This window comes from Cyprinus carpio, chromosome A9 (genome assembly GCF_018340385.1).
Source record: "Cyprinus carpio isolate SPL01 chromosome A9, ASM1834038v1, whole genome shotgun sequence".
Lineage (NCBI taxonomy): Eukaryota > Metazoa > Chordata > Actinopteri > Cypriniformes > Cyprinidae > Cyprinus > Cyprinus carpio.
In genome coordinates, this window is record NC_056580.1 from 14730914 (window position 1) to 14875092 (window position 144179).

The 144179-nt window shown below is 37.1% G+C and overlaps 4 protein-coding genes across 7 annotated transcripts; 1 reads left to right on the plus strand and 3 right to left on the minus strand.

Moving 5' to 3' along the window:
* Window positions 1–20598: 20598 nt before the first annotated feature.
* Window positions 20599–24372, minus strand: LOC109102234 (mediator of RNA polymerase II transcription subunit 4). The gene is made up of 7 exons (XM_019115564.2): window positions 24236–24372; window positions 23715–23781; window positions 23291–23461; window positions 22666–22723; window positions 21965–22051; window positions 21708–21839; window positions 20599–21204 (listed from the first exon to the last, which is right to left on the minus strand). Exons 1-7 carry the CDS (start codon window positions 24328–24330, stop codon window positions 21032–21034), a joined length of 783 nt encoding a protein of 260 aa, XP_018971109.1. The 5' UTR covers window positions 24331–24372; the 3' UTR covers window positions 20599–21031.
* An 825-nt stretch (window positions 24373–25197) lies between these two features.
* On the plus strand, window positions 25198–33295 carry LOC109102724 (integral membrane protein 2B-like). The gene is made up of 7 exons (XM_042763731.1): window positions 25198–25382; window positions 27516–27647; window positions 27876–27938; window positions 30935–31129; window positions 31975–32085; window positions 32218–32368; window positions 32580–33295. The coding sequence occupies exons 1-7, from the start codon at window positions 25308–25310 to the stop codon at window positions 32666–32668; spliced, it is 816 nt and encodes a 271-aa protein (XP_042619665.1). The 5' UTR covers window positions 25198–25307; the 3' UTR covers window positions 32669–33295.
* On the minus strand, window positions 32772–48959 carry LOC109102233 (enhancer of polycomb homolog 2-like). The gene is made up of 14 exons (XM_042763729.1): window positions 48562–48959; window positions 46760–46919; window positions 46485–46630; window positions 45455–45661; window positions 44913–45061; window positions 44562–44691; window positions 44272–44481; window positions 43003–43086; window positions 38330–38469; window positions 37789–38090; window positions 36406–36527; window positions 36135–36273; window positions 35575–35863; window positions 32772–35186 (listed from the first exon to the last, which is right to left on the minus strand). The coding sequence occupies exons 1-14, from the start codon at window positions 48712–48714 to the stop codon at window positions 35114–35116; spliced, it is 2304 nt and encodes a 767-aa protein (XP_042619663.1). The 5' UTR covers window positions 48715–48959; the 3' UTR covers window positions 32772–35113.
* Window positions 48960–56901: 7942 nt separating this feature from the next.
* LOC109102232 (activin receptor type-2A-like) lies at window positions 56902–108738 on the minus strand. Of its 4 annotated transcripts, none has more exons than XM_042763734.1 (12): window positions 107571–108738; window positions 93971–94181; window positions 91777–91886; window positions 86912–87066; window positions 79915–79938; window positions 72376–72519; window positions 68885–69028; window positions 67893–68038; window positions 67458–67572; window positions 64088–64226; window positions 57669–57799; window positions 56902–57578 (listed from the first exon to the last, which is right to left on the minus strand). In XM_042763734.1, the coding sequence occupies exons 1-12, from the start codon at window positions 107623–107625 to the stop codon at window positions 57384–57386; spliced, it is 1569 nt and encodes a 522-aa protein (XP_042619668.1). In that variant the 5' UTR covers window positions 107626–108738; the 3' UTR covers window positions 56902–57383. The 4 variants fall into 4 exon arrangements, with proteins under 4 accessions (XP_042619668.1, XP_042619666.1, XP_042619669.1 ...); XM_042763732.1 differs by having other exon boundaries at window positions 91735–91886; XM_042763735.1 differs by lacking the exon at window positions 79915–79938 and having other exon boundaries at window positions 107571–108737.
* Window positions 108739–144179: the final 35441 nt, after the last annotated feature.

The following is a 144179-nucleotide window of genomic DNA, read 5'->3' on the forward strand; positions in this document are numbered from 1 at the left end:
TGTGTGTGTGTGTGTGTGTGTGTGTGTGTGTGTGTGTGTGTGTGTGTGTGTGTGTGTGTGTGTGTGATTAGAAATAAGGTGAATAAATGCCAAGCTTAGTTTGGTAGTTGTTAATGTAAGCAGGAGATTTCCTCATCCCACTACACTTATTCCAGTCTCTCCGAAGCGCTACATATTCACTTAAAAGATGTTCAGCTATTAAAATGCAAGAGAACAGGAGGGCTATGTATGAAGGTATTGCTTATGTTGCAGTACACTTATGTCACTTTACATAAAAAGGTTTGATAAACCAATACATGTAATGCAAAGTCAATGGCCATCATTACTAAACCGCATACAATTCTGTTCAGAGCCCTTCCTGCATTAATTTTATTGAAATCATGTAAGTTATTGCTATTTAGCTGTACACATGATTTGCTTACAACAATGAATAATGTCTGCCAGCACAAACTAGACACATGCCGAGTCACTGCGGTTAAAACTCCTTATTTTAGAAAGGGCATCTGTAATTTTATCCTTGATTACTGTGCATTCAAATGGTGACTAGTGCATTAACAATCTGACAACAATTATGGATGAGTGCATTGTAAGAGTGAGCCTTTACATGATTTACTGACCTGCGTATTCAACATCAATAAAGCAGCATGCTATTATTATTAGTATTTGTAGTAGTAATTTTTCATTTTATCTAAAACCTTATTCAGTACAGTAATTGCAGGTCTCTCCATGCTAAACAAGGTTTAGGTGTCTTGCTCCAAGACAAAGATTTCTGAAACTGTATGTGAGCGAGGACCAGACTGAAATTACATTATTTAAAAAAAAAAAAAAATCTTCCCTAGAAAATATTGCTTGTCATAAATAACTGCATTTGTGTTCTACAAAAGAAAGAAACTATAGTTCAGAAAGACATGAGCATGAGGAAACTTTCATTTTTGGGTGAACTATTCATTTAACTTGGTTAAAGCCCCCAAAGTGTCATTTAACAAGTTTTCATCTGAGGCTTACAGTATAACTGCACATTACAACAGATAATAATAATAAATCAAGCTTCCCGTGTCCCTCCATCTGTACAGTACTGTAAATAAACTGAGCAAATAATCACATACAGGCAATGTTTGTACAGATGTACAATGAATGATTTCAGTGAAAGTGCTTGAATGCACAGTCAACATCAGATGAGATTAAAGGTACAGTCACAGTTGACGTACTCTCACAAATTTTCGGGATATTCACTGTAGATGATCAGAGCATGTCACAGCACCCAGTCTAGCAATCAAAGTAGCAAACTTTAGACTTTCTGTTTAGCACATCAATTTATTTTTTGAGATTTCTCTTCCACTACAGAAGAGAAGAACTGAAAAGCTGTTACCCAGGTTATGAATCACCCTTATGCTTTTACTACCTGTTTTTGTCTAACACTCTATTCTTCCTGACACAAATGCAAGCCACAAAGAAAGATTTCATTACATGAAAATTGCCCTCATTTTTCCCTACTTGTATTATAATTTTGTTGGGATCTCCATTTTGTACAAATGTCAGCTACAACATTTGGCTTCTAAATGATCTTGCAAAGGTTATTTTCCTGGATGACATTCATTATTCTAACACACGCACACCACTGAGAGAGGACAGAGAAGACTACCTGAAACCTGCAAAAGCTCCCACACTAACCAGAGCGTGCATTTACTTGGTCATTATTTGGGGGGCAGCGCTGAGCTAAATTGTGTTTTTTCTAAACTTACAAGGCATCTACATTCAGGGCCATCCAGCTCCAGTGAGAAAAGATTAGGAAACAACGATCAAGGAGATGAAATGTCAATCATTTTTTAACAGTTGACAGAATGTCTAATGACTGTCAATGTGACAACAAATACATTTTTAATAATTCTAAAAAAAATAAAAATAATAGTAACACTTTGTAAAAGTTACATTTGTTAGCATTAGTTAATGCATTAGGTGTCCGGAACTAGCAATGAACAACATTTATACAGCATTTATTGAGGAAAAGTTAAAATGAGTCACTTTAACTTTTTAATTTTAACAACTTCAAAGTTTAAAAATGTATCAATACACTGTTTGTAGAAATTCACATTAAAGGGATAGTTAATCCAAAAATGCAGATTCTGTTATCATTTACAATAAATGTAATTTCAAACATGTATGACTATTTCTTCTGTGGAATACAAAAATATATTTTGAAAAATTGCTTTGGACCCCACTAACATTCACTGTGTGGCCAAAAACATTCTTTAAATATTTTTGTACTACACAGAAGACAGAAAGACACAAAGCTTGGGAATGACAATGTAGAAGAAGGTGAATAAATTATGGCAGTCTTTAAATTTTTGGGTGAGTCTCTTTAATCTATAGATTAATAACCAATATGGCAAAAGTTGTATGTTAACTTTAGTCAGTGCACTCTGAACTAACATGAACAATTGTATTTTTATTAACTAACATTAACAATGCTAATAAATATTATGAAAATACTGTATATAGCACACTGCTAGATCATGTTAATTAATGCAGAAGCTAATGTTAACAAATTTAACATAAATAACGGTGAATTTTCAGAAGATATCAACTTCATTCTCCACGCAGATAAAAAAAAAAGAGTGAGATATGTCTGCATTGTTTTAAAATGTTGTCTCAGAGGTTTCAGAGATTGAAAGTGTTTGAAAATAGGTCACTGATGATATAAGCACGTGTGTAAGAGCTAAAGGGAGATGAAGCATGAAAGTGAGTATTAGAGAAAGTTTGGCTTAGAGAATGTGTGGACAAAAGTGTCTGAATTGGTAAGTGTTGGTAATTGGTGTGTGTGTGCATGTGTGTGTGCATGCATGTGTGTGTGTGTGTGTGTGTGTGTGTGTGTGTGTGTGTGTGTATAAAGGTCCCACTTCTTGCAGTAATCCCCTAAGAAATGTGTTGCTAGAAAAGGAATGGTAGTAGTCTGATATAAGCTTTAAATTAGAACACACAGTTCACAGTGACCTTTCCTTGAAGTATGAGGTTATCGTTTTTCATTTCCTCCTGTACAGTGAGTCAACTGGGTGTCTCACAGGTGATGGTGTCTCAGTGGGTAAGGCCTTTACATTGGTTACCACAGTTCGACCATCCTCTGACCACTGCTATTGTGCCGAGACACCATACTCGAATCTGCATCTGTGTTCTCAAACTTCTCTTTCCCCCAAGACCGGAGTAGAGCAGTGCTTTTAATGCCAGGAGTGTCGCTAGACCCTTTTTACTGAGGCACAAGCTCCAGTGAAATACAGCTGTGCCCCATTAACATTTTAGTTTAATGATAAATCTTTGTCTGGTAATGGAGAACATTTTACACCAACCTAAAAATCACTTTGCCTGACAGTATGTTAGGAATCATGCCATGTGTTTTTTATTAGTTGTTTAGAATCAGGACTACCAATGCCAAATTTGTGAATGAAAGACTAATCTGTTCAATCGGTTAGTTGAAAGATCTAAAATTATTTGTGGTTCAGTTTGATTCACACATTGAATCGTTTACAGTGATTTGTCACACTGTAGTGGGATACTTTACAAGCAGGAAGCAAAAGGAGTGCTGGATGAAGTGGTTCCCTATCGATACTACACTTGTACTGCGTCGTAAGCCATATAGGCTAAGACGCTATGGGGAAAAGTCCTTTTTCTCCGATTTCTGAAGCCTTTTTCAATCACACAGAGAAACTGCATGATCATTGGTTCGTGGAGTTCTATTGAAATGAACCAATGGCAGCCTATGGTGAGCGAGCCCGAACCCGCCAAAAGGGGTGGGGCATCGGGCTATATAAGCGACCATCTCACCTAGGCAAACTGATTCATTCTCCTTCAGTGACGACTGATATCTCTTCGCTGGATCCGAGACCTGAAGCCGTTCGAGCAGCTGAGATCATCGCTGACCAGCTCGCCACTTTGCGCAGCAGATCAGCTACCACCCACCCCCCCCCGCACCCCATCATCTCACCTCTCCGACCATCAACACACCCTTACAGCCATACCCCTCACCTATCCACCCCACCACCAACCACCAACCCTCACACCTCACAAGGCAGCCGGATCAGGTCGCTGCTCCCCAGCAGCTCTGCTCCCGTGCCGCTTCCCTAGCGCCCGGTCAGCACAACGCTCGCGAGCCGCCTGCAGTGTCGATCGCGCTTCAGCACCTCCACCTGCTTTTTGCTGAGGTTTGTATATAAAGAGCAAAATTCGTTGTTTCAAATGTCACTCCATGGCTGTGGCTCGTGTAGGGCCTTTACACGCTGATGACGGGTACGATGAGGGAAGTCCCACACTGAAGCAGCGGCTTATCGACACGACCTGTCCATATTGCGTGGATATGAGTCTGTCCTCTCTGCGCTCGCGGATAACTTTCTTTTCAGAAAGCGACTCTGCCCCTCACGCCCTCCCGTCTCTCTCCTCCCAGGAGCCTGTGAGGAAGAAACAGCGGGGCAGAGGATCCCAGTGCTCACGTCGATCAAGGCCCACGTGCATCGGTCTCTTCTCAGAGAGAGTTTTCACCCGTCCACTTCTCCCACCTAGACCAGCGTCCTTCTGCCAGCGTGAACGACCTGGTTTCATTCGATGGGTCCAAAGATGAGCCGCTAGACGACAGCATGTCATTAGTGGCCTCAGACGCCAAGGATTGGTCGGGCTCGACTCAGGACCCTGCCCCCTTGACGTCTACCCAGATGGTCGATGCCAGGACTGCTGTGGACACTGAGCTGATCTGTGTCCTGTCTAAGGCCGTCGAGGAACTCAGGCTGGAGTGGTCTGCACCTGAGGAGCCCTCACGCAGCCGACTTGACGAGTGGTTCCTGCCGGGACGCTGCCAGGCCCCTCCCCAGAGGGCTGCACCCTTCTTACCTGAGGTCCACGAGGTGCTCACGAAGTCGTGGCGTGCCCCTTACTCTGCCCACCTCAAAATATCTTCCTCTCACTCATCTTCTTCCCCCTCACTGCGGTTGACGGCGTGGGGCAGAAGGGCTATGAGAAGATCCCTACAGTGGACGAAGCTGTGGCCGCACACCTGTGCCCCCCTGCTGCCATTGGATGGAAGTCTAAGGCGACCTTCCCGTCCAAACCATGCCGGACAACTTTGGCTCTCGCGGGATGAGCTTATGCCTCAGCCAGCCAGGCTGCTTCAGCACTGCACTCCATGCCGGTGCTTCAAGTGTAACTCCTCCGCACCATGGACAAAGTGGGGCACAACCCGGCCACATTTAAGGAGTTGCGCAGCGCTACGGACCTGGCCCTGCGCGCTACTACGGCCACCGCCCAGGCTATTGGACGTTCGATGGCCAGCTTGGTGGCGTTGGAACGCCACCTCTGGCTGAATCTGACGGAGATCAAGGACGCAGATAAAACCATCTTCCTCGACTCGCCCGTCTCCCCCACTGGTCTCTTCGGCCCCGCTGTGGATGGGTACACTGAGCGCTTCACCGCTGCACAAAAGTCATCCAAGGCTATGCGGTACTTTTTGCCCAAGCGCTCATCTTCGTCTGCCTCAAGTTGCCCCAAGCCAGTGCCGATTCAGCAGCCTGGTAAAACACTGTGTGCGTGTGTTAGAATAATGAATGTCATCCAGAAAAATAACCTTTGCAACTCTGCTAAGCGGTACCCCCTTCCAAAGTGGCAGGGACCCCGGCCCAAGATAGTGCTGGACCCGGTGCCTCAGAAGTCAGCCTGATGCACTGGTCAGGAAGAGGGGGTGGCTAAGTCCCGCTGCGGCCGGACCACCCTCCAAATTGCCTCGTCTCACCTTCCCATCACCCCGTTCTGTTCTGGGTGCCCGAAGTGATATGTTTGTTGACTGCACAGAGCCCAACATAGCACCCTGGCAGCGAGCCGCTGTTATAGCGGATTCAATAAAACACAAACATATTCAAAAAGAGAGCAAATTTCCTCTTCCACTATTTAGAAGCACCACAGTTCACCACAGGGACAATTATCGACTCGACCCGTATGAGGGCCGTAGTCTCACCAGAACACACTCTGGCCATTTGGCAGCTTGAGGAAACCTTTACACCTGAAACGGCTCTGCCTCTCAAGAGGTTTCAAAAGATGCTAGGTCTCATGAGCTCAGCATCACCAGCTCTGCAGCTGGGCCTGTTCTACATGCAACCACTACAGTTTTGGCTAAAACCTCAAGTCCCGCCCCATGCCTGACGGCACGGTCGCCACATGATCAAGGTGAGCCAGGCGTGCAGTGCAACCCTGGCCCCATGGACGAAGCCCAGCTGGTACGAGCAGGGGGCAGCGGTGGGTTCCAAGACGGGCTTGGGAGCCCTGTGCGAAGGCCATCTGACCTTTGGCTTCTGGACGAGTACAGAAAGCGAGCTCCATATCAACCACCTAGAAATGCTAGCTGTATGTCGAGCTCTCTATGCTTTCTTACCACTCCTGGCAGGGAACCATGTCCTAGTCCGGTCGGACAACATGACAGTGGTGTCCTTCATAAATCGCCAAGGAGGGCTCTCCTCGAAACCCCTATTCACTCTAGTGAAAAGCGTCCTAGAGTGGGCCCAACACCACCTGCTCTCGCTGAGGGCAGCGCATGTGCAGGGCGTTCGGAACACTGGGGTGGACATGTTGTCCCGGAGCAACCTCCCCTCGGAGGAGTGGAGGCTCCATCCCCAGACTGTTCAAAGGATTTGGGATGTCTTTGGGAGCGCAGAGGTCGACCTCTTCGCCTCCAAAGACAATTCTCATTGCCCAATCTATTTTTCAAAAGTCAAGGATGCTCTGGCCCATGACTGGCCCAGTCTCCTCCTTTATGCTTTTCCCCCGATCACTCTGATCCCCCAGGTCATCAGACGAATCAGGAAGGATGCCCACAAGGTCCTCCTGGTAGCCCCTCTTTGGAGGAGCCAACCATGGCTCATGGCTCTCGGACCGCTAGCACTAGTGCACACCCAGGGGTGACACTTGCGACATATCTCAGATATTGTCCTTCCTCCAAGACTTTCTGGATAGGGGCCGTACTCCCTCTACCCTTAAAGTCTATGTTGCGGCTATCGCAGCCTATCATGCTCCTATAGCTGGGCTGTCTCTGGGTAAAAACAACCTGGCTGTTCGTTTTGTGAAGGGGTCCAGAAGGCTTGAACCCTCCTCGCCCCTTCATGATCCCCACATGGGACCTATCCACGGTTCTTAGGGGCCTCAAAGAGCTGCCCTTCGAACCGCTTCAGACTGCCGACTAACTTACCCTATCCACAAAAACCCCCATACTAATATAACTACAAACGGTTAAAGGAACACTCCGACTTTTTGGGACTTTAGCTTATTCACAGTATCCCCCAGAGTTAGATAAGTCCATACATACTTTTTTCATTTCTGTGCGTTCTGTAAGTGTTATTTGATGCACCCACCGCTAGCCTAGCTTAGCACAAAGACTGGATGTAAATGGATAATGGTAGCATAGTAATCCCAATAAGTGACAAAATAATGCAAACATTTTCCTATTTACATGTTGTGATCTGTATAGTCACAGCGTGTACAAATAACAAGGCTATATGAGACAGAGACCATTTTTAATCGTATAAATACTGGGAACTATATTCTCACTAGGCGTAGGAGCACAGCTAACGTTACTTGGGCGGAGTGATTAGCGCAGCACACGAGACGCCCTGTTGATAGTTCCGTAAACAAAACAAACGTGACTAACTAGCTAGACGTGACTCGTGATCATGGCTGACTTTGAGGAATTGTACTGTGTATCAAACCAAGATCCAGAACCATATAGTTTTGAGCCAGAATACACAGACGAGGAGTTACAAAGTGCTGTAGAACACTCATCTCATCCTGATTAATAATTATCACAGAAAATGTATAAAGAATTATTACAGGAATTGATATATTTGAAATGCAATTTATTACAGCTGACCAAATACATTCAAAAGCATATAATACAGTAATGTTAGATAATTGCATTACAATAGCCAAGAATATGGGGAAAGTAATAGCACAAGGCAAATAATTTTTGCACAATGAACCCACAGACAGTAACGTTAGCCTACTATTTCACAAACATTTTCTCAAAAAAGAAAACTGCCCATCCCCCTCCAATTCATTAGCAAGTTGAATGTATTAGTCCTGAGAGTTACATTTAGCGCCGCTCATTTGTTATTGAGCGATACAGTGTGTTCATGACAACACAATAATAACAATAAAGGGGATACACGGAGCCCCTATTCACGTAATAGTGTCACTACTAAGCTTATATTACATTAGCATGGCACTGTTACAGTATGGCTAATGTTAGTCATCTCAAAACATAACGGAACACTTACCGCAGCAAGAGGTGACCCAATTTGTCCTGTCTTTATTGGGATGGCTGTATCCTTTATCACACGTTTCATGGTCCGTGTGGCAACTTGCATTTTTTCAAAATAGTCGTCTACAGTAAAATGTTCAGAGCAAACGAGATACTTCGTGATGGTGTTTACAGGTGTGTTTGGAACTATACCCAGAACAAGTAGCCATCGATTCATCAGGTCAGCGTTTTTGGTTGGAATTCTATGAAACATCCTAGTATTACCTGGTCTCCCCTGTTTATTGTCGCAGCTCTTTAAAATAAAGCGAACACCCATGATTGTACACTATAAATTTACTATCTAGTAATTGCTGACTCTATTACTCCAACTCTGAGCGAACTCTCTGCTCCTCACCACGGCGCATCTCGAGTGCTGCGCTAATCACTCCGCCCAAGTAACTTTAACTGTGCTCCTACGCCTAGTGAGAATATAGTTCCCAGTATTTATACGATTAAAAATGGTCTCTGTCTCATATAGCCTTGTTATTTGTACACGCTGTGACTATACAGATCACAACATGTAAATAGGAAAATGTTTGCATTATTTTGTCACTTATTGGGATTACTATGCTACCATTATCCATTTACATCCAGTCTTTGTGCTAAGATAGGCTAGCGGTGGGTGCGTCAAATAACACTTACAGAACGCACAGAAATGAAAAAGGTATGTATGGACTTATCTAACTCTGGGGGATACTGTGAATAAGCTAAAGTCCCAAAAAGTCGGAGTGTTCCTTTAAGTGAGTAGGAGACTTACAGGCACTCTCCGTGAGTCCCTCCTGTCTTCAGTTCAGGCCTGGTGACTCCAAGGTCACCCTGAAGCCAAGGCACGGGTATGTCCCGAAGGTTCTTTCCACTCCGTACAGAGACCAGATTGTTGTTCTCTCCACGCTTCCTAGTCACAACAAAGTCACATTCATAGATCATCTGGTTTGAGGTGTAAGCACTGTTTAACTGCTACTTATATTCAAAATGTGATAAAGGTTTATCTTATTGCCTTAATTAGGATAAATAATAGGACAAGCTCAGTGCAGTACTATTGTTTTAATAGGTAGTTTCTTTACAACATTTTTTTAAGCTTATAACAAGATTGTTTCATTCTTGAATATAATGTACACTGCTTTGCATTTTTTTCAGAATTATCAAAATGAATTAATGGCTTTATTTTGTGTACTTTTGTCTCAGAAAACAAGGAGAAAAAACTGTCTAGCTTACATGTTGTATGCTTATTAATGAACATTTTACTGAAATGTGCATTTATATGCTACTAACATTCTACTTAGTGCAGGGAAAAAAGAAAAGAAAGGAAAATGCAGGCCATAAAGCTTCAATTTAATAATTAATTGTTCAGAACTTTCCAAAAACTTAACTTTTAACTTCCGCAGCCTAATTCATCCCAGAGATTGTTCTAGCCTGAGCATAACTCAGTGCTTCTGGCTAGGACAATCCAGGACTCTCAAACAGCAGGATATTTACCCTTATTTTGATTTATCATTGCCATCTTATAACTCTTTCAGAATCAGCACAAACCTGTCATACTGTAGCTTTAAAACTTTTGGAAGTGCTGCTGTTTAGAAAGAGATGCGTGTAATGAGGCTTGAAGTATATCAGAGGATGCAAATCTGAACAGAACAGCACAAACATGATGTGCTAGCTGTCATTTAATACTGCAAGCTGAAGCTGAAACTAAGATTTGAAGGGAGAAATGTTGATGTCGGAACTAAGCCAGAGTGACAAATGAGACTCTGTGTATTTTTACTAATACTTATATCCTCTATTAATAAGCAGAACAACTACAGATGTGTCCTGAAACTTCAACATTCTTATAAAAAGTCAAAAAACATTGTACTGGGCATCTGAAATGACACAAAGTTAGGCTGGACAAAGTACAGACTTCACAAAGTGACAAGACTGGCAATTTCCAAGGCAGGCAATTGAACACTATAACAGGATATCAAGGGAAAATGCCCAAAGTCTAGTTTAGTATGCTTATTTATTTATTTATTTATTGCTGCAAGGGATGTGAAACTTGTTAATATTTTAAGTTCCATAAAAAGAAAATGTTCAAAGAGGTTTAACAGGCAAAAGGGGAATTGGGGACAAATATAAATAAGCAGTAATTGATAACTTGCTCACCTAACATGGATAAAAGACCTCTTAAATTAAAGCTGACATCTTAATTGTCCATCACTTAATAATCTTATTGTAAATAATTCCCATCTCTCCAAAAGATTATTTGTATTTGGCTCTGAAGTTTACCAACAACAACATAATTAAAGTACTCATAAAAGACATGTAAATTGTTTGAATATTAATTAATTCAATGGAGAGATAAATGAGTTGTGGAGAACACTGCAATTAGAAGCCAGTGTTCAGGGTCTCGTATCAAGCCAGACTAATGCTGAGCAGGATCCAGGGACCTATGAGAGGCAGTGTGTGTGTGTGTGTGGGTGTGTGTGTGAAAATAAGACTATGAATGGCTCACATATATTGTCTCTGCATAAGGAACTCTGTTGTGTGTGTGTGTGTGTGTGTGTGTGTGTGTGTGTGTGTGTGTGTGTGTGTGTGTGTGTGTTTGTCTACTATCCTTACAGTTTTCCAGGCCAAGACAAGCACATCCAGGTTTTTAACACATATCAGGTTGGATTACACTGAAGAAAAGCATAGGTGAGATCGGGGATGGTGGTAGCACTCTTTGCTCTAATGTCTTTTTTGTACTAAATATATCTCAAACATGAGTCTGCTACAACTTACTGTTAATTTAAACACCTTACTGATGTTGCAAACTATATACAGGCAAGCAGATGTGGCAAGAATATGAATGCAAAGTCCCAAATTGCACATTAAGTGTTTTCCTCCCATTGAAAAATCATTATAATGAAAAGGCTTAACGGACGAAGACAGTGATATAAAAAGGTAAATTTTTACAGTTTATATATTAAAAAATATACTGTGTACAGGCAAGCAGGTAAGTGTTTTCTTTCTGTGGGAAGAAAATGCTTAAGGGTCAGGTATACTTCATTTTTTTTTTTTTTTTTCAGCTGAATGGTAAATATTCAACTTATTCACACACCAAAAAAACAAACATAACAGACAGGTGTGAGTCATGTCAGCCATTAGGCCTGTCACAATAATCAATATATCGACTTATCGCACAATATACAGGTGCATCTCAATAAATTAGATTGTCATGGAAAAGTTCATTTATTTCAGTTTTTCAACTCAAATTGTGAAACTAGTGTATTAAATAAATTCAATGCACACAGACTGAAGTAGTTTAAGTCTTTGGTTCTTTTAATTGTGAATTAGAATATGGTGACATGCCAATCAGCTAATCAACTACCTGCAAAGGTTTCCTGAGCCTTCAAATTGGTCTTTCAGTTTGGTTCACTAGGTTACACATTCATGGGGAAGACTGCTGATCTGACCGTTTTCCAGAAGACAATCATTGACACCCTTCACAAGGAGGGTAAGCCTCAAACATTCATTGCCAAAGAAGCTGGCTGTTCACAGAGTGCTGTAACCAAGCATGTTAACAGAAAGTTGAGTGGAAGGAAAAAGTGTGGAAGAAAAAGATGCACAACCAACCGATAGAACTGCAGCCTTATGAGGATTGTCAAGCAAAATCGATTCAAGAATTTGAGTGAACTTCACAAGGAATGGACTGAGGCTGGGATCAAGGCATCAAGAGCCACCACACACAGACGTGTCAAGGAATTTGGTGAAACACAGACAACGTCAGAGGTGTCTTACCTGGGCTAAGGAGAAGAAGAACTGGACTGTTGCCCAGTGGTCCAAAGTCCTCTTTTCAGATGAGAGCAAGTTTTGTATTTTATTTGGAAACCAAGGTCCCAGAGTCAGGAGGAAGGGTGGAGAAGCTCATAGCCCAAGTTGCTTGAAGTCTAGAGTTAAGTTTCCACAGTTTGTGATGATTTGGGGTGCAATGTCATCTTCTGGTGTTGGTCCATTGTGTTTTTTGAAAACTAAAGTCACTACAACCATTTACCAAGAAATTTTGGAGCACTTCATGCTTCCTTCTGCTGACCAGCTTTTTGAAGATGCTGATTTCATTTTCCAGCAGGATTTGGCACCTGCCCACACTGCCAAAAGCACCAAAAGTTGGTTAAATAACCATGGTGTTGGCGTGCTTGACTGGCCAGCAAACTCACCAGACCTGAACCCCAGAGAGAATCTATGGAGTATTGTCAAGAGGAAAATGAGAAACAAGAGACCAAAAAATCCAGATGAGTTGAAGGCCACTGTCAAAGAAACATGGGCTTCCATACCACCTCAGCAGTGCCAAACTGATCACCTCCATGCCACGCCAAACTGAGGCAGTAATTAAAGCAGAAGGAGCCCCTACCAAGTATTGGGTACATGTACAGTAAATGAGCATACTTTCCAGAACGCCAACAATTCACTAAAAATGTTTTTTTTTTTTTGGTCTTCTGAAGTATTCTAATTTGTTGAGAGTGAATTGGTGGGTTTTTGTTAAATGTGGGCCAAAATCATCACAATTAAAATAACCAAAGACTTAAACTACTTCAGTCTGTGTGCATTGAATTTATTTAATACACAAGTTTCACAATTTGAGTTGAATTACTGAAATAAATGAACTTTTCCACGACATTCTAATTTTCTTTTGCAGCTTCTTGTACATAACATGGTGTAGTCGGTACTAGTTCAAGTTTCATCTGCAGATATGTCCTTGTTTAGAGATCTGTGCCTTTGTGCATACGAACATCTGACTGCTAAGCAGAAAAGAAGGTCAGGGAAAAATCTGTAGATGGAAAAACCTCCATACAAGTTATTTGTGAATTTTTCTTTTTTCTACTTGTTACTTTGCACTTTTTGTTAAAAAAGTTTATTTACTATTTATTCAAGTTTTTAAGGTAATGAATGCCCTGTAATTAGTTATTTGCTCTTTGTTGACCAGTAATTCCAAAACATCATCTCTGCCTCAGGAAAATACACCTCATTGTCTGATGACAATGTGCAGAATTCAGTCTCTTTCATTGTCTTGAGGTTTTTTTTTCTTTTCACCTCTCATATTTCCTCTCTCCTTCTCTCGTGGCCATGTGTGATGGACTTCATCATGTTACCCTTAATAAACCCAAGTCACCGCCATCTCTCTCTTTTTAGCTGTGCAATAGAGGTGACTCATCCACTGCTCGCTCTGTGCAGATAAGAACACTTGGCTTTTCATTCGTGATTTTGACTAAAGGGGAAAACATGCTTGAAAATAACCCACTGTTTTCACACTCTTACTACAGTGTGATAAACAGATCAAAAAAGCAGAAGGACAGAACAGATTTAATTATCTGTCGTGATAAAAGAAGAAAAGGATGAGAGAAAAGCCCTTCTTTCTGTCCAGATGTTATGTATCCTATTGAGTAAGCTTATCACTGGCCTTATTTTCTGAATGGTGCACATCGAGATATTTCTCTACATTTAATGGTCAATCCAGACACTATCTGTGGTCATTTATGAAATATCTGTGTAGAAATTAAAGTAAAGAACAGCTGGTGCTCCTAGTGCTTTGTTCAAGCAGCGTGAAGCCGCTGACACACACATGGACACCTACAGGGTAAATACCTTAGTCTAGATATTAATATTTTCTGACACTGTACGGTGGATACAAATGTTCCTGCTTGAGTGAGAGTGCACAAAAATATACACTCTCTGTGTCTCTGTAAAACACACCACAGCTATAACACCTCCACAAAATACACAAAAAAACACACTCTCCAAAAAAATAACAAATGACACATAACATTCTGCCAGCATTAGGATAAGACTGTGACTGCAGACAGAAAGAATGAGTCCTTGCTGGAGATCAATGTTTGATGATCAACAATTGCTGCCCCGAATGGCATAAACGCCCATGCACGCTTGCACACACACAGCATGAGGAACGTAATTCAGTGTGGCTTTGTCTTGTCAGATCGTTTTATTTGCAGTTGAATGTATCTTCTCTCTCTGTGAATGTTGCAGGACAGGACACTTTTTTGAAATTGAGAAATGAACTGAAGATGAATGGCAACTTTGAATCAACATTTCTTCAAGTGTCAAAATAAATAAATAAATAAATAAATAAACAAATAAAATTAATTCTCTGCAAAAAGAATTTACCTCACCTGGTTGACTGTAAGAGTTCATTACAGGAAAAATGTCCCTACATTATCGATCCAAGAAAAATGGCGCTGCATAAATCGAGCCAGTGTTCGTGCAATGTATCTTCAAGGGCATTATTTTGATTATAAATAGATAAGAGAATTTTGAATTCAACACAGTATCGAAGCATCGCAATGAACCTTTTTCAACAATATTCATTGTTGTGCATGTGCATTTTCACTCTTACAAGATGAGACTAGAGCACACCTGTGTAATTCACATACCGTTAAAATATTTGAAGCCAGAAATACTTTTTTATGTTTATGAAAGAAGTCTCTTATGCACAAGGTTGCATTTATTTGATCAAAAAAACAGTACAACTGTTTTAAATATCAATTTAAAATAACTCTTTTATATTATTATTATATTTTGAAATGTTAATGATTTCTGTGATGGCAAAATAGAATTTTATAACAGTCATTACTCTGTTCTTCAGTGTCACATGATCCTTCAGAAATCATTCTAATATGCAAATCTTTTGCTCATGAAACATGTATTATTATCAGTGTTGGAAACGGTTGCTTAATGTTTTTGTAGAAACCATAAAATATGTTTTCTTGAATATGTCTTGAAGTATTTATTAGAAACAGAAATCTTTTGTAACATTATAAATGTCTTTACTGTCAATTTTGATTAATTTAATGCATCCATGCTGAATGAAAGCATTCATTCCTGTAATAAAATTAAATCTTGCTGACCCCAAACTTTATAATGGTAGTGTATTTAAAATGCAACATGTTGAAGGGGCAATTTTGGCAGCTCAATAAACCTGTTGATAAAGATGTTATTTGCCTGAACTGCAGTAGCACACGGGAACTAGAACTGAGGTAGAAGCAGAATTTAAATTAACTGAAATTATTACAAAAAAGTAAATAAAGGGAAAATTAATTATGGTAAATGCTGAAAGTCTTAACATTTGAAGGTTTTATAGGCCTTATGGACAAACAGATTATTGACCAGGACAGAAAAACACCTCATTTCCCAGAATGCCAATACCTGTGAAACTTCTCACGATGAGTCAGTAAACTCCACTTATTGTTATTCCAAATCGAAAAAATTCTACTTCCTGCATGTTGTGGCTGATTCAAATTCACACTCTTGAAGTGACAGAAAATAGGAAAGAAAGCATAGATAGCAATTCTCCATAGTTTTTAACAGTTTGTTTCAGAGTGGACAGATCCTCCTTTGTTATATCGGAAAAAAAATAATAATAACACGTTCAGACAGACTGTATGGTCAGAGGAAAAGAGCCATAGCTGCTCTCAGCGGAAAAAAACAAACACTCACACCTCTGTACAAATCTGACTGGAGAAAATCCATTTTTCTAAACCCTTTTCTACAACTGCCTTATTTCAGCTTTTATTATCTGATCCAAGTTAAAACATTTATTTGTCAGTGTAAGACTGTAAAATCTATAATGGACAGGATTAGTGACAGGGATAAAAAAGCACTTGGTTAATTATACTTCTTCAGTATCAAAAAGCCCTTGCCATGTTCATGCAATGTAAACATTCATTAAGCACAACTGCAAACATTATTTTTGCTTCATCAAACATTCAATAATAATTAATACATATTTTACATAGTCTAGACACATTCATATCTAGATGTAAATATAGAGAAAGTTCTGTCAATGCAAGTTAAAAATTAGTTGTTATCATTAACATAATAGTCTCAGTGTTTAACTCACCTTACAGTGTAGTGACATCATTGTCTCTAAAAACTTGAAAAAAGGTCCAGATGATAGATGTTAACTTAACTCCGCTATTTCCTGTAAGTACAGAAGTTAATTTTCTATCATTGCCGACACTGATGTTGGGCTGTGCAGGACTGAGTATGTGTGTACCTGCTCCTAGCATCACACTGTGTCCAACAGGTGAAAACAGATAAGAGGAGCGCATGTAGTGTAGATAGACTACATTTGAACAGTTGCTGAGTTTTATTTACTTTAAATGTTCCTATAATGCAGTTATACTTGATTCTGGTTGGTCAGTCGTGACATTTAGAGGTTACACATATATTAATATTTATTGTCGTTAAAGGTGCACTAAGTTAATTTTGCCAAATGATGTTGATATTTGAAAGCACCAAAACAAAAACGTCTATTCCCTAACAGGACCTCGGCCCTATTCTGATAGCTCAGCCCCACGTGTAGCCTACGTACACAACCCTGACAGTGACGATATCGATTTGTGCTACCCTTGTCAGATTTTGCTACCTCCCATTAAAACAGTGGGTAGTACAATTCGACCATGAAAAATGCTACCTGTAAAGTTATGGTTTATTAATGTCTACAGCTACCACAACCCTAAACCTACCCTTACAGTAATGCATTAAATATTGTTGTTTAGCATGAGAAAAAAAGACGCAATATTGATGTGTGCATTCGCAGTAAACCCTGGTAAGAAAATCTGGCAGTAGGATACAATGTCAGGACACCGGCCGAGGGTGTGATGTCATCAATAAGTGAAGCGACGTGTGTTGGTAGTTCAACATAAAAATCAACGTGACTCACCTATCAAGAAAAAAACAAATCAAAGCTACCTCAGTGTCCAATTCCAGACCTTCATGCTCCTTGAGTTCTCTCCATGTGGCCACTTGAAAGCAATAGTCGATCTGCTAATATTCGTCCTGTACTGCCAACTTTGCCAAAATGTTAGATCATCCATGCCAGATAATTAAGATCCAGTCCCGGACACCAGATCCTGTCAGAAAATATCTGTTTTGTCTGGTAACAGAACAACTAGTCAGCAAAGTAGTCTAACACCCAAAACCCAAGTCTTGTGAAAATGTCTAATGAATTAGTTAATCAATGAAATATGTATATACATGGTTAAAGATAATTATGAATGATATTATAAATGATTATACAATTAAATGGAATAATAAAATAAATAAATGAATGAATGAATGAATGAATGAATGAATGAAGATTAAATGAAAATAAAAGGAAGAAAGAATGTAAAACAAATGTATGGTTCCTCTCTTGAAGCAAAACACAGTTTGCATTTGAGGATCCTCAGATCCTTCACAACACTAAATAAGTCTCCATGTAAATTAGGCTACTAATTATTTATGGTAATTATCTAACAGTATCTGTTATTATTTTAAAATTGAGTACTTTAATGACGGAACCAACAAAGGCTATTAAAGATGCAGTAAAGATCAGTAGGGTAGACAGAAACACATATGGTGAGCAGGAGAGAAGTCCTTAGAGAGTAAGTTACTACTAATAGCACATTTTCTCCAGAGAGCAGGTACATGCCCCCAGCTCATTCATGTGATCAAAGAGACCCTAAAAGTAGCTCATCATTTGCAACTAGAACAAACGATGAAGGTGAATCTTTTATATGTAGTCGTTTTGTCTAACAAATTATTTAACGTGAACAGATTAGCTGTTCATCACTGTTAATTCTGCAGAAGAGCATTATATGTCATGTAAAAGTGAGAACATTGGGATTACAGCGCACAAAGACCCCATGCATATACATAACACATATTTCATATAATAGGCTACATTCTGTAGTGAAGCAGTGGGATCATCACTTAATTTACACTCCTGTTGCATTATGGGAACATGTTGGTGGACTGAAGACAGTAATGTTGTTGAATGAGACAGACATTGCAGTAGAGACACTGGCCACCGAGTGGTGATTTACTAAGCCATTGTGTGCCCTATTGCAAGGTGTGTGTGTGTGTGTGTATGTGTGTGTGTTTGATGTACATGCTAGGTGTTGAAAGACAATGATGGATACTTACAGCCAGAGAGTTATTTTGCCAGTTTTGATTTCAAAATATGTGATGTTTTGAATTGTGTTGGAAAAAGAAGTAAGAATATGAGAAGATATCTCTGACCCATCAGTCAAATGTCACAGGTATGTATTTCATGCTGTTGTCAGAGTCCTTGTACATAAAAAAATTTCACTGGGTTATTACAATTAATGGCGAAAGGAATGTTGTTTCCTACTGACACACTACAGCAAGAGATAGAAATAACAGGCTTAAAACCAGTTGGGTGTTTGGGTGTTTTTTTGTTGGTGAAAATATTAATGGCCTAAGACTTTTGCACAGTACTGTATTTTAAAGATTTTGGTCTGCTTTCCAATAAGCAGTAATGAAATCTCAGCTGCTGCTGCTGATGACTTACCTGTAATATTGACCAAGATTTGAGCATCTAAGACTAAACAAAGTTGAGGACGAGGAGCAGAAAGAGAAACAAAAAGAGACATAAAAGGAGTGCCTGCTTGATTTAAGTGAGTTTGTAAAGCTAGAGAATGTTGAATGTGAGTGTGATGTGAAAATAGTTAGCATTGTTTTTGGTTTGTTGATGTATTTTTTGCACATTTGATCATGTGAAAATCATTAACCTTACAGCTGAGCAAGGTTTATAGACAAGAGCTTGTGTCTGCTGTGTTTTTGTTCCTAAAATCTGTGAGCAATACAGACAAACATCTGAACTGCCTGTGTTATAGTTCACCTCTGAGTCATTCTTTCCTTCAGCTCCCCTTTCGTCCTTTCCCAATCACCCCACAGCTTGCTGAGAGCATAGACAGGAGAAAAAAACTAAAGAAGAAATGAAGTGACAGAGGTAGAGAACACAGAAACACAGTGGGAAGAGTTTGTTCTCTTCCCAATCTGTAGGTAATTTAGGCACAGCAGGAAAATGATGAATTAGTGTGTGATTCACTAGCAGCTAATTCAATTTTAATTACAAGCAGGAATAGCTCTAAAATTTCCTGACACATATTGGTACACTTAACAGTAGCACACATTAACATAGTGTTTCAAATAGTCATGCACTGAATCACCATATAAGCTATATTAAAGCTGGACACCAACTGTGAATAGACTGAACATAGACTACTTTGAATTTTTCTACAGGATCAGAACATAACATCTGAAAAGAGTTATGACAAGTTGACTTGTCTGACATCTCCAAATTTGCCATTAATTAACCACTATGATATGAATAATTATGTATTATTTATAATAATTATTATTTGTAATGGCCTATATGGTCATATATTAGCTTGATTCTACATTTATTTGAACAAATGACAGCATTTTATGCATACTATATAAATAAGCACTTAAATCAAACGTGACTGGTATCTTTTCTTTTGGCAACACAAGACATGGGTATTTATTCATGCAACCTAAAATTATTAAAGATGCTGTGCTGGTTAATTACTTGTGTTAATGCGCCATCTGGTGGACAATGTTAAACTACCGGAAATATATTCATTGAATGTTTAAAGTAAAAATAAACCCAATCACCATGTGTACTAAGGATTTGAAAGCTAAAAATGGAAACTAAGTCGGATTTTTTTTTTTTTTTCTTTTTTAAACAACTAGTGTTACTAGGACCACTTTTTCGAGCACATTATGTAGCTTGTCTAAATTGTGTTTCTAACCAGTATGAGAATTCAAACTAGATCATTTCCTGAAGGAAATACCTGTACTTGCAGAGCAAAAAGAAAAGTGCATTAAAACGATGTAAAATATTACTGTAGTAAGACTAGAAACTCGTATATAAATGAATGAGGTAATAAGAGAGAGATTGTGATTGATGGTAATGCACATAATAGATGCATAAATAAATCATATTCTGGGCTGAGTGTGCTCCAATCTCAAGTCGTCTTAACCAAATAACCAATATTCGATATGCAAATAAGTGTACTTGAAATTTTGATGGTTAGATTTTGAATGCTCAGTCTCAATAGGAGATTCTGGAGAATTTGATATTTATTTATGAGAAGGTTTAAACTAAACATAGATACCCAAGTCTGAAAAATAATCTTTAAAACATAGTTTCAATGCCATTTGTATGTTAAGTGATTCAGGCTGTATTAACATAAAGTGCTGGAGTTTCAACCCTAACCAGAATGTTAGAGCAATATCAAAACTGACTGATTTTGAAAGTACTTCAAGTCGACAGTCTATAAGCAGTGATCATGCAGATTATAGGATATGTACATTAATAGAGGTCATTTTATATACATATATTGGAAAACTGGACCAGAAGAGTCATTTAAATACCCATTCCTCTAATACCGTACACCTTCTGTATATACAAAACAGACAAATAAAAAAAATGAAATATATATAAAAAAAAAAAGTTTTATTTACAGAGTCTGAAAGTTCAGAGGTATTTACATTGCTATTTATATTTCAGCTGTAAACCAGAAACTGTAATACTTCACTAGATAACAAATAAATGCAAATGAGCCTGTCCTCTTCACACAATGAAAATAATGCACTGGTAACATTTGAGGCCAGTGGGATAAATTATACAAACAAATGAGGACTGCAGGCATCTGGAGAATGAAAAAAAAACAAGCATATTTGTAAAACATATCCTGCCAAATGAGGCTTTGCTGAAAAGAGGACCTGTGTAGGTTTGGTCCTCCTGAAAGCTGTATATGTTGCCATCTGGAAGTCCACTATCACAGAAACAAGATGCAGACAACACACTTTCAGACTGTTCAGGTGGACAAACTCAAGTTACTGTGTTCACACGCACACACACACACACACTCAGTCTGAGTCACTGCTGCTGCTGGAGGAATCTGTTGACATGGCCTCAACATCATCTTCATTTTCCTTGTTATGACCAGGTGGCTCCAGGCCAAAATCGTTGCCATGGTGAGGAGGCAGAATCCCCATGGAAACATCAGCGGACTGCCAAGGATATTGTGGGGTTAGAATATCTAAAAGTTGAAGGGGGGGAGGGGGACAAAGGAGAAAGACATTAGCAAAAAATTTACATGAAGGAAACACTCTATACTTCAATAGAAAAGCACATATCCCAGGGCTCTACAGTGCAACCATTCAAGTTGCATTTGCGACTGAAAACTACTGTGTGCGACTGTGAAAAAATATTTAGGAGCACCAGTGTGACTGGGTAGCATTAAAGGTTTCTACTTACAACATGTATTTGCAGCATTGTGGAATTTATCACAGACATATATGTTAATCAAAACCCACTCACGGCTCAAAACAGGTTTCATTTACGAATCAACATGTGTTTTTAAACTAATCGAGTGAGTCAATGATTCAGTTAAACATTCATAAAGACAGTCACTTGCTTCATTCCTGAATGAATCAGCCATTTGCACAAATCAACTGAATGAATGATTCAGTGATGAGCACAAGTGCTCCTAATTCAGTGTGGAAAGATGAAACGAACGTCTGAACAGAAGAGTGAACCTGCCTGGTAATCTCCCAGCAGCCAGTGCGTCTCCAGGCAGGTGCCCGTTCACTCCGTTGGTGGACATGTTGCTCATGTTACCCAGTATTCCACTGCGCATCTCCAGATCCGTGGGGTACGGCCTGCGGGGATCACCTACACACACATGCACATCATAAGAACTTTCAAATACAACCCAAAATTTTTCTTAGGTAATCAAATGATTGAAAGAGATGAATAAAATAACTGCACACAGAAAAAATAAAATACTGTCAATTTACCTGGAACCCAGTTGAGAGGAGCACACACCGCATTACTGGCACTGATCCTGTGAGCGTATTTGATGATCTCCTCTGAAGAGATACTACCTAGTGAAAATAAACAAAAAATAGTGAGACACAGAGAAAGTCGATTTTTAACTAGAACAGAATCTATTTGATAGTATGGTATATCAATACATTTAATCAAATAAATAAAATAAAATTACCTGCATCACAGTCTTGCGACTAAATCAATTCTACTGAGAACTCTCATATTTTCCAGAATATAAATCACATTTTAAATAATCTGAAACATGCTGCGACTTAAAATCCAAAGAGGCTTATATAATGAAATTAATGTCAAGCACACGAGAGTCCATGTTTGTGTTTAGTGCATTTCCCCACATGCCAGTAGTTTCACTGTCAGTTTAAATAAATTCGTTTAAAAAATGAATGCCACTATAATTTACGTTTGTTTTATATTTTACATTCCTGTCCAGTTATGAATACCATTAAATTTATAGGATTTTTTGTGGCGTGAGGGAAACTAAAATATATATTTACAGTGTGTACGTTTCTGAATGTAATAATAAAATGTCTTGAATGCCGATGCAACTTTTCTGTTTTATTTTTGTTTTTTCTTCCTCTCAACAATGCAGATTTGACCTGGTGTGACTTATTTTCCAGAAAATATGGTCATCATTTTAAAACCACCATAATACCTTTTCTGGCCTTGTCAATAGACTTCAGTTTTTCTTTGGCTTGGTAGACAGCAGTGGCCTGATGATTAATGAAAAACAGTTAATTCCAGTTTAAAGAACTGATTCATAAATATTGTGTCAAACACAGTTTGTGTAAAAAGACTCAGTGGGTTGCACTTTATTATAAAGTGTCCTTGTTACAGTTTAAATACATACTAGTTAATATTAGTTAACAACATACTATAGGTTTAAGATTTAGTTTAGGGTTAGGTGCTTGCAATTATACATAATTTACTGTAATTCCTATAGTAAGTACATATAAGAATATTAGCAATGTGTGAGCTCTAAGTAATCAAAATACATTAGTAAAGTCCTTTGTCAACTATGTAATTCAAATGGCCAATGAATTTCTAAAAGTACCTCAAATCAAACCCACAACAAAATAATAAGCATTTGTTATTGTTGGAAATAAAATATCGACAAAGTCACAAAATATACATTTTTAACAATACTAAAATGTAAAGCCTAAATTATTCCTTAAAATTTGTAAAGCTACACAAAAAGTGATAGTTTGTAAATTGATTAAGCATGCTGGTGTGTACCTGAATGTAACTGAAATAAAAGTGCATCGGCTCATGTCAGTTACCAGTATATGCTCAGCCTCTTTGAGCTGTTTCTGGAGTTGCTGGATATCGCTGTCTCTCTTCTCGACTTCCTTCTCCAGCGCCTGCATCTCCTGGTGCACTCTGCCCTGCTCCACCGCCGTCTGCATGAGCTCCTGGAACTCTTTATCTCTCTGAACCAGCAGCTCCAGTATCTGCTCACAGAATCAGCATACAGTCAATTCATGCACTACACTGCCATCTAATAGTCCAGCAAGCACACATCAGTTCACAAGGCAATATTAATACTAATATGAAACTCTAATTAAACAGCAAAGCAAAACGTTAAGGATTTCTCAGGATTTTTTCTTTTTCCCAGCCTAAATCAGAATTTTAGAACCTGTAAATATCAGCTATATATCACTACTAGAGTACCGTCTGTAGTTGTGTGTGTAGAGTGGGTCTCACCTCTGTGTCCTCTCCAGGCTGGGGCAGCTTCTGTGTCCTGGACAGCGCCAGCATCTCGATCAGCTCTCTGCAACACAAACAAGCACATAAGAGAACCCGAGAGGAGCTGTGTGTGAATGGTAGTAGTGTATGAGTAAGTTTGTGTGTTAATAGTTGTGAAAAGAGCAGACGCGAGTGGACAAATGAGACTGTGACTTATTTAATCGATTATTCTCTAACGAAGCAACTGTTAGCAGAATTCACAAAAAATTTCAAGAATTAACTAGTCAAGTCACCTTTATTTATAGCACTTTTAACAACACAGATTGTGTCAAAGCAACTGTACAGCATTCATTAGGAACATAGTGCGTCAATAATGCAAAATGACAATAGTAAACACTAATTTTTCAGTTTCGGGGTAACAGAGCAAACGAACTAGCAGTTTAATATAACTTTGTTTTTAAACAGAAAACAAAAATGCACACAGGAATTTATTTACAAAGTTATTTACATCTAAACATGCTGAATATGTGAAGACAAACCTGGATAAAACTTCAATATCATCCAGAGTGGATAAAAGCTTCTCTTTCGTGGGTTTCTCCGCCGCCGCCATGACAGTCTGTCCTCTCTTGCGCATGCGTGAGAAATAAACGCATACGCGCGAGTCAGACAGTGACGCCTGTTGGCCGAAGGACCACAATATACGATCGCCTTTAATAAAATATTATCTGTGGTGTTTATATAAACAGTTCTTGTAAAACTGCAGGGTAACAGAGCAAATGACTGAGGACACACACTACAAGTATGACAGCAATATCTGTCACTAGTAGAAGCCGTTGGTATTTACCATAGACTCCGCGTTGGTGAGGATCAGCCAGTAAGTTGGGCCCATTCGTTTTTGATTGATCGATTAGCATATCAAAATTAGCATATAGGATATAAGAGAAGAATTAAAAATCCACTTGTTGTCATCTTTAAGTAACATATTTAATATTAATAATATCTGTTAAGAATTTAATTGAACCTTAGCCATGCGAACCTGTTATTACATAATCTAAAGAGTTACAAATAAAAGTGTGTACTGTTTACAACAACAACAACTGGAAACAAATATCATTTTTTTGCAGTTATATCCCGTGGTTCTCAGCCTTTTGACTACAAGGGCACACACGCAGTCTGACAATATTCAAAGCTTGTTGTTTTAGCTTATTTCAAAGCTTATTTTGTCTTATTTTAAATCATTTTAAATTATCTTAGATGAGCCCTAGATGAGAACCATGGCTTTTTGGTTCTCAAAAATAATTTCAGATGTTACTAGTTGTTCTACAATTGTTTCCTTATAAATTCTACATTTAACTGTAATTAAAAGTACTGGTAATTTTAAAGTAATTATAACACTGTATTGAGAAATGCATCTGTTAAAAGTGATAGTGTAGCTGGTTGATTTTCTAGAAGTTGTCACTAGAGGCAGTGAGATCTGTTATGTGCGTCACTCACACACACACACACACACACACATCGCTGCTGATCAGGAAACTAAACGCTTTCGTTTTGCTCTGTGTCTGTATTCTTTCTCGGTCTCGCGGAAACAACCTCTTACAGACACTTTTCATTATGGTTAAAGTTTCTTTTAACAAGGCTCTCGCCTTCAAGGACCCAAAGAAGGAAAATCTCATTCCTGATGTACAGGTACTGTAGTTACTAATAAATGTATATGTATATTTATTTCTATTGAATTCCGTAAGCGCATTTTAGTAATGTTACGTTCAATATTATCTCGTAATTAAGTCTTTTTGATAGAAAAGTCCAAGTATATGTGCACATTGATGTTATATTATCTTGAGAGAAGTATAGAGAGTGTCCCAAATGCAGAAGTAAATGTGTTTCTTTGTTCAGGTTTGCGTATCAAACTTTGATCAGGTTCAGTGAAAGTGTTAGAACATGGCTGACGGCCCAAAGTTTGTCAAAGATGGGCAATCACTTCTGTAATCACTAATACCCTGGTAAAAAGTTACTGCAGTTCTTTTGACCTCATTAAATTAATGATAAATTGAACAACCTGCCCTTTTATATAAAGAGTTGCCTTAATTAGTCTACAAAGAAAAGAAGTATGTCCCTTTTTTTACTTTTAATATATATATTAATTTTTTTTTATATAAATTTAATATATAATTATATTATTTTATTATTTTTTAACTTTAAATAATATTTGATATATTTAATTTATATGTTTTGGTAATCTAATTTATATATATATATATATATATAATGTGAGTGCTTTTCATGGGTTGTGAAAGACAGACGTGTTGAGACATGTTTAATATGTGCACTCCCAAACATGTTTATGATACAAGCAACTTTAAAGAAAATTGGTGTATTGCATAAGCAGCCAGAACTGCGAGCCAAGAATACAAAAGTTTGACCTCAACTTAAGTGTAGAAATAAAAACTATTCTACTGCTTGTCTATACCATTTGAATGTTGTTTTGATTTGATTTCCCTGCTGTATCTCATTTGTAGTGTCCTTGATTACGACAGAATTACGACAGCAAAAAAGAAAGAAAGAAACCAAAGTGTAAAATGCAAGCATAAATCATATGTAGCTACTGTAAATATAGTGCAGTTTATATGATTTCTGGTCAAGGCCATCAACATCTGCCTCCATGTACTCAATAAAGGGCTGTGTGGTTACATCAATGAGATAATGTGCAAAAAACAAACAAAAAACAAAAACCTTCCACTGCAGGATATCAAACTGGAATAACCTATTTTGAATATTTGGATTAAATAAATAGAGCACAATGAAACAAGGAGGTCTGAATGCTTTCAGTGGCACTGTATCACTCTCCCTCCTGCATTATAGCTATCTGTTTTTATCATTCTGATAGTGACTTAAATTCCCCTTCTGCTAGTCAAATAGAAACTGCTTGATTAACTTTCTCTTTCAATTCATGCTTGCGTGCAGTTATTGTTTGAGTGAAGAAGCATTTAAGTAGAATTTGATGATTTTTCCTCCTCATGACTTTTTGTAGAAGGTGCTGACACCAGACTGTTTTAATTCCTCTTGACCTGAAACCAGAAGAGATGCAGTGTGAATCTCACTTCTGTTTTTCTTTATTTTTTTGTTTTGTTTGTCTCAAAACTCCCATTTGTCATCATTTCTGTCTAAAATAGGCTTTGAATAGACTTTTTTTCCCCTGGGGTTTTCTGGGTTCATTTGTGGTGTGTCTCATGGCAGATAATATCTGCTGTCTGTGAGCTGTGTGTGAATGTCTACAGGGACACGACTGAAAGTTTAGGGTGCAGGTCAGGCTGGGGAGAGTCAGGCCCTAATGTAATCTATACTGTATATTGTAGATAGTGCTTAAAATCAGGCATTCATTTGAACAAAAAAATTGTTACAATTTAAATGAAAAAAACTTATTTTGATTCATTTTAAAATTATAATATACATCTTTGATGACAAAGCTGATTTTTTCAGCAGCCTTTCTTCCAGTCTTTAGTGTCATGTGGACCTTTAGAAATTACCATTTTAGATGTTCATAAACACTTATTATCAATGTTGAAAACAGTTGTGTTGCTTTATATGTTTGTGGAAACCGTGATGTTATTATTATTATCATTATTATTTTTTCAGGATTCTTTGATGAATAGAATTTATTTGAAATAAAAATCTTCCATAACATTATTACTGTCACTTTTGATCAATTTAATGAATAATTGCTGAATAAATGTATTAATTACTTTCAAACAGTTGTTTGTATCTGTCTGTCTATATATTAAGTAATTGTTTAAATGTAATGTAACTGTCATTTCTTTGCAGGATCCTGAGGCAGCGGTGTTGGTGCGTCCGCAGTCTAAGGTGTGGTGCTGGTGCTTCTGTCTGGGATTGGCTCTCATCCTCTCTGGTGTAGTGATGGGAGGAGCCTTCCTGTATAGATACTATGTGCTTGAGGTGAGATAATTGATGTAACCATAGTGATATCAAAATCAAAACATCATGACATCTAACTTGTCATCTTGCATTGATGTTTATCTTCACCTTACTTCCTTTCTATAACATTAACTTCATAATCAGTCTGAGCCTTGAAGATTGCCAGAAAACTGGCAATCAAGGTGGAGTATGCAGTTTAGATATGTAATCAGGAGAGAAAGTTGATAACTTGACTTTACTTTGTTACAGGTTCAGGGGATCATGGATGGCAGAGTGGATGAGAGGAAGGATGGACATAACTTTTTGCAAATGGTGAGTATAAAGGTAATCCTGACCAGAGATCGGACCAGACAATGGTGAGATGAGGTGTGTGCTTTTGTAGCAGTCCTAATTAGGGATATGCCGGTATCAAATTTTCCTGTTGCGATTAATTGATAATGCTTTTGTCACAGTATTAGAATTTAGCTTCAAAAAAGTGGTTATAATACAGTATAACAGGTTAAATAATTTTTTTCTTATAACAAAAATAATTGAACATTTAAATACAATAAAGCAATACAGAAAAAATATATAAAGTTAAAAGTTTTACACATTTAAGTGCAAAAGAACTATAAAGGCCAATAGGTATCAATTTACAATAAGACCTCATTAGTTAACCTTAGTTAATGCATTAACATGCAAGGCAAGGCAAGTTTATTTATATAGCACATTTTGTACACAATGGTAATTCAAAGTGCTTTACATAAAAGAAAGTAAACCACAAAAATAAAACAAGCTATTTAAGTACTTTGAAAATGATTACACTGCAATACATAAAATAAAGTGTAATCAGTTTGGACATTGCATAGTGCTCATTCAATAAATGCACAGCTAAACAATGAGCAATAGCTACATTTGCTATAGAAGTTATTAATCTTTGTTAAAAAAATACAAGTCTTAGTTCATGTTAGCTCATTAAATAACAGTTGCAACTTTCAGTTTTAACAATGTGTTATTAAATATTGGAATACCTAAGGTTAATGAATGTTCAGAAGAATTTTTCATTGGCAGTTTGTTAACTAATGAAGCCCTAATGTAAAGTGTTAATGAACAATAAAGAATCAAAACACTTTCAAACAATATCTAGGGCATGTTGTTGTAGTTTGAAAATAAATAGCCTATTAAGTCTAAATATTTAAGTATTTGGCCCTGTGATGAACACCATAGCAAATCCACAGATCTAAATGGCTATTTAAAATTATTTAAATATGGTTTAGAAAGTAGCAGCTGCTTTATTTATGGGGTTTACAGGGTAAGGGCTGCATTTTAGCGCCATCTGCTGTCAGAGAGTAAATGTGCTTTCATTCAGCGTCTCTCACGTGTTCCTCAATGTGCTTCTCTTACCTGCTTGTTTACATCAGAGCACATGCTTCTTTCAAGCAGCATACAGTGGCGTTGTGCATTTTGACCAGTTGATGGGAAAATTATTCTTAAAATGCATTCCAAAGTCTGAATAATTTGTAATATATAATTATTCAAGGTATTTAGAAGTGTCCACGATAACAATATCGTGCATATTCATTACCGTGATATATCGCATTACCGAATACCAGCACAAGTCTAGTCCTAATGAGTGAGCTGGACGAGTAACAAGTATGTGTGATCAGAATTCTGGTAAGGGTGACCACTGTGATTGGCTGATGTTGGAGCCTGGCAACTCTGTGGCTGCTCCCAGGAACCGAGGACCTGGATGTTGTGGTAGTCGACCTCTTCCTCTGGGCCAAGGATGATTAGGGTGAGGGTCGTGGAAGGCTATGAGCAGGGCTGGATCGAGGATATCGTCTCTGGGGACCCATGATCATTCCTCTGGGCCATTACCTTCCCAGTCGACCAGATACTAAAATCTGTGCTGTTGATAAGTGTCCGGGTTGATCTGTCGGGTGATGGTGAAGGGTCCAATGTATCTGTGACAAAGCTTCTTTCATGCCAGGCACATCCTGATGTCTCTGGTGGATAGCCAATCCTTCTCTCCAGACCGGAAAGTTGGACTATCCATCCATCCATCCATCGGATGTCCGCCTGGATCCGTTGGCTTCCCACTGCCCGCATCACAGACCCTCTCGCGCTCACTTGGAACCACAAGTCAACAGATGGGACATCTGATGGTTCCCTGGACCACGGGAACAAAGGTGGCTGCTAAACAAGCACACACTGCAAAGGGAGTGAAGTCCAGTGGCAGGCTGATGAAGGGAGTTCTAAGCGTACTTTGTCCAGTCTAGGAACTGGTTCCAAGAGTTCTGGCAGCCATGGCAGAAGGTTCATAGGAAAGGTCCAAATTCCTGGATATTTCTCTTTGTCTGCCCATTCGACTGGGGATGGTATCAGGATGTGAGACTCACAGTCACACCTAGGAGGGTGAAGAAACCTTTCCATACTTTTGACATAAACTAGGGACCCCGATCTGATACTATGTCCTCAGGAATCCCAAAGTATCCAAAGACATGTTGCAAGAGGAAAGCCCTGTAAGAAGCAGCAGACCACATGATTTGGAAAATCGATCAATGACAACAAGAATACATGCATTACCATCAGAGGGGGGCAGGTCCGTGATAAAGTCCACTCATAGGTGTGATCATGGGCGAGTGGGAATGGGCAGCGGATGAAGCTTGCCTGTTGGTAGATGGTGTGGGCTCTTTCGAGTCAGAGCAGCCTAGAACAAACCTTCTCACATCTAGTGCCAGAGTGCCATAGGACAACAGATCCTTCTGCAGTGAGAGAGTGCTATTGGCCCCTGGGTGGACAGTGCCCAGTGATATGTGAGCAGAGTGGATGAGTGGGGTGCGCTGTGATCTGTGAAACCCCAGCAGAGTGTTATTGGAGGAGGTGGTTAGTTCCTGTGACCACTGGATGGGACTCAAAATCAATCCTCTGTGATGGGAGAGGGCACCTGCTTTAACAGTCTTTGTATCTGGACGATACGAATTGTAGATCGAGAACACTGGAGACATGAAAAACCATCTCCCACTTCGTAGAAGTGAGCAAAATTAGGCACAAGTCAATATGAAAAGGGCATATGACTTGCCTTCATCCTCAAAAATACAGATTTTTTTCAAACAGCAGGAAATCTATGGATCTGTACTTGTAAATTCATTCTGCATCATGATTCGTTTTGCTTTTGTTTTTTGTTTTTTTCACTATTATATTGTTAGGCTTGACACGTTAACCTTCCACAACAAACAAATTACAAAGTAAATTTTTTTGGTACCAAACTGCTCTTTGAAATGTTGTTGCCAATGTGTGTTAATGCTTTATGTATTTCTAACACACAGGAGTATCAGGATATTGTCTGTGATATGGAGTACTTTGAGGAAGACTTTGATGAGGAGGTGGACGTTGAGGCTCCGCTGATGCTGCTTGAAGAGAATGTGAGCTTTTTCGAAGACGATGAGGTGGAGCTCATCAAAGTACCACTCCCCGAATTCAAAAACAGCGATCCAGCTGGCATCCTGCATGACTTCTCCATGGTACAGAAATGCACACACACACTCACACACACATGCACAGAGTTTAGTCATAACCACCACTGACATATAATCATCCACGCTGCTGTATTCATATTCATTATAAATTTAGAAGGGATGGACTGATTTTCAGAAATTTTCAGTTTCTGAGATTATAGGTTGCAAAATGAATATTCATGAGTTTCCCGTTTCGTGTTAAAGTGACTCTGAAAATTTAAGTGCATTAGTGAAATATTATTATATTTGATTGATATGTACTTCCCAGATCACAGAAACCGTTTTAGTTAAAATTTTTGAGTTTGTGTTATTTTTTTTTTTTTACTTTAAAGTATTCCTCAAGGCTGCATTGAATTTATCAAAATTGACAGTAAAGACATTGAATGTAACATCACAGGAATAAATAACATTTTCAAATGTATTCAAATGGAAAAATTTTATATTGTAATATTAATTCACATTACTATTTTTACTGTATTTTTGGTTAAATACATGCACAAGAGACTTCTTTCAAAAACATCTTACCAGCCCCAAACTATTGAATGGTTGTACAGTTATTGTACACTTACTGTCACAAATACTAATTACATAATAATGATTGGTTGATTTTCACTGCGAAACAACATAAAAATTCTACAAACATCACAGTTTTTTTTTTTTTCAAAAACCTCATTACAGGAGAATTAATTTGGGTTTGTCAATGACTAATTCTTTCATTTTTACTTTTGGTCCTCTCTCAATCTTGAATATTTAGTTCCGGCTTTCATTATAATACTAAAATAATTTTCTCAGTTTTAAACAATCTGTCTGTTTCCATGTCTATAACCTTGTGTGTCATTCTGTGCTGTCAGAAACTGACTGCTTATCTCGACCTGAATCTGGACAAATGCTACATCATCACCCTGAACACCTCTATCGTCATGCCGCCCAGAGATTTCCAAGAGTTCCTGGTCAACATCAAGGTAAACAGCCACATTTAATAACAGGAGATGCTTTGAATTCGTGCCAATAAGTGGTTCTTGTGTTGACGTGGATGTGTTTTTCACACAAATGCATTTCAGACGTTAGGTTTACGTTTTCTGTGTGTTTTGCAGGCAGGAATGTATCTTCCTCAGACGTACCTTATGCGAGAAGAGATGATAGTTACTGAGAGGCTGGACAGCACCAGTGATCTGGGCTATTACATCAATGACCTGTGCAAAGACAAAGACACGTACAGACTCCAGCGCCGAGACATCATACTGGGTAAGTGGACACAAACAGACCATTTGATAAGACCTTGTTTACAGTAAACGGTGGTTACGTTTTTCCACTTTCGCAGTGGATCTTGTTTTCAAGTTTTAAGCACAAATATGTGCATAAGTTAAAGAGGTGCGCAGTATTTCCTCTCATGTTAACCCTGCATTTGAGGTTTTATATACTTTCAAACTTCTGAAAGCTGAATGCTCCACTGCAGGTATGCAGAAACGTGAAGCTCTGAACTGCCACAAGATCCGCCATTTTGAAAACAAGTTTGTTGTGGAGACTTTGATCTGTGAGCCATGAAGAACATGAATCTCTGACGAAGCAGCAGATCTTCAACTCTTCCTTTAATTCGGTGAAAAGCTTTTCTATTGTAGGCCTTTTTTTCACATAAATGTTTTTTTTAATCTAAAATGTGAAATTGCCTTTTCTGCACAAAGAGGTGTATTATGTTTGAGTATACATGTAATATGTGTCTTATGCTTTTTTAAGAATATTAGACTTAATAAAGGAACATATTGCACACAAGAGCAAAAAGTGATTAACTATGGTGATTTTAGCCTATATAGAAGTCCAATCAGAGTTTAAGACAGAAAGTAATTTAAGCATTAATCATTTATTCCCATGAGCTTGCTGAAAAATGTATATTTTTCTGTATCCTTAACATTTGCATCATCTACTGTACTTAATTTTGATACTATATAAAAGGTATTCTTGAATTTGCATATATTTTGTCTTAAATGAGATGGATAACCATACAAACAGAACTCTTTCTGTAAAATGACTACAAATATTCCAATCTGAAATGACTTTTTGTTATTTGCTAATTTGTATATATGATAAAATAAGATCCTAAACTTTTTACTCCTCTCTTTAAACACAAGCTTTTAAACTCCATATAAGAAACAAAAAATAAACAGAAAAACCATACCAAATGTTTTTGCCATGCTTATGTGATATTTTGTTAGGTTTGTCATTATACACTACTATTCAATTTTTTTTTTTTTTTTTTTTTTTGTAATTTTGATCAAATAAATGCAAAATAAAAGCCTAAAAGTCTTTTTAAAAATTTGACTGACCCCAAACTTTTGAATGGTAGTGTAAGTCAAATGTAAAGCAAGCGGAGTTCGGAAAAGAGTAAATGTCATAACGGAGTGATAAGGTTAATAGGTCTTTGGGGTGGGTCATCATATATCCTTCAAATTCTGTTCCTGGTTGCTCAGACGATCATTGTTTATTCAGTTAATATGCTTTGTGTATGGTCATTAGTTGAAGGTGATGTTAAAATATTTAATCTTATCCTAGCTTAATATGCAGAAACAATTATAAGCAAGCAATTAGTAGGTTTATTCCTGACTGTATGGCCTTGTAAGAATATCAGCATTGCCAGAGAATAGCATTTTCAGGCAATTCCAGATTTTCAGCAGGTACGACTCAAAGACCTCCATGAGTAAAGATGGCAGGAAGCAGGTCACATACTTCTGAGGAACCTGCCAGCCAAACTAGCACCTTCCTCCTGGCACAATGGCCCGAAGAGCTCACTTGCCCCCTCTGGTGTTTAAAGCCCATTCTTGCATTGTTAACTTCAAATTAACCAAAAAATAAAAGACAAAAACACCAGGAACTAATCATACTAAACACCACTCACTCATCAGCTGACCACAGTAATGCACCCTGAATTGTTCAAATGACTTTTAAAGATCTGTCATGTCCACACTATGCTCATGAAGAAGACCTTATATACTTTTCTCTAAACATAGTAAGAATAAAACATGCATGTCCTAAGTATCATAACTTAAAACTATTGTACTTATTTACAGTTAACTAAATGCAAATGACTGCCAGCTGTGGTGGTATATTCACTCATTTCATTAAAAAGGCCATTTAAAAAGGGGAAATTTATTTGAAGACACTGGACTGAGGATGTATAAATTTTAGCATTCATAAACAAGATGGCTGACAGTATTTGTGACCTGTAGTTTACTTTCAATACAACACCAGTCAGAGCCCTGAACAGCTCCTTTCACACTGGTTAACCAGCAATGGCGAAATACAAACGAGGGTTCTGCTGACTCCATCAGAAGAGCAGAAAGTAAATGCCTAATTCAAGGTCTTCTGCTTGAATTCCTAAGGCGCTTCACATAAGCACATTCTGATGGAGGCCATTGGTCTTCAGAATTAACATTGGTAAGACAAAGAGAGGAAGTCAAGGAAATAAACCATTTCAAAATGGTCCACATTTCAAGGGAAGATCACCGCTTCTGAAAGTACACATCTGTGAAACCAAATTCAGTTTTCTTCTTCCTAAAAAGAAAAAAATCACAAAGCATGGCATACTAGCTGTGTCTGCATTTTGTGGTCACAAAATTGGATTTATTTGTACGAGATACAAAAATGTAAACATTGCAAAATAAATAGTTAAAACAAGTGACGCAGGACCAATATTCATGCTCATGATCCCGACATGAACTGATGCACTTGTCTTGCTTGCATTTTCAAGTGCAAAAGCATGATGACCAAAAAAAAATAAAAGTAAAAAAAAAATAATCTAGGATTCAAGTAACAGAAATGACAGACTAATGATACAAATATACTATTTTACAAGGTAGTGATAATTCCCAATTTTACAAAATGTACATTTATAATATTGACAAATTTCTCTTAATATTTTGATATGCTGTTATTGGGTATAAGTCTGTGTGGAAGTGCACAGCTCTTAGCACTGAAGTCTTTGTGTTTGTGGATGGGCTATGTGACCTCCATGGCGACTGTGGTCTCTGATAATCCGTTGAGAGTCAGTCTCTCTGGTTCGTGATTCTCCCTGCAATAACAATATAACATGATTTATTATTGTTATTACCATTTAAAATTTTATTATTTAAAATGTTCATTCTATATTTGAAATTTAAAGATATACACTACAATGTCTTTACTGTCAATTTAGATGTTTTTTATTTCTTCTCAAATTAAAAATGATCTCTGAACTTTCAACTCAAAAAACTAAGAAAGAACAATTTTTTTTATTTTTTAAACCAAAACCAAAACATAATCACCATTACCAGAAGAAAAAGAAAAAGAAGAAACATTTTTACTACATATTTTTTATTCTAAAAATTTTTTAGATATTCAGATTTTTCATCCCACCCCCACCACCAAAAAAAGAAAAAGGAAAATAACTTAAATGATAAGCGCTGTGTCTCAGTACCGACCTGGCAATGTCGATGGCACTAGTGGGGGTGACTTTGGGTACCCGGTCCAGACTGCTAGCAACACTGGCCAGCTTTAAGGCTGAGGGTGAAGGGGCGCACAGGCGTGCACTGTGGTGCGTGTGGGCAGGAGATACAGCGCTCACGGTACTCAGGTGCCCATGGCCGTGAGGCAGAGACTGAGGGACGGGCAGCTGTGTGCTAGATGCATTCGTCATACGTAGTAAAGAGCCTGACTCACCACCACCTCCACTCTGTGCAGAACGGTTCATTTTTGCTTGCCTAAAGTTTCCTGCAGGAGACAGAAGAATCATTTAAATATGATCAGCTTTCTTTAAATTAACCACCAAACAATGATTTTGACATAAGTCTCCAAATAAATTCAGGTCTCATTAACCATTTTGCTATTATTCCCCACAAAGTTCTATAAAAGTTTATGGTTTTAAAATATCTGGACCAAAATATTCCCAAGAACTAGTGAAACAGACACATTTTCATGTAATGATTCTTTTATATTTTAATGCCTCTGCTCAATCTCCCTTCCTTCCTGAAGCATCACTCGCCTGAATTGGGAAGAACACCATTGACACTAGCAATCTGTGGCCTGTTTTCATTGTTAGGAGTGTTGACCACAGCAGAGGCAGCAAAGTGTGCACTAGCTGAGTCCAGAGTCTTAGACGTGCAGTCAGATGAGACTGTGTTCTGTGGAAAAATAAATAATTTTATATATGTAATTTAAAAAAAAAAATTCTCAATGAATTCATAATTACAGAACAGAATGGGAGTGAGGTTTAGCCCCATAATGCCAGTCATTTGTTCTGCGTATATACTCACAGGGAGGTGTGTGTGCAGTTCTGGTGCTGTCGAGTTCTGCTGGAGTTCTTGCTGCTGTAACTGTTTGTGCATCTGAACCAGCTGCTGCTGATGGGAGTGAAACTGCTCTTCTGTGAATCCACCTGCATGTGCAAGAATATGGAGGGTAAATTGGGGCAGTCGTGGCCTAATGGTTAGAGAGTCAGACTTGTACACGGGTTTGAGTTTCAGCAGGGAATGTAAGTGGGGGGAGTGAATGACCAGCTCTCTTTTCCACCCTCAATACGGATACCCACAACTGAGGTGAGACCCTTGAGCAAGGTACTGAACCCTCAACTGCTCCCCAGGGGCCGCAGCAAAAAATGGCTGCACACTGCTCCGGGTGTATGTTCACGGTGTGTGTGTGTTTGTTCACTACTTACTGCTGTGTGTGTGTGCACTTGGATGGGTTAAATGCAAAGCACGAATTCTGAGTATAGGACACCATACTTGGCCAAACGTCACTTTTACTTATAGATTTAAGGGACTTTAAAGGAACACTCCACTTTTTTTGAAAATAGACTCATTTTCCAACTCCCCTAGAGTTAAACAGTTGAGTTTTACTGTTTTCGAGTCCATTCAGCCGATCTCTGGGTCTGGCGGTAGCACTTTTAGCTTAGCTTAGCAAATGATCATTGAATCTGATTAGACCGTGAGCATCTCGCTCAAAATAGACCAAAGAGTTTCAATATTTTTCCCATTTAAAACTTGACTCTTCTGTAGTTACGTCATATACTAAGACCGACGGAAAATGAAAAGTTGGGATTTTCTAGGCCGATATGGCTAGGAACTATACTCTCATTCTGGTGTAAAATTCAAGGAACTTTGCTACCATGGGTGCAGCAGGCACAATTATATTACGCAGCACCTGAAAATAGTCCCAGCTAGGTAACTTCAGAGTAAACCAGTGCTTAAACTACTTTTTTGTTTTCCCAGATTAATTACAGTTTAATACTTTTACTTTAAGTAACATGTAAGCATAAAACAAAATGGACATAAACTAGCATTTGCTATGGCTTATGTCTTTGTCTGAATATTCGTTTACAGGTAAACTATTTACATAAACACATTGATAGTCCAAGACACAACTGAATGTATGAAAGTAATGTAGCTGCGTTATTGCCAGAAAAACCTTAAACATGCTCTGCATTCAGACTTCATCCACTAACTGACAACCACCAAGAGCTGTGAGTTTTATGCATATTACGCTCTTGTATCAGGGTTGTGCAGAAATAATCAAAATCAACTGGCAAGCCACGTTAAAAATGATTGACAGGCTGGATTTGTTGAAAACCCCTGGAATAAACTGACAGTTATAATTTAGTTGATTGACCTTCTGAATCCTGTTCAGCTCAGATGCCTCACCTGACACACTGTTAGAGAGAGGCGTCGCTCCACCTTTTTCCACCTGCGGAGTCCCTTTCTTGTCTTCACACCTTGAGTTATCCTGTAGCGGCCGAAGGTGGAAAAACTTCCACCTGCAGGCCTGGATGTCACTCAGGAGTTGAGTCAGCGAGCGCTGAGGGCTTAATTTGGAGTTGTGAGAGTTTGTATTTGCGTGGACGGGGAGGTCAGGCACAACAGAGTCAGCAGATGGATAAAACATGTCAGGGTCCAGATGCCTGAGGGCACGGTCCAGATCTGACGAGGTGCGATCCAAAACAACCCTGATGGAATACAACAGAGTGCTTTTAGATAATGTGGTACAATCTGCACTGATCATTAGGGAGTAGCTTCATGAACACTTCTATTTAATCTGGACTAAATAAATTCACACTACACATCATGTCTACAGTGACTCACACATCAGTACAGGAAACAGATTTATATTTATTTTATAAAAGATAACTTAGGAGAAATAAATAGAAGTATGTAAATAGACACTGTAAATAGAAGTATGTTGTACCTGCCACCTCTGCCCACCCTCCCGCGTGCCACTGCAATACAGCGTCTGGGCACGGACAGGGCAGTGAGACAGTTGCGCTGCCATAGTCGGTCCTGACCCTTCTGCTGCCAGTGAGGAGAGCAGCTCTGATCCACCAGTGGCTGAGGACACACAACACACATTTAACAATGGCAAAGGAAATGACCAAAGCACCACAGAGCCAAATACACTGAACAAAATTATAAACACAACACTTTTGTTTTGCCCCCATTTTTCATGAGCTGAACTCAAAGATCTAAGACTTTTTTCTATGTACACAAAAGGCCCATTTCTCTCAAATATTGTTTAAAAATCTGTCTAAATCTGTGTTAGTGAGCACTTCTTCTTTGCTGAGATAATCCATCCACCTCACAGGTGTGGAATATTGCACAGGTGTGCCTTAGGCTGGCCGCAATAAAAGGCCACTTTAAAATGTGCAGTTTTATCACACAGCACAATGCCACAGATGTCGCAAGTTTTGAGGGAGTGTGCAATTGGTATGCTGACTGCAGGAATGTCCACCAGAGCTGTTGCCCGTGATTGAATGTTCATTTCTCTACCATAAGCCATCTCCAAAGGTGTTTCAGAGAATTTGGCAGTACATCCAACTGGCCTCACAACCACAGACCATGTGTAACCACACCAGCCCGGGACCTCCACATCCAGTATTTTCACCTCCAAGATCATCTGAGACCAGCCACCCGGACAGCTGCTGTAACAATCGGTTTGCATAAACAAAGAATTTCTGCACAAACTGTCAGAAACCGTCTCAGGGAAGCTCATCTGCATGCTCGTCGTCCTCATCGGGGTCTCGACCTGACTGCAGTTCGTCTTTGTAACAGACTTGAGTGGGGAAATGCTCACATTCGATGGCATCTGGCACTTTGGAGAGGTGTTCTCTTCACGGATGAATCCCGGTTTTCACTGTACAGGGCAGATGGCAAGACAGTGTGTATGGCGTCGTGTGGGTGAACGGTTTGCTGATGTCAATCTTGTGGATCAAGTGGCCCATGGTGGAGGTGGGGTTATGGTATGGGCAGGCATATGTTATGGATAGTGGTTGACCAATATATCGCCATGGCCGATATATCGGCCGATATTTGGCATTTTTTAAATATCGGCATCGGCCAATATGTTTTTCTGCTTGGCCAATGTGTTCGAGGCACTTTTATTTTGATGGCGCTGAGAAAGGCAGCACCTGAGCACACAGTGCTCACATTCTCCCTCTTGTTTGCTGTCGTTGTTAACAGTTCTGTCTAAATACGGATAGAAGTCTGTCTAATAATCAGATAGAACAGTTAAACAAAGGAATTAATGTATACAAAATGTATTATGATTGCTTTTATATTATTAGTAAAAGAAAGGCAAACATTATAATACTTTCTCGTTTGCTGTCAGCATTAAGCAAATACGCATTTATATGATTTAAACAAATCTTTGATTGACTAATTAAAAATTAATCCAACAAAACTTCTAAACCTCTACGAATCCAGCTGTGAGATCTTGTGAAGTGTGCATGTGTATCCAGCATGATTGCGTGTTCTCTGTGTGACGGTTGGTCCGTCTGAATTGAAAGCTTTAAACTTTAAACTTGTGATTTCAAATTATGCTGCACTTTATGCATTTGCCCACTGTCATATTCATGTGCTGTATGTAAAATGAGTGTTACCGTTGCTTTATTAGAAAAATATGATTCCCAATGCACACAAACTTCACAGAATAGGGCTGTGCAATTTGGGGAAAATATTTACTTACTTATATAATATATTTTTATTAAATATTTATTTATTTGTGAAAAATGCTTTGTCATTTAAAGTATAAGTATGTTTATTTTACACATCTATTTTTTAATCCATTGATGATCAAATGAGTCAAATTATTTCACATTTCTTAAATATTAATAAAAAAAATAATAATTATATCGGCCCCCCTGCTTTCCAAGATATCGGCATCGGCAGTCAAAAAAACAATATCGGTCGACTACTAGTTATGGACAACGAACACAGGTGCATTTTATTGATGGCATTTTGAATGCACAGAGATACCCTGACGAGATCCTGAGGCCCATTGTTGTGCCATTCATCCACAACCATTACCTCATGTTGCAGCATGATAATGCACGGCCACATGTTGCAAGGATCTGTACACAATTCCTGGAAGCTGAAAACATCCCAGTTCTTGCATGGCCAGCATACTCACCGGACATGTCACCCATTGAGCATGTTTGGGATGCTCTGGATCGGCGTAAACGACAGCGTATTCCAGTTCCTGCCAATATCCAGCAACTTCGAACAGCCATTGAAGAGGAGTGGACCAACATTTCTCAGGCCCCAATCAACAATCACAATCAACCCCCCCGACCCCCAATACAGTAAACTGCACATTTTAGAGTGGCCTTTTATTGTGGCCAGCCTAAGGCACACCTGTGCAATAATCATGCTGTCTAATCAGCATCTTGATATGCCACACCTGTGAGGTGGATGGATTATCTCTGCAAAGGAGAAGTGCTCACTAACACAGATTTAGACAGATTTGTGAACAATATTTGAGAGAAACAGGCCTTTTGTGGACATAGATAAAAGTCTTAGATCTTTGAGTTCAGCTCATGAAAAATGGGAGCAAAAACAAAAGGTTTGCGTTTATAATTTTGTTCAGTGAAATATGCTACTCTGTCACTATTAAAGTGAGTATTGCATAGTCTATGGCAGGTTGGAACATTTAGCTATGAAGTTTTTTTATTAGTTACATGTTATTCACACGCACCAAAGCAAAGCAGCAGTATTGGCCAAATGCTCTATTTACATGTTAAGACAAAAAAACACACTCCACTTTGTCTTATGATCCACATGTATGAGAGGGTTCATTACTGCGAATCAGTTTCAATACGTTCAAAACAATGATCTGACGTCATTAGAAATCACACTTGTTCTCAAACGTCCTCAAGAAGCATTTTCTCATGCTTAATGTTAACAATATGCACATATAAATAAGGATACAATTATTAAAAAATAATATAAAACATTTATTTGTGCTTATTTTGATAAGCAGTCGCGTTCACAACAGACCCGGAAGAGAAGAAAATGCTTAATAAAGTCGTATTTATGCTTCAATAAATTCTAACGGACCCTCTGATGTCACATGGACTACTTTGATGATGTTTTTATTACCTTTCTGGACATGGACAGTATACCGAACATACATTCTCAATGGAGGAACAGAAAGCTCTCGGACTAAATCTAAAATATCTTAAACTGTGTTCCGAAGATGAACGGAGGTCTTACGGGTTTGGAACGACATGAGGGTGAGTCATTAATGACATAATTTTCATTTTTGGCTGAACTAACCCTTTAATATTCTGCATTGTTGTCTGTCCTGTTCGCGCTGCGCGCTGAAGAGATAATCACCGTAGTACTACAATGAAACGCTTCAATGCAGCGCAACTTAACAAAATGCATCTTATACAAGATAAATATTATATCCACGATATATATATAAACAGGCTGAAATGTTTTGAAATCACTTGTACTCTACCTGATCGAAAAAATCCAGTCTTTCACTCACTCACTTAAATCCCTGCCGCCAAGATGCTCCTCTGTCAGTCACAGATTATGGAAAGTGAAACTTAAGTCTATAGAGGTGGTTGGATTTATTCACGCATGTTAAAATATTTATTTGAAGCTTCTTTCTTTTCAGATTCTTATTTACAGCATGATTTTAATAGGCTGTATATTAACTTATTGGGAGAAAACCAGTAGTTCTATGTGAAATCAGATATTTGAGCACCCCCACATAGCCAAAATTTCATGATCATATCACCCCGCGAATATTTGACTGTGAGATTAGTAGTCGAATCAAGCTCCTCCTATTGAAGCATCGAATCTACGACTATTCAGGGTCACCCCTACTTAAAATTATTTAAAATACAACAAAACAAGCACATAAATAAGCTAAATGTTTATTTGTTTCTTTTTTATTGCTTTTGTGGATATTTTCTTGGCAGGAAAACTTTTAGTAACTTTTAGTAATTTTTAGTAAAAAAATATTAATTTCTTATAAATCTATTTTTGCTACATAAATCACAAATTTCTCATCTTAATTTAACTTGAAAAGACAACTCCCTTTTATGATCCAGGATTCACAGTCTTGGACAATCAGGATATATGATGTAGCCTAATTTTAGTGTGATTTGTAGATCTGGAAAAATCATGTAAATTATTAAAATCTTAAAACTTTACGGGCATTTTTTTTAAGAACATATATTTCACCAGTTAAAAATCTCTAAATTATTTGCTTGTACGAAGTTAAAAGTATTTTTAAAAATCCTTATGCAGTAAATCACAAACAATTGGAAGAGTCATGTAAATTCACTGGTTAAAATAATCTGCATCTAAAAGTTTTGGAATCCTAAAATGTAATTAATTATTTGAATTACTTTTTTTTTACATTTTTATTTTGTTTATTTACACAAACTATAGTAAAAGTGACCATGGATAAAAACAAGTTTTGAAAACAAACTAGGACTGCGGGGAGAACCACTGCTTTGAGCCATGTCAGGGCACCTTAAATATCAAGATACAATTTTTCAGCTCTAACTGGCACAGTAGCAGCCTTCTTTAATGGTCTACAGCCAGCATTGATGAAAATGGGAAACTCACTGCGTGGTAACTGCAGCCATCTTTCCGTCTGAAGGCAAAGATTCCATCAGGATCATTCTCCTCATCTGGCTCTGAAGCTGGAGACCAGAGGAAAAAGGAAAAACAAAAGACATAATTAACATCTTTTCAGTAAAACCTTTAAATATGACATCTACATGAGCATGTGTTGCCAATAGGGCTGGTGCGAATATTATTTTTTGAGCTTCAAAGCTTCGGTAGTAATCAACACAGAATATTCGAAGCTTCGGAGGGAGGACGCTGAACATATTCTTCTAACACTGTGTCTACACCGGAAGCGAGTGGTGCAAAATACAATAGAACCTATTATGCTGTCTACACTGGATGCGGTGCACGCGGCTGACATATTCCCGACAGTAAACTGCTGCTGCGTTCTATTTATGACGTACTGACACAAATTTCAAATGATTTTCAACTGTCGCATTGTCGCGTCCAGTTTAGACAGACTTTAGCAGTTGCAGCGTGGTGTAGACACGGTGTAATAAAGGCAGGAATCTCTGTGTGTTTGTCTGTTTGCATTTTTATTATGTTGAGAACGTTCAACCAATCAACGTCATGCATGGTGGGTGTGTTGCTGCGGACACAAGGGAGTGCAGTGTCACATTTTGGTGCAATATGGACACACGACACGTTTAGAATGAATAAACTTTTAATAAACTACAGAACAGCGCGAGCCAGAAGCGGCGAGCCTCACACGGGCAGGTCTGTTAAGAGCACACAGGTCTGTTAAGAGCAATAATTTTAATATAAACAAATTATTATTAGGCTGGGCTACTGTACGTTTTTTTTTTATGACTGCCGTATTCACAAGTATTTTCCAAGCAAATTAAGTTCACGTTTTTATTATATGTAAAATTACTGATTAACATGGCAGATAAAAGCAGCTTGTTTTTTTTTTTACTCCAACAATATACTATAGACGTACTACTTTAGTTCGCATATCTGGCACACTGCCTTTGTCTTGTCTTCACTTACTTTAAAGTGCTCCCACACAGCTAAGGTCTAGGCATTTTTGTCTTCTCTTGCAGATGAACTGAATCATGACGTTCACTCAGGTGCAATTCATATTTAAGGTCGAATGAGAATCGTTTCACGGGGGATTCCAGGTATTCGGAATTATTATTATTATTTTTTTTTAGAATAATCGAATCTCAAAATAAAAAAAAAATCTAATGCCAACCCACCGAACGATTTAAATATTTGAATATTCTGGTCCAGCCCTAGTTGCCAAACACTGAAATTTGCACTGACCAGCGGGTAATCCTCCTCTCCAGAACTGTGGAAGTCATATTGTTTAATGTCTGCCTTGTTGATGGTTTGCTGTCGCTCTGGCCGACCAGGCTGGTGAAATGTATCAAGTTTGGGCCTCTTGTTGTACTTTTTATGGGAACACACAAAGTCAAAGTAAGGTTCAGGCTTGACTGTGAAGGGATGGAGGTGTTTGGGCCCAGATTTGTGTGACTGAAGGAAAGAGAAGAAATAGTTTTATCATGAGCAGTGAGCATGTTCAAGCTATTTCTTGCACACAGATATTTCCTTACCTTAATTTTGCTCTCTGCCTTGTGTCGATTGCTCGTGGGTAAGGATATGGGCGCAGGGTAAATGGTTTTCTCTGCCAGAGGTACAGTGACTTCATTCAGAATCTCTCCTGAGAAGTCTCCAATTTGATATCTAAAAATATACAAAACATGGAGAAACAAGGGATAAAATCACTTTGCATTTTTCAAATGATTTAAAACTTAGTGAGACTGGTGATGAGAGAGATGAGTCACCTTACACACAACAACCGTTCTAGCAGTTAAGAGACACAAAACACAGCTTTATTTATATAGTGTATGTAACAACAGAAATCATCTCAAAGCAGCTTTATAAAAAGAGCAACGTTCACATACCTTTTCTCAAACACTTCCAGCGTCAGATGCAGAAGCTCTCGTTTACTCTTTTCTCTCTTCTTGATCATCTCCAGGATGCTCATGGTTCGGCTGAATTCTCTCCTCAGCTTCAGCATCTTCTCATAAGACACCTCGTCATTCTTGCGATTCTACAGAAATTGCAAGACACATAGACAGACGGTTCCAGTAGCTGTCAAAGTCTGTATCCAACTCACTGTTCTACTGATGGGAAAATGTATGAATTAAGAAACGTGCTGTAGAAAACAAATATATTACATATTGGTCACCCATTTAATTTTAGCTAAGAAAAGCTAGAACTGAATGCAGATGTCTTCAAAAAGCTGATTTAAATAAAAATAAAACTATTATTATACTATAAAATACTACTATTAAAATAAAACAAATGTGACATAAGGATGCCAGTATGACGTGCAAACATATTAAAAAATATTGCTCTTGGAAAGTAAGAACAAGTCTTGTCTGAATACCCTCTAACATTACTGTTCGAGGCATGCATGATAAAACACAAAGCACATGCATACCTTCCTAGTCTGCATCTTCTCTGTGCGACGCCTAAAGGCGACGTAAGCATCGTTGTTGGTGGAGCCATCCCTCTTCTCCTGCCTAATCTGAGGGATGAGCGATGGGCCCCGGCAGTTCTTCCTCTTCCTCACCCAGTAGTCATACACTGACTTCAACAGGTAGTCATCTTCATTTAGCAGCAGCTTGGCCTCCTGTAGAGTGACCAACTACACAACAATTATTGAGAGAGAGAGAGAGGGAGAGAGAGAGAGGGAGGGAGAGAGATGGGAATATGTGTGAATATAAGTGAAACATGAGAAGGTAAATTTGTAGATCTATAAAACTTTTAGATTAGTGTGTTATCACAACCCAGAAATGGGTCTCGGAGAGTAGGGGGAAAAAAATTATGCTGAATGCAAATAATAACTATATAATCAAGCATAGTTAGAATAACAAAATAAAAAGGCTTATCTTTGTCAATAAGCATACTTTTTATAAGAGTGGAGTTATTAAACAAAACATTACATAACATTTTGTTATTATTACACAAAACCATGTGTCAAATCAGAACCTATTATATTTAGGACCAAAATAATCTGTCACTTGGTAAAAGCTAGCTAAATCAGACAGGCGCTGTGACACCCTCATTCTTGCAAATTTTGAACAAAACAACACAGGCACAAAAATTAAAATAGAACACCAATTACTAGATTGAGGATAATGGTCTCTTTCGACTACAGTGTTTTCTCTGTGATGAATTACTGCCTAATGAGAGCATGAAACCATCAAAATTCAACTGGCATTTAGAAACACTCAAACTATAAAGACAGTACATCATTACTTCTGCTGTTGTTTATGCATTTACACCACTTTTCAAAGGTCTGGGGTCAGTACGTATGTTGCACCTAAAACATTCTTTTAAAAATGTTAAACCATCTTACAGACCCCAAACCTTTGTAATATTATAATGCAGTATTGCTTAACAACACTGTTACTTTCATACAAATCCGGTACCAAGCTGGGTTGCCACTTAATGTCCTATGTTATTACCTGGTTGGTGCTGGCTTTCTCTAACCGATCCATCATGGTCTCGAACTGCACAGGTTTGAGCTCCATTTTGCGATTGAGTCTGTTCAGTAAAGTCTCGTCCTCTGAGTCCATATCATAGTCAGGCAGCTCGTTATCCAGACCCAGAGCTGGTGCAGAGTAACAGGTACAAATCAGATTGAGATCCAAATTCAAATGACACTTCATTTGTTTATTTGAAACAAGAAATTAAAATATCCAGAAGTACTATCTTGAGGTAGAAGTTGAGAGTCACTCACGCTGGATGTGGATGAGCTGTTTGGGGATGCGGAACTCTCCTTTGTAAAGGCGGTCGTAATACGTGATGTTACTCTCTGCCTCTGGCACAGGGATGACCATACTCTCCTTCTTCTCCCTGAACACCTGCTGGGCAGAGATGGCCCTCTGGAGATGGTGCTCCTGAAACACACCGTGAGAGAGAGAGAGAGGATGTGTAAACCTTATTCTTCATTCACAGAGTGGGACAACTCAAACTTGTGAAAAGGTTACACCATATATGCCACAACAGTAAAGACTATCACCACAAAGTATTTCCATTAGCAAGTGAGGCCAGTTAGCCAAGCTGAAACTGATGTAGCTGGACTCAGCAATAAGAAAAAGTTCGAAACTCACAGAGATGGAAACAAGAATTGGCCAAGTATGACTTCTAATGCAGCTGAGAACAGCAACGTGATGAAACCCGCTGCAATGGCTTACACAGCTCGCAAGCATACAAATGAACTCCAAGTCGTTCCAATGACTTTTGGATTCATAAGAGAGTTACTGTGGTAGACAGTTCAATAATAGAAAGGTGAGCAGTTCATTATCAGGTAGGTGAGGAGAGCAAATGCAATCTGGAGCACATAACTCAAGTTTTTAACATGTACCTTGGTCTCTGTACTGTCTCTCTGTCCAACACAACCTCTTGATCATGCTGACAGTTCATACTTCTGTTTTAATAACTTCACAAATTAAATTAATCAAGTAGAAATCATGATGATCTGTTGAACATCTTTCAAAATAGCTCAAGATCATGACAGTTGTGTCAAGTGGTGTAACCAAGTAAATGCAATAAATTTACATTTTTGACAGAATGAGTACCATGATGTTTTCTTTACCAAATGGAAGGTTACTCGATTTGACCTGACCAAAACATTTGTTATTTCATAGACAGAAGAGGGTTCCAAGTTTTGTTTTTTTTGTTTTTTCAGTTTTATGTTTTTCTTGACATGACAACACCACCAATGCATTTTGCCTGTTGGTTACTAGGACTTTGACATTTTTCAAATTATATTACTATGTTAAAACTAAAATTCTTATTTTTTAAAGTAAATTTTAAATTAATAATAATAATAACAACGATAATAGCAATAATACAGCACATTTTAAACTATTAATAATAAAACACATCTCATTATACAACTCCATAAGAGATGGAATATACACACACAATATTATATTATTATTATTGTGTGTGTGTGTGTGTGTGTGTGTGTATTATATTATATATTATTATATATTATTGTGTGTGTGTGTGTATATGTCTCTCTCTCACACACACACACACACATATATATATAAAAGTAATAAAAGAACAATAGATTTTAAACTGATAACAACTAATAATATTTTATTACATTTAATAGTTTAATGAAATAATATTTTACATGTTTATTAGACTCTATATTAAAACTAAGTCCACTGAAGAATCAAACAGATGCAGGCTTCAAAAGCACGCCGTTCAGCTGATGTATTCCTGTCGTAACATACGTAAATCTCTAACGCATCTGCGCAAAAAGGTTGACGTCAATGCGCATTCACCACTACCAAATGTCTCACGTAAATAACCTTGCTCACGCCACTAGTGTAACAGATTTCCCGCAACTACGCAACTGTCGCAAATTTTACACGTAACCTAGAGCCTTACAACGGTGTTTGCGTATCCATTTGAGCAGATAATGGACTTACGTATTAAAACGTGCGTAAGTGATACGTGAATACCAACACCCTGCTATGCACCTGAACCTCATGAAAAATTATGGATTTAAAATAATTTACATACCGACTCCTCTTCCTTTTCCATCCCAGTTGGCATTTGCGGAACCGCTCGGTTGATGGAGACGCAGTCGGTGAGGTCCGGGAGGTCTTTATTACGGTAGATCGGCAGCGGTTTGGCGGCGTCTAGCGCTCGCGCGCGGAACGAGAGTTTACTCATTGTTTTCAGCGATCACAAACACACTAAACACGGATCATTCGGTACAAATACACACACGAGCCAACGGTTCTCTCCGCGGCCGCGCTCACTGACGTCCCTCCGATCGAAATCCGGCGGTTAAAGGCATCTCTGAGCGAGTTATGGTGTTTTTTCACGGGCTTTTTTTTCTCGGCTGGTGTGAAAACATGGCGGACATGATCCCGACAGCCCGCGCGACACTGCCAAAGAGCGTGAGCGGGAGCGCGCGTGTGTCGCTGCGCGCGCACCTCATGCAACATGCGTGCACAAGATATTACGACACACGGGCACGAGGGAGCACATGCGTGCATCGGAGAGCTGTCACATACATTAGAAGACATTATTACTCCCGCGATGATAACGTCTCTACATATGCCACGCAGGCAAAGATGGCCTACAATAAAAAAAATAATCAAATGAATGTTTTAATTGAAAATCCCATAGGGTATGGATCAACAATTTGTGTACATTTGGAAAAATGTCTAGAAGGACATTCTGCTGAACAACTGAATTGTTAAATAACAGTACAATCCATTGAACGCACTGTACCTCTATCCCACACAGACGTGTTTTCATTCCAAAAATTAAATTCACTGTAATCTGACTAAGATCTTGTCATGCTATTGCCACTAATGAGAGTAAAGAATTGGGCCTTCTTGGTTTACGAGATATAGGCTACAACTCATTTCAGTCCCATTAAATACAAGGCTACTTATTATGGATTATTCCTAAAAATTGAGATTATTTTTACTATGCTGTTTGCTAAATTTGAACCAGTGAAATGATCAAATGATCAAATTGTACTCCACACATTTTAATGTGATTATGGTTACTCTGCTATTGGGTGTTTTCACACTAACATAATCACAGTATTCAGTTGACGTAAGTTTCTTAAATAAATAACATCTTTCCTGATTAATGTGCAGTCTGATAGCAGGCGAGCAGCCTGCAGAGAGGAAAGTGTAGCATAGGGAGCTGCTTGGAAAAAGTTACCTGCGAAGACACAAATCATTTTTTTTAATGAGAGGAACAAGCAGAACTTAGAGTGCAAAAGCAATCATCTGTGAAATAATTGGACCATTTATGTTGTACGCTACTGTTCAAAAGTTTGGGGTTAAAAAGGGTTTCCTTTTTTTTTGTTTAAGAAATTAAACTGTTCAAAAGTTTGGGGTTAAAAAGGGTTTCCTTTTTTTTTGTTTAAGAAATTAATACTTTTATTCAGTAAGGATCCATTAAAGGGATACTCCACCCCAAAATGAAAATGTTGTCATTAATCACTTACACACTATATAATTCCAAACAGAAAAAGCTTTGTTCGTCTTCGGAACACAATTTAATATATTTTGGATGAAAACTGGGAGACTTGAGACTGTCCCATAGACTGCCAAGTAAATAGCAGTGTCAAGGTCCATAAAAGGTATGAAAGTCGTCGTCAGAATACTCAATCTGCCATCAGACGTGCAATCTGGGTTATATGAAGCGACGGGAATACTTTTTGTAAGCAAAGAAAACAAAAATAATGACTTTATTCAACAAGTTCTTTGACAACAGTCTCCTCTGTGTCTCTCTATATCACTGTATGCTGCGTATGCTCTTCTGCATCATCCACGCCACAAGGATGCACTGTTTTCTTTCAAATCAAAGCTAAATACACGTAGAAACAGTGTATCCTTGTGGCGCAGATGACACAGAAGAGCATACACAGCATACAGAGAGACACAGAGGAGACTGTTGTCATAGGAATTGTTGAATAAAGTCGTTATTTTTGTTTTCTTCGCTTACAAAAAGTGTTCTCGACGCTTCATATAACCCAGATTGCAGGTCTGGAATGACATGGCGTAAGTGATTAATGACAAAATTTTCATTTTGAGGTGGAGTATCCCTTTAAAGACATTTCTAATGTTACAAAATATTTCTATTTATTAAAATGCTGTTCTTTTGAGGTTTGTGTTCATCAGAGAATCCTGGGAGAAAAAGAAATGTTTTAGACAAAAATATTAAGCAGCACATAAGCAGTGTTTTTCTGTGGTTCAAGATGTTTCACCCGTTAGCTGGTTATTATTCCCCATCATTTAAGCTCAAAACAAACAATGACGTCCCAAATCTCAAGACAATTAATTGTTGGAGTCATTGCAGGCATCGAGATCCAGGTGTGAATTAATGTAAACTGCTGGGATCAGGATGAAAGGTAAGTAAGTAGCTGATAAATAGCATCACAGGCTTCAAAAATGGCTGTTTCACTTCATCACAAATGGTTATCTTCCTCTCTTAAATGACCCTTTTTTTCTCTCCAAAACTTTGACTTGAATGTCTGTGAACCTTGTCTTTTGGTGTAGTCCAGAGGTGTTTCAGCTTCTCCGTGCTGTGACAGCTATGATGTTCCTCATTACTGTGCTGCATATTGCTCTTCTTTCCCCTCAGGGTCCTGTTCTTTGGGTACACTGGGTCCTGGACCTTCTCTGCTAAGTCCTGGGAGTTCTGGATGTGATGTTCCACCTCGTCAAATAATGGTGACAGCCAGGAATGTGGCCAAGTGTCTCACAGTGTTCTATGACTATACTATTCTGCTGACATTCGGTTTGAGCTGAACTCCCTCTTTATTGTTGGGAACCTGTATGAACACTAAGAGGATTCCCTAGGGTAGAAGCAGGAGTAGAAGTTGCAGTTGGTAGTTTTTTCTAGGACTCAGTGAAAGCACAAATGAACTAAACACCACTTGAATTATATATTATGAGCTACGTGCATTCACTGAGGGGGAACGGTGAGCCCAGGGGCCTTCGTGATATTGTGACGTGGATTCATAGGCATTACTAGACCCACTTTCATCTCAGCTCAGGTGTGAATATGAATTCACTGTGAAACTTTTTGGTCACGTGATACTGACCTGTCAGTCTGAATATATAAAGGAAGAAAAGTTACCACTTCTATTCAAGATTCAAGTGGCTTTATTAGAATGATAAAGAAGGCTTTACATTACAAACATTGATAACATTAAATTACAGGCATACACATTTACAAACAATTAAAAAACACACAAACCAACAATGAGAGAGAATATTCAAGCTCTATTCAAGCCTATTTTAACAGAAAAACAAAGCAGTCATTTCTTTAGTTGCTTTTGGGGTTTCTTTGGAATTTAGAGGTTATAATTTTCCTTTTTGCAGGAGACAGTTTTACTATTTTTCACATTTATCCACAAAAATAGGAATATGCCCTCTGGATTGGATATAATATTTCCTTCGAGAAAGCTGGAGAATGCTGTATACATATTCAGTGGTGGACTGATTTTATTAAATGGTGGTCAAGTAAATTACATTTGCTCGAAACCAAAAATCAACTAGAAGATCATGGTATGTTTATGTCTGTCATTAATTGAATTTGTGCACATTACTACTGATAGTTTTAAGCACATTTCCAGACCTCTAGATGTGGTTTAGACAGTTGGATTGCAATAGATCCAACATGTCGTGGTTGATTTAACATTTGGCTTTTTAGACAACGGTTCTGCCCAAGACAAATAAAAAAATCTTATGTGGGAATGGAGAGCTTTAAATGTAAAACCTTGCTGATACAACTAACATTAAATTGTCACATCAACAGTTTTTCTGGAATCTGGAACCTTGCTAAAATATATATATATTTTTTTAAAGACATGTTGTAAACAAGTACCTTAGGGAAATAATTAAGGTCACATTTAATGTTTTATTATTATTATTATTATTATTATTATTATTATTAATTACAAATTTGAATTGGCTTTTATTTTTTGTATTTTCACCTTTCATATTTTTAATCCAAACACAGTTATGCCCAAAACACGTTACTAATGTACACCATGAGATGATGAAACAGTGATGTTTTTGTGAAATTTACATTTAAATTTACGCATTTTTATCCAAGGTCACTTACAATAGACATTGGTAATTTTTTCAGAAAACTGAACTATGACTTTATGTAAAAGTCATGAGATCAGCTTCACAAACATATTTATTTATTTTCTTAAATATGAAAATAAAATATGTAAAATATAAAAACTAAAGCAAATTCAAAATATTACTAAAACTATAATAGAATAGCCGTGTTATACTTCTCAGAGCTTCAGGAATAAATATGTCTCACCTTGTGTATGCATTATTAGCTTTTTTTTTTTGTAATGTTAAAGTCAGGAAAGCACATAGTGTGTTAGGAGAATGATGTGTCGACTCCCACACAGTTATTCAAAGACATTTACGGCAGGCTGAGGTGCTTCAGTTCAATAGCTCACAGGGATGCAGTCCACTTTAATTTATATATAACCTGTAGAGGAGAGTGTTCAGTCACTGCTGGACTGCAGAACCACTGCTAATGTGCCGCTGGTGATTCAGTTCATTTTCATGTGCGACTGGGACAAGACACGATGACAGAAATTTTAAAAATGCTTGAAAATATGTGTCATTTTCAGGATGTGTAATAAAAACTATAATATGGTTATAAATAGTTAGTGGAATCATAGTCAAAAGTTTGGGTTTGGTAAGACTTATAAAGTTTTTGAAGTCTCTTATGGTTACCAAAACTGCATCTAATCAGCATGATTAAACTGTATTTATTCAATAAAAAAGTATAGTCATTTTGTGAAATATTTTTACATTTTAAATTAAGTCTTTTCTATTTTATTTTCAATTTAATGCATCCTTGCTAAATAGAACTATGAATTTATTGGCATAGTTATCGATTTATTAAAGTAGAAATAAAATAATTTATTTACTGAGAATGTTAAAAAAAAAAAAAAATCTTACAAACATTTTAAACTGAGGGAAATCTTACGATCAGAGTGGAAACAAGAATTAGGTCAAATGCTGACATCTAGTGGTGTGTTCACACACAACATCTATTCATCAAGGCTGGACAGCACTGATTCCGGCGCTGAGAAAAAAATGCATGCAAGTATTTTCAGATAAGTTCAGTAATTGAGACACAGCACACATTTGAGAGCAGTCACTATACTTTATTTGAGGGGAATAGTAGCATAAAATTTCATCTGTACATTATGTAACAATTACGTCTGATCAGGCCCTGAATGCGTTAAATACTCAAGAGAAAGTTTGACAAACATGGCATTGTCCAGCACAACAGTAATACAGCTGCTCGCACCTAAAATGCAGAGTTTTGGTAAAGTGGAGACATTCACTCAGTGTTGTAGTTGAGAAGAAACAAGGTCACTGAAGACCCAAAAAGTGTCTGAGAGAAAAGACAGAGAGAGAAGCTGCTGGTCGAATCCCAGGAGCAATACTTGCAACGCTGCACCATGTTGTCTGTCGTGCTACACTGTTTGTTCAATCTTATGAACGCTGTGAGTGGAAGTCTGAGGTAAAGGATTGATTCTTTAATAGTGTTCTATTTATCTGACCAGTTTTAAAAATAGCATCACTTCTCATTGATCCAGTAAAGAAGAATGACAGTTGGGCCATGATATAAATTAATAAAACTAAAATACAGATGTACAAAATTAACATTAAAATATTTAATAATAATAATAATAATATCAATAAGGATTTTTTTCGAGACATTAAAAAAAAAAAGAAGAAGAAGAAGAAGAAGAAAAAAAACTCATGCTCTTTTCACAATCTAAAACAACATTCATATGTACATACGGTGCATTTACAATTGAGTCCTTTACTGAACACGGGATTTTTAAAGTTTGGCTTTACATCTTATTCAACCTTCATCCCAGATTACCTAGAAAACTAGAAAACCAAAAACAGACAAGGAAACAGGACAGCACCCGGTAAAAACACAACAGGCCAGCAGCAGTCACTCAGCTTATTGAATCGTCTGTAGTGTTTACAATCGAAAGTTAAATCACAAGAATCTCACGGGAGATGCTGTTAGACCAGAGCACTCATCCTGCAAATTAACCAGTACTTTAGTTTGGTCTTATAACTGACTGACCTTAAATTTTGCATCTACAGTGTCCAACTGAGGGCCTTTGAAAGATGGCATGAAAGATGGCATGGGCCCTTGTTTAATTTACCACCCTGACACCAGTCAGATGAAGTAAAACAGAATGAGCTGGCTGAGAATGCTACAGTAGAGAGAGATAGAGAGCTTTCATTGAAAGGGCTTGATTGCATACTGTTGTATGGACCTGAACATTGTCAAATGCATCATACTGTAAAAGAACTGTGAAAGCAAAACAAACCAAAAATGAGCCACTGAATTTTATGAATCTTATATCACAATTTGTTCAGACAGGCAACAGATATTCGATTTTGTATCAGTTTAAAATCAGTTCAGATGTCCGTAGTCTGAATGGATTAAAACAAACAAACAAACATGAAATGCATTGTTTACAAACTGGATTCAAACCACAGCAGTATGTGGTTTGAAATCAGATTAAAATCAGGTTTTTACAAACGTGTTGAGTCAGTATGGTCAGATCAGATCTCAATTCATTTTTTCACCATTTAGGATGACGTAACTAGTATTGAAAGCAAAATGAAACGAAAATGAGCCACCAAGATCATTTGTTCAGACAGGAAGCATAAATCTGATTTAGAATCTGATTCAAATCAGTTTAGTTGTTTGTAGTCTGAATGGGGGGATTTTTTTTTCTTTTTTTTTTTTACAATTCTGTTACAAATCACATGAATATTTGGTTTTAAATCAGATTTTCAGAAATGCATCCAGCGTGAAATTTTTACAAACCTGATTGAAATCAAATTAATATGTGGTTTCAAGTCAGATTAATTTCAGTTTCATTGTGAACAGTCAATTTAGATTTAGTCAGATTAGAGCAGTTTTTTCATCATCTGGGATGCAATGCGATAGTAATAACTGATATTGGGTCCGAACAAATGGGTCAAATTTCGAGTTTGAAAAGTTCGAATTTGAAAATCAAATTGGATTCAAGTGCAGTGTGAACGAAGCCTAAGAGCAGCAGCAGCTTTCTTTTGAAAGACTGTGTCAGCCAGTCGGCAAAGAGTTACTGCATGTGTTCGGTCCCCATTACATCATATTATTAGCTTAATACTCTCAGACAACCATTCGTCATATGCATAGCCTGACGTTGACTTCAGTTTGTGATGTACATTATGGTTGAAGCAAACAGCTAGGCGCTTGTATTTTTACCACACTGGAAGTGGCCTGTGAGCTGTGAAACAGTCCCTGCTTAGGATGTTATTGCACATAATATGACCACACTAATAGGGTGTTATATTAAGGGCCCTTGCATACATAATATAACAAGGGTCACCAGAATGGCACCAGAGGGCTCAAAGCAAAGGGAAACGCTTCCTGAGACATACTGAGATACAGTTCTTGTAGAAGTGTGTAGAAGGTCGCCTGGTTGCTGATCTGAAACCAGTTTGACGTGTCACTCATGAGGTCGGGCTTCATGAGAAGGGAGGTTCAAATGCAGCGCACGAGGGCGGCCTTCTACTCGCAACGCGACAGAAGCGGACAGTGAGAAGACTGTAGAAGACCAAGACTGGATGATTCCCAATGAAAATGGAAATGAAAGAAAAAGAGTGACGCCCTGAAGACAGGAAATAACTTCAGATTAACGAATAAAGAAGGGGTTTCCATGACTGCTAATGGGATCTCATGCACAAGCTCCACATGATAACAAAGGTTTGAAAAACAAAGAAACTAAAAAATTAACCAAAAGAAAAGAAAACAAGGCATGCACATACGTCAATGTTGTAAGGACACCGCAAACCTATATTGGTAAGTGCTTCTGTATTATTTTCACAAAATTCATATTTTCAGGGATTTTTTTCTTCTCAACAGGTCTCGATATAGGTCAAAAATTGTTTTAATAAACAAACAGTCACAATGCTAAAAAAAAAAAGTATCACATTTTAAACAGCAGGGCAACACAGAGAACAACTAAAAGAAAGAAGGCAGAACACTGGTTTATGAATGGCCATCGTTTCTTGGCATAATCTGTCATATAAAAAAAGTTTTCCCCGTATTTAAAAAGCTTCCGTGCCAAATGGAGGTCATCGAAAAGCCTCTTTTTTATATCATATAGTGTTACAAAACAAACGTATTATTAGGATGAGAAACTGAGGTATACCTTGTCGAGAGGTTGGTGGTTATCTGACATAAACCATCAAAACCCTCACAGAAAACACATGTACATCAGCGTCACACCACAAACACCCATTAACACAAAACCTGAACAGCAGCCAGCCAACACTACACATTCAAAAAGCTGTTTCTTATTGGCATTACAATAGTCATTCATACGAACACATTAAATGTGTCTTTTTTTACATGGACGTTGCCCTTTTTATACTGAAATGACACGAGCGCCGTGCGGAGGAGGAGTCTCCTTTACTCCTTGAATGTGAAAGTTTATCCTCCGAGCAGAGAAACGACAACAAAGAGGTTCGATTTGATGTTGGTTTATAATCCATCCGTCCTTACCAGAGCGCCCCGTGGTACTAGTTTATATATACACACAAATACAATAACGTAGCTGGCTCCAGGTAAACCTGTATTAAACCCAGATTCGGCACAAAATGCATCATCTGCATTTGCTCCAGCCTTAAGTACAGGACGATCATCCAGCATGTCTGAAGCCAGCCATCAGAACAGCAGTCCACCACCATCTCCGACGTGTCTTTTCTGTTCGGTCAGCCCAAAATTCACATGCTGATATCCTCTAGTCATAGACTGGACTCCTTAGGGGGATAGTCCACATTGGTCACCATGGTTACAACGGTGACTATTTCCTCTGGGGCGGAGACGGTGGTCTGCCGCTGCATTTGGATCACACGTTCCTCGACGCAGCCCGCGGAGAGACGCGCCTCAGCCTCGTGGTCCCAACATTCCTCTATAGTCTCGCACAGCATGGCCAGACCTTAGAGACAAATGAACATGTTTTATATCAAGCATAATATTCACTTAATTTAAATCTTCAGTTGCGGTGAGGTTTAATGATGATTACGTACCGGATGTTTCTGCCAGCACTCTCTGAGAGTGGGCCGAAGCTTTTTGTGGACCACCACCTCCTGCATGTCCTCTAGAGTGGGGTGCTGGCCCACCTCCTCCTCAAACGGAAGCATGTACTCATCCACTGGACCTTAAGAAACAATGAACAAACATCCGCTCAGGAAGTTCTACCATTGAAGGCATTTTTTTTGTTGTTGTTTTTTTGCAAGGAATGTCAGAATTCACATGAACTTTAAACATGAGCTAAATGTGGTAATGCAATCATTTTTAACATTTACAATTCATCTCAAAATCATTTTGAGCTGTGTAAAAATAATTTAAAATGTAATTTTGAAAAGAATGTAGGGTATCAGCCCCGAATCAGACAATTAAAGATTCGATCAGGAGCATGGTTGAAACATGAGGAGCCGAATTCCACAGAAAGGCTCAGGACACAGGATGTTGTAAATCAAATCCTAGTGCAGCCAGTCTGAAGCAAGCCTAACCAAGCAACTCTTTCACAAACAGGGTTGCTGCAGGATTTTTGAGCTCAAATTTAAGACTTGTTAAGACCTTTTTTAAGGCCTGCACAAATAAAATTAATACCATATAATCAGGGTAGGGCAATGCCTATGGTAAACTATTAAACTGTAAAATGACTAAAAAAAGCATGATTTACAGTTCAGATACAAGTTTTTACAAAAACTAAAAGTTTTATAAAATCATACAGTTCACATTTTAGCCTTTAAACCATTTTAAAGAAATTTGATGAGTCAAAATTATTAATTATTATAATAACTTAAACATCAATTAATTATTTTATTAATTAAATAACTTACAAACACATTTTACTGTTTAGATTTTTATAATGAATTATCTTATCATCGATCCACCAGTTCACATTTACAGATCTGTGTGTTTGCAGGGTAAACATAGGTCAATTTTCACATTAGTCTGAACAAAAAACAACCCAATGTTCCTGCAATACCGGAGGCTGCAGATCTAGGATCACATTTCTAGGACCTGATTCAAACATCACAAAAACAGATGCAAAGATTAGATCTATGGATACTATTCATTTTTAAGTGTTCGAGGGGGTTTCAGCAATCTCCATTTAGCCTATTTAGCTGTGCAAAACTAGTACTAGTAAAATTAGTATTTGTATTCAAGTTATTTTACATTTATTAAAGTACTAATAATCACACTAATTTGTACCACAATTGTTTTACAGTTTACTGCACTTAAAGTGGGTCACACATCAGACGTGAGGTGCTGTGCTGCAAATGAACTGAAGTCTTGCGCAGACACAAGTCTTTCTTTCCAAGAAAACTGAATTTAAAACCAGAATATATATAGAATATATTGAAATAAATTAGGTTAAATATTTCAAGAAGGGTACCAATGGGTATGTTTAGGGTTAGGAGTTGGTTAGGACAATAATGAAGTGTATATAATTAAACAAATGCATAATTCCTTAATGATAATAATAATAATATACAGAATTGAATAGCAATTGCTATAAAATTAACTGCTTATGCATACAGTGCCTATAGAAAGCCTTTATCCCCCTTCGTTTTTTTTTCACATTTTGTTATGTTATGATATTATGTTAAACTGCTTTAAATGTCTTTCAGGAAACACTGAAAAAATGACACTGCACAAGTCTTCATACCCTTTGCTTTGACACTTGAAATTTAGATCAGGAGCATTCTAGTTTCACTGGATCATCTTTGAAATGTTTCTATACTCCGACTAGAGTTAACCTGTGGCAAATTCAGTTGATTGGACATGATTTGGAAAGGCACACACACCTGCCTATATAAAGTTTAACAGCTGAAATGGATGTCAGAGCAAAAACTAAGCCATGAGGTCAAAGGAATGGCCTGCAGAGCTGAAAGACAGGCTTGTGTTGAGACAGATCTGAGGAAGACTACAAAAAATTCTGCTGTGTTGAAGGTTCACAGGAGCATTTGGCCTCCATAATAATCCTTAATGGATGAAATTTAAAACAATCAGGACTCTTTCTAGATCTAGCCTCCTGGCCAAACTAAGCAATCGAATGAGAAGGGTCTTGGTTAGAGAGGTAACCAAGACACTAATGGTCACTCTGGTTGAGCTCCATGATCTTATTTGGAGACTGGAAAAACTAACAGAAGGACAAACATCAATGAGATGCTCAAAGTGACCAAACTCAAGCTTCTCCTCAGTAAAGATACATGAAACCTTGATTGGAATGTACAAAAATACACCTAAATAACTCTCAGTCTATAAAAAAAAAAAAAAAAAAAAAAACAGATTCTCTGGTCTGATGAACCTCAATTCCTCATTCATGTCTGATGGAAACCAAGCACCGCTTATCACCTGCATAATACCATCCCAACGTTGAAGCATGGAGGTGACAGCATCATGCAGGGGGGTATTTTTCAGCTCCATGGACTGGGGAAGTGATCAGAAAAGACGGAAAGCTGAATGCAGCTAAATACAGAGATATCCTTAATGAAAACCTGGTTCAGAGTGGCCCAGCCAGAGTTGGGACTTGGAGACAATCAGACATCTTTGGAGAAACCTATAAATGCCTGTCCACCGATGGTCCCCAGCCAACCTGACAGAGCTTGAGATGATCTAAAGAGAAGAATGACAAAAAAAACAACAACAACAAAAAAAGCAGACGTGCAAAGCTTGTTGCATCATACCCCAAAAGACCTGAGGCCGTAATTGTTGCCAAAGTGCTTCAACTTAGTTTTGAGTTAAGGGTATGAAGACTTGTGCAATGTCATTTTTTCAGTGTTTCCTTTGGAATAAATTTGCTAAGTTGTGCTAAATCCGGGTTTTGCTGTGTCATTATGGTGAGTGGGGTGTAGATTTATGAAAAAAAAAAAGTAATTTAAAGCAGTTTAACATAATGCAACATAAAATGTAAAAAAAAAAAAAAAAAAAAAAAAAAAAAAAATGAAGGGGTATGAAGACTTTCTGCAGGCACTGTACATACATAACATAAAAAAAAATCTATAGGGTCCTAGAAATGCGGTCCTGAAACTACAGCCTCTGGTATTGCAGGAATACCCTCAACAACAGCCTTATTGAAAATGCACATGCATTCTCTGCCAGCAGAAGGTGCTTTCGGATCGATTTCACTGGTAACGGCAGAACACAAAGCAGCTCAGCACAGGACTCTGAAACGTGCGCAGCGCTCATATTTATTCAATAAAATCATAGCCTTTTGAAGTTTAATCGTCACATTAAGCCATATCACAATTCTGGTCTGTACCCAAATTTAAGACCTCTTGAAATCGTAATTAAGACTTCCTTGTACAATTTATGTCTTTTTATGACCTTAAATTTAATACAAGTAAATTTAAGATATTTTAAGACTTTTTAAGGAACCGCGGGAACCCTGACAAAACAGCTTTCAACATTAACCAAAAGAACAATTGACAATTCCAACACAGGAAGGAGATTGTCAATTTTGGGGCAAGTAAGCAAGATTGATGGTCAAAGAGATGCACAGCCTGACCATCACATGTAACCCAATGATAGTAATCATGATCACAAGCTCTTTGGACTGCTATCCGCCACCCAGAACAAAGACCAGGCACCTTCAAGACCTTCTGATCTTTTGTTCCTCACAAAGCACACTCTCACGTTCACAGAATGACAGAGATCTATGTGTGCCTTTTTCACACATAGATGCAACTAAAACCATCTTAAAAGGACTTATAAACAAATATCAGTCCCTTACATAACTTCATATCATATATGTAACCCACACATTTAACTATCATGTTTCTAATCACTTACTGTGTATGTCTTTTTAATAACTCTTGAATAGCTTAAGGGTTCATATTCATGTTTAGTATGTGTGTGTTTCAATCTTCTTGCTTGAAATGTTTCTGCCAATCAATTATTTGTCAAATGTATCATTCTTGTTATAGGAATCATGTCCAAAATTATACTCTGCGAGAGCGGGAAAATTCAGACCATGTGATTGATAAGATCACATTTGATTTATGAATGGGGCGGAGAAATATACAATGCCCTGTGCAAAGACAATATCTAATTGGTTAAGACACCATTTGGAAGGTGTCCCACAGCCCCGTTTAAATACTCAGGACACCATCAAAATTGGGCTTTTAGTTTTAGCTTTTAGCTTTGGCTTTTAGCTTTTGCTTTTAGTCATGCCTGCTTTTAGCCTTTTAGCTCTTTAGCTTTTTGGTCATGGCTTGTAGCCGTGCTTTTTAGCTTTTTAGTGCTCTTTGAGCATTCTCTGGCTTGCACACCAGGTGCTCCTCCAAAACCATGAGGAGAAACGCCACCTAGTCTCGTCAAACTTATTCTTTTACTTTAGTTTCTTTTCTTTTCCGTTGAGAGTTTCGTGTTCTGAGTTAAGTTTTTGTAACGCCGTGTCTCCAAGTCTGACCTCGAGTGCCTGCCTAAAGCTACAACCAGCCCACAACTCCGCATCGTCAGCCAACGCCCAACCACGGGCTTCCCAAGACGTCACTTCAACGACTACTGAACTTCCAGCCAATCAGTAACCTCGGGAAACCCCCTTTTCGAAGACAACAAAGGGAACCCCTTTACACAGGCAGCACAAGTAACTTACCTCCAGATTCTGAGCTGAACTGGTGTATCTAATATAATTTTAAACTCACTGAGGAACTCAATGCGAGGGTTAATTAAGTGACTGATGGTTGTTCATGTCTATGCAATTTCACGTATTGCTGTAAACTTGGGATTTCACATTTTCATTCTCTTAAACTCATTCTTTCCTAACTTTCTTTCTTCCTGCAATTTGTGTGAATGTGTGAGTGTGTGTGCTTATGTGTTAGATTAGTTTACATGACTTAGATCAGTGGTTTTCAACCTGTGGGCCGCGGCCCCCTAGTGGGTCGCGATGGTATTGCAGGTGGGCCGCCAATTACTATTAAAAGAAATAATAATATTGTTAATATATGTAAAAATGTCTAAGTCATAACATAATAACATCATTTCATATATACATATATATATATATATATATATATATATATATATATATATATATATATATATATATATATATATATATATATATATATAATTAAATAACAAAAAATAAATATTAAACTGTAACTGCTTTCACTATTCGAGCTCGCTGATTGGTTTAAGAATAAATCGTGTTTTTATTTTTCCCTTCAACGCAGCAGCTGCATGCAGCGGAGCTGCTCATTGGTTTCTCACCAGTTTTTTCACTCTATATCTGCTCTCATAAATCGCTTTCAACACGATCCCTACTCAATTCTTGCTCCGCCCACCCGCTGCCGAGCTCTGCCTGGATCTGTGCTTGCTCCGCTGGCTGTCTACCCGCTGCCGAGCTCTGCCTGGATCTGGTTTTTCCGTTTTGCTGAGCGGTGCCAGCCCAAGTTATTTTATGTTCATTGCCAGTTCATTAAGTAAAGATAGTTAACAATCTAGCTTCTGAGTACTAAGTTATTAACCCAACAATAGCGGGGTCAGTTCATTTTTTTGCAGTGGGCCGCGCAAACATATGTGTTTGGTTGTGTGGGCCGCAAGTTGAAAAAGGTTGGGAACCACTGTCTTAGATTTATCTAATGAAGCCTTATTAATATTGAAAAGAGAAGTATCTTGTGCTTTGTGCTTACAGTTAATGTCTTAAACTGCCGATCTTGTTACTGTGCTAATTAATAGTGTTTTCAAAAAACATTTCTCAAAGTATCTTCTTTTATGCTTCTCAGAAGAAAGAAAGTCTTTCAGGTTTTGAATGACTTGAGAGTGAGTTAATTATGACAATTTTCCATTTGTGTGCGTACCTTTAGTAGTTCTTGGCATCAAAGTTTTTAAAAACCCCTGGGTTAGAGTTTTGCTGGGAGAATAAAACTACATATCTTCCCATGTGCATCAAAAAATGGAATTAAATAACTGCTGATAAAAACTGACAAATTAAAATAAGATAGGATAAATATTCAATATCGAAAAAATAACATTCTTCCACATTATCAACAAATGCCAAACAAAGAGAAGACACTTTGGAGAAGTAGCTAAACAGAATGACTTTTAACCACCTGATCTGCCATCACACTCTATCATCCGTTCAATCCCATCATGCACTGTACTCAATGAGGTTGTCACAAATGATGACCTCTGTCACAACAGTCCCTGAGGTCTGCTTCACTTTCCACACCTGATCAATATTGTTCCATTAGACCAGAGACCAATAATCAATAATAGTGATTGTGAACTTACTGCACTTACAGTGACAGGCTTATTCAGGAGCCCAAGTGATAGTAAAACATACTGGAAAATGTGTTTGTGGGATCATGGAGTGCTGCCAGACCAGTTACAACTCAAATGTCAATCAAATTTCTATAAAATAGCTGATATAACTGCACAGTTTGATGTCAAAATAATCCAAGAAGAATAGCAGCTCATGTCTTCGTACCATCAGATGCAGTGCAACGGGCCGCCAGCTCCCACAGCACCAGTCCCACTGCATACATGTCTATCCGGAGGAAAGCATCTCGCTGGAAGTTGATGGCTCCCTCCAACACCTCTGGGGCCATGTAACGTCTGGTTCCCACCTGAAGTGCACAGAGTTAGCATAACAGATTAAAATGATTAGCACAACAGATTAAAATGGAACATCTATGTGCATATAGTATGCCTTGATAAGTAGTGAATTATGGGCAAGGGTCCAGCTGCAAGAGCAACTATTACTATTAGTGAAATATGTGAGAATGTTTAAATGATGTAGATACATACAATGCTTGAACATGCCAATAATAAATAGTGCTGTCAAACGATTAATCGCGATTAATTCCAAAATAAGTTTTTGTTTGCATAATATATGTGTGTGTACTGTGTATATGTATTCTGTATATATAGACACACACACATGCATGCATATATATTTCAGAAAAATATGTTATGTTTATATATTAAATAATAAATATAGACATGTAAATACTTTCAAAATACATACTGTATGTATGTGTATTTATATATACAAAATAAATATACACAGAACACACACATATATCATGCAAACAAAAACTTTTATTTTGGATGAGATTAATCGTTTGACAGCACTAATAATAAAATGCTGCATATGCAGTGGGGAACTACAGTTGTGGCCTAATGGATAGAGTGTCGGACTTGTAACCCGAAGGTCATGGGTTCGAGTCTCAGGTCGGTGGGGGGAGTGAATAACCAGCACTCTCTTCCACCCTTGAGCAAGGCACAGAACCCCCAACTTGCTCCCCGGGCAGCCGCAGCATTGGCTGCCCACTACTCCATGTGTGTGTCTACTGCTGTGTGTGTGCACTTGGATGGGTTAAAAGCAGAGCACAAATTCTGAGTATGGGTCGACATACTTGGCCATACTCCACTTATGTTTTGTACTTCTTGTATAATATACAGGACTCGACATTAAGCTTTGACGTGCTTGAACTTCGGACAAGTAAATCAGTCATTCACTTGTCAGAGTAAAAAAGTTACTTGTCCGGGGGGAAAAAGCTTTTTTTTTTTTTGCCGCAAATGTAATTTATTCTGACGCAATAGTCTCACCAGTGCTCTATCAGGTATTACATTAATCACCATATTTGTGATATTTGCCTTAAATTGATTGCTGTTACACTTTATAACTTTATGAAGGACAATATTCTCCTAACCTGACTAAATATACATGTCACCATTTACACCAATTTCTTAAATTTGATCAATATATCAAGTAAGAATAATAAGACAGTATATGGTTGTTACTATTCAAATGAAATCAGTGTCAACAGACTCCATCTTTCAACTGCAGAGGAAACACAGAAGCTGCATTGAAAGTGCCATTTAGGTGTATTTACTCTATTTACATAAATTCATTTACTCAAAATTGCAAATGCATAAATAATGTTATTAGATTAATGTTTTACTTTTTTGACATACAAATATGAAATGTTGATAAAATGCAATGATACCTTTAAATATGAAATTAAACCACAAACCAAGTCACAGTCTTAATGAGTGAATCATTGATTCAACCGCTTCGTTCAAACAAATGAAGAAAGTGACTGTCTTTATAAATGGCTCACTGAATCATTGACTCGTTCAAAAATGCTGAATCATTCAGTAACGAAAGACTGTTGTGTGTTGCTCGGAGATGCGCGACTGTTCTGCTGTGGCTTTGTTTATAACAATTTTCATTAGCAAAATGGAGCAAAAATGATCAATAATGTGTCTAAAATGTAAGTCTGTTAATATTCTTTGTTTATTGAACTAAAGTTATATAAAATCAAAATCACATTTGCAATCGTGCTGAAAGTCGGGAAAACATGACACTTGGTCATGTGTTACATATATTACATAGAATATTTATATTTTTTTCTACCGCAGCATGTTTGTTTCTTTGTGTGCGCTGTTGCGCTTATAGTTTGGATTTCTCTGCGAGTCAGACAGGTTGCACGAGCCTCAACTGACGCGACCTTGATACGGTCAATACATTACCTGTTATTAGTCACCGTTTACACTGAAAGAAAGAAAATCAGAATCATTCTCGCCAAAGTTTCTGTGCTGCCCTAGTTATTTTTGTTATTAAAATTGTAATCAGGTTACATGTCCGGTTGGGCAAGTAAAATTCTCTTTCACTTGCCCCTTCACAAGCGTTAATGTCGAGCCCTGATATAACGAAACAAGAAAGTTATATTTTATATTTGATTACATGTGTATTTTATTAAATTACTGAATGTTTACTTGCATACTTCAGACTGCTGTTAAAAATGTGTAAAACCTCAAGCATTGTTTATTTAATTTTTATCCTTGTTCTTTTGTTTTAATTGAGTTTTCCGTCTTTTCCTCTGATTTCTTGGCTTTCAAATAGCTTGAAAAATCGCTGTGCGCATTTTACGTTCACTTTCAAATTAGCAGCAATTTGGGGTTGATTCAATTCAAGCAACAACAACGTCAAACTCATAGAACTTTTATTAACAAAACAAATAAAAATACACTATATATGCCTAATAAAATAACAAATTACTTAGGCTACACAAAGTTTAAATAGGTATATACAACTGAAAATCAGCAAATACTGTGGAACCAAATAAATAAGAAACACAGAACACGTTTATCAGCAAAACAAATAAGAAAGCTTGGAGGCACGGCATATACACCTAGATGTAAAATTTAATAAATAAAATACACAAAGTTTAAATAAAGTAATCAGCAAACACTGTGGAACCAAATAAATAAGAAACAAACGTTTAAAAAAAATGTCCGGTCAATAGGCTTTTCAAAATCTAAAATATTGCCTAACAGGCGACTTTGCATTTCCTCTCTAAACAATCGTCTGCCATCATCTTGTCTTTCTTACCTCACTCTTGTCAGACAGATCGACTCACTTTCCTCACATGATAAATAAAATCGGACTCCTGCTCAATGGTGCACTGTCATTTGCACGCGGTTTGGCACGCTGCATTAAGCGTTTAGTTTTTAAAAGTGTCTGTCCTCTAACTGAACTAGGCTAAATGATTTTTGTTACTATAAAAAAATAATTCAATAGGACGTTGAGGGTCGGTGCCGAGGTAGGCAAATGAGATAACCGGTGTTGCGTCTAAACACCGGTATAAGCGAAAACACTATCACAGCAAACCTAGTATTGACTACTGACATTTTTGTGTCGTGACAATTATTTTATGTAGGCAGCACATTAGGTTTTGAGATACAGCCTGTGATACACCTCCATAGAATCACATTCATATTTAAACACACTCCACAGAGTGGTCAGCACCAGCTTTAGAGGATCTGAACAGTTGTCTTTCAACACTTACCTGCCCATGTGTGTCCCCAGCTGACTTTCCTGCCTCAAACCTCAAAGCCAGACCAAAGTCAGCTATACAGGCCGTCAGGTTTGTCTTCAGCAGCACGTTCTTGCTCTTAATATCTCTGTGCACATACAATACAATTTTAAATTTTAATGGCTTAAAGCGCTCACAAAGATATTTTCAACATGGTTTCAGCTGTTTATAAAATGAAAGTCAGTGGGGTCTAAAACAACACTGTACTTCAGTGACTTTCACTGCATGGAGGAAAAAACAAAACAAAAGCCCCACACATTAAAAATTTGTGTTCCCGCAGAAGTAAGTAAGATACAGGTTTGGAACAACATGAGTGTATGTTTTTGGGTGAACTATCCTTCTGACAGTGTCTTCTGTTCAATATATCCAAGGACCATAATGGTTCTTAAAGAGCTGTATATTTCTCACCTGTGTGCGATGGCTGGTTTGTGGCCGTCTTTGTGTCCTGGGAAGTCAGAGTGCAAGTAAGCCAGGCCCCGAGCCATGGTTTGAGCGATGTGACACAGCTCATTCCACGTCACTACGTTTGCCTTTAGGTAGTCTGTCAGGGAGCCCTGCACACAGACAGAACAGATGCGGATCAATCATGGCTGCATATCAGCCTGCAGTGCAAACAACTAAAACCTTTTAAATTCACAAAAAAAAAAAAAAAAAAAAAACTGTATAAACTCAGCAATAATACTGACTGCGGATACTTTGAGTGCTACTGTCACATATTGACTCAAAAAAAACTGAAATTATTTTTTTGACTAAAATATTTTATTTTGCATAATTGGATCTGACCAGCCATCAACATGACCAATAACAAAAAAAAAACTTTATTTTGTAGTCTTTTCCTTGAGAAAATATCAAGCAGAAGACCTTTATAACAAAAATGCAAATTACATCAGCAGCATTCAAATAGTAGCCAATTTTCTTTCTCTTTTTTATCATTATTTTTTTGTCATGTTTTTTTCTCAGTGTTCAGCAGCTGGGATTGATAATTTCATTAAGCAAAATCTCTAGTCTGATGTTCAAAATTCATATAAATAATAAAAAAAAAAGTCTTTTTCAGCAGACCCTGCTGATAATGATGAAGAGAGATTAATTTGTAAACTAGGGCTGGGCAATATATTGAACGATATGATCATGCGTATCTAGTCAGTAAAGCCGGTTCCCTGATTAGCGCTAAATCGCCATCACCTGCTTTCAAATGGAGCGGCATTTAATAGACAGAGCCGTAGATCACTGACAAGGTACGCAATATCGCGTTCATTATCGAAGATGAATCGCCTCGATCGTTCATATCGTTCGATATATCGCCCAGCCCTATTGTAAACTCTGAGAAACTAAAATGGATCTTGAACGTTCCTCCTTTTAAGTGCAAGCTAATACTGTCCAGCCTTCATACAGCTCCACACCTTCTCATGGTAAGCCGTGATGAGCCACAGCTCAATGTCCAGGTTGCTTCCTCTCTTCTCTGCCCCAATGAACTGAAGAATGTTTTCATGCCTCATGCCGGAGATATTGTAAATGTCATACTCGTTCTGCCATGAGAGCTTGTCCTGAGAAAGACACGAAGTACATAGTTATTACAGCACACCGGTATGATGGGCAATCCTCTAAAAAACACTGAGGTCCATCAAAAACACTGATCAACCAGTAAGTCAACAGCAGTAGGGCAGGCTACTAACTGACCATTGAAACAATTGATACGAGTTACAGAGCCTTAGCTGACATTCACAGACAACTCAGATTATGTAAGTAGTAATTTACAAGAGCAAATTATTACATGGTTGATTGATGGATAATACAAATGATTTCCCTCACACCAAACTCTAAGCTGTGGAGCGGACAGTTTCTGTTAGCTGTTTCTACTAAAGATGCAAATTTTCTGACATTTTCATTTCATGAAATAAATGTTTATCATGTATATTTAAGGAAGGAAGTCACTTATGCTCACCAAGGCTGCATTTTTTCAATCAAAAAATAGAGTAAAAACACTGTAATATTGTGAAATATTATTACAATTTAAAATATCCATTTTCTATTGTAATATATCTTAAAACATAATTTATTGCTGTGATGTCAAAGCTGAATTTTCAGCAGCCATTAGCCCAGTCTTTAGTGTCACACGAAACTTCAGAAATCATTCAAATATGCTAATTTAGTGCTCAAGTATGGAGTCAATATAATATCACATATATACGCAAAAAAATAAAGTTTTGCAAAAGAAAATAAAGTTTTGCAAACAAAAATTAAAGTATTGAGGAAAATAATTTTGCTTTTTGCAAACAAAAATAAAGAATTTGGCAAAACATAAATGATACCGCGCGAAAGCAATGATTTTGCAATACATATTTTCCATGGTCATATCTACAATTTTATTTGCAACACTGATTTTATTTTGCGCGTCAGTCTAGTTTGAGCTTGCGCTGCAGTTTTTCCTGTGCGCTTCATTTTTCTGCGCGTCTCGCTTTGTGGCGCTGTTTTGACGTGGTGGTGGAGTCAAGGGGCAGGGGCGTGTACAACATGCCTCCCTGGAAATGACGTCATCGGCCCGAGACGCAGCTCACTGATCCAGGTACTGTCATGATGAGCAGATGCATGCGAGTGGATCGCTTCCTTTTATTCACTAGCATTAAAACATGCATGGTTTCGTTTTATTAACTTTATTAACAAATGTATATGTGTATTAGCAGCGTTTGCTCAAGTTAAAGAAGTTGTTACCATGCACATCTGTTGTTTATTTCTCTCGATGTGCAGTCTTTTACTGGCATAAAGTTGGCTTGACGTTGGACGTTCGATATTCGCAAATCTAGGGACCGTGTCTAGTAGTTACATGCGAAACCACTATACACTTCTCTAACGTCAATAGCATGCAAGGAGAATGACTAACAGTCATGAAAACAACTGTTAACTGTTCATCCAGGTGTCAACTATAATGCACACCTTTTATATTTTTTGATAATTATTAAAATAAACTGTAAATCAAATGTAAAATATTGCTACTTTTCATTACCGAATGGGCTCAAATTTAAAATATGCCATAATTTGAAGCTCAATAGCATTTGAACAGAATGACTCACTTTCACAAAACATACTATAAAGTGTTCATCTAGGTGTCAACTATAATGCACACCATTCATATTTTTCATAATTATTCAAATAAACTGTAAATCATATGTAAAATATTGCTACTTTTGATTACCGAATGCCCTTAAATACAAATTTAAAGCTCAATAGCATTTGAACAGAATGACTCACTTTCATAAAACATACTGTAAAGTGTTCATCTTCGTGTCAACTATAATGCACACCGTTCATATTTTTCATAATTATTCAAATAAACTGTAAATCATATGTAAAATATTGCTATTTTTCATTTGAGCTTTTGAGCTTTAAATTAGTGTTTACGTCCATTTGGTAATGAAAAGTAGCAATATTTTACATATGATTTACAGTTTATTTTAATAATTATCAAAAAATATAAAAGGTGTGCATTATAGTTGACACCTGGATGAACAGTTAACAGTTGTTTTCATGACTGTTAGTCATTCTCCTTGCATGCTATTGACGTTAGAGAAGTGTATAGTAGTTTCGCATGTAACTTTAGAGACGGTCCCTAGATTTGCGAATATCGAACGTCCAACGTCAAGCCAACTTTATGCCAGTAAAAGAGTGCACATCGAGAGAAATAAACAATAGATGTGCATGGTAACAACTTCTTTAACTTGAGCAAACTCTGCTAATACACATATACATTTGTTAATAAAGTTAATAAAACGAAACCATGCATGTTTTATTGCTAGTGAATAAAAGGAAGCGATCCACTCGCATGCATCTGCTCATCATGACAGTACCTGGATCAGTGAGCTGCGTCTCGGGCCGATGACGTCACTTCCAGGGAGGCATGTTGTACACGCCCCTGCCCCTTGACTCCACCCCCACGTCAAAACAGCGTCACAAAGCGAGACGCACAGAAAAATGAAGCGCACAGGAAAAACTGCAGCGCAAGCTCAAACTAGACTGACACGCAAAGTAAAATCAGTGTTGCAAATAAAACTGTAGATATGACCATGGAAAATATGTATTGCAAAATCATTGCTTTCGCGCGGTATCATTTATGTTTTGCAATTCTTTATTTTTGTTTGCAAAAAGCAAAATTATTTTCCCTCAATACTTTAATTTTTGTTTGCAAAACTTTATTTTCCTTTGCAAAACTTTATTTTTTTGCGTATATATGTGATATTATATTGACTCCATACTCAAGAATTTATTTATGTTGAAAGTACTTGTGCTGCTTAATATTTTGTGGAAACGGTCAGATTATTATTTTTTTTTTTAGAAATCTTTGATAAATAGAAAGTTCAAAAGAACAGCAGTTATTTGAAAGAGGAGTCTTTTGCAACATTATAAATGTTTTTACGGTCACTTTTGATGAATTGAATGCATCCTTGCTGAATACTAATTTCTTTCTTTTTTTTTTAAGTGCCCATTGAACACTGTTCTGTTCATATTCTGTTGAAAGTAAATAAATATATAAACTAAATAAATATACACAGTTATATCAATTATGTATATTTAACTATATACATAATATATATACAGCTTTTTACAGTGGATGTTTTAATACGGAATATGTATAGTTTCCTCTTCACATTCTGTATCATACGATTGCATCATCTTTGTTGTCAAGTCTATCATTAATTAGAAATATTTTACATTACTCTTAAATGCAGTTTTATTTAAATCACATTATGGGCTAATGTTGTACATGCAGTGCATGTATATGTAACTTCACAGGCTGACACATGGCTCAGCTCCACGTTTGGCTGTGTAATTGATAAGCAGGTTAGATTAACTCATCAGCTTTAGGAGCTGATTCTCTGGTCTTGGGTTCACGTGGTACCTGAATGGGGAAAATCTTCACTGCCACATAGTCACTGAGCAGCTGAGCCTTCCACACACAGCCAAAGCGCCCCCTAGCTTTGATTTCCAACAGCTGTAGTGGCTTCTGGACCAGGATGGGAGACGGCGGCATGGGTCCAGGGTCCTGAAAGACAATAAATAAGGAAGTGTAAGTCATTGGGATGGATGAACAGACCATCTGTAGGTTTAATAACTGCTGTAGACTTCATCACTATGGAGACCGTCGTCAACCAGCTAGTTTCACAGCAACTCTCTAAATCACAAGCTGGCTGTGCTGATTTCTGAACAACCTCTGCAGGGTTATTAAACTGCCACCATTAACCACCATAAGGTAATTTCAATAAGATGTGTGTACAAAGAAGGGCCATTCAAAGTGGTCATTACAGAAGGACACGGTCCGGAAACAAGACCATGGAATTAACCTATGAATCCTTAAATAAAACACCTTCTCTGTTACGTTGATTGCTGGTGCCACTGGTATATTGTGATTCCCACTTTATAGTTAGGGTCAGTTCATGCTAGATTTTATATTCAAATTCATACACTTCCATTCATACACATGCAAACGAAGGAGAATGGGTACATAAGCACATGCAAAGATTTTGTCTTCCGCTGCACACTAAACTCTGGCCTTTGAATTGGCATAAAGAAAATTTGTTTGACCAATAAAGGATTAAAACATCCAGACTCAAATCTTGGATGAAGATCAAACATGGAGGAAATTCTCATTTTGGAATTTTCAGGTCATCCTGTGTTATAGACACTGCCATTTAAAAGTTTAGGGTTGGTTAGGGTTTTTTGATCCTTCAGAAATCATTCTAATATGCCGATTTGGTGCGCAAGAAACAATTATTATTTTTTGTGTAAACCGTAATACATTTTTTCAGGACTCTAATGAACAGAAAATGAAAAATAACAGAATTTATTTGGAAAATAAATCTTTTGTAACAATATAAATGTCTTCACTTTAAATTGATCAATTTAATGTGTCCTTTCTGAATAAAAGTATTAATTTCTTTCAAAAAAAAAAAATAAAAACCCTAAACTTTTTAACTTTAGCGTAAGGCAAGTTCAAAACAACAGTTTCAGTTCAGAAGAGAAAAGGCTTTAATTTAAGTCATTAATCACCAACAATAAAGTTGTTACTGTTGTAAAAAAAATAATATTTTTTATTTCTTTCTTTATTTTTCTAAGTAAACTGAGCACTTTACAATGGACCACACCAATTGTTATAGGAGAAGGGAAGTGAAAAGAGTGTAAACCCAGACCTGTTCATTGCATTAGGATTGTAACACATTGTGAGAACATTGTAAATATAACACATGCAAACAATAGGGCCTTTCGCACCGCAGGAACTTTTTCATAGCACCAGAACTAATTGTGGAACTACCCACTTTTGGGTGTTTTCGCACCTCAGGAACCTGCACAACTGGTACTAACCGTGACGTAAGTAGACATTGATTGGCCAGACGCGTTCGGAAACGCCCTCACCCGCCATGATTTAAAACGCCATGTAACATACTGTAAACATTGTGTCAACTTATTTCACAAGTATGAAGAACAGCGATAAATATACGGATGCTGAAGTGAAGGCACTTGTAGCAAATGTAGCTCTGCCATTTGTCATTGGAGATTCTTAGTCCTCCTTTCCGTTCTTTCAATCGCTTTATGAATACGTCGACATTCCATGTCCATTATTGTGAATTCGCGAGACACAACAAAAACACAGCTCCAATCACAGAATTGTCCATCCTCTTGTTGCCAACGTTGTTGAAAGCCACGCACAAATGACGTCGCTGTTCACCGGCTTACGTCACGTCTTAGTACACACTCTCGGTGCGAATGCAACTCTTTAAATGGTACTGGGAAGCAGTTCATGCAAAATCGTCCCAGTACTTTAATACTATACATTTAGTTCTGGAACTAAAGCGGTGCGAAAGGCCCTAATACTAGCTGTGGTTATGTGTTAAGTGGAGTAAAGGTGGACCGTGTCATGCAGCTGAGCTGCATAAAGCTCTGACAGAATTGGCTTATGGGAGTTGCAGTTCAGAGCTTGTTAAACATAATCCATAGCTTCTGTAAGTGGACCACAGAATTGATAAGCAGCTGACCTAGTTTGTGGGTGCTGTGAAATGCACTGGCATGCCATTACACCTTGAAGGCTTGAACCTTTCTGAACATGCCTTATGTAAACAGAGACCATTTAGCAGTTCATCTAAATGCAAGAGAACCACTCCCAAAAAATTACCCTACACCAAAAAAAAACAATACACACCAACCACCCTATAAAATAAAAAAACAACAAACAATTAACAAATTAATAAAACAAAAAAAAAAAAAATATTCAAGTGAATCAGTGTAAGAAAGCAATATAGATGGCATCTGTAGGCACAGATCCAACCCCTGCCAGTGTGCTTGATGTACTTGGGCATATGACTCTACTTATACTCAACGCAAGAGTAAATCGATACATTTCACTAAAAAAAAAAAAAAAAAAAAAAATACAAATTTTGCATTATATAAATATAAGACCAATACATAATAATACATATAAATATGAACAAATAATATAAATTATTTTACTGATATAAATATAATTTTATATTGATAAATTCCGGAAAAAAGTATAGATATAGGTTATATTAATATATAATGTGTTTATTTACATAATGTTTGATATGTAATATAAAATGTTTATTTATATAAGATAATAGGGATGCCGCAATTCTCAATATAATATTGAACGGTTCCAGTATGAATGAAACAGACTTACATGTGTTTATAGCGCTAATGGCCAATCCATCCTATTTTGGGAATAAGCAGGAAAAATAATAATCCTCTTAAAAGAAATTTGAACAAGACACATGATAATCCATGTTTTTCTCCAGTGTACAGAAGTGTACAGGAGTTGTTTTTTCAAATTGTCTTAAAAATCACATTTAAAAATCAAAAAAAAAAAAAGGAAGAAAGAAAAAAAAAAAACCTGGTTGTGTCAAACCATCAGAACCAAACCAAAACCTGTGGTTAAAAAACCAAAGTATGTATTGAACCGTAGGCTAAATGTATTGTTGCATTCCTATAAGATAAATGTATAAAACAAAATTATAAATGTATATAAAAACATTTTTTGTTTTATTAACTTAATGTCACAATGCAAAACTTTCTTCATTGTCCTGAAAACAGCCTTCCTTTTTTTTTTAATCAAATATAAGCAAACAATAAGCAAAATATAATGGAAGACAAATTACAAGGGTATGTTCTTTACAGAAGTCTTGTGAGATTAACTTTAAATCTCTGTAACAACCTACTTCCCTTTGTTAGTCGTAAGTGCTCGGATAGAGAAAAAGAGATTAATTTGGCCTCCTTTTTGAAACAAATGCCCAATAAGTAGGTAGGATGAAGAAACACTGTCCACAGAGCACCTGCTGGATTGCTGTTTGGAGTTCAGGCAAAAGTAGGACAAATGCAGAACAGGCATGTTTTTATATGTGGCCTACATTTCCACCATCTGAACATGGAGGGGAAGGCACGATTGTTCTGAACTGAGACTGCTTAGCATATGGATCTGGGTTGTTAACTAACTTTTTCCAAGTCCTCAAGGAAACAAATGCTGGAGAAAAGTACATCGCATGACTGTGGGTGGGAAGAGACAAGGTTAAAGAACAGAACATCCATCATGCAGAGAAGAAAAACACGAAACGGTGAGGACGCAGGCGAGAAAGCGAGTACTTCTGACAAGGCTTTGCTGTTACACAAACTGAGAGAGTCGACATGAAATGAGGGAGGATGGAGGTACGGGGGAACTAAGCTCCTGAAGGGGAAGTAAAGAAAACAATCCTCACCCTGGCCTCACACACCTACACCCACATGGGTGAGGGTCATGTTTACTTTTCCATTTGCCTAAACGTCAGTCACCAAGTAGACACCAGTCATAAACATGATGACAATAGGTCTTACGGGAAGCGTTTGCCCCTGGGGCAGTGGCCATGGATAGAGGCACAGACTGACATTTTTAAAGCATTCCTTTTCTAAAATAGAGAAAAAGAAAAACAACACAGGTAATTTAAGAGGGCTATCCTTCTACCCAGATGCCTGTGGCAGATATAGTATGTCAGAGTACAGGTTACTGGAGTTGTTTGTTTTGTTCATTGTCTGAAAATAAAGAGACCAGTGGAACAGTCTAGCAGAGACAATTGTTTTCCATGTGACTTACATGCGAAGCATTCATGCAGGTATTTACTGATGTCCCTAATTCTCATTTCTCAGTCTTTGAATAACTGGTTTTAAACAGATCATTTAAGCAATACTTATATTTGATATATGTCATTTACTTTCTTTTTTTATATACAAACATACAGTAACAATCTGATCATAGTCAGTTTTAGGGCTGGACAATATATCGAACGATATGATCATGCGCATCTCGTCAGTAAAGCCGGTTCCATGATTAGCGGTAAATCCCCATCACCTGCTTTCAAATGGAGCTGCAGTTAATACACAGAGCCGTAGTTCACTGAGAAGCTACGCTATATCGAGTTCATTATTGAAGATGAATCGCCTTTGATAATGAACTCGATATAGCGTAGCTTCTCAGTGAACTACGGCTCTGTGTATTAAACTGCAGCTCCATTTGAAAGCAGGTGATGGGGATTTACCGCTAATCATGGAACCGGCTTTACTGACGAGATGCGCATGATCATATCGTTCGATATATTGTCCAGCCCTAGTCAGTTTGTTTTTTTAATTCAGCATACAAGGACAATTTTAAAAACGTGGCTTCGTTATTTTGTGATGTATTAAATACATTCAATTCAGACACAATCACTCATGGACATTTTTTTTTTTATTATTGCACTCTACTATAAAAGTCTACTATAAATGTGATGTATGGAAGAATAAAATTATTTATCTCACCTAACAGAAAGTAGGGCTGCACGATTAATCGTATTTTAATCTCGATAACGATTATCCACCTTTCTCGATTAATTAAAAATAATCGTCACGATATTGGCTGGCTCGTTATTTATCCTGAAACGTCCTGGTATTTGCATTATCTTGCATTGCTAACAAGTCTTCACTAGCGTTCATGCTTGTGGTTACCAGATGTGAAAAGCTTTAAGCCCCAAAACAGAGCTTTTCTCCTTTGAGGATACACTTTCTGCCCAGTGTTTTATTTAATTTGTGCAATCTGGCAACCCTGTGCGCACTCAATGATGGTGGAACAAGTGCTGATGATGATATGAAAACATACGAGTTTAGCGATCTCTCCACAGCGATATTCTGCTTACATGAAAGTGTCATATAGACAATGTGTGTTTTTTCACAAACCTTTTGTACTCTTTGTGTTCCCAAATGTGCCATGATCAAACTTTCACTGAGTTTTAATAATGGATCTATTGTGTTTGAGGAATAAATGCACTTTTCCTACCTTTGGCAATACAATGGGGAAAAATGTACGTAAATTGGAATTGCTGGAATTTAAATTAAGAGTTTCTAAAGTTTTTACCAGTTTTTGTGTTGAAAATGTTAGTTTTCAGTGTGTATTAACAATCTTTGAGCAACTTTACTGTGCGATCTGAGTGGCTTTTTCCCATTTGTGAACAAATTGTCACTTAGAAAATGTAATGTGAATACAGATGACAAAACACTAACCAAACCATGAGTTTTGTAATATCAAAGTTGGTTAAATGAAGTCAGTGTATAGTCAATGGATGTTGGTTAAAGGACATGAAATATTGCATTTCCCTGCTGAAAAAAAAAAAGCTGGATGACTGGTTTTAGTTGGTCATCCAGCCCGGTCTTTGCTGGTCAAAGCTGGTCAGAAGGCTGGTTTTAGAAGGGTTTTGACCACTTCCTTAAAACCAGCTAAAACCAGCTTGACCAAGCTGGGAGACCAGCTTAAACCAGCTAAGTTTAGGCTGGTTTTAGCAGTTTTTTTTTTTTTTTTTTTTTTTTTGCAGGATAGAATAATCATTATTCATAATCGTGATTACAATTTTAATCAAAATGATCATGATTAGCCCTAACAGAAAGCCACCATAGGTTTATGACTGTTTACAAAAACTATACTTTAAGAAGAATGCACAGAGTGCATCTGGGATAACTTGTTTGGCCATGAGGGCTTTTGATCTCTTGTGAATTATTTACATAGTTATTAATTTGAAAGACACATTTAGACCAAAGCAATACACAGTGGTTTGCTGTAACAAATGCAGCATTTACACAATGTAATGCAGAGCTAAAACCTTACAGAACTAAATGGACCTCATAGTCACAGAGTATATCATAACAACACTCACAAAACAGGATAAAAAAATCAATAATACGATTTTTATTATAACACCATCATGAACGAATAAATCTCAAGAGCAATCAGGCAACAATCTTTGGCTCCAGAACACTGAGTGACCACTTGATTTCCTTTACTTGTTTTTGGGCTGCCCAACATTACTGTTCAACCCTCTTCTGGGAACACAGAGCCATTCAAAAAGTTTGTAAAAGGGCAATATCTTACTCTTTTGCAGCATTTTATTTTCCCCTTGAAGTCCACTTACAATGTTAGTCAAGGTTTCCTGGACTAAAAGTTAAATACCCTGGTCATAATTCAGTTTTCTTCCCACCATTTTCAACTTTCTTTCTAGCCCCAAGAAAACAGGCTGTTTTTACTGTTAGTGTGATATGAAAACAGTATAATCTATATAATCACTATAACACTGCATTACTTTTTTTGGGAGGGAAAAAATCCAGTTTTACATAACATGACCCTTTTAAATCTAGCAAGGCATTTTTTTATTTATATTTTGCTGTTTTAGGTTTATTTAGCTCATGGACGAACATCTGTCAAGAAGCACATTCATGCAACTGTAAATACAGCTCAGGACTCACCAGGGAATAATCTTAGTTCATTCCAGTTTTTAAGAGCTTTGCCTCTCTGGCCAAAACTGCCACATGAATTGGAAAATGAGTGCCGCAGAGACCCACAGCCTCACATCTTTCAAAGTTATCAAGCCACTGATTTTTCATGTGTATTTTGTGTGTGCTGAAATTGAAAATGAGAATGTCCAAGAGGTGACACTGATGCAATATGACAGTTTGTCATGAATCTTTCAATATGACTGCATATGTTTCATAGGTTAAGTACAATAAAAGCACTTTCAGCTGTTCCCCATTCCCACATTCATTCATACCATTCATCTTTGCATACATTTGCTGCATGCTTGGAGACGTGCATTTTTAACCTCAGTACTGCCATTTTACCATGCACCTAAATCAAGGGATCTCTGCCTGAATCCCCTGAACCAGAGAGGATTACGTTTTTGTTATCCGTGCACTGAAAGTCAGAGCATCACAGACTGATAAGGCAATGTGCAGGGATAAACGCAAAATAAAACCAGTGGGATATTATAAGAAAATGTGCTAACATAAACAAACGGGTGCTTTTGATAGCAATGAAAAAAAGTTTCAAATGAGGTTCCAACATAATCTTGAAAAAAAGATGAGTGAATCAGGCTTCTCTTACCTCTACCATTATATGAAAGGCGTGCTAGTTGAGGAAGGAAAGAGGAAACCAAGTGTTAGTTTTAGTTTAACGTATATGAGATGGAAAGAGGAGATGGGGAATTTCACGATCTCTTGAAGAACGAGTAAATGTGTTTCACCATTTCTGTGGGATCTTTCACTTGCTGGCCAACATAATTTAATTTCACAGGTTAACCCAATAACGTCTGTCCAAAAGATTTAACATTTATGTCAACCCAAAAGATAGGAACACTACTTTGCTATAGTCTACAAATTCATAAAGATGATTTTATTTATTTTTTTAAGTTAAAATACTTTTGTGCAGAGACTAAAATTAAGCCATCCGTAGGCTGCTCTTGTCCAAAAACAGTCTGAAATAGCAACATTTACTTTTTTTAGATTTTAACCAATGGCTTGTGATTGGTATGGGACAGTCTATTTGTCCAAGCAATGGTTTGGGGATTTTTTATTTTTGCAATTCTGTTTGGTACAACTTATGCTGCAAAAAGTACATGCTTCACAAGATAAAACAGCATATACTGGTGCAGGTGTGGGCCTCGAGTAGATATTCTGATTAAATATCTTGCCTTATGTAGGTGAATTTTTTGGCTTGTCTGTGTTTATAACTGTGTAAGTGAATATAACTGTAAAGAATGAACCTCCAGCCCCCAGGACAACAGTCAATGGTTGCTGCTTATACCTGAGGCCAAATCTGCATGTTACAGCAACTGCCAGACTTTTACAAGATTCTGAGAGACTTCAAATAAAACTGAAAACTAGAAACAATTCAGAATGTTTCAAAAGAATACCCTAAATAATTTAAAGAGTTAAAGAGAAAATTGGGCATAAATTGTTAATGTTCTGCATTCCCATTCATAAATTCAATATAGTATTGTACTCTTCTCAAACAACCAACACAGGAACACCTTAACCATGACTTAAAACAAAAGAAAATTGTGTTTTCAGAGCTGTGGTGCAGCAGTTAGCATGTCTTCTCTCCACATATACCAAAACATTTCCTGTCTAATGCAATAAACAAAAATAAAAAGTACAAAAAAGGTGGGGAAACATAAAAATGGTGATTTAAAAAAGTCACTTATAACCAAATATTATTTACTGCCATAAACAATCTCACAATAAGTTTAAAAAGCTGACCATCTCAATGCGTAAGAGTTCAAATCTGAATATAAAAAATGGATCTAAAGCAATAACCTGTGCATGAATGCAGAATCTGACCTTATGACCTTTTCTTCAAATTCTGCAAAATGCATGCAGCTACCTGAATGCCATTCCTTCCTGAAACAAAAAATTCCCTTCTTCACAGTGAAGCCAAGCACTTAATGCAGTTAAAGCACTCTCCTGAGGGGTTCTCGTAAGAAAACCGTTAAATAATCAAGAAGCTTCTCTCTGCCTTCTAAATGGTATGTGACTCTAAAGTGGAGGCTGGGGGCCACATGTTTCAAAAGAAGACACTATTTTTAACTACATACTTTAAAACGGCCTGAGAATTGATAAGGCAAACATCTCAATCTGAGCTATTCAAACAGGGTTCCCACACTTTGGTTAACTTCAAATTCAAGGACCTTTCAAGGACTTTCCAGGTCTAATACCCTCAAATTCAAGGACTTAATGTGGGGACACATTTCAAGTGAGAGCAAGGTTACATTGTGTTGCCTTGTAAGATACATTGTTACAGTTTTCATTCGTCAAACAACTATACAAAAAACATTTTTATTTTTTTTACAAAATATTTATTTACTCAAGCTTTCTAGATATTTATTTTGGCCATTTGTCAGAGATCTGATGTTCTAATTGACGTATTTCTGTGTTGCATAAAACTGAAGAATATTCATTACATCTTATACTGTATTCTTAAATGAACTGATATTAACTTTTGCATGGATTTTATTGAAACAGGGTTTCTGCAGGTATCATCAAATCTAATTTAATGCTTTTTAATGCCATTTTAAAAAAATGTTTAATGCCATACATGACCCATATATATATATATATATGTTTTTGAAACAAGTATTTACTGCTCATTAAGGCTGCAGTAATAGTAATATTAAGAAATATTATTTACATTTATAATAAATGTTTTCTATGTGAATATCTGGTAAACTGTAATTGATTGCTGTGATCCAGTCTTCAGTGCCACATGATCCTTCAGAAATCATTCTAATATGCTGATTTACTGCTTTGTTATGATTATTGGTGCTCAATCATTAATAACTTATTATTATTATCAATATGGAACACATTTTTTCTGCTTTATATTTTTGTGTAAATCATGATACATTTTACTTTTCAGCATAAATTTCAGAAATAAATTTCAGCATTAATAATATTTCAAATGAATCAGCATTTATTTTAAATAAAATCTTTTGTAACATTATAAATGTCTTAACTGTCACTTTTGATCAATTGAATTTGTCCTTGTTGAATAAAAGTATGTATTTAAAAAAAAAAAAAAACTTTAGTTTTTGAATTGTATTTTTTAACGGTAATATACTATGGCTTCCACAAAAAAAAAAAAAAAAAAAAAAAAAAAAAAAAAACACTAACAGAATAAGCTGTAAACTGTTTTCTATATTGATAATCAGAAATGTTTCTTGAGCAGCAGATCAGCTTATAAGAATGATTTCACTGAAGACTGGAGTAATGACGCTGAAAATTCAGCTTTGAATCACAGGAATAAATTACATTTTAAAATGTATTCACATAAAAAATGATTATTATAAATTGAAATAATATTCCACAAGATTGCTGTTTTTATTGTATTTTTGATTAAATAAATGTAGCCTTAGTAAGCATAATATTTCTTTCTAAAACATTTAAAAAAATCTCAATGATCCCAAACTTTGACTAGTTATATGCCTGTTTTAAACTAACCATTCAATTTGACAGAAATGCAATGATGATAATCTTGGATGTGTGAGAAAATCTCATAATTTAAATGACTTTAAATCACTTCTAAATCGGTTCTTACTTACTGAAATCAGCATATTTGTGATATTAAATTGATTTCCAATGTTTTTTTTTTTTAACTCAAGAAAGGGCAATTCTTTAAAATGTTTTCCTAATCTAATAAAAATGTTTGCATTATCTTTCATATTAAATTCTTACGTTTCATTAAGGAATTGACATTTACACTGCAAAATTACAACTGCATGAATAATGCTATGAGCTTAGTGTTTTAAATCATTTTTAATATATAAATATGAAAAGCTGGAAAAAAAAATGCATTGATACTTTAAAATATAAGAGTAAACCACCAGTAGGTGGCGTCAAGTGACTGTGTTAATTAGTGAACATGTAAATCATTAGTTCAAGCGATTCATTCAGACGGCTGATTCATTTAACAATCAAGCAAATGCTGTCTGTAGGAATGGATCACTGAATCATTGACTCAAATGATTGATTCAAAACCGCTGAATCATTCAGTAACAAACCGCTGTGTGCTGCTCGGAGATTAGTGAATGATTATTACTTGTTTACTGAATGAATAAAATCAATGTCAAATCTGTTCGGGAATCAGCACTCTCTTGGTAGTCTCATGTTGCTTAACTAGGCTACATCATATGGTATAAATATAAAAACTCAATTTTTTACCTTGTTAATGTCAATACATTATTCATTATCAATCGTCATTTACGGCCAAATGTAATAAAATCAGAATCATTCTCGCCGAAATTGCTCAATCCCACTACACAATTTCTTTCTGACTTTACAAAATTAACATTCTCTGCTCTTAGTTTTACTACAGTCTGCCGCTGTCCAAACAGCTGGCGTTACGGCAATTTCGCACAGACCAAAGGCGATTACCAAACTGTTCTGCGTGTATCACACCAATGTACATATTTTGCCACAGCAAATTAAAAAGTTATTAATTATGAAGGCGCTATATTCAAAATAAACTGGTAATATTTTTATTCAATACCATCTGAAAAACAAAACGCTTTTAGAAATTAATTTAATGACTTTTAATGCTATTTAAGGCCTTAATTTTCGTAAAATCCATTTAATGACTTTTAATGCTTATTAATGCCCCGCGGAAACCCTGTGAAAAGAGCTTAGGCTTATGTAACTAGAAGGTTTAATATAAATGAATATGCTTTTAAGTTTTTCTTGCCTCATGGGTTTGCATCTTAACAAGCAAAGCAATTCAACTTTAATTTCATGGTGTGTCTGTGAAACGCTGAGGTACCATTGTAGTAGTTTCGTGCACGCGTGAACGTCAAGACAACGTACAACAAAGTACCTCACGCAGGAAACACTTAACGTAATGCGCAAATGCACGTAACTAACATTAATCAAGCAAGTTTGTGTTTTTATCGAGCGCCAACCTCTCGCTCTCTCTCGTGAAGCCAACAAGGAAGTGACTAAAACTGCAATTCATCGACTGGCCGCTTGAGGCTGGCTGCAAAAGGGAGTCAGTCCCATATACTCCCCAATATAAAAAACCCAACCCCACAAAAGAGAAAAAAAAAAAAACCCTGTTTACAGCCTGGTTCAAAAAAAGTTTTTTTGTCTATAATTTTGCCCTTCAGGTCAACTGTGAGGGGGTGAATTTTTTTATAACTCATCCATTTAAATTATATTAAGCCTTAAAGTTCTGCATAATTAAGGGCGTGGCCACATGAGTGACAGGTGGACTGCCGCTGCTGATATTGCCGTCGTGCTAGGTGGGCGTGGCTTCAGCAACCAGCTCCCGCCTTTTTGCACATTTTCGATGGCAACGGCCCACTCTGCACACTTAGAGCTTCAAAAACGCTCTTCAGGAGTCTACGGGTGACGTCACAGACACTACCTACATGTTTTTATACAGTCTATGGTTTTTATACAGTCTGTGGTTCGTATGCATAGTCCACGAAGTGTCGGCGAAATAACAGTAGCGGACCAGATTGAATAATATGGATTCTTTTCCAGAAATCTTCTTGCACAAAATAAATTCAAGCACTTTCAAGGACCTGTATCTATGTATGTTTATTTTCAAAAACTTTCCAGGGCCTTGAAAACATTTTTTCAGATTCACAAACTTTCAAGGATTTCAAGGACCCATGGGAACAAAACAATGTTGATGATAACTGCTAAGAAGATCATAAAATGATTCTCATCTATGTTGATAAAGTGCCCAATGTAAATGCATACAGCAACCACCATCAGGCCACCATACACAGTTAAAGATTGGCCTATCTAAATGGGATTTATCGTGCATTTCCAGCTTGCTGTGTAAATGTTTACATAGATCATATCAGTGACTGAATAAACTAACCAACAAAGTTGCAGGAAGAGAGGAGTCTTTAAAAAAAAAAAAGGACAAACAGTAATAAAAATCAAGTCAGGCAGCTCTCACATTACTCATATTTAGCTCGAGCTGCACAAATAAGTATAAGAGTTTAGCTCATCTAACTTAGCACTGAACACTAGAAAGAAAGGTTATATCACAAATGCAGCAACCACCCTGTAATGATAGCTCCACTGAAAGGCAGAAGAAAGCAAAAAGTTATTTATCAACTGACAGTGAGCAAGCTCTTGAACATTAATGGTTTCATCACTAAAGAAGAAAGAGAACTAAAGCCTTTTTCTGCACTCAAATGCCTTAGTCGATGAAACAGATTGTCAAAGAAATTACATTTCTAATCATTTCAAAACAAGCAGATTTCTTTGTGGCACTTTGGGAAATGGCACACTTCCTGTCAACACGTTACAAAATCATTTCTGGCAATCTTGCAATGTTTGTGACGCAGCAGAGTGACAGCTACAGCCAACATTCTGGAGGAAATGATCGATCAAAAAAAGTACATTAGTATATAAACTACCATTCAAAGGATTGGGGCTAATAGGCTCAATAACATGCATTTATCTGATCCAAAATTACTATTTTATATTTAAATTCATTGTAAAATTTAAGTTTTCTCATTTAAAATGTGATGGCAAAGGTTCATTTTCAAAAGCTATTATTCCAATCTTCAGTGTCACATGATCCTTCAGAAACCATTCTAATAGGCTTTTTTCTTTTCTTTCATTTTTTTTTCTTTTTTCAAGATTCAGATGTGAAGAGCAAGTAAAAAAAAAACAGCATTAATTTGAAATAGAAATCTTTTGTGTGTGTATATATATATATATATATATTGCAGTTTCATATTAACTAGTACTGTAATAGTCCCTGAGGACTTCTGACTGCTGCATCAGGAGCTAATTAAGTTCCCTACATATCAAAAACAAGTTTGGGCTGATAATGATACTCGATATCAGCAGCGCTATGGGGATGGTTCATCTGTCAGATCTGGCCTACATAACGCTGAAACTCAATCGGGGAATTCCAAATGCTCACCTGACACAGAGGTAACCCTTTGTGCTACCACAGAGTCCATATATCACCCCAGCACATATTAATGCATCTATTCTGAGCTGCTAAAGATGTCCCACAAGGCTCAACAGTAAGGATTTTTTTTTTCTTACCGCTGACCCAGCAGTTCAGATTTTAACTTCACTGGCTAAATCTATAAAGATCTATTGTGTAATTCAGAAGTAGATCTTAACACTAGTCACACACAGGGGGTAAAGGTCACCTGATTGCTCATGTCTTGTGTTATGTCAGCTCTGTTATCTCATCTTTCTGGTGGGAGAAGAGGGCACTGAAACACAACCGTGTCCTGACAGATCAAGTTTGATTTCAGCTGACAGTGTGTTTGAGCTTAAGCGAGTGTGACATTGAGCACATTAGATCCCTGAAATCACTGTCATTTACATCAACAGGCGGTGCTGCCCAGGGGAAATAACAGCTCCCAATAGCACCGTTTCTAGTGGCATGAAAATGTTCTGACACACTGAAACTCAAGAGCCACAGTGATATGAGCAGATGGATTTTACAACACTGTGCTGCATGTGATTCACTGACATTAGTGTTTCACTTAAAAATACGGGAATGCTTATTTTATTTCACAAAAAGTGAATCAAAACACATGCATTATACACTAAAGATATCAATTTACCTGGGTAGGCACCAGAACAGGTGGATACGCCAGCTTGTGATGTCGATACATCCAGAAGGAGAGCAGGACAATGGCTGCGATGCCCATGATGGGCACGATGGAGTACAGAACAGTACTGAACAGTGGTGGCTTCTGAGTGAAGGGGTTAGATGTTGCTAGGGAGAGAAAAAGAATGAGAGAGATCAGTGCCGGTCAGTGCTTTTTATTAGGTGCACAATGTACACTATTGATCAAATGTTTGGGGTTGGTAATAATTTTTAAGAAGTCTCTTTTGCTCACCAAAGCTGCATTTAGTTGAACAAAGTACAGTAAAAACGGTTGCACCTTATTTTACAGTACGCGTACTTACATGTACTTATAGTGTATTTATTTAAGAAAGTTCTGGTAATACAAGGTAACTACATGTGTTAGGGTTAGGTTTAGGGGTAAGTTCAGGGTTAGTACCTAGTTATTACATAGTTATTGTAATGACTATAATAAGTACATAGTATGTACATGAGGAACAGGACTGTAAAATAAAGTGCTACCGTAAAAACAGTACTGTTTTGAACTAATATTACAACTTATAACAGAAAACAAAAATCAATTTTAATATATAATTTATTCCTGTGATGGCAAAGCTGAATTTTCAGCAGTCATCAGTGTCACATGATCCTTCAGAAATCATTCTAATGTGCTTATTTGGCACCAAAGAAACATTTGTTACAGTATTAATAGGGGTGGAACGGTTCGCAGAACAAAATCGAACCGTAAGGTTCTCCACACAGGGTTCGGCACGCGCTAGGACCGCGGTTCAACTTAAATCTGACAACGCATCTGTAATATGGTTTGCTTTAAATAATATGTAAAACAAACAGGGTTCGGCTAATGTATGTTTCTGTTGATGAATGCGCATTCTGGCTTCCCAGTACATTACAACGACAGCGAAAGAAAAAAAAACTGGACAAACCATTCACTCTTGTTTAATGCGAATGGCTATGCTGGAATATGAGCAGTCATTTATTCCGTCATCACCTGGGTGCTGATAGCGCGCACGCGCACAGGTGAGACCTGAACAGCACACGTTGATATCGGTGTTTTATACTAAACTCATTTGAGCTTTGCCATTTAAACATTTAAGAGCCAGAGGATGTGAGCTCGTGCACGCAGTGAGAAGATTTGTGCGTACGCTCATCCGAAGCACGCAAACCCGTGCCTCAGAATACGCGCAAATATTAAGCACTCTCTGAAGTATTATGTTTAAATTGATAAATTCACACAAAAATTATGTCAAAATGTCTGTCTTGGTAAGAATCCTATAGCAGACATAGACAGCTGAACGTACTATATCAGTGCACTGGATCACTATATTTCTTAAATTATTAAAGTCTAATTTGTCTGATTTTCTAATTTGCTTGCAAGTAAAAAAAGCAAAACAAAGTAATCAGATCTTAAAAAAAAAAAAAAAAAAAATCACATGTATGCATGTAAAACTCCACATTCTACGCTTTTATTAAAAGCTTTTATACATTGGTTTTATAGTGAACTGCTAAATCAATCAATAAATAAAAAAATAGATAAAATTAGTAAATAAAATAAAATGTTAATTGTTTCAGCCACAACAAGCTGTTAATTATCACTCCAGAAATATAGTGGTTTCCTTCCTAAAAAAATACTATTTTGGAAACATTCCTGAAACCCACATCATTACAATTATTATTGGCTTATTAAGTGATATGAATGTGGAAATGGATGACATCAGCATTTGACAGAATGATTTCAGCTTAAATTAGCATTACTAAGCAGAACCTCAGACGAGAGTTTGCTCCTAATTCCCTCAAAATCAACAGCACACGAACACAACAGATGATGGATGAGAAGTCTAGCACACACCTTCTATACATCGCATTAGTGAGATATGCGGTGTACGCTGAGAATCTCTCACTGCATACTTATTTTATGTTCCACACATTTTGAACTCACTAATTACAATTCCTTCACAGCAGCCTTGAAACAAGGTTGGCTTGATTTTCTGAAGGCTGCTAACAGATCCTGCCTTATGCAAACAGTTTTATTCCAATGCATATGCTTCTATGCAAATGCAAATTCCTGTTAAGAGCGGTTCAACAGAACTGCACGAGTGTGCGCATGAGGAAGAATAGCATGCATGCTTAGTCAGTGCACACGGCGGCCCTCGATTTCTCTGCATCTAGTGCCAGAGATCGGATTGGGCCATGGCTGTTGGCCAGATGCAGTGATCCCTCACTCTTGTGTTATGGCAGAGCATTTCCAATTCACCCGGGCTGACCGCAGGACCATGTGCGTGACCGCGTCCCACCCGGTCGAACTTCAGCAGAACCTTTATTAGCTTTGGTCTCATTCATGATGCCATTTCTTCTCTCTCATGCCAGCTATTGACTTGGAAATCGGTTAAGGACTCCGGATTAATCCACAAGCACAGGGGGAAAAAACACACACACACACACACACAAAAAAAACCCCCACACACATCCACCTCTAACAAATCGACTCTCATCCGACCCTACTCCACCCTTCCCCCACTCAGCGGGCAGAATGGCCACTCGCAGCCTCTGGGCATGAAAGTACCCGGTCACAAGGTCATAAAAAGCACACTGTTCCATGCTCGCAGAAAGCGATTTCTGAGAAACTCCAGTGCGCTTTGTGCAACTCTTCATGTCCCTGTGGGTTTTTACATTACATATCAAGATCATTCCATATGGAGTGAGTCAGTACTGGAAATAGACCCATTACATAAGCACAAGTGAGACCCCCCCCCCCCAAACCATCCACCCACCCACCCACCTCCCTCCTCTGCTACTGAAGTACTGAAGACTCTTCTACCCAACACATTTACACTGATACCCAAAGTTATAATGTCAAAACTCATCAGCCGGAGCTCAACCAGTACTGCACACAACTAAATCTGGTCATCTTTTCAAGAGACCACGGGCAGATAATGAATCACGGCTGCTGGAACGACCAACTGACCCCCTGCAGGGAGCTGAGAGCACTGGGCCACTAGATTAGAACCGCTGGGTATGCATTCACTGACATGCCTCCATCCCTCAATTAGTTAAGAGGATGTTGATGTCAGTGTTTACTCAGAAGGGATAAAGCGACCAGATCAGCCTTGGTAATCTAAAAGACACGGTCATCTCTGGGGCTGCGAGAACACGTTACACTGTTGAAAGCCCAAAGACAGCAAAGCAAACTGATGTCTTCTATATGATATGCTCCACAATCTTCTAAATGTTCCATTTTAGGATGGATGGATGGATGAAAGCCAAACAGCTCGGAGTTGCCAAATTACAGAATTGCTCAATATAGATGGCTGTTCAGAAGCCATGCTCATATTTGGTTTATGTATTTTTAGGATCTACTGCAGTGGATGAAGATCTACACGGGTTCAAAATCTGTAATGTTAAGCTTAGAGATTTCAGAACAGAAACACAATGTGAAACTGAAGGACTGCTATTTATTCAATCACTCACATTCCACATTACAACTGTTTCAGCCTTACAATTTGGTTTAACTATGCTAAACAGTAAGTAGTCGGTCTACTTTTTGTAACATATAAATGTTCCATTTTTGTACAACAAAACTGTTGTGAATGTACAGTACACTTAAAGGTAAGAATAATAATAAAAAAGAGAACAGATACATTTCTGCATCTAAAACCCCTAGTGGACTTTCTGATAACTTTTTCAGCTCCTCAATGATTATTTTCAAAAATGCTTAAGCCAGATATTTAATGTTCATCTCTTGCATCTGCTTCAGCTCCATCCAATGTATCTGAGCTTGTTCACACAGACATGCTTAGTTTTTTTTTTTGTGTGTGTTTCTGATAGGAAACAGCACCTGAATTTACAAAAGCCTCTGGTTGCAGCAACATCACAAGAATCAATTTCAATTTTACAGAGAAACCTGCCTCTCCTAAAAGAACTTCATCGCACTGAAGCAAAGGTTATGAAACATGAAAAAGCCTGATGAGCTGCATTAATAAGATAACATACGAGACAGAAAACAAGCTCTTCATTCAAAAGCAGATTAATCTGCAGCCATTGAGCTATGCAGTGGTCACGAGAAATGCAGATATGAATAAGAGCCTATGTATACAGTAATCAAGAGAGTTTTTATCTGTGGGGAATTGGTTGCTTGGTCAAGATAAGCATATCAAAGCATAGTTTTGATCAAAGAAATATAAAATGATCCAAACAAAATGAATAAAATCTTAAAAGCAAATTGATAATGAAATGTTAAATTCAAGGCAAAACTATAGAAGGAGGGCACAATGGATTCATTTGAACTGTAAATCTATTCAAAAGCTAAATTGCACACCCATGAGATACTATCAAACTCAATTAGTTCACAGAAACCAAACCTCATCAATACGACTTTCTTAGAAAGATACTGAAAAAAGACCAAAAAAAAAAAAAAACATGCAGAACCAACTTCAGTTGCAATATAAGTTTCCAACAGGAAATAATTTTGAACATTTATGCGATAACACTTTGAAATTTAAGAACCAGCATCTCAAGAGCATTTAATATAAACATCATAACATTGATATGTTTAAAAAGGGTTGCTGCATAAATAATTCAGGCTATGAAACACATGGAAAAACACTAAAATTGAGATGAAAAAGCAGTGAGCCTGTTATGATTTTAACGCCTGAGAGGTTCTTGGAGGTAATTGATAATGAGGTTATGAGGTAACATAGGTTATGAGGAGACCAAGACAAAAAGGAGGGTTTTACACTGACGGAATCAAACACCAGCACAATCACATTAGAGGAAGGGGTATAACTGAAGAACTTCCAGTACCCTTAAAGACTTTGCTGTTTGTGTCGCTGAAGGGAGCCTTACTCTGAACTGGCGGCATTTCAGGGTTGTAGAAGAATTTCTCGTTGCACATGTTGCCATCACAGCAGCAGAAGAACACATCTGGGTCCTCCTTTTTCTCAACACACTCAGTGCTGTAAGACAAAGAACAAGCAGAGCTGTCAGCCCACAACTGTTGTTCTTTTTTCACCTTTTGTGAAACATGAAAGTGTACAACAGTACATATTGATTACATGCAATTCATTCGATTAATTAAATATGTTATCTCATTAAAAAAATACTGATTGGCAGCACTATTTTTTTTTTCTAAATCATAAAAATAATTTTGGCAATAAAATAAAGATGGCATCACATTTGGAGATAATTAAGACATGCTCGGGTTAGAGAGCAAACAAACGGATAAATTCACATGGGCGGAAAATGCCTGCGCCAAAGAGATACTTTTTTTTAAATCTGGCAGCCCACATCAAAGCAGAGCTCTCAGGTTGGCTTAAAGAAGATAAACAAAGCTTAGCAGCACACCAATAATCCTTAAAATATACACACACAGGTGCAAATTAACAAATAAGAGGGGAATGGATGACATTCCAGAGGCATTTAGTCAGAAAAGTGAGTCCGTTCCTGCTTGCGACGCACACGCGCCATTAAGGGTTTGCAATATTTGCTCAGCTACCTTAGAACTTGACATGGCAGTGCAATGTGCATGAAAAAAAAAAAAAAAAACTTAAATCCTTCCAACGAAAGGAGGTAAACGGGTTCAGCAGCATGTTAGGACAGAAGTGCTGCTGCCTTTGCACGCTATCAAAACACCTCTGTTCAGGACAAATACTTCCTGATCTGCCAGCAGTGCTACCTGCTGCATAGGGGCAGAAGCGCTGATAAGACGGTTTTTAATATCTCCGCTATTATGGATGGAGGTTACAAAGTTCACAACTAAACCTCAACATGGAAACATGTTTACACAAGACTTTATCTGAAATACTGTGGAATCCTGAAAAGGAAGTATTTGGTTAAATGTCTCTGCAATGACCCTGGGCAATATAGACCATTTTAGCAATTTTAAAGTTAAACAATGCTTGGAATTTTTTTTAATAAAAATAAAAATAATAATAATAATAATAATAATAATAATAATAATAATAATAATAATAATAATAATAATAATAAAAAGTATACACTACCGTCAAAAAGTAGGATCTTTTTTTTTTTTCTTTTTTTTTTGGAAGAAGTCTCTTATCAATTTATTTGATCAAAAATACAGTAAAACGAAATGTTGTGAAATATTATTATAATTTTAAGTAACTGTTTTTGATTTTATTGTTTTAAAATACTTTATTCGTGTAATGGCAAAGCTGAACATTATTCTAGTCTTCAATATGCTGATTTGCTGCTTAAAGAAATTCTTATTAAGGTTAAAAACAGTTGCTGATTTTTTTTTTCAGGATTCTTTGACGAACAAAGATTAAAAGAACAGCATTTTTGAAACAGAAATCATTTGTAAAAGTATAAATGTCTTTACTGTGACTCCAAGTCAATAAAATGCATATTTTCTACATAATAAATGTATTAATTAAAAATATTATCAAGTCCAAACTTTGAATGGTAGTGTATCTCACGCTGCAATATTTTCAGCCATTTAGTGAATAAATTAATCAAATTTGACAGCAAGAACATCTTCACTACAGTTACAGCTTTAGGAACAATGATACAGTCAAAAATAAATGCTGAACGTATGGGTGCCACTGAAGGGTTCATCCATAGCCTCTATAAGTGAATTCAAAACAATCATAAATCAGAGGGAAATCTGTGACATGTGACTATGGCTAGCGCTGAACCTGACACTTAAAATGATGCTGATTATCAGTGACAGAGACCATCAGTCAAAAAGCCTCATTAACTGCTGGGTTATCAGTTTGAATCATTCTAACAAATCATTCAGGGAATCCGTCTAAGCAAGCACTGAATAAACACATGAATCACTGAAGCGCAAGTCATTGTCTCTTTCATTTAAATCGGACTCGAAATGATCCAGTTAAATTTAGTGCAGTTAATCCTCAATGGACCACATTATGACAATGAACTAAATAAATAAATAACTATAAAACTGTTATTTTTTTGAATGAATTTATATATATATTTTTTCCCTCCCTACTTATTTGTATCAGACCATCTTGGTTCCTTGGTAATGTCGAACAGGCATATAACCTCAAGAGATTACCTGTCATAGCAGCTGATATCATCAAGCCAGCAGCCTTGCTTTACTATTTCAACTGATCCAGACACATTTCGCCAAGTTGCGAAGCAATGAAGCCTCTTGTCCTTGTCTCCCACGCAAGACTCAATACCACTGAGGTTTCCTCGGTTCCCCAAGCCGGGGTTGTAGTTGTAGAACACACACTCTTGTGTCTCTGATCGGCCGAGAATGGCACCTGGAAAAGAAACCACAGGGGAGCCTGGTTAAGACATGGACTGCCTGCAGTGAGAGTGGAGACCTGCTTCACTGATCACTCAGTTGACTTTACACTCAACCCAAAATATAAAGCACAAACCACAACCATCAGTTACACACTGGCAGCTGAATATCAGTCAAAGATGATAGACATTGGAAGTTTATAACTGATACAAAAGTGGTTTAATATAACCCAAAAAAGTGAAATCCACAGATGGGACCTCATAATGTTTGCAGAAGCTAATTCATAGGCAACCATATGGTTTAAAAAAAAAAAAGAAAGAAAGCAAAAACAACACTAGCAAGTGTTGTGGTTAACCAAATCAACAGACGTGAAGTAGTGAGCAAATTTAACACAGAAGGGCTGCTCTAAAACAGGATGTGGTGGAAGGTGGTTTCACAACTTCTTCCTGAAACAACCGCAACTCAGATTGTCTTTGAATATGGCACCGAAGTGATGTGGTATGGCTGGGTATCGATTCAGATGTCCCGATTCGATTGGATTTCGATTTACAAGCTCTCCATTCTTGGTTCGATTCTCAATTTTATTATTATTTTTGCACAACAGAGGTTTACTGTTAAAATTTAAAAGAAAACAAGTGTGATTATTCCTTTAAAAATAAAGATTTATTAATATTTATTAGTAGTAGTAGTAGTAGTAGTAGTAGCATTGTTGTTACATTGAATCTTAAGACTGCTAATTAGTAATATATGTTTGACAGTTTCTTCACGTTAACTTAACTTTTATTTTGACGGGTTGCCGTGAGGAACTTGCAGCTGCTGTGTATGTGATATGATGGTTGTTTTGTCAAAGTAAACAGTAAAATGCTAATGAAAGTGACTCTCAAAGCATCCCCGGATGAAATTTGTGTATTCATATCATCATAGTGAGACGACAGAGGCTGAAAACTATATGAGCGTCGTCCTCGCTTGTGTAAACAAAACAGTGCGTAGCACAATCCGCCATTCATTCATTCATTCATTCATTCATTCATTCATTGCGGAAATTATGGCGCCTTTACGCGTGATGTCAAATGCTTCTGCAGATTTGTAGTATTACTATATCTCCGCCATGAAAAGCACTGAATGTAATATTGCACAAGGTAAATAAGAGGGTGACATCTAGAGAAGACTAATGAAAAGATTCACATTAATCAGATCTTCTTTTAATGTTTGATGAAATAAATACCGGAAAAGATCGTTTTGCGGCTTTTGAGAATCGATATCGGATCGATGTCATTTAAAAAAATGATTAATCGAAAAATCAATTTTTTTGCCCAGCCCTAGTGATGTGATAAGTGCTGTGAAATGATCCAAAACACACACAGTATCATCTCCATCACTTAAGAGACAAGACAAAAAATCTTAGAGGATTTCATAAACAAAGCAAATAGTGGAATCAGATTTTTACTTCACTTGCTAATCCTGTTGAAACACCACAGGGCTCGCAGAACCACTAGCCCGACATCCCAGGGCTATTGTGTTTCCTAGTCGGGCTACCAAAACGTATCAACACCCTGCCCGACGGGCAATCTTAAATACAGAGTTCCTGCAGGTCATTTAAGTCCTAAGTCTTAAATTTTCATTTCATCTTACCTATAATATCTGATAAAAGTAGCGTTCATGAGAGCAGCTGCTTTGTGTACAGCCGTTACCGGGGAAACCGCTCTATTCTGCTGGTCCAGAAGCACCTCCTACTGTCAGAAAATTAATTTGCATTTTTTTAGTAAGTCTGTCTGCTGTTCTTACAGACCAATGCAAAAATTTACCCATGTTTTTACCTTTTATCATGTAAAAATGTATACGTTATGATCATGGACGGTATGATATGGCACACCCCTACAGCAAACACAGTGTTATTGTGATCAAGTGAATCGAGAAGAAGCTAACGTCTGCTAAAAATCTAAATAAGACAGTAAGACATAGTCATGTTTTAAATTAATAAAAAAAATCATATGTTTGACTCATCACTTTTCTTAAAAATGGTTAAAGAGCTGAAATGTGATGTTTATCATTTTATAAGACTTTTTTGTGGTTTTGTGAAAACCTGTGTCTGAACTGTAAATCATGTAATCTTATGGTTTAATATGTTACCATAGACATTGCCCTGCTCCGCTCATATTGTATTAATTTGTGTTTGTGTAGGTCTTAATAAGGGTCATAAAAAGCCTTAAAAATCCTGCAGATACCCTGTAAACATTTAAACAAAAATCCAACCTTCAAAATTAAAATAATAAAATGTTTTTGAATGATGTTTCGACTCCTATCGAAATATGCAAAAAATTGTCTTTTTTTTTTTCGGACTAGTTAATTCATCTCAGGCTACCAAACTCTGAAGAGTGCCTGCCCGAAGGGCTACCAGGGATTTTGAAATTTTGAGAGCCCTCCACTAGGGATCTTCTGTGGCTTGAGCAGACTAAGTTTCTGTCTAAATGTTTACAAAAGATGCGTTCTTGCGCTCAAAAACATTTCCACGGAGCGTAACAGAATACAACAGAAAGTCAACCACTGGAAACATAACTTTGGCGGCAATCTGCAATCTATGGGAACCTCGGTGATCCAGACATTTGGCAATGCTTGAGCTGATGTTCACAAGAAACAGTTTATGCTTTGGGCCAAGTATTTGAGGACTGGCTGCACAGGTTTAGTGGCGGCACCAAGCTGGGTTTCATGCTGGAGCAGAAAACAATGTGCGTACACAGCAATAAAGCGATTACAGGAACATTCTTCAAACATCACAAATAGTGCTTTAGTATGCTCCAAAAACACTTAAGCCACTTCTTTGAAGAAAAACAATTAACAATTAAGTGTACATTCCACAACCATATATAAGGCATCTTCAGTCCAAAAATGTAATTGCACGTCTATTTTTATTACCACAATGACAACACATGAATGGTTCATTAACACCAAACACATGCATGAATACATGAGCGCATAGCACAAACCAGTGTTTCCGGCATCACTATTTAGGAGTAGCAGTGAAAAAGACAAACTTAATATTACATAAACACACACACAACTGTTAAAAAGCTCGTGGTAAAGTTTTACTTTTTTGAAAGAAATGAATACTATTATTCAGCAAGGATGTATTAAATTGATCAAAAGTGACATTAAACATTTATGATGTTACAAAAGTAGTACAAAATGTAGTTGTGTACTGATTTATGTAGTTTATGAAAGTATAATTTTATGTAATTATGTATATTGTTATCAATATTGGGCAGCACAACCATTTTCAACATTGCTAATAATAAGTAATAATAATCTTGAACACTGAATCAGCATATTGGAATGATTTCTGATGGGTCATGCGACAATGGTAGTGCATATAAGTAAATACATGCAAAATTAGTGTAGTTGTTTTACATGAATTGGACTAAACTGATCACAAACTGAATCCTGGACAATCAGAAAACTCAATTCTTTTACTGGAAAAGCTTGGATGACAGATTTGCCAACTGAACTGAACTAATTTTTCCTACAACTGAAAGTTGGTTAACGTGTCCAATTCGAAAAGATAGGTTACTGAACAATTACTGTGTAATGTGTAATTTTTACATTTAACAATGCAAATAAGCCTTTACTTTATTTGCTGGGCATGTGACAATGTATAATTTAACATATCGGCAAAATTCTGAAAAGGAAAATTTTGTTGGGAATTAATTAATTAATTTGCTAATTGCCCTTTAGTGGGGATAAATCCACAGGATTTGTTACAGAGACACAAGTTACGGTTATTGGGATTAGAAAGAAAACTGCTAGAAATATTGTCACATCAAGGTAGAGAAGAACAGTGGTGCACAAGATGCACATCAATGATCAACAGAGGAAGAATAACATTTACTCATTTTAAATAACAAACAGAGCACCCCAAATTGCTCCAATGCCTTCAGCATCTGTAAGGAAACATCTAGAATAGATTAAAAACTAATTACAAGTGACAAACATAAGGAAATTACTCACCTGCCCTCGACACTAACAAGGAGATGGCTCAATAAATCTTTGACCCATATTCTACGACTAATCTTCCTGACAACAGCTCCTGCCCCTCCGCTGAGCTGCTCTCTGGTTTTTAATATGAGACGCTGGGATACACAGACTCCACTGAGTCAGCAGGGTTATACGAGGTAAAGCGACAGAGTAAATATATGAAGCGGGTGGAAGAGGCAGCTTAAAACCACCCTGAACACGGCCCATGAATGACAGCCAACACAGTGAGTGAACAGACCATATGCCCTAATGTTAATGGATCACTTATGGTGGTTTTCTACACAAAATAAACTTGATGACCAACACTTTGCCTGCACATTAGAAACAAAGGTTTTTTTGAAAGGTTTTGAATAGCAGAAGTGGGCTGCTGATGGCATATTTGGAGTTCCTCAAGGATGAATTTCCCATCTCTAACATATTTAAAGTCTTAGCATGGATAAGAGAGAGAAATTACAGGCTACATGTATAAATGTATTCATGTACATCTGAATTCAGGCACATTATTCTATAATGCATTTGCAGTAATATCTGTGACCAATACCAAACATGCTTCTATATGCATCAGTTTTCACCCTAGTTTGAAAATCAAGTTTTTAACATTGTTTACTTGTCTATATGGTATTTTTAATAGGCTTAAAGACAGGCCATGTTCCAAATCATCAGTCAACACCATTGTTAAGCATTTTCTTCTTAAAGCTGCAGTGTACCAAAAGACAGTCTCGTCAACTTGCGGGGTTTCGGCCTGGAACATGGTTTGTGTAACATTAGCAACACATTATTAGTTGTTCGATAACACAATCAAGCCAAAGGCTAATGATATCAACTTCCGTTATGGATTTTAGAACAATCCAAAGAGCATCTTGTGCTTTAATGGAAGAATCTGACCTGAAACACCATCTGACCAATTGTACAAATGTTCACATGATCAATGTCACAAATTTGATTATTTGATTAGTGAGCTAGAAGTGCAGAATGTGAAATATTTCTTCATTTTACATCATAACATTTTGGCTTTTAAACTTCTTATGCTCAGACACTGTTTGATGTTTAATTCATTCGCTATATAGTTTTATGTTTTTCCTCTTGATCTAATCAGACACTTCAGCAATAAAAATAATAAATATATATATATTTTTTTTTTAATAAGGGAACTTTTATTCCTCAAAAAAAAAAAAAAACCTTATACAAACAAAAACTAAATGTAAATGTGATACACAGGGCTGACTGTCCATCATTTGCATGTGATCAGACTGGACGCTCATTTTCGGTCATGCCTACAAGTGTCGCTTCAGTAACAATGCAGACATCAGTGCTCAACTACCATACCTGTATGCAGCATAAGACACAGTGACTAGAGGAACTCACACGGTGCATCGACCAGCAAAGAGCCTTATCACATTTGGCATTAAAAAGTGTGTTGAGTAATCAGCTAGTTACAAAATTGCTATTCTATTGGGTTAAAACACATAAAATTGTCCATGTAAACACACCCAAGTGTTTTTATGTGGTCTGGGACAATTGAATTGCAATCAAATAGCTATCCAATTACTTAAGATGCAGTTTCATGGCAAGAGCAAACAGGACCGAAGCGGTGGAGGAGGGTGGCATGAGGCGCTTTATGTCAGGCCACCTTCAAGACTGACAGCAATAAAGTATAAACGTCATTGCTCCAATTTCTATATGAATGGTGAGAATAAAAAGAAATTGAATCGTTGGATGGTTTCAATTATCTACTAATGTGAAGTTGGAAATCTGATTCCATACATTTTATGTTTGCTGCTCTGACCACATTCAAATAATCATTTGACGGAGATATTCAAAAACAGATTTGCACTGCCACTGGAAACAGAGTGTTAGATTCTGAGTCCACTGTACATTGCAAGTCAGTTTTCTAACAATAAACCTTAAATATAAAATATGATAAAAATATATAAACAAATATGCAATGTAGCATATAAATGCTGAACTTTAGTTATAAACCCTGTCAAATAACCACAACAAAAGGTCTTTTAAAAGAACTTTTCACTGCATAACTCCTATTGAGAAGCTCAGACAAAAGCCCTCTCAGGCAGTGTGAGACCTTGCACTTTACCATTACAAACACACTTCCTGGCATTCATGTCAGTTCTTTGCAAGAAATGTTCAAACACGGACACTGTTAGAATGAGGCAAATATTTTAAGCATTCTTGCATATTTTAAAACTAAACTCTCCCAACAAGGTTCAACAAGTCATCAAATAGACAGGCCAATTGTTTAGCTGGTCTTTTTCTGGATAAACATTGTTGTTTTACAAATATTAGCAAAAAGATTTCTTCTGCAGTGTAATACAGAAAAAAAAGTAAATAATTACTAGATTTAGTTCCTGGATATTGCACATGAGAAGATAAAGTTGAATGTACACTCATTTAATAATTTAGAAAAAAAAAGTTTTCTGAATCATGAATATCATGAATGGTAGTTCTACAAAACAAAGGTCAAATCATTTGACATAAAAACTTATTGACCTTGAAAAACAGTAATGAAGGTCTCTAGAGATCCTTTCTTTGATATATTTCCTGTTTATGGTTTTCTTATCACATAACACCACAATTTGGGTTATGCACAAAACAAACTTCTCAACTTCTCTGTACACCAGGCTGCACTGCTTTTCATATCCTCTGTATGTGCTAAGTTGAATATGGCACTGTTTCACTGACGATAGCCAAATTACTTTTACAAGAATTTCTGATTTTTAATGAGACTGGAACAGCCTTTGTTCCTCTGTGTCACACTCAAAGTTGTTTGCAAACAATCATGTACAGATGTGTAATGAAACAACATTTTGGAAGACACTTGAAAATCTTGTTCAGGGGTTGAAAATGCATTTAGGGATGATAGGTTTAATCTGCCATCCTTTGAAAAATCATTAATATACAGAACATTCAGGCCAAGCAGATCTTTAGCGGTAAAGGTCTTAAACACATCTACTGTTACAGTGAGAAACAGATAGATTTATTTGATCGTGACTTAACCACACAATTGTCTGTCAGAAAAGAAACAGGAAAACTATGGCACAGGTCAAAGCAGACTTTTAGAGGACAAAGGCAGCACATTTGATTTCAAATAGCCCTTCCGTCAGCAGTGGTCAACCGTGGTTGTAAATTATTCACAGAGGCATCTGCATCTTGGGCAGCAGTAGCTGCAACCTGCCTATGTCATGGAAGTCCAGTTGGCAAGGATCAAAATACACTTCAAAGCAACTCAAGGTCAAGAAATCAATTAAACATTAGCGCTTTAGGCAAAATAAAAGAAATGGGAAGAATCAAATTATAATGTATTTGTTTCATCAGGATCACAGGGATCAATACAGAATAACTTTAATTGAAGGTCTTTCCACTTTTGAGCCTCTCCTCCTGTGTATGGAAAGTCAATTTTTCTATTGTAGTCCATCTAAACTTCTGTTTGGATATTAGTGCTGTGACTTTACTTAACAGGGTGAATGATTATTGTTTTATAACAGTGCAACAAACTGAGCACATGGGTTCATACTGACATTTGATACTGAGCCGAAAACATCCATCTGATTGGCATTAAAGAAACATGGTGCAGCCAAGAACACTGACATCTGGGTAAAGATACTTTACTGTGATACACCAACTAAACTAAGCAAGACCAAAGTCAGTACAGTAAAGTCAGTACAGTAAGGCAGAAGTTCTGACACCTATTTATGTTTTCTTCTTTACGCAAAAAGAATAAATGATGCACGGCATGCTCACATTAATCAGATGCTTGATCATCTAAGGACAAGAAGGAACACCTGATGAAAATTATAAAAAAATACACAATAGGGCTTTCAAAAAAAAAAAAAAAAAAAAAATTTCGAATATTCATTGAATTTAAACTAAAAATCCACATTCAAATGCATAAACATTGCATTCGAATTTTAGGTGTGCGTTAAGGAAGATCAGTGGCCCACGAGATGTGATGACGATGTAAGTGTCGTTGCATTATGTTTTTGTCAGCCTATCCAGTTGAAGCCACTAGATGAGGTGCTGCTGCGTTGTTGATTACAAATATTGCGGGAAAAGAGAATGTCAATGCGGAGAAGATCTTGTTTACTTCAAAACTGAAACCAAGCCGTTCACACAGTATGCATATTTTGCACATTTTCTAGAGGGACACCACAGTTGCACTCGCGTCTCGCACGAGAGAAAGCCATGTAAAATTAATGCAAGTTCAACTTTGAAAAAACATATCTCGACACTTAATGGCAGTTTTCCCCCATCCCACTGGAGATTGTGTGTGTGTGTGTTTTTTTTTAAATGTACTCCGTGTGATTGACTTTCAGCCCTTTGGATTAAACTATGAATATATACATGATGCTGTTTTGTTTATAGTTGTTTAAGCAACTTAATTAATTGTAATTGGTTTATAAACATTATTTTAAACATTATGCACTTTTTTCATGGATAGTCATGTTATCTTATGCTCGATGCGCGCTCTTGTGGCCTCAGAAGAAAAGCCAAACGCTTTTCTTTACCCTAACTGAAATTATGATTTTTGAATTTGAATATAATTCGAATTTTGATAATATTTAAGCACAAAATTTGAATTTAGTTTTTCAGCCATTTTGAAAGCCCTAGTACACAGACGAAGAGCTAACCGCACTTGACCTTTCCAATGGGATTATGTAATACGCGAAGACGTGCATGCGCAAGCAGAGCTAGAGCAATATGAGCATTTGTGGTTAAACAGTAAAAATGTTTATTGTTTTAAGAAAATTACCGATGGTTTGGCTAGATAAGACCTTTATTCGTCAGCTGGGATTGTGTGGAGCCCTTTGAAGATGCACTGAAACTGCAGTTTGGACCTTCAAACTGTTTGGTAACAGCTGTAGTCCACTATTTGGACAAAAATCCTGGGATGTTTTCCTCAAAAACCTTAATTTCTTTTCGACTGAACAAAGACATGAACATCTTGAATGACATGGGGGTGAGTAAATTATCAGGAAATTTTAATTTGAAATCGAACTACTTCTTTAAAGGGGTCATATGATGCGATTTCAAATTTTCCTTTCTCTTTGGAGTGTTACAAGCTTTTGGTGAATAAAGAAGATCTGTGAAGTTGCAGAGACTAAAGTCTCAAATCCAAAGAGATATTCTTTATAAAAGTTGAGACTCGTCCACGCCCCCCTGAAATGGCTCATTCTAACATGCCCCCACATTTCTACGTCAGTATGTGGGAAGATTTGCATAACACCGCCCAGATGTTTATGCAAAGAAAGGAGGCGTACCTTTTATTCTCGTTGTAGTATTGTTGTTGCTGCCGCCGCCATGTCGTATAGTTTCACTGTGAAAGCGAAACTACTTTGTTTGGCCTTCCAAAAGAGGACGATATCCGCTTCGTCATCTCTGCAGCTTATCTGTGCTGGTCGCTGAGGAAATACATCGACTTTGCACTGTGGATCGTGGAATAGGCTTTCACAGATGATGAAGCAGCATCCAGCCTGGGGTCGTCACATGTGTTTGCTTGCAGCACAAGGCCACGGTGTGTGACGTTGTTCCGTTGAGAAAGCGAAATTACTTTGTTTTTGCCTTCCAATAGAAAACACGACTAGAAATCATGTTTATATCACGTTTATAATGGGTTTTATGTTTTTGTCTCGTTGCTCCGGCTGAACAAGGCTTCACAATATGTTAAGAGGCGTAACATTTCCGTCTCACGCTTGAGGCATTCGGCCAATCACAACGCGCTGGATAGCTGGCCAATCACAGCACACCTCGCTTTTCAGAGAAATGAGCCTTGTGAAAATCAACGTGTTTCAGAAGGCGGGGCATCGAGGAGAAACAATAATGTACAGTATGTGGAAAATAATGTGTTTTTTTTTACCTTAAACCACATAAACACATTTCATTACACCAAATACACAAAATAATGTTCTTTTTAGCAACATCATATGACCCCTTTAAATCGCAGTCTTTCATACATTACACCAACTGGCAAGTGTCACTGTCTTACATACTAGGCACACATTCAGAAAGTTTTAAATATTGTATTTATTAAATAATGTATTTTATTTTTAATTTACTGCTAATAATTAATAAACAGACACTCAAATATGTGTTCTTCTGGGTCATTACAATATTTTATGGTAAATTTAATGAACTATAGACAACACATTGTCGATATCTGTGATTCACGTGGGTCTTCTCAGAAATAGAAATATTACCAAATGTTAGAATTGACAATATGCTGGTGATAACAGTAAAGAGAAAAGAACGATCCAACCACATGTCGGCGCATGTGATTAACCACTCACATGTGACGAGCTCTGTGAAGGGCCATAAATTTAACGTTAGTCGTCATTCACACAGAATGTGCTTTTGTGTTGACAAAGATGCGATGCAGGCAGTGGAATGGGTAAACCATGCAAGAAGATGGGAGTGAACTTCTTTTAACTTGAGCGCAGTGTTTTTAGAATGGCGTTTCATGCATGAGACGTTGAAAGAGACGCAAGTGCAACAGTTAAACACATCCATGTTTACACAGAAAAACAATGGAAAAGCAGCGCAATTAAATAAAAAACCTGTACAGAATTACTACTGTATGTCTGATATTCCATGTTTGCATCATGGTGACACGCAGAAAGCTGCTGCTTTTATATTTACATTTATAGTTAAAAAAAAAAAAATTCTACTGGTGTTAGACCTTCAGTCATTTTGAATTTGAATTACCTTGACCTTTGAGATTTTCTAAAATAATTTTCCTTGTATTATTTCTGAACTCTTAATATATAAGTATAAGACAAGTTTGTACAATATCTTGCATCTTTTCTGCAAAGTTATTTAACAAGTGATTTGTTTAACATTTGCATCATGTTGACAACTTCATGTGTGCTGCACTTGGAATAGAATTTTCTTCAACTAGAGGGTTAATAAAGAAAAAGTAACTTGAATCATGTTGTAGTTACATTTTTAAGTTGACTAGTTAAAAATCATTAAAAAAAAAAAAAATTAAAAAAAAAAAATCGAGAATTGGTCATAATCTGGAAAAATCGAGATTTAAATTTTTTGCAAAATCGCCCAGTCCTAATTAGTATGTTCACTCATCACATATGTACAAGAGAGAACTGAGTTAGATGAAAGAGAACATGCTTTTCAATTTAAATTGATGCCATCTTGTAGTCTCACAACAAAAACCAGCTCCTGTGTAATACAAATTCATATTTATCAATTTGCCCATCAGCAACCCTGCTGTGGCTGTTCAAAAGAAGATTCCTAGAGTTAATATATAGTATTCACAACAAAAAAAGATCTTTGTTTTTGGGATTTGTTTCAGAAGTTGTGTTGCTGTACAATGACCCAGCTAAGCTGTCTGGGTGTTATACAAGGGAAAAAATGTAACCTCTCCTACCCACAACAGCTGTGCCGATAGATAACAATGAACAAGGCACTGGAAGAGGAACTACCATTTCTTCCATTCTGCACTCCAGTCATGATATAGTCTAAAACACTCACATAATCACAATCACACAAAACACTGTGCATAAATGTGTCAATTTAATGCAAACTGTCAAATGATAATGTGTTCTGGGACAAACACAAACTGATTTCTGCTTGCCTTAAAAGCTAATCTTGCAAGAAACTCAGTTCAACCAAAGCCCTCATGAAAAACACCTCACCGTGGCATGTACTTTTAATAGCTGGTAAATATTTACATCAAAAACAGATACAGCAAGCAGAATAAAACAGCGCATCCTTGTGGCGCGACTGATACAGAAGAGCATACGCAACATACGGTGATGTGGAGAGACACAGAGGAGACTGCTGAAAAGGGATTGTTGAATAAAGCCGTTATTTTTGTTTTCTTCACTTAAAATGATTTGCAACGGTTGCTTTGTCGCACCAGTGTACAGTAGAGTGGTGCGACGCAGCACTCAGACTGAACTGTTAAACGGCGACAGCAAACAATGAAGAGGGAATGTAAGCACTGGTTGCACAGGTGCTGCTGTTCTCAGCGCCGTCAAAATAAAAGTTGAACACATCGGCCAAACAGAAAAACTTATCGGCTGAAGCCGATATTTGAAAAATGCCAAATATCTGCCGATACATCGGTCGACAACTAGTCATAAACTCATGCCTGAGCAAAACTTCTATGATAGCTTAGATGTAGCACACAAAATCAAACTGTTCAGTTGTATCCGGTATCTGACCAGTAGCAAATACAGACAAAACATCACAAAATATCGCTAACGGACATTCAATTGTCACAAATCACTGACTACATTGACTTCTTGCTTGTGGATCTAAAAAAAAAAAAAAAACACAGTTACAACAAAAATCAAGTGAAAGGTTCTTCATAATATCACTTCAAGCAGAGGCCCATTAGTTTACACCAATACCTCAGGGACAGCATGTGCAATGTGACCCAAAAGATATTGTTTCTTATGTTACTCAGATGCTTCTGAATACGTCTGCCTTTAGACTGATATAAATACCGAAGCGATGTGCTCAAATATAACATTGTATTGATTAATTGTCTCTGTAGCCAAAAGAGTGCAGGGATGTGTGGGCAAGTGCGATTCAAGATGAGGGATGTAGTGGGAACACAGAGTACAGGCACAGACTGTGCCTCTTATGCATTTTCCAGTAAAAGCAAAATTCAAACCTTGATCAAAAAGTCTGTTAAGAAATATCTGCCGTTTGCCTTGCTGTTCCTTAAATATTCCTGAATAAATATAATCATTATGGTGCATATCAAATATGCTCATGTAACTCCAGCACTCAGTCATATCTAATCTAATGTTCTCACATGCAAATATGACCTTTGGCCTAGCCAGCCTCATCCCCAAAAAATGTTTTTATTTTTATTTTTATTTTTTTTTAAGCGCTCATACACATATATGTAACAGTCCTCATCCATCATTAATAATAATAATAATAATAATAATAATAATAATAATAATAATAAAGGAGCTACCAGTAGAGGGGGTTTACATGCAACATATAAAACATGCATGCATGCATGATCAGCAGCAGCCAGCAAAATGTTACTGGTCAATATTAACAGTAGCACTAACAGTAGTTCAATGCATTACTAGTGTGTTTTCTCAACTCCACCGAACAGATCTTTATGTCAGGGACTCGTCAGACCAGTTACTGAGGAAATAAGCTGCAAAATCCTGGCAGCAAACGCTGCTCCTGTATGGATTATATTCAGATGGTGTTATGTAGCTTTTTTACAAGAAACCTGTGAATTCGATCTCAGTGCGGAGTAACACGAGAAACAGCCTCCGGTGTCACACACATAAACACAAAAAGAGAGATGTCATAATACAAATGTACGCTCTGCATATGCATATTGCATTTAAAGGGGTCAAAACATATTAACACCCACCTGAGGAGCAGGAAATGAGGAACACTCCAAACGCCAGCTTCGTTGCAGGTCCCATTTTTAAATTTTCTGTCTTGTCCTACAAAATCCCAAAGTCTTTGCATTCAAGTTTCTCCTCGAACCACTGATCAGCAGTCAGTGAAACACATCCATGTCACCGAGTCAGTGATATATGGCAATGCACAAATCCAATGCCAGTTTATAGTCCTCAGATTCAGTGACTTAGAAACGGCATTAAGTGTCCACTGGTGTTAGTTCATTCAAAGCAGACGAGCTTTTAGAAATAAAGTGATCTATGATTGTCCATGCAGTTTGCTTTAAAACCCATATCAATAACTAAGAAATTCCAATGGGTACGAATACTGTATCTATACACCGTTGCCCTGTCTTGCGCTCAGAATAAACGAGCCCGTTCAATAAGCTGTTTCAGTAAATGGGCCAGCTCCCAACCCCAGTGATCAGAACAACTGGACAACCTATGCATAGAACCCGCCATAAAATATACAGATCAAAATATTGTTGTTAATGCAATGGAACTGAGCAATGCCCCCAAACCGCCTGAAAAGTCTGTGGCAGTTAACTAAATGCATGCACATTCACGGACATAAAAAATGGAATTAACATCCCAAAACGATATCTACACATAACGCTTACTTCGCTTAGTATTTAAATATATGTAGTACACCAGATCATAGATAAAGTGAGATAAATGGGGTCACGCGCACGATTCAGCGCAAGCGCGAGCTCAAATTGACAGTGAAGGACTTAAATATGGCCAAACGCGCTATTTCCACATTCCCTTCGGGTGTTAATGACTCAAACCTGCAGTCCACAACCTCACAAAGCTTCTCCGGAACTGCTAAGGTATGTAGTTAAAACAAACTGTCGTTTTAAACTAAGAGATGTCGACGGCTGAAATAAAGCTTAGCACGTACAGCCTCCGAAATAACTTCAACAGCCCCGTCGGGATTATGACGCCAAAAATGACACGGAATAGCCAGATCATGTCACTAAATGTAATCCTTCAATATGTATTGTCCCGGTGCTCGCGGTCGGTTGACTTTTTAGAGCGGTCGGAACTCAATTTACCGCGATTTCCCTCTCCGTTTGCTGTCAGTCACCGTTGGCTTACTGTATTCAAGATGGACGCCCGGGTGGATTGTTTTTGTTTTTTCTGTACTCCACTGCCTAACCCGCCCATTCTTTTACGTCAGCCCGGCACCATACTGATCGACAAGCGCTTTAACCAATCAGGAATGCACATGTAAATACTTGTAACCAACCATAGTGCTGGGTCCACATAAACCCAGCCCTCTCTATGAGGGGTTTGTATGTGGCAGTAGAGTGCCGTTCATTCGGAATATAGGCTGTGAAATATTCACTGTATGTTAATAGTAGTGTAGGATACTATTATACCTGTGATGCAGCATCGTATCATTTATAAAAAAGGCATACAACACAATATTGTGTAGTTGAATTCAAATGCAGAATTCTGTATTTTTATTTTATGTTGCACTTACACAGCCAACTGGGGAGACGGGCTAGTAAAAATTACAAAAGTGTGTTTTCTCTAGTAAAGGTTTTATATGTTAATTTTACCTAGTACAACAAAATTATATTTTTGTTATCTAGTGAACACAATAAACTAGCTGCTGGGACTCATTGGTAGATTTTAACAAAAAGGTTGATCCAAGATTTCAACATTAAGGTATTTTCCGTAAATGTGATGTTGGGGTAAGATTTCATCATTAGCTGTCATTTGTAACATTTAATATTTGAAATATTATTTGGTCAAACTGTGGTTTTTATATTTTGCTTTTGAACATTTTTAATAGGCTAATTGTTATACTTTTTAAATTTTGTTGAAAAAGCTATAATCCGGTCGTTAAGTCTGATGTCACATGTCACCATTTCCAGGTCCAAAGAAAACCAGATGCTAAAAGCACAAAAAAAAGACAAAAGAAGCTGTGCTAATATATACTCACTGTGCTGTAGTGCTACTGAACAATCACGATCCTAACTTTTATCTCCATGCTGAAGTCTCAGTTGGCCAGACAGTGATTCATCTTTTCTGAATCATTAAAACATCGGTATCCAGGACACAGTGAGTATGGAGACTGTAGTGTGTGCACCACGAGATTTTAAAAGCTTAGATTAAATGTGTTATAAATGAATATTGCTCATAAACAGCCATTGAGAAAGCATTCACACTTGAAGCAGAGTAGAGACTTGGGCCTGGAAACAGTTTTCGATACATCAAAAATAAACAATCGGATACACATAAAAACAAACACATCACGCTATAAGTTTGATTGCATAATTGCTGTTAATAGTGTTAATCGTCTGTTTGTTTACGTCTTTAATTAATTTTTCCGAACATTTCTGCCATATGCACATAAACTGACAGTCATCACTGATAAGCTACTACTAAATATTGTAGAAACTTAATTTTCTGTAAAGTTGCTTTGCAATGATTTGTATCGTAAAAAGCGCTATCCAAATAAACTTGAATTGAATTGAATTGAATTGAATGGCATGTTCCACTGTGACAACTTACCCCATAATGTGACAACATGGCTCGCTGTTGATGTGTTCAGTTTTGAACACAAGACTTTAAGATATCTGCATATACAGTAATTCATTTTCAGAAGTAAACCTACCCTGCAGAAATATTTGTAATTCAAGAACAGGAATCGTGAGAGGGAAACCATCACAGTTTTGTGAAAGACAAAGAGGCAGGGAGTGATGTATTCTTTCTATTCTTACTAAAAACCATTAAATGCCTGCATTGTTGTCAGCCTTTGATGAAATAATGACATCTGACCGGATGTATCACCTTAATAGCATTGTTATTGATTTGCCTTTAAATAATATATCATTCATTATTCACCTTTGCTTCATCAATATATAAACCCAATTATTATTATTTATTTTTTTCAGTCATTTATAGGACAGGCACTTTAACTGGCACTTCTGAATTTATAAAAGAGGTGAAAGTGCACTGCACTCATCTTGTAGTCATATTAATCTGAACACCTCTGTGCTAAACAGTTGTTTATTTAAATGTGCTTTTCTACATTTTAAATAACTATTGTTATGTTGTTATGATCAGGAGTGACCATCGTGTGAAGCAGCTAATTGTTTGATATCATGCAAAACATTTTTATTTTTATTCAGACATTTACTCAGACATAAATTCAGGCTATAACACTATAAAAATAATAATAATAATAATTAGTGGCATAGGATAATTACCAACCAGACTTTCAATGAAAAGCATCATAAATCTACATCGCAAGGTCTCCACAGAGGACTGCTCTTATAGTGATTTGTGTTCTGCTTTCTGCTTTCATTGTAACATAATAGCAACTCCCAACCTGGCCCCATGCAGTCTATGTAATCTGATCCACAAATATTCACACATAATCCTGATGCCCTATTTAACCATAAGCATTTTTTTCATTGCTGCAGTGACCTAAACCTTTCTTGAAGTCATTCTGTTTCTTCATTTGGTGCCTGCAGTGAAACAGCTGAAAGTTTTGGAACTGAAAGTGTGCAAAGAGCACTCTGGAGCATATTTCACAATAAAATGTCAATTTTCCACCAACCAGAGGTGACTTTGGAAATCTCCAAACTAAGCTACTGTGAAGGTCAAAGATATGTGATCAATGACAGTGCCCACCGCACTTTGTCTCCCTCTCCTGATATTTCAAACCCAAGAGAATGCTGAAGAGCGCACTTTTCTACAACCTCCACTTCCTCTTTCCTTTTTAAACTAAACCAATGCAGTTCCATGATAGATAGATAGATAGATAGATAGACAGATAGATAGATAGATGTAAGGCTAGTGTTTGGATGGCCTCTATGTTTTCATCTGTCATGTGATTCCCACGTGTTTATGCCATTTACTTTTGTTTTCAGTTGTGTTTCATTCTCATTGGTTCATTGGTTTCAGTATGTTCACGTGTTGCACATTTGCTCAATAGTAGTTTGTAGCCCTGATTTTGCAGTGCAATCTTGGTCTAGCTTTGTCATCTTTTGATGCTGTAGTCCACTGTTGTGAGTTCCATGTGCATGCCATGCTTTTAGTAATTTTTTTTGTTTGTTTGTTTGTACACTTTTTGAATCATGGAATAAACTGCCTGTGGGCTCAGAAAATTGACTGCTTCAGTGGAACCATTACAATGGCCTACTAAAACTAATTTTATTATTATTACTTATATATTAAAGCAAATAGTCTTTTCACAACTGTTTTATATTTTTGTGAAAAGGCCATGTCAAAAATAATATACTTTTGACCAAAAAAAAATTATTATTTTTTTTTTTTTGTTTTTGTTTTTTTTGTTCATGATTTACATATTTTTAAGACAGTTGTGAAAAGGAAATTAACAGCATGTACAGACTACAGAGCATCTTTCCTTCCATATCGCCACACTGGCATTGAATTCACTGGATCATCTGCTCTGTACTGATCGACAGGAATTACTTCTCAATTGCTCAAGGCCAGAGCCGTGTTGTCAAGCAATTACAAGGATCCCTTGTCATTGTCATTACCAGGAAACCTCATTGGTCCATATTGTGCAGCTAATGATTTTGGACTTGTGGTTTATAATCTAGAATGGAATTTCTCTTTTGTGGCCTTTGAGGGATTGTCAGCTTGACCATAAGTGGCTGTTAAGTGTTTATCTTCTCTCCAGCTCATCGTAATTAAGGGCTAAGAAATCGGAATTTATCTACAGCAGCCGTGCGCTCCCACTGAAGGTCATTACAATAACCCATTTAAACAACATTCACTCACGTGCCATTTTATCGGCCTTGTGACACACAGGAGCCACTTTGCTAAGTCAATCACCCGCACCACACAATGCTCGAGTGGATACTTAACACATACTTCGACTGACATGTTGTCAGCACAGTGTCTCAGTGACAGCACGCATACATTCTCTCTACTGGACCATGAAGAATTTTTTGCCTTGTGGGTTGACATGCCGGTATTCTACAGATGCCTAGCATATCTTGTCCTGTGAGTTCATTAACTTTTAATCAAAATTCTACACGTGCCGGAGATTATCCTGATAGATTTCAAAGGGAGCATGTGAGATGGCAACGCATCTGTCAGTGCTTGTCATCCCTGTCGGATTGTGCGTCCTTGGGCAGATGGACATGTGGCTCTTCTGTGTGGCTAATTAACATTTCCCTTGGTGCTTTGTCTGCCACTGCTGCCTAGTAATTATGCACAACCTGCGATCAGGTGGAAAATCCCAGTCACAATGGACTTGGGTGTGTGTATTTGTATAGTATATTAACATAAGGCTAAATAAATGAATTACAGTGTCAGAGATGAAATCAGCCAGATCGGGTGGTTGATGCAAACACAACCCCTGCCTGGAAATTGAGCTTTCAAAACTAAGCCACATTCTTACGTCTGAAATTACCTCTTCCTGCTCATGGATAAGCGCACAGCCTAAGCATGGGCAAATCACATTACATCCTGTTCTCTTAAAGCACATTAATGCTGAGCCTTGACACGTGTCAAGAATACCCCTTTTCATTCACCATAACAACAAATCAAGGCATCATCTTCCATTTCCCCTTCATTTTTTTTTTTTTTTTTTGATGTAATTATTTCATGGCAGCCTTAATGAGGCCCTATCATTTATCTCTGAAAGCTGTAATCAAGTCTTAAATGCTAAATTACAGCTATTTTGCTGACCGGTGTTCAACAATAATATAGCAAAGATCTGAAAACAGTCCTGTAATGTATTCTGGGGGGGAAACTGTGTGTATGATGTATGCTTGAGATAACCATGGTGATGTGGATTTAACCATGCATATGATAGTGTAGTGAATGCATTGTGCACAACACTGTCAGTGGATGAGACTCTGAAAGCATATATTATGTCCCCACCTCTGTATTATACAGTAACCTTTAAAAAATGCATGTATCTTAGATGGATGAACTTGCTTTGTAGAACATCTAGACTTCATTGTGTTGAATAAGGCATTTTAGCATTTCAGTTTTACGCAAATGCACCCAGTTTTTTGAATAACACACTAAGGTTTCAGTTGTTAACATTAGTTAACTATATTAGTTAACTTTAACTAACCATGAAAAACACCCCTAAAGCATTTATTAATCTTTTAGTTAAAATAAAATAAAATAATAAAATTGGCGAGTTGTTTTGTACCCCAGTGACTTTCATTTTAGGGACAAAAACTGCTGAATCATTCTTCAAGGTATCTTTTTTGAAATTCCATAGAAAAAAAGAAAGTCATACAAGTTTAACATGAGGGTGAGTAAAAATGACAGAATTTTCATTTTTGGGTGAACTGTCGCTATATATTCTCAGTAAACAAGGCTAAATATCTTTAATATACTTTGAATTTCAAGTATATTTAGTTTTAAAGACTGAGGGATTAAGACTAACCATTTTACAGCAGTGGCTCTCTTCTATGCATCTTTAATGTTATGCAATAAACATAAAGAGATATATGGCAAACTCAAAATGTCAGAACTAATTGATCAGCATTTACTAGATTAAAGGAACACACTTATTACATACTGCTGTGAAAGAGTACCGATTAAGGTGTGCAAGAAACAGATTTGTTTTAAGAGCAGAGGCTTAAGGTTGAGTTTAACTATCTCAGAGACTAAAGGTGACTAGAGATTACCTGAGTGACCCAGGCCAAAGTGACACATGCCCAATTAGATTTAATCTCACTAATGTAATGCTGTTTGTGTGCCTGAGCATGTGAGCCAGAGAAAAAAATGTAACTACATGTTTAAATTGTCTAGTAATATTTAAATAATTAAAACCTAAATATATCATATCAGTGTTCCAACCCTAAGGCATTAAAACACAGCTGGGTCGCAGACTGAATTGGGTTTCTCCATGGAAAGTTTCATTCTTTTCATGATCTGACTGTGATTGCGTTTTCAAATATCACTGACCTTGTCATTGTCCTGCTGTCTACATCAAGCTCTACAATGTGAAGCTCTGTTAAATGAATCTGAAAGGCATATGGAGAAGCTGGTGCCTTACAGCAAACACATAAAAAGCAGAAAGAGCCCTTAATTATTTTTCAGTTCCTTGGTTGGAATCAATGCTCTAGGCCACAGACACAGGAGGAGGAATAAATGACTTTCCCCTTGAGGATAAAACGGCTTGTGAAAAGGTACAGTAGGAAAATAGTCACAGCATATGGTGAAATAAGAGCCTGCACGCCCCACAGTTTGACTTCACACTCAAACATACTCTCAGATTACAGACTCTAGCCTCTCTGTTTTTACTGAAGTCAGAGCTCATAATGTGTCATAGCAAGCCACGGCCTAGTGGTGAGGCCACAGGCTTCAGCACATTGAGCCATGGCTTGCAAAGTGATGTGAGTTTCAGTCCACTTTCAAATCCGGTTCCCACGGAGTCTTTAAGTGATATGAAATAGCCCCTAAAATATTAAAGGAGAGGAAAAGGATAAAAAAAATTATATTCGATACTTTTGCATTATCTTGCAAGAAACTTTGCATTTGTTCACAAAACATTTGCATTCTCTTGAGAAACTTTTGTGTTCCCCCAAGAAACTTTGCATTTTCTCGCAAAACTATTACTATAGCTTTCTGTTGGTCAATGCAGGTTGAACCCATTGTGAAATCTGCATGGTGAAATCTTTCAGCCTCTGATCATGTGGATTCATATTAAAATAAATGGATTGCGCCCATGAAAATTCGATAAACAATGGTAAAAGTGACTGTCCTTTTGCAGTACACACACATTTTATAATTTCACCAAATCACACTTATTTTCATATGAAATGTTGTAAAATTACATTTATCAAAATATAAAAGGTTTTAATGCACAACAAATGATATTCAATTAAATTTATAATAATATTCAATTATGTATTATACACATTTAAATACTGTATATAACATTCTTTTAAATGTTGAATAATTTATATTGATTTGTTATTTTTGTTATTTGTTACTTATGGCTCTGTGTTTGATGACATTGCAGGCCATTCAAAAAGTACAAAGTGAGCTTCTACAGATATCCACTTCTTCTTCTTCTTCTTCTTCTTCTTCTTCTTCTTCTTCTTCTTCTTCTTCTTCTTCTTCTTCTTCTTCTTCTTCTTCTTCTTCTTCTTCTTCTTCTTCTTCTTCTTCTTTTTTGTACCTGCTTTGAGTAAGACAATCACAGTCAATCAACCCAAAATTCCTTTTCAGAGAGAAACCAACTGCAGGCTTCACTCCCTGATGGTTTGGTTTGTCCGTGGCTAAAATGAAAAGCAAGTGGCCAGTGCCAAGTGGGGTTTCATCCAAAGACTGGCAGCTTGGCTGGGCAGAGACTGATGGAGCCATAGTGATAAATTCCTCACAACACGAATGCGTCTGTCACTAGACATGTTGTTCCACTGGACATCTTCACTTCATTGTTATCTTGACCACTACTGACAAACAGTGAAGCACAGAAACATTTGTTCTGTAAGAGTTGAGGCAAAATTGATTCTCTATTTATCTATCTATCGATTGATTGATTGATCAATCATAGGTTGTTTATCTGTTAGTCTATCTCTATTTCTATTTCATATATAATGGTATACATAACGGTTACCCAAATTACACAGTATAATTATAATAATATTACACAATGGTGTTAATAAATTTTTCATTTGATATATACATACCTGCATGGATCACCACATGCAAATTGAACCACAGAAGCTTCAGATTTTCTAAAGTGATGTTTTCCTTAAAACTCTCATGAACAGCTCACATTGAGAAACCGAGTAGTTTTGACAGCATGACTTTCAAGGAAAGCTTGTCTGATCTAGCCCCACTTTAAAGGTTGTGAGCTGCCCCCTGCTGCGTTGTCGCCCCACACCTGGGCAAACCGGCAGGGGGCCACTTTTGTTTGTCTTTACCTGGTGGTTGTGGGGTTGATGGCTGTGTTATGACTACACGACCTGAGAAAGCGTTCCTGGCTGTGGCTCCTGACATCCACTAGACCACACACTGGTAAACACTTCAGACACTGAAGAGTTCTGCCCTCATTTTCACTATTTCAGCTCTTGGAGAGGAGTGAAAGAACACTGGAAAATTCTCAGACATATATTCCACAAGACATATACTGTATAACAGTACTTGAGTTGTCAATTGATTAAAATGAATATGGGATTAACTACATGATAAGCTAATAACTAATCAAATGAACTGGACAACAATGTTTGCAATGATTAAATGCCATTTTAACTTATTTAAAAATTATTATTACTATTTTATATCCTTAATTATACTAACTTAATTAATGAAATTAGATTACCATACACTACAAAAAAATGAAAGCAGTAACAGGTAAGATTGTAACAAGAGGATGTGGTGTCTGTGGGTAACAAACAGGACGTGGGAAGTGAAATGGAAAAGATATTAAAGGGGTCATATGATGTTGCTAAAAAGAACATTATTTTGTGTATATTTGGGTTGAACTGTTCTGGAACAGTGTTGTAAATACAAATTAACCACTGATTTCTAGTTGTGTCCTCTTTTGGAAAGCCAAACTAAGTATTTTCGCTTTCACAACAAAACAGCATCTCCACGACAACAGCGAGAATCAAAGTTATGCCTTCTTTCTTTGCATGAACATCTGGGTGGCGTTATGCAAATCTTCCCACACAGTGACGTAGACGTGGGGGCGTGTTAGAACGAGCTGTTTTAGGGGGGTGTGATTGACTCTTAACTTTAATAAAGAATATCTCTTTAGGTTTGAGACTTTAGTCTTTGCAACTTTACAGATCTTCTTTTTGTACCAAGCGCTTGTAACACTCCAAAGAGAAAGGAAAACTTGAAATTGCATCATATGACCCCTTTAATATCTAGAACAGCATCTGTGGAAATCACATGCAAAGTTATTTGTTGCTTGAAAACATGAGCAGAGACCAGAATGGTGTGAAATGATGTTGTATTTGAACTGTTATTGCTGGTGCTTTTTTATTAAATCACAAACCTTCAAACCTTTCAAAGTCAGCATTATGGGTTGTAAAAGTGTCATGGCACCTCGTGACTCAAATGTGGCTGTAAAGGTGTCTTTAGTGAATATCATGTGATTCAGTGCAGAACTACACTCTTATTGGTAGCTGAAAGCATTTTGATAAACAAACATGCGGTAACTTTGTAAAAGATGAATATTCCAATTCTGCGGAAATCTGCAGAGTTTTGTGAGCACAGATTCCATGTGGACCTGCTAATGACCTTCAAAAGCACAGCACAGATGGTACTACACATCCCCCCCTTACAGTACTGCTGCAGTATTTACATCATATTTTTAGATTTACTGAACATCAGGAAAGAAACATTATAAGATGTTCATAATATATTACAAGAAAGGAACAATACATAAGGAATTGTTGAAAATGTATATGCTTAGCGAGGCATTGAGGACTTGGAGTTTCTGTGCATTACCACACTTTAAAGAGTAAACTAAGGTAAACTTTCGAAAATGCCACATATGTCAGAGTTCACACATATAGCATATGACACCAGAGTAAACTCTTCAGGAACATTTTGTTTACCATCCTTGTTCTTTGTTTAGGCCCCGTTCCACATCTTGCTGACACCACATTTCATCTTGCACTTTTCTATAATTATCACGTCTACTGACTGTGAGTGAATCTCCCTGCTGTTTTCTTTTTTTTTTTTTTATTGTTTTTCTTGCATTTTTATGTTTTAATTATTTATATAGATTTATTTGCAGTAAAATATGGTAGCGCTGGCCGAGCAGAGCTGGTTCCGCGTGGGCACATCAGTAATAGCCTCTCTCCTGCAATTAAAAAGCCACTTCATTTGATCTCCTTCAGTTATTGTGATCATGTTCACTCTTCAGTGTGTCCAGCCTGTGAGGACAGAACCATCTCTGAATGCCTGTCCTCCAGTGCTCTTCCTCTTAGGCATGGACATTTTACACTGGACACTAAATTAAAGGAATAGTTCACCCAAAAATGAAAATCTGCCGAACATTTACTCACTCTCAGGCCATCCAAGATGTATTTATTATAAACACACTGCTTTTAACTTCACAAAATGTTAACTGATGGACTGGAGTCATGTGGATTATTGTGTTGTTTTTTCAGCTGTCTGAACTCTCCTTCTGACAGCACCCATTCACTGCAGAGGATCCATTGGCGAGCAAATTATGTAATGCTAGATTTCTCCAAATCTTTTCAGATGAACTCATTTTTATTGTGGATGGCCTGAGGGTGAGTAAATTTTTAGTAAATTTTCTGCTTCCTTTAACGGCCCGATATGACAAGAAAACTTAACTTTTTTACTATTTAACTATTTTGTATAAATTTGTTTGTTGTGATTTTTAGAAAAAGTAAGCATAATGGCCCACCCCTAAACCACACTGTCAGTAAGCCATAAGAAGATTAAACAAAAACATATGAATGAGATTGTAATTAATCTGAATTAGCCAATTTTCCAGAAGCATAAATTAGTTACAGAATGCTATGGGAGTGTGCCAGCTTCATGAGAGAACGTTATCATGGAATTAGTGAACTATATGTTTGTTCAAGTAATGGAAGATCCACAGAGTTTTCAGGTAAACATGAAGTAAAAGATGTTAGAAAATGTAAAAGTAAAATGGTTTTCTTGAGATGAATAATTCTCTTAATGATATCAAAATGAGAATGGCTGACCAAGACAGAACTATTATTTTTTGACACGCTCATGTCCATGCTCTGGGGTGAGTTACATGCAAAAAATTGTTAAAATCATTAACCATGTGAGCAATAATAATTTAACAAGTGCTGCTAATTACATACAGGCCTGTTTCAACTTACCTGTTTCAGTGCACTTGTATAGCTCTGGGGCACTTGGGGAAATGGGGTGGTTATTCACCGTCCTGTGATGAACTCATTCTCTGCTGAATGTACTTACAGGAAAATGCCAAATTCTTAAAGGACAAACATAGATTGCTCAACTCATTCACACTGCTGTGCAGAATGCTTCTCGAAAGTGCCACACAGGAAACGAGCCATATGAATTTAAAAGTACAGTCAAACCTGCAGATTAAATATTGGAGACTATAAAGGATCAATAAGAAAATAAACTGTAAGGAAATCTGTTGATTGACCAATAGGGGCTGAATAGATGCCAAACGGTTTGGGCCAACCTGATCATGTCTCTCGAGAGGAATGTTCTGGCCTGATTCCCCATGCTACTCCTGTCCTCAACTGAACCCAGTTACCAAATCGGCTATACGCTTACTCACATAAACACGCTTCTGAGAAACTTGTCCTGGCAGGCTCTCCTGATGTCTCTCTCAAGCGTGGCCAGCATCAGAGTCTCTTTAATCTCAGCCCATCGATCAACCAGCACTTTAGTGCTGATAAAAGAACCATTTCTCAAGTTCCTGCTTATCCCCTCCCCTCCTCGTACTTTCCTGCCGAAGTGGTTTTGTTCAAGGTAGTTGATCTAAATCACGCTGAATGTATCAAAGTGCTCCATGTGAGAGCAAGTGCCAAGGGGGACTAGTGGGGTTGACAGGCCTCAACCATTACAGCCATAGGTTGAAAAAGATATTGTTCAAGATCTCAGAGAGCGGAGCTTAAAAAATTGTATATGCCTCCACTGTGTTGATTCATTGAAGCTGTGGCTGTCAGCCATGGCTGCATTCTGGAAAAGTGATATTGTCAAGTCTGAAGGGTTGCCAGATGGGATCCAGTTCCCCATAGTGGCTCTACCCAGCCTGTTTTCTCAAATTCACAACTTTTTTTAAATGAAACAATTCACTGTGAAAAACACACACCAAAATAATGAAAAATATTATATAATATTTATAATATTAAGAAAAAGAAGTCTCTTTTAGCGGCCGGATGCAAAATGAAGAAAATGCCATCATGTCATGAAATGTTATCATGAGCTAGGACAGTGTGTCCCAACCACTTTCCTAGAGAATTCACAGCACTTTACATGTTTTCTGTTGTCAGACACATCCATTTTGGGTCTTGCTGTCTGTACCAATGAGATGATGACCTGAATCAGGTGTGTTTGATTAGGGAAACATGCAAAATGTGCAGTGCTGGGGGTTTAAGCTGTTCAATGGACTGCCTTCTCAAATAATGTTCTCAGTATGAAGACCCTAAAGGAACATGCCCATGAAAAAAATTTTAAAAATAAAAATTATAGATATATATATATGAAATGTTTTTTTTTTTTTTAACAATTTATATTTTGCTTCGTATAAATATTTTGCTTTCTTGCACAAAACTTTTGTGATGGAACTAATATGGGAGGAAAAAATATGAAAGGTGAGGAAAATGTATATTTCAATATTTTTAAACTAGTGAAACTAGTTAACAGAACTGAAACCAGTTAATGGAACCAGAACCATTCATTTTCTCATGAAAGCTGAAATTGTTAAATCATTGCATATTTAAAATTTATTTCATGTCGCATTTTTCTGTAAGTATTAATATTAATGTTTAATATTTATAAAGCTATTAATAATGGTTAAGGTTATGGGAAAGAATACAAAGAAAATAAGTAAGGAAAAAGTATTTCTTCCAAGTTTTCATTAATAAAAAGAAATATTCAGGAAAATATTAAATCTCCAAAAAAGATGTATTGAGACTTAGAATGCTGATACTGGATGAGTATTTGCTCACCTTTTCCTGATGAACGTAATTATTGGAATGCAAAAAGCTCATCGGAGATTATCACAATTTTTTGATTTTTTTTTATTTTATACTGAATGAAAGAATGGCAAAATACAAGACAGCTGTGACAGCTACCTCCATCTGAAACAATAGACATCTTTGTGTAGTATGAAATATGCTGTATGCTAGCACATTTGTCCCTGAAAATGACACATTGGAAACAACTTTAGGGTGCATTTTAATTGCTTGTCTGCGTGGTAATGATTTTGAATAATGGGTCAACAGTTATGAATAATGTGATTTGCCAGAGGACATCAATGCAAAGTCAGTTACCAGACCCGAAAAAAAGAGAGAGAGAGAGAGAAAAAAATCAGTTGTCAGATTTATTGGTGTTTTGTTTTGTTTCTTGGCAGAAGAACAAGCGCTTTGCTGTAAGCTCGTCAGACAATGAAGCGTTGGCATTTTACGCGTTGACAGTTACAATAGTATCTTGGAGCAGATGCTGTGAAATCGAGGCCTGTTCACATGAGCTGTGCAAGTTATGTGAATTCTGATGTCATAACCTAAAGCAGGAGTGTCAGATTTTTTGTTATCCTAGTATTTCCATTGTAAATGTCTTACTGTAACCACTATTTTGCCTTTTAAGCGACAAATCCAAAATATTTTGTTTGCCAATCAACATTATGCCATGTTAAGCCAGAGCTTAACTTCTCTTGAACCAGGAAGTCTCCTCTAACGATTCAGTTCTTCCCTATAACCACATATAATCCCTTCGAGAGAGATAAAGTCCTCAAATCTGCACAGCATGTTATCCTGAGTGGACCGACAGTGCAGAGGACACACTGACAGCTCCTTATGTCATGGGTAAACACTTATCCCATGGCAGGCTTTTTGATGACTGTCTCTTTTTTCAAGAGCCCCTGATATCAGATTCTTACTGCGCCTGAGATCAAACGCCACAGACCAGGAGACGAGATGGCGTCTGCACATTATTTGTAGATAAAATCCTGATCAGAGATGCAAATGAAACCTGAGCTTGGGGCCTGCATTCCTAACTGCTGGAGCTGTCTGCAGTAAATGCGGTGATGGTACGTGGTTTATGTGGATGACTCGAGGGTATTTTGAGATGTACAAAAACCCATCAGATCAACCAGAATCTTTTAATATCAGATAACACTTGCATTTTTTTTTACCTTACTGAACATGCATTGTATGATGAAGATGAGTAGCATTTTTTATTTTTTTTATTCACATCATAATATTTATATGCATCATATCAGGGTTATGTGTTACTTAGTAGATATTTAAACAGTTTACAGGGAAGGAGGTTTCAAATTTCAGTCAAATTACAACTTCTTGCAAAAGTACTAGAGGATAAAGAATTGTATTTATTTTATTTTATAAGAGAGGTAAATAAACAAAATTGTAATACTGAGCAACTTATGTTTTAGACACTGCATTGACAGTTAAGGCCCAGTTACACCAACTATAAAGATAACGATATTAGACACGGACAATAAAAAAAATAATTTATAAGCACAAGCTGCATTTTTTGTCATCTGTTTCTTTAAAAGCTCAAGCTCTTTAAAGTGAGTGGGATTAAACTGGCTCTTCGTGTTTCATTTATCATCTGTAAAAATGTGTGAAAAGTAATTCCAATGAAATTGTTTCTGTATCATCATTATAGCTGTGGTGTGGACTTCTCTGTTCTCACAGAATGAATATTCAAGCTTTATAGTTGTTATCATTATAGTTATGGTCCTTGGTGTTAACAGGGCTTTACTTTGTGTAGATTTGTTTCACCAATGAAAAAAAAAAAATTCAGCAGAATTGACTGTTGGGTCTCCAGGCAACACACACTAGCTGTTTAGTTCCTGAATGAATCCGAGGTTTTGAACAAATCAATTAAATGAACGAGTAAATGACTCATTCATACAGACCATCTTGTTTCATTAATGAATAAAAGGTTTTGAATGAACTGATTAAATGATGGCTTATGAAGCCAGTCACTTGTCGCCTGTAGAGTCAACGGAATCTATTAGAAAGGTGAAAATACAGACAAGCATAGTTATTTAACTATCAGATCGCCGTTTGACCAATCAGAGTGGTATAACTGTATAATATGACTTAAAAGTAACACATTTTTGGTTTAGTTGATTAAGAGGTTTGAGACGTAATGGGGCTGTGGGTGCAGCATGAGATAAAAAAGACTGGAAAACACTGAAAATATATATGTAATCATTGTAACAAACAGTTAATTGTTTAAAACAGTGTGATATTGGTTTACTTTCTCTTTGAATCTCTCCATCGACATGCAGGAGATGGATTTCCTCACACCTTTAAACTTCTCACTTCACTTCGAGCTTCAATTTCTCACTCCAGTCACCTCATTTTGATTTCGCTCTGCTCGCACACAAACCCTGAAGCTGGCAAAACCCCTTTTGAAAATGTGCTTATTCAAATCTCACTGAAATTATTCAAAGCAGAGAACTGTTGTTGCTTGGCGAGAGCTCCAGTGTGACAGCTGCTGCCGATCTTTGAGGCGGCGTGCGTGGGCCCCTCTGACGGACGGACCTCTTTGTGGCTTGTCCCTGGGAAACCTTTTCAATCTGCAAGGTCGAGAGCCACTCTCCCACACTGCGCCGCTTGCGCCGGCCAAACCCACAGTAGAAACCGGTCACCAAAAGTGTGCAAGGCAGCTGTAGAAAGCTCGAACAATATTTTTCACGTTCACATAGCTGCCTCTCACCGTGCCTTTGTCTGAAGCCATTGTGTTGCCATTGAAAAGATGTAAAGCTAACTGTATTGACAGCATATAAATAAAAGCCTTTTATTTTGAAGGTGCTGTGGTGGTCGTGCATTATGTGTGTGCCACCTTTTAAATAGTGGCTCATGTTTTGTTGTTGTTGCTCAGCTGTCACCCCCTGATGCGTCAGTCCATTTACATCACGGCTTCGCCATAACCTTGATGCTCCTTGGCTATTTATCCCATTAAACAGACCGTCGTGAGTGAGGACAGTGTCATGAAATAAAAAAAAATGACAGAGTGTGGCACCTGCGCAAGGCCGCCTTATAGAAACCATACAAAACACAACTTATATATCTAACAAATGTCTCTCACTCTTCCCTTTATAAGCATCTCTATTAAATGAATAGTCCAATGCATGTTGCTTATAAAATTTGGAAAGAAGCTCTTTCAGCATGAGGTCAAGGAGGGTGAGAAAAAAGGAAAGTGTGGGAGTATATATATTGGAAATAAACACATAAAATGATCCAACTTCCACTCAGCAGAAAACGTGAAACAGCCCAGCAGCTGATTGTTGTTTATTATATGATGTGCAGTGATGGAGGATTAAACAGGAAATAACCAATATGGCTGAGCTTAGTTTGAAAGCCTCGGGGGTTCTTAAAGGGATAGTTCACCTAAAAATGGCATTCTTGTCATCATTTACTCACCTTCATGTCATTACAAACCCTATGACATTCTTTCATGGAATGAGTCATAGGAATAACATTTTTATGGATATTTATGTCATTTTGAAGCCATACAGCCTGAGTTACCATTTTCTTTGTATAGGAAATAATGGCTGGTATATTCTAAGATTTTTCCCTGTTGTGCTTCATTGGAACAAAGAAAGTCATACAGGTTTGGAACGACATGAAAGTGAGTGAAAACGATGATTTAATTTTCATGATTTAATTTTCCTGTTTTCAGTATTATAATCAAATTATTCTGCCTTCCCAAGATGTCCTGAGCACTGGAGCCGTATTCAGCGGAACTCTAAAGTGTTTGTGCAAGCAGTCTGTTCATTCTTAGTGAATTTACCCCTCAGCTGTTGAAAGCGATGTTACCTGCGATAGTTCACATTTGACTGCTAGAGCTTTCATAAAACCATTACGTGCCAATAGACTCTCTTCACTTCTTGATGAATTTTTATTAAAATAAGTTTGACGAACTTTGTTTGACTAATAAACATTTTATTTATCTTATTTTAACAAACAAGTCAGCATCAAAATTGGTCAAATTTCAATTTGTAAAAAAGAGAAATATTTTTGGATTTATTTTGGATATGATAATCACCCAAGTATCTAATTATAAAAATATCCAATTATATAACAAATTAATATCCAATTTACAGCAATTGATCTTAAATCTTAATATCAGTGTTTATTAATATTTATATTCATTAATTTATATTCACTACAATTGAAATGTTCAACTGTTTAGATTTATAACTTTACATTAATACTTAGTTTTCTGGTAGGTCTTCTTCAAGCATGCATGTCTGAATATGCATAAAATCATGATATATAAATATAATCATTGAATTTCTGTACAGGTGATAAGAATCAGTATTTAATGGTACATTATCTTGAAAGCAATCTAGCTGTCACGGGACACTAATTTCCCTTCCTTGTGAGAAGTGCCAATCCTGTCTAAGTGATTTCTAAGCACATATGAAGAACTTTGTTGTCATCACGTTAGGTTTCGTATATAAAAGAATACAGTGTATCAGTTGCATAGCCTGTTTTGCTTTTAGGCAGATAGGAAGACGTTATTTCAGGGCAGCTGGCCCACATTTCTAGATCAATTACCAGTATTTGTTTAAAGTGAGAGGAGGAGATTAAGCAGGACTGTTTCACTGGAACATAACCACAAACACAATCAGAAAATGGCCTTTTGCAAATTACAAAGATTAGTTTTCCAGAAACTACCTTTCAGTGTCAGCAGTGACCAGCTGTTGTCTTGTAAGTATTTGGGTGTATGTGCTCTTCTGGCTATCTGACTCTTTGGAATCAATAGTGTGTATGCTTGATAATAAGAATGGCTGATGGTCCACTAAACTTATGCTCATATATGAGGTGTAATAATAGTCACACTGGTGTGGGTTGGGGGTAACCCTCCCTCTGGAGTAGCTCATTATTGGCTGGTTGTAATTAAGGAGCAATTTATACAAGGATTACTTTAATTAGCCAATTAGCTGATCATTTGCAACATGAGAGTGCTGAAGCAAGTGCCATTTGCAGAGCTTTGGTCTCATCAGATGAGCTTACTCTTACCAGCTTTCTGCTGAGATCCCTTTGATCGAGTGAATGGCTGTGCAATTGATGAAAGCAGTGCGGTGATATTTTCATGATCACGACAAATGGCTCGATGACACATCCAAGGCCGTTAGCTGAAGGGTCACTGAGTTCAGGTTTGCTTTTAATGTGGGTTCCAATTAACAGTGTATATATGTTTTTCTTCACTTATGCATGTGACATATAGTTGCATGCATTAGTCTATGTAAATGTGTATGGTAGGGGTCAGCAACCTTTTTGACATGAAATGCCATTTATATGTACAGTATGTATGTGTGTACTGTATGGCTATACAGTGCAGATATATACTTAAAGGGATACTCCAGCCCAAAATGATTTTTTTTTGTCATTAATCACTTACCCCTAAACCCGTAAAAGCCTTTGGAACACAATTTAATATATTTTGGATGAAAACCGGGAGGCTTGTGACTGTCCCATAGACTACCAAGTAAAATACACTGTCAAGGGCCAGAAAAGTAAGAAAAGCATCGTCAGAATAGTCCATTTGCCATCAGTGGTTCAACCATAACATTTTGAAATGACGACAATACTTTTTGTACGTGAATAAAACAAAAATAACGACTTTATTCAACAATTCGTCTCCTCTGTGTCTCTCCGCATCACCGTAGAGCCATTTTGGAGAATATGAGCTGAACGCAGGCAGCGAACACTCTTCTGTTTGAGCCGCGCTACAAGGATGTGCTGTTTTCTTTCAAATCAAAGCGTAAATCCAAAAAAAAAAAAACGTATGAACGGTCGAACCACAGATGGCAGATGGAGTATTCTGACGATGCTTTTCACACTTTTCTAGACCATGACAGTGTAAGTTACTTGGCAGTCAATGGGACAGTCACAAGCCTCCCGGTTTTCATCCAAAATATCTTAAATTGTGTTCCGAAGACAAATGAAGATTTTACTATATTATTTGAAACAGTGTTATTTTAATATCATTGAGATACAGTTAGAGTTTACATTATTATTTGAATTCATCTTTATTTTTATATTTTTCATTTTTATTTATATATCTAGTTAAGTTTGAGTAATTTTGTGTTTTTGTCATTTGAGTAGTTTTTTAATGTCTTAAATATTTAGAGATTTTTTTTCAGCTTTAGCTATTACATCAAGTTAAAGTAAATTAAAATGAGAAATGTTGCCTACAAAAAAAAAAAAAAAAAAAAAAAAAAAATCAGTTAAGGTTTTTTATATTTTAAATTATGATTTTTTTTTTGTTTTATTTTATTTTACTATAATAACCCTGATTTTATAATGGTTGTTGTGGTTTATTATACAGAGTGCATTTCCCATTTCGCATGGAAAGCATTCCGGTTTGTGTCTTGAATGCTAAGAACCTATCAGGAGGAAACCTCTCAAACATTAATAGTGGTGACTATTTAAATTATGTAGGCCTAGTGTTCTGTAAACAGAACAGCATATCCAATGTGCAAGACTCACAGAAAATGCAGCACTGGCTAAACTGACCACTTAGACACTTAAAAACACAATTTATGCTTAAAAACATACTTGGTGAAGGGTTGTTCATGTTCATCCAAAGGTGTTTTCCTGAAATCAGATCTCCGTGATTATAATGATTGCTGTACCCACCACATAAGCTCTTTTTATACAAGTTGTTATGCTTATTAAATTAACCCATATGCAGAATGGGATGAGCGGATCATTTTACTGACTATATATTTCAGTTTTGTTCATCACAAATAAACATTTTGTTCATTTGTTAAAATGTTATATTTTCAATGTCTAAATTCCCAAAACACATGCAATCTTTAATCAGAATTAGGAAATCATTATAATGCACCTAAAGATAAATTGTAAGAAAGATAAATTAAAGAGTTGTTCATTTGTTACATGAAAGGCATTCATGAGTGACCCATTCTACTTCTGGTGCGAAAAAATGCAGTTGGTTTCTGGTTTACAGTGTGCCATTAGTTGCCCATTTCCTGAAACACCATTTAAAATGAATTTCCGCAAGAATATTGTTAAATCCTGACATTTTCACGACTAGCTGTAGCTACAGTATATGCCGTCTTTCAAGTTCAGTGGAAAATCATTTTCAAAGCTTTAATCTAAAAAAAAAAAATGGCTGGCAAACATAAGCCAAAGACCATTTTAGCATTTCCTCACACAGAGGTCTGAAGCAAATATTTCATCATATATCTGCTTGAACTGCAATCCACAGAGGATTGAAGAAGACTAGTAAAGGGCATCAGTGTCAGTGCTCTAAACTACAGCTACACTCTTTCAACACTGCAGTGTGTGGGAGAGAAGAGAGAGACCTGATGAACTCATGCACAACAGATCTAATATTAGGTTCTGAACCAGTTCACAGATATATATGTACCAACACATAGACATTACACATATGTAATATGTATATACAAGTTCAATTTATTTTGGTCTATGCATTACAACAGTTTCATTCTATTCTGTGTGATTTTAAACATTTAGATATGAGCACCAGCACATTCTCTCTCTCTCTCTTTCTCTCTCTCTCTTTCTCTCTCTCACACACACACACACACACGCACATACACACACAAATCCTGTTCATCAGTAAATAATGAATAAAAGTGCTTTTCTTTGCACCAGCTTAACAGCAAATGTATTTCTAATCTCATTATAATATTTATAATAAGCTCACATGTATGAAATATCATCAGTGTGTGAAACACGCTTTTAATGAGAAGGCCAGCAATGCTGCTGCAGGCTAGTAGCAAAAATACATAGCATTTATTATTCAAGAACTGAATACACTACACTTAGAAAAGAAAATATGTATTTATCAGCAAATTTCAGCAAATTAAAATAAGTCCATAGCAAGCAGGACATGATTTGTGCAATGCTATCAGCAGGTGCACTAAATACAATATATTTTTGCTACTAGACTGCAGCATGCAGTTTAGTGGATTGTGCATATGAATTGCACTCAGTTTAGTTGAGCAACACATTTTAAACACACTTTACTAGTGTTTGTCTTCTAATTTAACACATAATTAAAACAGGCTTCAAGACTATAAATGGTTAATGCATAATAAAAATACTTATGGCTATCTTTATTGCTCATGTAGTTTGCTGATCTGTAGTCTACAGCAACCTAGAGTAACATTTTCAAAGTAAAGTAAGCGGGATACTATTTATTCATCAGCCCCTTGGTTTCCTTGGTTCTGTCTCTCCATGGGGATGGAATCCGATGCTAGTGATACACTCAGCTGCAACCTGGCAAGGCCTTGCGTGGGCATTCTTACAAAAGACCACGCTGCTCCCTCAATAATATTTCATTTGAAAACAGGGCTCAAGAGCTACTAAACAGGTCAAAGCATGCGTGCTGTGGCTGTTCGGGACAGCAGGGGTGGAAATAGGTAAGCTGCGTGACATCTCCACAGCTGTATGATTGATGTTGTTTCCCTCCTACACGGCTGCGCTTTCCCCGTGTAACAGATTAAGCTTGAATTGCAAAGACTAGGTGCAACAAGGGTATCTAAGGACAACCTTGGCAGTAACAAATCTAGTCAGCTGACCCAAGCTGAAAAAAAATAAAACAAAAAACTCTCCACACAAAAAGTAAATAATCAGGAGTATGTAGCAGAGTTTGCCAAGTTTGCCAGTGGATGAAGGGCATGTGATCCTGTCCTTATAAAGAAGACCTGAAGAAATCCATGGAGGCAGTAAAAAGACTAACAGCTTTTGGTAGAAATGAAATCCAGTTCTACCTGCCTTAACTTGTAACCAACAGCTGCAGAAACCTCCATTCAGCATCAGGCCATCTGTTAAGAGCATGTAGCTAGAGATCAGTGTGCCAACAATCAATTATTAATGCAGTCATTTACATCACCACTGATGAACACAACAGATGACTGTGAGCGCTAATTAAGATTACAATTCAGAAACGCGTCCTCATATGATAATCATCATAACACCCTCACAGAATCACCAGAACGACTGTAATCCTCAAAATGTGGCACATTTGAACAAATATCCAGTTCTGCTGTGTTCTGAGATATTTAGGGGCAAATTCATTTAAAGGTTGTGCTACTTGAGCGAAAAAGCCTGCAGGTCGCGTAAAACCATACGCAATCTTCTTTAATCTTAAACTAAATATACTGAAATTGTGCTGTTTTGTGATTTATTTAAATGAAGTCAATGTTTTATGCAAACATGCCTCCTTTATATGTAAATTAGGCTCATTATAGATTGCACTGCATAGCAATCTGCAAGATCGGGTATTGTAACATGCAAATTGCGTTCAGGACAGATTTTGTTTTGAATGGTTTGTTTGGCTTCTACAGCTACATGTTCTCCAGTAGCGAGTGTGTAAAGTACAGTATGTGCACTGATCAGGTCTATACTTTGGCATGAAAGGAATATATTTTCAGTGCTAGCATGTGCATGCTAACGGAACAGATCTGCTCTCTTTTAACACCGGGTGGTGTTGTGAGGAGCGTCCCGCTGGGTTGCATGTCCATGCTGGCTCTGCAAGCCACTTCAGCTATGCAGCCTGGGCAAGATGGTCCAGGCAGTGTGCCAGGCGAGGGTGGTTCAGGCCTTGGCACAGGATGCACTTCCACAACAATGATGGTATGAGACGATTAGCAGCTACTAAACGCACAGACCATGCAGTCACTCAGCTCAGCCAAGAACAGTGGGAAAATTCACACACTTTCTCACTCTTTCCGATGATCTTTCTCTTCTAGGCTGGAGAAGAAAGTGCCAAAGATGACAAGACAACAGTTGTCTTTGGTTCCCAAGGCTATGCTGGACTGTGTATTAGACAGTTTACTGTTTTTCCTTGTTTTCACTCTCAACTTTTTTGCCTTCTACCTTTTGTGTGTGTGGAGAAAATGTTGAGAAATGGCTTGGGAATCAAGGAGTTCTTATTCAGAACTGATTTAATTGTTTAACTCCTCTGCTGTGCTGACAATCCTTTACCTAATTTTGTGTTCTGGTCAAAAATGACCAGCTTTTTCTATTGATATGCTATATTTTCACCAAATCTTGATTCAATTATTTTGTCAACTCATTTTCATTCAATTAGCACACGTTTTGTATTTCTTTTTGGAACTGATTGGTCATTTAACCTGAGCTTATGCACAGCAGCTTTTGAGTGAAAAAAAAAGCATTATTTGCAGATAATTTTGGAAAAGCTCACTGAAAAACTGAGGTGCATAGGCTCAGATCAATAAGGACTACAATCAATCAATTCCAAAAAGAAATACAAACCTGTGCTGACTGAAAGAAAACAAGTTGATAAAAATTCTCTACAGGTCATTATAAATAAATAAATAAATAAATAAATATATATATATATATATATATATATATATATATATATATATATATATATATATATATATATATATATATATATATACAGGCAATACTCTCATAGAGAGAGGGAGAGAGAGAAAAAATAAAAAGGTTCTGTTAATGATTCAAAACTGCATTCTTATAAATTATGATGAACAACTGCTTTTCAATGAGTTACTTAGAGCAATTCATAAATAAGTCACAGGCAAACTCATTGGTCTAAAATGAAACATTCACTCAAACTGAGCCACAAGTCATTACTTACTGTCATATCTATGCGTGTTCTTCAGACTTGTGAGACTAAAATCAGTGCAATTGGAACCAGGTTCATCACATTTCTTATGATTCTCATCCCTAAGGAACTATCTTTACTGCTGATGAAGTACTGGGACAGGAACATGTCTGTGAAACTTTGAAATATTGTTGTACCCATCCTTGTATATGTAATCTATAAAAATAAACTACAGGAAACAGCTGATTTTCATTAATGGTCTGACTGGCCATTTAGTAAAATAGAGATGTAGTCTCCCATTAGTAAGGTTTATATTTTTCCACAAGTTTACAATCACTCTTAAGCGCTTGAACAGTTGATCGATTCCATGCGGCGATGCAGTGTTAGTGCTGCGTATGAAATCAATAGCGATCTCTATTCATCTGCCAAGGCAAAAAGGAAGCTACAAATGTTATGTTTGGCTTTTACAAGGTACAAAAATGTTATAAAAATAACTGACATCTAGAAGGAGTGAGATGTTCATGTTTGAATCTATTGCAAACTGTGATCAAATTATTTTTATTATTTGCTAATGAACTAAATCATTCCCAATTAATTGCATAAATCTTCTGTAAAAAGCCCCCAAATCAAAATAATATATTTTCATATAGTTTACTGTACATAAAATTGTCAGGAAATGTTACGCTTCCAGTGTTCCTCTGCAAGTAAATTGCAGTTTTATGTTTACATTTACATTTACATTTAATCATTTAGCAGACGCTTTTATCCAAAGCGACTTACAAATGAGAACAGTAGAAACAATCAGATCAACGAGAGAACAACAACGATATACAAGTGACATGACAAGTCTCAGTTAGTGTAGTACAGAACACGTAGCCAGGGTTTTTTTTTTTTTTTTTTTTTTTTTTTTTTGAATATGATAGACAAGAAAATATATATAAAGTGCTATTAAAATTATAAAAGTGCTGTAATTAATACTGCTTTTAATTGCTATATACCAATGTCTGAAAGGTTCAGTATGTAATTCTGCTCTCTGTTGACCTCTGTGATTGAAACATCACAGAGTGATTGAAACATTTTCGCCTGCACTTAACCAACTAATACTAGTACTTACCTTTTCTTTTTCTTGTCTATCATATTCAAAAAAAAAAAAAAAAAAAAAAAAAAAATATATATATATATATATATATATATATATATATATATATATATATATATGTATTTTACCAATTTATTTTTTGTGTAATTAATTGTATTAAATTGACAGCCCTCATCATCACCATTGTCTGAAGTCATTATAGGCTAATTCTAATACTAAAAGGACAGCACCATTCATTCCCTTTCTTTAAAAGCATGCTCCATTGTTGCTGTTCACGGAAATATTAGCTTTATGCAATTGCCAAAGAATTAAAGCTTAACTAATCATAATCTTCACCACAATAAGGATATCCAAATGCTAGTCTCAGATCAGCACTGAAGGCATTTAAGTTATGTGGCTATTTCCCAGATCCTCCCCTCCCTTCCTTTGCATTCCACAGTACAATACAATGCAGCACTCAAACAACCTGAGCTCCAGCCAACACAGAATAAGTTCTTTACTGATTGTGCAAGTACTTACAGGTGGGATATCTGATATAAATGTATGTTACTCCACTGCACAATAGTATCTCATTTGATTGTGTTTGCATTAGTTGGCATGATCACTGTACTGCTGGTTGGCCTTTGTTCTTGTCAGATGTAATCTATCAACCTTATCATGGGATACATAGGCGGAGGGTGAATCCGCTGCAGGGTAAGGCTAAAAGTAGCTTATTATTCTATTATTCCCTGGGCGCCGCAGCACATGGCTGCCCACTGCTCCGGGTGTGTGTTCACGGTGTGTGTGTGTGTGCACTTGGATGGGTTAAATGCAGAGCACAAATTCCAAGTATGGGACACCATATAAAAAGAAACTACATTTTATTGGTCTATGTCAGTGCCCCTTTCCTAACTAGCGAGTGTAGTGTGACCTACATGCCTAATACGATATTAATTAATCATATGCCAGCTAGTCATTAGAAATCTGTTTTCTAATTTTGATGACAGTGTTTTACATTGTTGATACTTTGGTAGTTAAATACCTCATGCTGAACAGGTTTTCATTATGACAAGGGAATGGATGCAATAAAACTCCACCTTTTGCCACAGGCTTATTCCACCTGGGTGTTCTCAGAAATGTCTTTTCTGCCATCAGACAGAACAACACATCCTTCTCCTGCTGTTGATGCCAGTCTAGCCTTTTGAACTAGACTTTCTAATGAAGACGACTCACGCCCCTATCAGTTTGTTTTCTATCCCTGCTTCAGCAGGTAGATGCGCTGTTATCCTGTTACTTCAACTCATTGCTTTTCTGTAACCATATACAGTGAATCAGATTCTGTGGCTACAGGTTCACTTTTTTTTTTCCTGATATTGATTAGCCAGTAGGCTTTCAGTCTGGTTTGCATCTGTAGTAAAACCATAGGTCGGGCAAAGCAAAAATAGATGCCAAGCTCTTGTTTTCTATGGATCCGTGAGTGTGTGTGTGTGGATTACCGCGTTTGCTGAGTTCCGCTCTGACTCTCGCCAAAGGAATCTGCTGCTCGGGCAGTTTGTGCTCCTGTGAGTGAACCGGAGTGAACTGATTGAATGATCAGTGACAGTCGACTCATGCTGGAAGAATTATTCTCTGGAAGAACAGCTAGAGCTGGAGCTCAGGGAGATTAGTGCGCACATTTACTGTGAATGCGCTATGGTGTGGATGCGTGTTTTAGCCCTCGCACTGAACAGTACAGCATTGTCATTGATACTGACATTTGGATTCAGTGGACCTTGGTCTGTGAATGCACCATTGTATCAAACATATTTACATTTTTTTTTCGCTATTATATTGGTTTTACATATTTTACACACCTCTGTAAATGTTTAAATGTTCACTTCTGAACATTTAAAGGAATATTCCAGGTTCAGTACAATTAAAAAAAAATTAAACACACACACACACATATATATATATATATATATATATATATATATAAAAAAAGATTAAACACACACACACACATATATATATATATATATATATATATATATATATATATATATATATATATATATATATATATATATATATATATTATAAATGTTATGCAACAAAATTGGAAATTTCATAGTAAAAGGTTAACACACATCTTGTTTATCTTTATTTTACGTTTGCCCTGTTCGCCTCCATTGTAAGTGCCTCACTGTGACCCAGATTTTTGTGGAAGTGGAAATTAGATTTTTGTGGTAATCAATAATATGCCAAATCAATAGAGTTTAATTTATAGGAATGCTGAATATTTCTTTAACCTGACACTTTAGGTGTCCATTCATGTAAGTACACTAATTACACACCATAGCATAATGTGACAATACAAAAACCATACAAAAATGTGTCAGCAAGTGCAGTACACTTTTGTTCATTAAAAATGTGCCTTTGAGTCCTATTCTGGTGTGTTTGTTTCTGTTACATCGACAGCGAGCAGGGGTCACAAAAAGCATAATCTCTTCCTGACAAATGTTAGCAAACCCAAATTGTGATCTTCTTAATGCGATGCATACACACGTCTGCATGAAGACCTTTCTGTACTGTTTCTATAGTGTTTCTGTAAAAGTCCTCTTACTGATGTTAAGAAACGGGATTTCTGCTAGGTGGAAATTGCATAATCTCTCTATGAAAAGAGCGCGTGGGCTGCAGGAAGCACAGCATGGATAATAGATGACTCTCTTAGCAGCAGAATTTAGATGCGATGTGTTAGGTCGTGCCGACCCTCCCCACTTCAGCAGAAAGCTGCGGTCAGCGTCTCTGATCCATGATGACAGGAACATTAAAACCTAAATAAACAGTCACAAACCTACTTACCTTACACTTTATTGTACCATTAAATGAGCATATTTGCAGCATTCTGGATAGTGTATAGCTGCTACTGCTCTCATACATGTTCAGTATCCTTACGGGATTGCTGAATTCTTCCTATTTGAACTATGTAAAACACAGCTGAATCAAAACCGGCATAATTTGCGTTTTTTTGAATATTTGAAGTGTCAAGATCATGCAACGTGTAACATATTTACAGGCCTCAGAGTGAAGTGAATCCTGTGACAACGTCTGCTACATGAATGCTTTTTCTCTGCTGCTTTAAACAGTCAGGAGCAATTTAGTTGTAGCTATGACTACAGTGACCTCCACATCAATATTGACTGTTCTTTTGCACCAAATACCATCGGCCACCTGAATGATGCACTATCAAACCTAAAGAGGCACGCAAAAATAAAAGCCTGTAATGAATAATTCATCAAGCTCCTGACAACATCACGCACGGATGAGTAAGACACATTCTGCATGCTCCAAGGATATGAATATCAACTCCTTAAATGAGACAAAGTAAAAATAGAAATGCCACCACATCTCTGAAGCACAGCAGTATGTCATTTTGTTTGTATTTTGCTGCACGTTAACTGTAATGTCTTTTTTTAAATGACTTTATGAGGATTTAAGTGAGATTATTTCTGATTTTCTGAGTTTGAAGCATTTGGTATTTGTCTAAATTCTGGAACTTCTTTTAAATAACACAGGCCACAAAGATGGTGCTGACTTTTGTCATGTGACCAACCAGCATTTGTTTTAGGGTGCTGTTACTTGGTTGTTGTATCGGTCTAATTTTAAATGAATTCCCAACTGTTCGGGAGGAGCCTAATCATTCAGTCCTGTCAATCATCTTTATGATATAAGCCGTCCCAGTGGAAATTCTTCTGGCATCCCTCCACCCCCTTCTCCTCTATTTTTTTCATTCCTCCATCACATCTTACTATCATAAGGGGATTCTAACTCGGAGCTTCAGCTGAACCTCAGGTTCGAGCCTCCTTCAAGTACAGCAAGCCAAGTTTGTTTACCATTATGAATGGGCAGGCAAACTCGTGAAGTGCTATAATCACTGTTGTTGTTGCATTTTCTAATGGTTAGGGTTCAGTTTAATACAAACTATGCTATGTTTTATGATTTTAATTGTTTGAAAATATAGTATATATTTTTCTTTCTTTTTTATTTTTTTTTACATTTTTTATTTATTGACATATAGACATTAGCACCACTCTCACTGTCTGCCATTATCTATAATATTAGTACCTTGCAATTTATCACTTCATTTTATTTTTTGCTCATGTACATGTGCTTTAAAAACATTTGGTTTTGTGGTGGGGCCAGTAAAAATATTGGCAGGATGAAGTAAATCTGAACCAGGCCAGCAAAAAAGTCTGTTCTCTTGTCTGATCTATTTTAAAATAAACTTGAGAAGATTACAGAAAAACAAAGATCCATTTACCAGGTGAGTAAATCACATAATGTAGTATCTGCCATCAAAACCAAACATACCAACCTCAACATCATGCTCTCTGAAACACTGACATTTACAAACTAATTGAATAAATGCGCACATCAGAGGACCTCTGTGGCCCAATAACATCACCCTGTTTAAAGGTTAACAGGTGACCTGAAGCTCCAGTATTATTTGTTGTGGGTTATGTCGCATGGAAACTTGTGACAGACTGCACCTTCAACAGTCATTACAGCCACTGGTGATGTTAAAGAGCTAGTTCACTCGAAATCAAACTCTGTCATCATTTACTCACCCTCATGTTGTTAAAGACCTGTATTACTTACTTTCTTCTTAGAAAAAAACAGAAAAAAAAACCGCCACATAGCACAGTCCTTCTGCTGACTAATAATGTCTAAGGGTTAAGATTATGGTTAAGATTATGAAGAAGTCGTAAGATGTAAACAGCAGGTGGTGTGAGGGGGTTGCAGGTCCACCATCAAGCTCATCCTGATGTGAGTCTCACACGTCACTCTGTTAATGGCTGTTGATTATACACTTCACAACTCTATTAAGCTTTGTGAGCCGCGGTGACCTACATGTCACATTAGAGTTATTACAAAAGCTAGGGTGACACAGAGAACGATGCTATTTTCCACCCACCCTTCCTGCAGATTCTGGAAACAGTGTTGAAGCTGTTGATCACATTACTTCAGACCTCATGCTAAAATGAGAAAGTATTGTTTTTATGTTAAACATAAAACAATAGATGACTAGAAGCTATACATTACTATCAAAAATTAATAAAATAAAAAAAAAATATATAAAATATAAAAACTTTTGATCAGTTTAATGCATCCTTGGAATCAATCATTGCTGAATAAAATATTAAAATATTTTATTAAGTCTTAAAAAAATTCAAACTTTTGATAATGGTAGTAAATGATGCTTTTAGCTAAATATAACAACATAATTTTGAATGCAAATTTTTTCATTCACATCTGTTTATTTATCTGGTAAGTAGCCATGCAATACATGGGACAATGTGCAGTCAGCTGGTCATTATCTCAAAATAAACCCATTTAGACTGATACAAAACCCCTTCAATTAACACTGGGGACCTGATCACCCTGTCAAAGTTTTATTTTGTAATAATGACCAGCTGACTGCACATTATCGCTTTGCATGAGGAAAGTTGTGAGAATTCATTGTACTTGTATTTCTCATTGAATTCCAGGTTTGGTCACACGACTGGTGTTAACAAATGCACAGTATTTGGTCTTTAGTGGGTCACTGACACAGATTGTGAGACTGTACTGTGCCACTGGCTCACCCAAGTCCTGCTGCATGTAGTTCAGATTGTATTAAATATGGTTCATATCATGTGCCTAGAAACCCCAGCCCCATCCCCCATTAGCCCGGGAGGACTAAGCCATTGTGTTATTAAAAAGTCACATTTCATCCAGAAGCTTACAGCTATCCGTGAGAGGGCAGCTGTTTCACTAACTGAAGAAGCGAGGAAAGCAAACACTTTTGAAAACACAAGCTCAACTTGTGGTTCATTCACTGACGCAGACACATGACTGTGTGTTGGACTGATGCAGAAAACAAGGCTTCGCTGATTGCACACTGTATGTGAGATAATGAGCCCCCTTCCTCACACACACACATACACACACTCCTTCCATCCTACCATCAAGATATCCCATCTTTAGAAACATGAAAATATATCATGCAACTTCATACATTGCAAATAATTATTTCATACTTAGTATTTTTGTCTGGTTTTCAAATACAAATATGTAAACATTCCTAAATCAAGATACATTTCTTGAGAACCGTATGCTCAAAAAAATCGATCAATGAATGAATAAATGAATGAATGAATAAATGAATGAATGAATCAATCAATCAATCAATCAATCAATGAATCAATCAATCAATCAATATTCTTTCATCATTCATTCATTCACTACTGTTGGGTAAACAAACAGTTGACGGTATCCAAAGTCTTCCATGATTTAAGAAAAAAAAAAAAAAATCCTATGGAATGGCTAACAGTAACTGTTTGGTTAGCCACATTCTTCAAAATATCTTCTTTTGTGCTCAATGGAAAAAATAAACTCACACAGGTTTGGAGCAAGTGGAAGGTTAGTAACTAATAAAAATTTTAATTTTTTGCCTGAACTATCCCTTTAAGTGTCACAGAGGACATGCGGGGTCAGAAAACTGTCTGTCCTGCGTGTTAAGCAAGTTGCACTCAGATGTCAGCCCATATAGCTGGATCCCCCACAGCTGAAACAGCAAACCCTGCTGCAGAGGGACGGGTGCTCTTATCCCATCCTCACCTTCCTCTTTGGTTCGCGGCTTAGAGGGAACGTGGCTGGCTGAACACATGTCTCCCAACATCTTAACACAAATTCTGCCATATAAATAGCCCCAAAACACCAACACATGCCCTGGGGCACACTGACACCTTTAAAGGGGTCATATGATGTTGCTAAAAAGAACATTATTTTGTGTATTTGGTGTAATGAAATGTGTTTATGCGGTTTAAGGTTAAAAAAAACATATTATTTTCCACATACTGTACATTGTTTCTCCTCTATGCCCCGCCTTCTGAAACGAGTCATTTTTATACAAAGCTCATCATTCTGAAAAGCGATGTGTGCTCTGACTGGCCAGCTATCCAGTGTTTTGTGATTGGCCGAATGCCTCAAGCGTGTGATGGAAATGTCACGCTCCTTGCCATATTGTAATATTGTCCCGTTTAGAACACCGACACGACAAGACAAAAACAATAAAACCCATTACAAATGAGCCATTTGTTGCATCCAGTGGGGACATAATTATGGATTATAATGACTTGTACTGTGTTTATACGCGCTGCTTTGCATTGTGCCTCGTAAAAATAAAACCATTTTTGATCGGAGAAACAACAAACAACAAGCGCTACACTGATCAAAACTCGCGTTTGAATCATCAGTGGCAAATCAAATCCTTTACATATGTAAATGTACTTACAGACTGCGAGTCAGAACAACCGGCATTGTAGTCTACTCTCCCAGGATCAGCAAAACAGTGCTCCATAAAATGAACTACACACATCTGAATATTTAGGTTGAACTATTCTTGAACAGTCTTGTAAATACAACTTAACCACTGATTTCTAGTTGTGTCCTCTTTGGAAGACCAAACAAAGTAGTTTCACTTTCACAACGAAACACAGCGTCTCCACAACATGGTGCCGGCAGCAACAGTGAGAATCAAAGTCATACATTCTTTCTTTGCGTGAACATTTGTGCGGCGTTATGCAAATCTTCCCACACAGTGACATAGACATGTGGGGGTGTGTTTAAATGAGGCGTTTTAGGAGGGCGTGGATGAGTCTAAACTTTTATAAAGAATATCTCTTTGGATTTGAGACTTTAGTCTTTGCAACTTTACAGAAATTCTTTACGCACCAAGAGCTTGTAACACTCCAAAGAGAAAGGAAAACTTGAAATTGCATCATTTAATGTCTCAATCAATGGATAATAATTCCTCTATTTATAAAGCTGTTCGGTTATGCCCTATTTTGCAAAATGTAATAAAGTCTCAGGTGTCCCCAGAATAAGTTTGTGAAGTGTCAGCTCAAAATACCCCACAGATAATTTATTATAGCTGTAAATGCCTCTTTTTGGGTGGAAGCAAAAACAGGCTGTTTTCTAGAAGAGGTAAATGCCTTTACATCTCATGCCTCAGATGCTAAGGCAACAAAATTTTGCTTGAAATCCATTTGTGCTTGACCGGTTCACACTCACGTGACGTTGCAGTTCTTCATCAGCACAAAGAGTTTATTCTTTGCATGCATTTTAAAAGCCCTGTCAGGTTGAACTTCTGATATACTGAACAGTTTTCGAAACGCACATACTTGAAGTGTGTACACTGAAGGAAACTTTGCAGATCTTTTTATGCACAAACAGCAACATTACGCACTAAAGTAAACGTAAAAAAGCACAATAGGAACCCTTTAAAATGCGCACAGAAGCATCTGGGTATTTTGTTACAGTATAGGCAGGATGTTGGTGGTTGGCAGGTTTTGTTTTACTGCGATTAAACTCTAAAATATTCCCTTAAGGGTCTCACACTACAAATTTGCTTTGTTTTGTCTGGTGTGAAACTTTTGCATAAAAACAGTCTGATGAACAGTTGTCATATTGAAAAAAGAAACCTGTCTATATATCAACTGACCCTCTCATTATACAGCATACCTGAGACCACTATGCTAAAAATGCTTCTAATTTGAATTTTTCTAATTGAATACAATGTTTGCTTATTACAAATTTGATTATTAGCATACCAGCACTAAAGCTGCATGACATCTATAAGTTTGTTTCAAACCTGATGATCTGAGCATGATTTGAGATAATCCACATAACATCTTGAGCTGTAAAGGAAAAAGAACATCTGTGCCATCTATACAAAGTAGTTCACATGATGAGTGTCACAAATTTGATTATTTGATTAGTGACCTAAAAAATAATCTGAAATATTTCTTGTTGATTTTACATCATAACTTGTTCTACTTTTTCATGCCAAAGGTTTCTGTTCATTTCCAGATTTAAACTAAATGTTCTCTCTCTCTCTCTCTCTCTCTCTCTCTCTCTCTCTCTCTCTCTCTCTCTCTCTTTTGTATCATTAACACCTTAAAAAAAACTTAAATTAAACCACATAAACACATATAGACATAGGCAACTGTAAACTGCAAAGCCCTTCAGACTTTGAGAAACAGGAGCCATAGCTTTGATCCTGTGGAGCCAGCCTTCATGTGCGGTTACATGAAGTAAAAAGGCACATAAAAGAAAGGTTTAAAATGGCACATGGCTTTAGAGCTTTTCACCCCCACCACACACAGTTCGGACTCACAGAGGACATCAGTATTTATAGCCGCTGGCAGCTCAATAAACCTCAATTTAACAACAGAGCTTCCTTAAAATTTGATGATTAGATTCCATTGTATCAGTCACAATATGGCCTCTTCATACATTCAGATCTCAAAAGATTTCTTAATAATAATAAAAGCAGAATGTCAACAAAGAGTATTGTACCAGTAGATACTTTCTCAGATCCACATACAAAGTTCTACAAGACTTGTTCTCTCCTAACGGCATGATTTCCCACCAGTATCCCTTGGCCTCTTCTTTTATATAATCTGGTCAAAGCCTTACATGCAGTTGCATCATGTATTACATCATCAGGCATCAATAGGGGGTCTTGCGTTCAGCATTATGTTGCATTAGATGGAGCCATCAGCGCTGCCAAGAAAATCTCATTAAGGTGGCGGTGGAAACTACCTCATTACACAAATCCAACACCACTTCTGCTTCTCCACAAAAAACATTTTTTCTACAAAAGACTCCACTATAGCATCACCACAAAAAAAAACACTCATCAATACATTCATAATTAATTTCCTCCCACCCAATGGAGGAGAAGATCTCTTCTTAAGAGTGAATAACATTACCTTCTTGTGATAATTCAGCATGGCATTTATGAGAGATTAATTAACGAATGTTATCATACTTTACATATTCTGCTTCTGGATTATATCTGGTTAAATTAGCATTTGTGTATGTTTTACAGTGCTTGTTTTAATATGTACAGACAGTCGGAGGATCATGGGCTCCCCCTGCTGAGTCTTAGTTCATCTTCATCATCTATCTAAACGTCTCAGAAGGAGCCACAGTTGACTTTGACTCACTGTGAGTATTAAAGGGATAAAATATAACTTCATTTCTGTGGAACACAAAAAGAGCTGTTAGGCAGAATGAGTTTGAGTTAAAAATAAATAAAAAAAGATGCTATGCAAGTGAATGGTGACCTTGGCTGTGATTACTTTCTGCCTAAAATCTCCTTTTGAGTTTCAAGGATGTGATCATTTTTGAGACTTTATTTACTGTGTGTGATTATAAATGTAGTATATACAATAATTAAAAGATTTTTGAAAGTTACATTGATAGAGTGGTTATAGAAACAAAATCTAAATTAATCTAGAATGCAGGTTATGGGACTATGGAGTTGAAATGCTCTGTTGTAGTAATATATAACTATTTTAAGCACTGAGGAAAAACACCATGAAATAGGCCAAGTTCACTTTTTATTCGCAACAGTTGTTTAATATACAGCATTTGAACATTTATGTAACTAACTACTGTACTGTTCAAAAATGTCTTAAAAAATAATAATAAAGTGTTCATTTAACATGAACTGAAATATCGTCTATAGGCAGGCTTTTGCTGCCACCTTGTGGCTAAATTGTCTTCTGCGTCACAGAATAGTCCATCTCAAAATTGCCATTTTAACATTTTGTCATCATTTAAGAGACACACCAAAATCATGGATTTAAAACAAAATATTTTCATTTTCTCTTTTCCAAAATGTTAGACTGAAAACAAAGAACGGTTAATAATATTAATTAAGCTTTGAAATGAAAATCAATGTTTTCTTTCTTTTTTTTTAAAATTTAGAAAAAGGTTGCCTGCTTTAAAAAAACCTCTTTTTACCATTTTTTTTCAACAGAAAAATTATTTATTTATTTATTCTTTCTTACAGTCCTATAGTTCCCATTAATTTAATAACCTAATGTTTATTTAATTAATTAGCTGACATGGATTGGTTTTAAATAGTTTGATAGGGTTCAGTCCAAAGCTATATTAATTTTATGTTTTCTTGTTTAGGCCTATTATCTGTGGTCATGAACTTGTTTAGGCCTATTATCTGTGGTCATGAACTTGTAACTGTAATTAATTTATACATTTAAATGAAAATGTAAACGTGTATGTACTAAACCTGATTTATTTCGTATATCTAATTTAATTTAGTTTTATTTTTGCTGCAAATATTTCCATTCAGGGGAAAGTGATTGAGCTGTTGTGTCTCTTGAACACTAGAGGGCGGCATGTTGACATTAACACT

Bases quoted from the DNA above. Each gene is read 5' to 3' on its own strand.
- LOC109102234 (XM_019115564.2), bottom strand. From the start codon at position 24,330: ATGCGCAAGAGAGGACAGACTGTCATGGCGGCGGCGGAGAAACCCACG. The intron at 23,462-23,714 runs GTGAGACCCACT...TTCTGTGAGCAG, and splicing joins AGCCTGGAGAGGACACAGAG to ATACTGGAGCTGCTGGTTCA. The intron at 22,052-22,665 runs GTATTATGGTGG...TATTTTCACTAG, and splicing joins TATTGACAAGGCCAGAAAAG to GTAGTATCTCTTCAGAGGAG.
- LOC109102724 (XM_042763731.1), top strand. From the start codon at position 25,308: ATGGTTAAAGTTTCTTTTAACAAGGCTCTCGCCTTCAAGGACCCAAAG. The intron at 27,648-27,875 runs GTGAGATAATTG...ACTTTGTTACAG, and splicing joins ATAGATACTATGTGCTTGAG to GTTCAGGGGATCATGGATGG. The intron at 32,369-32,579 runs GTAAGTGGACAC...GCTCCACTGCAG, and splicing joins GCGCCGAGACATCATACTGG to GTATGCAGAAACGTGAAGCT.
- LOC109102232 (XM_042763732.1), bottom strand. From the start codon at position 107,625: ATGGGACCTGCAACGAAGCTGGCGTTTGGAGTGTTCCTCATTTCCTGC. The intron at 94,182-107,570 runs GTGGGTGTTAAT...TTTCTTTTCCAG, and splicing joins CCTCATTTCCTGCTCCTCAG to GTGCCATTCTCGGCCGATCA. The intron at 57,800-64,087 runs GTACGAAGACAT...TTGTTTCTTAAG, and splicing joins CCGTTGCACTGCATCTGATG to GTCCAGTGGATGAGTACATG.
- LOC109102233 (XM_042763729.1), bottom strand. From the start codon at position 48,714: ATGAGTAAACTCTCGTTCCGCGCGCGAGCGCTAGACGCCGCCAAACCG. The intron at 44,692-44,912 runs GTATGTGAACGT...GTATATTTTTAG, and splicing joins CTGGAAGTGTTTGAGAAAAG to ATATCAAATTGGAGACTTCT. The intron at 35,187-35,574 runs GTCGGTACTGAG...TTGTTATTGCAG, and splicing joins AGTGCCATCGACATTGCCAG to GGAGAATCACGAACCAGAGA.